The sequence below is a fragment of the Apium graveolens genome, chromosome 8 (assembly GCF_009905375.1).
Source record: "Apium graveolens cultivar Ventura chromosome 8, ASM990537v1, whole genome shotgun sequence".
Classification (NCBI taxonomy): Eukaryota; Viridiplantae; Streptophyta; class Magnoliopsida; order Apiales; family Apiaceae; genus Apium; species Apium graveolens.
The window spans coordinates 215,814,296-215,958,474 of record NC_133654.1 but is presented as its reverse complement, the minus strand read 5'-3'; positions in this window follow the sequence as shown (position 1 = coordinate 215,958,474).

Below are 144,179 nucleotides of genomic sequence, written 5' to 3'. Positions count from 1 at the left end.
GAAGTGCCACTAAGGAGATCCACTAGAGAGCGAAAGAGCGCAATTCCAGATGATTATGTTGTTTTTCTCCAAGAACATGAAGATGGAATTGGCATTGGGGAAGATGATCCTGTAAATCTTCAACAAGCCATGCAGAGTCCTAACTTTCAAAAGTGGATTGATGCCATGAATGAAGAGATGCAATTTATGAAAGACAATGACGTTTGGGATCTTGTCGAGTTGCCTAAAGGCTCAAAACCTATTGGTTGCAAATGGGTATTTAAAACCAAAAGGGATTCGAGTGGTAACATCGAAAGATATAAGGCTCGTCTAGTCGCTAAAGGATTCACTCAAAAAAAAGATATCGACTACAATGAGACTTTCTCTCCGGTTTCCACGAAAGACTCATTTAGAATTTTTATGGCACTTGTGGCTCATTATGATCTAGAGCTACATCAGATGGACGTAAATACGGTGTTTCTCAATGGAAACATTGGCGAGACAATTTATATGGTGCAACCAGAAAACTTTGTCATTGGAGATCCAAAGACTGTGGTTTGCAAATTAAAGAAGTCCATTCGATGGTCTCAGGCAGGCTTCTCGTTAATGGTATCACAAATTTCATCATGTAATCACATCATATGGTTTCGAAGTGAACTTGGTGGAACATTGTGTATATCACAAGTTCAGTGGGAGCAAATTTATCTTTCTTCTCTTATACGTTGATGCCATCTTACTTGCTACTAATAATATAGGCTTATTGCACGATACCAAGAAATTTCTCACTAATCAATTTGAGATGAAGGATCTTGGTAACGCCTCTTTTGTATTAGGAATTCGGATACATAGAGATCACTCTCGAGGTATTCTTGGATTGTCACAAAAGAGCTATATCGAAAAGATCCTGGAAAGGTATGGCATGAAAGATTGTGCACCAATGGATACACCCGTGTCTAAGGGAGACAAATTTAGTCTCAAACAGTGTCCCAAGAATGAACTTGAGATAAGGGAAATGCAAAGAATACCATATGCATCGGCGGTGGGAAGCCTAATGTATGCTCAAGTTTGTACTCGTCCTGACATAACATTCATTGTTGGAATGTTGGGAATATATTTGAGTAATCCGGGGATGGAACAATAGAAAGCAGTGAAACGAGTCTTACAATATTTGAAGAAAACAAAAGACTATATGCTCACATACAGGAAATCAGATCATCTAGAAATCATTGGATATTCAGATTCTGACTTTGGAGGATGCAGAGATGAAAGAAAATCTACTTCGGGCTATGTTTATCTACTGGCTAGTGGAGCGATTTCATGGAGGTCTGCCAAAAAGATGCTCATAGCTTCATCCACCATGGCTGCAGAATATACAGCATATTTTGTTGCATCCAATCAAGCTTTATGGCTGCGAAACTTTGTCACTGGTTTACGTATCCTTGATGGTGTTGAAAGACCATTAAAGATATTTTGTGATAATAAATCAACAGTGGAGTATTCAAACAACAATAAGAGCACTACAGATGTAAAACATATAGATATTAAGTTCCTAGTTGGTAAATAAAAGATTCAGAGTGGACAGATTTCGATAGAACACATTGGCACTAACTCCATGATTGCGAATCCGCTCACTAAGGCATTAACACCTAAGGTCTTTCACGAGCATACTGCTCATATGAGTGTTACCTTATGTGATACTTTGGTTTAGTGGGAGTTTGTATTTTGGTATTTTATGTAATAAACATTGAGTTATTTATGTTCTGCAGAATATAATTGATGGAATTTTATTAAATGTCACTCTACTTTTGTTCAATTTTCTTATTGTGGTTTAGCATTGAGTTGAGAAAATTAGAATCAATCTCGTTAGAGATTGACTAAGGACTAGTTGGAAATAGATATTATTGAAGGGTTTTTAGCACATAAACGTAGCGAAAATTTAAATTTAATCTTAAAAAAAAAACCGAAACCCTCCGCAGGATCCATGCGAAAAATAATATTTAATTCGTAGTTCAGTATGTTTACCTTAAGAAGCTTTACGTTAATGGAAAGATGGAAGTCTTTAATAGCGATCCAAGAACGATGAACGTAGATCCTTAGCAGCTGCTCTTCAAGTGTGAAGCACTCCACCGGTATCCACCAAGAAAACGATGTAATGAAGGAGGAGGAGATGGAGCGAATTAGGGTTTAGTAAATCTTTTTGGTTGAGGCAAAAATAGGGTCTATAATAGTATATTTATAGGTAAAATTTTCAGCTGAAAATTTTCCCATAAAATATTATTATTATTATTATTATTAACCCTTTATCATTCTCAATAATAATTAAAACACCTTTTAATTATTAATCATTTTTCTAAACACTTTAGAAATAATTCTCTCACTTGATTTAATTTCCAAAAATTAAATTCTTAATTAATAATATTAAGAACTTTTTTCTTAATTAATTTATAATCAATTAAATCTCATTTAATCAATTATTAAATTTGCCAATTAATTATTTATTTCATAAATAAATAATTATCAGCCATTATTAATTAATTTCTCCACCATTAAATCATTCTCTTTTATGGTGTGACCCTGTAGGTTCAATATTAAGCCGGTAGTAGAAATAAATAATAATAAAACTATTTTATCATTATTTATATAAATTCTCTAATTCATTAAATATGATTAATTAATTAATCATATTTATTCTACATCGTGAGGGATACTTCTCAGCATATCGCGACTATCCGGATAATACGAATTCACTGCTTAGAATACCAAGAACCTATTCAGTGAGTAGTTACCGTACAATTAATTCCTTCTACCCTGCAATGTCACGATTAAATACAAGACATGGAACTTGTGTCAAACCTATCTTATTTAATCATTTGCTTTCCCATTCACTATGCTTAGTTCTATTTAATGTAAATTAGAAACTCCTTTCTAATTTCATTCACTCTGGCCAGAGATTCCTGAACTAACATAAGTGAATCAACATTGAACATTCTCTTTCTACACTGGAAGGAGTAGATCCTTTATTGATCATACACTATCTTCGTGTACAAATTCCTATACCCAGTAGAGCCCTTATAATTGTTCCTTGAGACTAAGAACTAAACCAAAGCATAGTTCAGTGTACACAAGATGACTATGATGACCTCAAGTCTAAGGATACTTGTACAACTATCACTAAGTGAACAACTGCTGACACGTGAGTGAACTCCATCAATTGTTCAGCTGTGTGAGTCATGTTCAGTGAACTTATTCTATAATAAGCACCTACATACTAGCTATAGTGTCACCACACAAATGTCTATGAGAACAGACATTCTTCATAATGAAGCAAGCATAGTATGTACCGATCTTTGCGGATTATTAATTAACAGTTAGTAATCCTACGACCAGGAATAATTTAAGTTTAGAGTTATCATCTTTTAGGTCTCATTATTATGATCTCATCACAATCCATAAAAAGCTTTACTCTAAACTGTGGTATATCTTATTTAAACATTTAAATAGATAAAGCCCGCAATAAAAACAAAACAAGTCTTCTATTAATATCATTGAAATCAAAACAGATTACATAAAAGTTATTCCTAAATGCTCATACATGATTGGACTTAGGACACATCTCTTTCAATCTCCCACTTGTACTAAAGCTAATCACTCTGGTATCTAATACCCATCTTGTCTTTATGACGATCAAAGTGACTCTGAGAAAGTGGCTTTGTGAGTGGGTCTGCTACGTTGTTATGTGTGTCAACTCTCTCGACGTTGACATCTCCTCTATTTTCAACTCAGATTCACCACCAAAAACAAGAAAAATGTCCTGAGTCCTTCGCAAGTACTTAAGGATGTTTTTCACTGCTTTCCAGTGGTCTTCACCTGGATTGGATTGATATCTACTCGTCACACTAATTGAATAAGCAACATCAGGCCTTGTACATAACATCGCGTACATGATAGATCATATTGCTGAAGCATAAGGAATCTTACACATACGCTCTCTTTCCTCAGGTGTCCTAGGCGACATTTTTTCGGAAAGGGACACTCCATGGCTCATGGGTATGAGACCTCTTTTGGAGTTTTCCATGCTAAACCTTTTAAGCACTTTCTGGATGTATGTACCCTGGGTAAGACCTATCATTCTTCTAGATCTATCTCTATAGATCTTCATACCGAGAATGTAGGATGCTTCTCCCAAGTCCTTCATGGTGAAGTTCTTTGATAGCCATACTTTGACTGATTGTAGCATCGGTATATCATTTCCTATAAGAAGTATGTCATCCACATACAATACAAGAAATGTTACCGCGCTCCCACTAACCTTCTTGTAGACACATGGTTCATCTATGTTTTTGATAAAACCAAACTCTTTGATTGTCTCATCAAAATGGATGTTCCATCTACGAGAAGCTTGCCTTAAACCATATATGGTTCACAGCAGCTTACACACTAGGTGTTCATTTCCCTTGGAAAGAAAACCCTCTGGCTGTGTCATATACATTTCCTTCTCAAGTTCCCCATTGAGGAAGGCCGTTTTCACGTCCATTTGTCAGATCTCATAGTCGTAGTAAGCAACAATCACAAGCAAAATTCGAATTGATTTTAACAGGGCTACAGGCGAAAAAGTTTCATCAAAGTCAATCCCTTGCCTTTGTTTGAATCCTTTTGCCATGAGCCTGGCTTTATAGGTCTCCACCTGGCCATCTGCTCCAATCTTTCTTTTGTATACTCACTTCCACCCAATAGGCTTAACACCTTCAGGCGCCTCAACCAGAGTCCATCCTTGGTTGGTATACATAGATTCCATTTCGGATTTCATGGCACTATGCCATTTCTCTGAGTCAACACTACTCATAGCCTCATTATAGGTCACAGGGTCGTCATCATCAATGATTGACAACTCATTGTCATTCTCAATGACAAGGCCATAATACCTCTCAGGTTGGCGAGACACTCTCCCTGACCTACGAATGGGCTGTTCCACAGAAGGTTGTTTAGTCTGAACATGTGTTTCCACTTGATCCGTAGTAGTTTGTGCTTCTTGAACTTCATCAAGTTCAATTTTGCTCCCACTGTTTCCTTCAAGGATAAACTCCTTTTCCAAGAAGGTAGCATGTCTGGAGACAAACACCCGATGATCGGTGTAAAAGTAATACCCCAAAGTCTCTTTAGGATATTCCACAAAATTACATTTTACGGATCGAGATTCCAGCTTATCTGGGTCAACTTTCTTGACATAAGCTGGACATCCCCAAATCTTAACGTGTTTAAGACTCGGTTTCCTTTCTTTCCATATCTCATATGGTGTTTGAGGAACAGATTTGGAAGACACCTTATTCAGTAAATATGCTGAGAGTTCCAATGCATAACCCCATAGGAATACTGAAAGATTCGCATAGCTCATCATGGACCGAACCATGTCTAACAAAGTTTGATTTCTCCTTTCAGATACCCCATTTAACTGTGGAGTATATGAAGGAGTCCACCGGGAGACTATACCATTTTCTTTGAGATTATCTTTATGAATCGGGTCTTTATTCATAAGTGTCTCCCACTAGTTTATCTAATTTTTCAACCCCCTAAGTGAAAATTAAGCATTCATAATGCTAGTGGGAATAGGGATCCTATATTCCATCACATAACCTCGGCTGTGGAACGAAACGTCATGTGATGTTCAATAGGCAGACAACTCTTGTCAATTACATCTTATGTTATTCCCTAATATAAGTTTAGCCTCTTGAATAATTGAGTCACGGCTATGGCACGACAAACTCAATATTCTAAGTCAAGTCTAACCCAACATTTCGTACAATTGAATCAGTCTTCAACGGCCCACGGCTGTAGCACTTATCGACCTTTAGATTCTAATTCAATGTACACATCTTTATGTAATAGACAAGTATTTCTTATTTCGAAATCAAAGCCCTCGGCTGTAGCACGAAACGACAATGATTTAAAAATAAGAACCACTTTCTACCATGTTGGAAGGCTATGACCGACACAAGCCCGTTGTGTCATTGGCCAATTACTACTCGATATTATTTAATTTTAGATGGATTATATTACGTTACAATCATAATCATATTATAAAGATATTCTTCCTTTTAAATTAAATATTTCAAATCAATAATCGATAATCAGATGATTCCCAGATCGGGTGGAGCATTGTCAAGATGCGTCACCTAATAACCATTTCTTACAGATAGAAATATGTTGTTGACAGAATCATCCTTTCTCTCAATATTAAAAATTCATATTCAATTACGTGTTTCATAAACACAAGAATCTCATGATCGTATTCATAATATTTATTGTTAAGGCAAGAAACGATTCCTATTCTAGATTTTCTAGAGCACGCCTTATATTGATTTAAGTTCACCTAAATCTATCATCGCATGGTAAACATAGGCATATATCTCATATATAAAATTAAATAAACAAGTAAATGTAAAGTGTAATAAAGTAAATGTGTTTGGTTATGACCCCATCCTATGTGATATTTATCAAGATCATGATAAAGATCAAGGTCAATCTAATATGGTGATGGAAATAAATACAACTACTTATTACATAAGTCTTCTTCTTTGTTTAGACTTCTTGTATGCCTCGTCTTCTTCTTTGTATCACCTCCATTGGATAGCCTTCTTGAGTCTTCAATTACATTACATGATTGAAAGTCAAACTAATCTAATGAACTTACAAGAATAACTCGAGTTACATTCGAGATTTATGATTACAAAGATTGACGACATGCAAGTCGTTTAAAACCAAAACAAAAACCATTACACTAAGGTCGAAAGACCATAACCATCCACCGTGCTCATACAACACATAAAAGCATGTTAAAACACATAATCTGATCTTAACATATCATATTATCCATGATCTAATCATAAAAAGAAAATATGACAAAAATCAGAAAAATCAGAAAAACAAGAATCACTGTTTACGGGCAGTAAACGACGTCAAACGCCTTACAGACGAGTCGTTGATAGCTTTTGCTATCAGTTTTGTTCAGACGCTCGTTTACCTATGGAATAGGGTATTCGTTTGCATAAAGCGGACACCGGACCCAGATTTCAGCAAATTTGAAGCAGACAATTCAGAATCCGTATCTAATATGATTCTCATAATTAGAACAAACATAAATCATGTATATATCAGTATATATACAGAATACATAATCATCTTATGATTATACAACTCACATGAATATCGTATATTCAAAACCATACATATATAAGTAAATTATATCAACATCAAATCATGGCGAATCACGTACATGCTCATATATCGAAAACAGTTAAACACATAAACGAATTAAAAAAATTTCGCAAGTAGCTCTGATGCCATTGAAGGGGTTTTAGCACATAAACGCAGCGAAAATGTAAATTTAATCTTAAAAAAAACCGAAACCCTCCGCAGGATCCATGCGAAAAATAATATTTAATTCGTAGTTCAGTATGTTTACCTTAAGAAGCTTTACGTTAATGGAAAGTTGGAGGTCTTTAATAGCGATCCAAGAACGATGAACGGAGATCCTTAGCAGCTGCTCTTCAAGTGTGAAGCACTCCACCGGTATCCACCAAGAAAACGATGTAATGAAGGAGGAGGAGATGAAGAGAATTAGAGTTTTGAAAATCTTTTTGGTTGAGGCAAAAATAGGGTCTATAATAGTATATTTATAGGCAACATTTTCAGCTGAAAATTTTCCCGTAAAATATTATTATTATTATTAACCCTTTATTATTCTCACTAATAATTAAAACACCTTTTAATTATTAATCATTTTTCTAAACACTTTAGAAATAATTCTCTCACTTGATTTAATTTCCAAAAATTAAATTTTTAATTAATAATATTAAGAACTTTTTTCTTAATTAATTTATAATCAATTAAATCTCATTTAATAAATTATTAAATTTTCCAATTAATTATTTAATTCATAAATAAATAATTATCAGCCTTTATTAATTAATTTCTCCACCATTAAATCATTCTCTTTTATGATGTGACCCTGTAAGTTCAATATTAAGTCGGTAGTAGAAATAAATAATAATAAAACTATTTTATCATTATTTATATAAATTCTCTAATTCATTAAATATGATTAATTAATTAATCATATTTATTCTACATCGTGAGGGATACTTCTCAGCATATCGCGACTATTCGGATAATACGAATTCACTGCTTAGAATACCAAGAACCTATTCAGTGAGTAGTTACCGTACAATTAATTCCTTCTACCCTGCAATGTCACGATTAAATATAAGGTATGGAACTTGTGTCAAACCTATCTTATTTAATCACTTGCTTTCCCATTCACTATGCTTAGTTCTATTTAATGTAAATTAGAAACTCCTTTCTAATTTCATTCACTCTGGCCAGAGATTCCTGAACTAACATAAGTGGATCAGCATTGAACATTCTCTTCCTACACTGGAAGGGGTAGATCCTTTATTGATCATACACTATCTTCGTGTACAAATTCCTATACCCAGTAGAGCCCTTATAATTGTCCCTTGAGACTAAGAACTAAACCAAAGCATAGTTCAGTGTACACAAGATGGCTATGATGACCTCAAGTCTAAGGATACTTGTACAACTATCACTATGTGAACAACTGCTGACACGTGAATGAACTCCATCAGTTGTTCAGCTGTGTGAGTCATGTTCAGTGAACTTATTCTATAATAAGCATCTACATACTAGCTATAGTGTCACCACACAAATGTCTATGAGAACAGACATCCTTCATAATGAAGTAAGCATAGTATGTACCGATCTTTGCGGATTATTAATTACCAGTTAGTAATCCTACGACCAGGAATAATTTAAGTTTAGAGTTATCATCTTTTAGGTCTCATTATTATGATCTCATCACAATCCATAAAAAGCTTTACTCTAAACTGTGGTATATCTTATTTAAACATTTAAATAGATAGAGCCCGCAATAAAAATAAAACAAGTCTTTTATTAATATCAATGAAATCAAAACAGATTACATAAAAGTTATTCCTAAATCCTCATACATGATTGGACTTAGGACACATCTCTTTCAATTATATAGATCACATTATATGTAATTTCCATGCCACTTATCCATGCATTGATTCATGTCGTTGAATATATTTGTGTGGTGACCATGGAAGGTTTAGTCACGTAAAGGTTGTGATGAATGTCGCCAGAATCTCATGCATATATAGTAGACGAGCCGAATTATTTTGGTAAAATCTAAGGACGATAAATAGCATAAAGTTGCGCACTAAAGTTTTGTATAATTGATTCTGGATTCATATGAAGCCCAAGTGGGAGATTGTTATTATTATTTTAATAATAATTATTATTTTATGGGCTACATATAAATATATCAATTATATTTGATATTTATTATATTGGGTTAAATTAAGTGATCAAATAAGAAATCCAATTAGATTTTAATTTATTGTATGGATCTAATAAGTGAATATCTAATAGCAGGCCCAATTAAATTATAATGGGATATTTAATTAGGTGGTATATAAAAGGGTTATAGTCCTCAATATATCAAGTACACATAACGGCTTATCTTCTACCCATCAGAGAGAGCCATTGAGAAAATCCTAAGAAGTACTTGGTTGAGGAAGACAATAATCAAGAACATTATTCAGATTCAGATATCGTTACAAATTATAGCCTTATGGATTCAGGTACGCTTCCGCCTTCAGTTTAATCTCAATAATTAGATATGATGATTACGGTCCTTGTCTCTATTTTTAGAGAATTATATGTTTATTGAATTATTAAATTATTTCATACAAAACTATTATTATTATTATTATTATTATTATTATTATTTACTTGTTTCTTTTTCAAATTGCTTTTATACCTGATTCCTCTACTGCTACTAAGTATTACTATTTTTTAAAACCTATAAAAAAACAAAAAGCATTATGACAAAGTGAAAAATATAACTGAATATTTGTTTACATTTTTACGTCCACGCCTGTTTTCTCTCTCTATTTATTCTTGTTTTGTTCTGTTGTACTAATCCAAATATTATTTTCTTATTACATGTCTGATCTATCTATATACAAGTTATTAACAACATGATAGTAATCAGGCGGCTATAGATTTTGTTGGACAAACTTAGTATTTTAGACTAAGTTGTAAATCATTTTGAGACTCTATATGAGTGATACACATTATGTGTTAGTGGTGTGTATTTATTGGAACGTATTCTCCTCTTCGAGGGGATTCCAACGCATATTTACACGCTCAAAATGAGTAAAAGGTGAATGAGAACTGATATTCCAAAGTTTTACCCTTTAATATGAAAAGTGGTTTTGTACCACATCGAGAGTAGCACAAACCTATTCCTTAGTTTTTCTTATAAATACCATGTACCACATCGAAAAGAAAAACAAGTCCTTTCAAGTCTCTCTTTATAAATAGAGTCTTAGGGCATCAGTTTTATTAAGTCGAGGAAATAAGAGTCATCTCTTTCATTCTTGGTCTCTTTAGTCTTAAATTTTTCCAATATTCCGGTGATAGTTCTCGGGCTCAGTTCAAGTTCGCTGAGAGTATATTTGATCTATCGATTATACTAATATCTCATTTTATCCTGGGAAGCAGGTCGCTAAACACGGATGGTGCGGGGTGAAACTGCTTTAAGGAGACAGGTTTTCTGGACTCGAGATTAAATCCAATCTCTGTTTGTTTTCTCAAACCCTTCTCCTAATTTAATTGTTAATTCTCATATGCTTATGTGATTTAAGAATTAGAAATGTTCTTGTGAAGTAGTTATATATTCAATATATATATAATAATGTCTTTATCGTACAAGATTAATAACAATCTTAAAGCAGTTTTCTTCAATTTTCATACTTTCTTGTGAGTAGACGCAAAAGTCAATTTGATTGTTTAAATTGGATTTATTTGTGGGTATAGGAGTGGCCATTATTTGCCTCATTAATTAAATTAAATTTAGTGCGTTAATTTCTTTGATCACTTGTTGCCATGTGCTTGAAATTAATATAAATTTGATTTTAAATGGTGCTTTGTTTAAGCATAACAGGTACGAGGCAAAAATAAACACAAAGTTGTTGGATAATTAGTTTCTTATAAGGCTATTGATGCTTTAATGGTTATTGATTTATGATTAACTTATATTCAAGTGGACATATTTGGTGACATCTCTCTCAGGTTGATCATTATAAATTGGTAGATTAAACCTAAATTTATAATTTGTCCATGTTTTCGCTATTAATGGATAGCTTATTATGTTTTGTTTAATTAATATGGTGATTGATAATATATATGAGCTAGAGTTTCTTAATTCTGAATTGATTTCGGAATTATTATTATACTGATACAAGAATCGTATATGCTATAGTTTACATGCGTGTTTGCAAGTTCATAACATGATATTGCTATGCAATTAAATGATATGGCTACATAAATGTGACCCTTCTTGATGGAACTTGATTATTTGGTGATTAATTTTTAATCATTTTTGAGTGATGATAAGACATCAATTATTATTGTTTAATCTTTAATAATGAAGTTATATCACAAACTTGTAATACTGGATAAATAGAGGTCTTACCGCGCATCTATTTAATTGGAGAAAATAGATTACAAGCATAGGTTGGTGACAATAAACGTGATGCAAACTATGTAGTTCTAAACATCTTATTTTAATAGATTTATTTGTTAACAAAATGCTAATAGTCTATATGGAGGCTTTAGAAAGCTATTAAAGGAGGCATAAGTTGCTTTATTATGTAACGTGTCTCGTTAGTTAACATTAGTTTGACTGGAAAAATTTATTCTAGTATTTTCACTTGTGCAACACTGGATATAATGCAGTAATATGTTTGTTGTTAAACAATGTGACGAGTTGTGCAGCTGAATTGAATCAGATTTACAATTGCTCAGGATTCTCCACATTAAAAACCTAATGGGCCTAGAGTACAGGTTATGGGTCGGCACATAAATTATATTTTTCTGGTTGGGTTTTTTCCTCTAGTTAAATAGTAATTTCACGTGTTGGTGTCGGTCTGCTGCGGAAGTGACACACGAGCCTATTATAGTGATCCATTTGATACTTAATATGGCGAATATTGATATCAGTATTTATGCTGAACTTCGGAGATAATCCGAAAAGTTGTTAACCCTAACGCATCAGTTGATCAAGGATCACTGAATGTGGATTTATTGAAGATTTATGTTCTTCCTTTGGCCTTTTCTGGTTGTACCAGTAGGTGAGCCAGAAATGTAGGTTCGTGTGAACCATGTAAATATTTTAGAGAATTCGGTAATTGAATTTTTAATGATAAGAACCACGAGAAGTTCTTTAAACATGATATTAAAATCTTATAGGTTTTAATGAATGACGTAAAACCTGCTCAGATGAGAGGTAGTGACACGATACATGTTTATTGTCTGGTTTGATAGTAAAATATTTGTCATTCGTACTCGCAGTCGAGTCAATATTGAAGCTAAATAGAGAGATGTGTGCTCTATAAATTCAAGGGTAAATCCAACTTAATACAGATAATTAAGATTGTAGTGAATAAATTTGATGATGAATAATCACCGGGCAAATTCTGTTTGCAACGTGAATATTCATGAGGTCGTTGCACCTTACTCGCATTAAATAAATGGAGTAGATGCAGTCTTGAGTTGCGCTCTGAGAGAGATGCAAAACGATTGTGATCAACTCAGACTATCACTGAATTTGAGGATATTAGTTATGAAGGGCTAATCGTTCCTTAAACATGATACCACAGAAGGAAATAATTAAATTTCCAATTAGTTTTGGAATGTTTTCTGACATTCTGTAAAATATTAAAATTGTGGGGGTATCTAATATAGAAAATTATTAAATTTTCTATGAATAGTGAAATATAATGAAACATTCTTGAAAATAATTGAAATGTGGGGGTATCTCGAAAATTGATACCAATACCTTTGTTGGTAGCATGCGATCCAAAATCAATTGAGATATTTTGGATGGATACATAGACAATGGTTGAGTCTAATAATATTCGATATATGAATCTAATTTTTGAGATTCGTAAGAATACTATTACAGAGTTTAGGAATGCTTATGCGATAAGCTAGTAGATCCTAGTAGATCTGTAATTAAAAGTCATCTAAATGAACTTACACGTTATTGGATGAATGTGAGGATGAACCTGCAGAGAGCAAAAGACTTGGATAATTGCTAGTCCCGAATGTCTTGATAATTTGCTTGAAGGTGAACTCGTAAATTTAATAGAAGCAATGCGCTTCTCGTATAATTCCTTGATAAGTGAATATATCAAGAGAAAATTTGACTATTACTGAGAGTCAATAAATCAAGATTTTCTAGCACGTGTAATAGAAAATGGATTGTGCATGTTCTCTCTATGTCCTTTGTGGGGGAAAGGATGTTAAGAAATAGAGAGAGTGGTTCTGTTTGACAGAATCTTGTTTAAAAAATATATAGATCTTCTTACGAGATAGAAACATTAGGAGCCCAAATGAATTTTCAAATTGGGAAAATATATCTGGGTCTGAAGGAAGTATAAGGTCAGAATGATAATAAAATATTACAGTCAAAAGTGATGACCTTATATAATTTATGAAATATTCTCGAGTTTTGAGAATAAGGTTCATTAAGATGATACTAAAATTATCGTATTGTGAAATTTAAAAGTGCATCAATGAACATTGAGATGGTCTTTCTAAATAAATATTTGGAGAAATATCTATTTACGTGAACCCGAGGGTTGCTCTATATAAAGCAAGAGTAGAAAATCTGTATTTTCGGTGATCATGTTGAGTGAAACAACATTGACACGAAATAATGGCATATTAAATTTGATATTGCTATGATAAGCAATGGCTTCAAATAAATGACATGGTTGCCATTTTGAGGACGCTCAAAATTGGTTGCTATGTGAATAAGGATTTCCAGTTTAAGGACGCTTAAACTCGGTAATGATGCAAACTGAAATTGCTTGTTTTTGGGACGCTAAAAGCTGGTAATATCAATAACAAGTGAAGCCTTAAGTAACAACTAGTAAAGTTATTTCATAAATGTGAAATATGTCAATATGAGATGTCAAACTGATTTAAAATCAGAGAATTAACAAGTGTGCATGTGTTATTTACACATGATATGCAAGTCATAATTGATTGCATGTGAGTGATCTGATCATTACGAGAAGTAATGACAAGAGGATCATCTCTGAAAATCTTGATGAGATTGAAAAGTTTTGATTTGAAGATTACAATCTTCGTGACTTTAAAATTTTTAAATGATACATGTCACATGTTGGTGATGTGAATTTTGAAGAGAACAACGAAGCTAAAGTTGTCATAGCTAGAATGGATTTATATTTATCCAAGCGTAGATGAACAAGGATCTCTCAAGAAGGATTGCAAGTCTGTTGTACTTTTTAAAATTGTACAAAATTAGACATAGGCTACACAGTTGGTAAACTGTGTAGATGCATGAGTACAATGGAAATTGGTCACTTGGAAGTGATTGCAATGAGATTTAAGGTGTATGATATGTGCTCGTGAGCTTGGACTGCAATACGAAAGATATCTAATTGTACTATGTGAATATAGTATGTAAATTAGATATTTGACTTTAAGACCTTAAAAGTGATTCGAGAATACATTTCACACTTAGCAGCCGTGTCATGGAAATCCTAAACTTAGCTCGATTCATGATGGAATACGAGTCTGTTGCATAAAATAAATGCAGTTAAAAGGCTGAATAACCACTTTGTAAGGATATTCCTAAATGACAAGAAAAATGTGTCTTCAGTATGCATATATCGTGTAAACAATATGCAAATTGGGAGATCACATTATTGTGTATGAAATGGTATGTCTCACATCTATGATGAGGACATAATACCATTAAACAACTATTCTCAACGAGAATTATCATGATTGACTATGTAAAGTCAAATGATAATGTTTGGATCCACTAACCAGATGGTTAAACTGAGCGAATCTGTTTAAGCCAAGGGAATCTAGTTAGACCGAGAGATAGTTGTCAAATCATCGAGATGAATGAGCCTTGCCTATTGCTTAACGGCGTCATGGTGGACACCCAACCTTGCTGACTGGAGATCCCAAGAACTTGATTCAATGGGACAACTAAATCATGATGACCAAATCACTGTGGGGGTAACCCCTGGCCTATTTCTATGATGATGAAACAGTGAGACCCGTAAGGTACGAGGTTAAGCTCTATGCTTTTAATGATCTTTGACGAATACAAGGATTTCAAGTTTGAATACATAATATTCGGTTGAGTAAACGCGGGTTACTCTATAAGATAAAGATCACCTATGTAAGAGAGAAGTATGGCCGCTTCAAAGGAGAATTGCGAGGCACTATTCTTTAGAAACTCTTGCAGAACCAGGACGATGTTCCAGGGACAAAATGGACATAATCATGAGAACTGAATGAGTCAGGAAAGATATAGTGATGAGTACGTCATCGTTACACAAACGGTCGAACAGTTCAAGGACATCGCGTCATACTGTCTACCAGTAAAGTCGATATACTTATTTGAGCGAAGGTTCAAGGAGCATTCTCTACCTATCGTATGCTATATTTGACCGCCGGAACTATCACCAAGTCAAGCTCCGCGTCTGTCTGTCTATGTGGTGCGTGCTACTGGACCATCAATCTCATTTGTGGGGGATTGTTGGACAAACTTAGTATTTTAGACTAAGTTGTGAATTATTTTGAGACTTTATATGAGTGAGACATATTATGTGTTAGTGGTATGTATTTATTGGAACGTATTCTCCTCTTCGAGGGGATTCCAACGCATATTTACACGCTCAAAATGAGTAAAAGGTGAATGAGAACTGATGTTCCAAAGTTTTACCATTTAATATGAAAAGTGGTTTTGTACCACATCGAGAGTAGCACAAACCTATTCCTTAGTTTTTCTTATAAATACCATGTACCACATCGAAAAGAAAAATAAGTCCTTTCAAGTCTCTCTTTATAAATAGAGTCTTAGGCTATCAGTTTTATTAAGTCGAGGAAATAAGAGTCATCTCTTTCATTCTCGGTCTCTTTAGTCTTAAATTTTTCCAATATTCCGGTGATAGTTCTCGGGCTCAGTTCAAGTTCGCTGAGAGTATATTCGATCTATCGATTATACTAGTATCTCGTTTTATCCTGGGAAGCAGGTCGCTAAACACGGATGGTGCGGGGCGAAACTGCTTTAAGGAGACAGTTTTTAGGACTCGAGATTAAATCCAATCTCTGTTTGTTTTCTTAAAATCTTCTCCTAATTTAATTGTTAATTCTCATATGTTTATTTGATTTAAGAATTAGCAATATTCTTGTGAAATAGTTATATATTCAATATATATATAATAATGTCTTTATCATACAAGATTGATAACAGATTTACGGGGATATCATTAGATCAGTGATGGGGTGACCATTTAACATTATGTGTTTTGCTCTGATAAATAACTACTGACTTCTTAAACATAGTACCAACATGTAATCTGGCTTCAGGCTTTGAAGTTGTTTCCTGCTTGTCTAGTCTTTTTAAGTGATACATTCCAATCTGGAAGCAAACTGGTTAGCATGAACACTTATATTTTGTGACAAAATACTCCTGACGTTGTCGAGACCAACGTCAGGAGTGAAAATCTATATTCTATACAATTTATCTAGTTTGGTAAAAGACACGGTCCCTAAATTCAAGAATGTAGAAATGTGCATTAATGTAGTGTCTGTAATCAGCCTAATGTTGCCATATCCACAAAAAGATTGTTGTATTTAGACAGCCAGAAAAATATTACAGTAGGCTTTTGTAAGTAACATACATTAACTGATCCTAGCATGATGGCAACAATCAAAAAGAAGGGCCGTCTTGCTCATTGACAGTTCCAAGTCAGTCCTAATAACCCCGAGTGGGAGTCCACCCTCCACCTAAATGTCCAGAAAGGTATTATAAACCTTGGTTTACAATGGAGTCTTTGGTGTGTATGCTACAAGTTTTTATGCTGCATTAACTCTTCATAAACACAAAATAACTGTATTTAACTCATGTGTTCATTGTTCTGCAAAATTTCACTAATATCCAACATCTCTCTTTGCAAATTTCCTTGTGAGTTAAAAGCAAGTTGTGCACCTAAAGTTTCATCTTTCTACACTTTGTGTACCTGTAGTTTGATATCTAGCAAATTGCATGCCGGCATGCCGAAGTTATAGAAGGATAGCAAGATGCATACTTCCGTTAATTTTAAGTGAACACCGTTTAATTTCAAAATGGTTAAATTGGTATTTTGTTGTTGAATGGACTGTACTGTTGCGCTGTGCTAGAGTACAGTAGCGACTAGCATGAACTACAAACTGAAAAAAAGACATGATTACAAGGAAAAATAATTTGTTTAAAATTATTTATAATTTGACAATCAAGTAAAATATATAATATAATATAATAAATATTGTCAATACTAGATTAAAACAGATTTTTTTCAAAGATTATCTGATTCTCTTGATTTACATCAAATTGGTATTTTAATATATGATATTTGTTCATTTAAATTCTATTTTGAGTTCTATAAATTTTGAAGACAGCTCAAGCTAAATTTACATGTTTAAATTAATGATAATTTAATAAATTGTCTAACATTAATTATACATTTTATTCAATTTAGGATGCATACTTCTATTTAGTTTAAATTATTGAAAATATAAAATATTCTATTCAATTTAGAATATTGTCGTTGTCTAGAGAATATTCATTATTTTACGTCTAACAACTATAAATTATTTGTTTTAAATTCTAACAGCCCTTATTACATTGTTTGGATCATAATTATCAAAATTTGAATAATTCTTCTTATAGTTATTGCTTATTATATATAGATATAATAATATACGAAGATTTAACATTGTGAATAAGTAAGGATAATGATAATAATATTTTTAATAAATGACCCAAAACTTTTAACGTTCCGATTTGTATATGATATATAGTATAGATAAATATTCAACTACTCCCGTACCCGTAATACCCACCAAACATTAATTTTGTCATTTAGGTAATATATTTATTTTTAATTAATTGTAAATTTTAAATATAAAATTATTTATTCCTTATTTACACGAAATATAATATACAATGGTATTAGACACACAATTTTAGTAAAAATAGGCTTTTAGTTATGTATATTAATACTTTCTCATCCTATTCCAATTGATAATATTTTAGGTAATTAAGCTAATTTTAGGTAATTTGATATTTTCTTTTATTTTCTTAACTTTAGTTTCTTCCTGCTAAAAACTCCATTTAACAATTTTATAGTTGTTATAGTCTTATAGAAGGCATATATATTCTCAACAGTGAGTTTACTAAATTTGATTTTTTTTCATTTCCCCTTTTAATTAGTATAGATGTACAATTCATTTATATATCCCCATTTAATAAGTGTACTCCTTTTTTTTTATGAACAACAGTTATGTAGACATGTTTCCTACAAAATAAATATAAGAAATATAGTAAAGAACGAAGAGGTTGAATTATTATATATTAATTAATAACATTATTTAATAACATGGAAAATATATGGAGGGTTTATGATATGACTTATTAGTAGAGTTTTGGCTATGATGGGAGTGTGCAAGTGTTGGTAGTTATGTAGGATATGTAATTTTACCTTTAATTAAACGGAAATAACGTGTTTTTAAAGTAATTATATGTATATTTTTATTTTTTGGAAAGTGTTAATAATCTTTTTTGGAATATTTTGCTTATAATAGTATAGTATATATATGTTTGGTTGGTCATTGTTCAATTTAACATCACCGTCATTTTTCTTAAAATTACAAATTAAAAGTTTATATTTAACATTAATACTAAATATACTAACATACAAATAAATATTAAACTGAATATAAATTATTATAAATTGCTACATAGAAAATAAAAACATTGAAAGGACATCTTCGATTAATTATTTATTTTGGTATTTGCTTAATTTAACATAAAATTTAAAACACGTATATCCTCTCCAAATATGCATGAATTTAATTGACATAATCAAAAGTGAAAAGCCATATCTAGTAAAATATTTTCAAAAATGATTTTCAAAATATTTTTATATTTTAAATATAAATAGAGGAGATATTCCAATTTGCTGAAATTCAAAATACTTATATTTTAAAGGAATATACTCCAAAGAAATGAGATCGTAAAAGAACTATCATAAATATGATTTTTCTTAGGCTCTCTTGCAATATTAATAAGGCAACAAGTTTGAAAAAGGAATATCAGAACTTGGATATTCTTTAGAAGTCTCGTGCTAAATTTATTTCAAAAACAGATGATTTTAAAAGGTATAAAATATATATCTTTCACTCCATAAAATATTTATAAATTCAAAGATATATTTTTACATCCTTAGAAATTAATATTTGATAAAGGAATATTAATATCTCATTTTATCCCCCTCCTCATATTTTTCCAAGTAATTTTCTCTTGTATCTCAAATATATTATTTATCGGAGAAAATACTTTTAAATACTTAAAAATATTTTCCACACTCTCAAAATACTTTATATTTAAGGAAATATATTCTAAGTATTTATCTTAGCTTAAACTGAGCCAACAATGTCTATTTGCTTTCATAAAAGATCGTTCATATTTTATTTGGAACTGACACCTGATTTAATCGTTTTAAATCCAAATAAAATACTTCCACTTGTTAGAAAATCTTGAAACTTAAGATTTGTCACTTAAATGCTATTTTCTATGCATGGTTAAAGTTTCTTAATTTTTAAGAAATTTTGTCCGGGCGTGATTTTTCTCGGTGTTGACCAAGACTTTGACCGAGCATTTGACCAAGCTATCTTTGACCAAAATTGACGAAAACTTGCAGATCATAATTTTATGATATTTAGATAATTATCATATTTTTGGTTATATTTATTAAAGTGTTTACAAAGTCGTTATATTTAATGGTGCTAATTACTTAATTAACTAAGTAATTAATGATTAATTGAAAAAGCTAAAATCCATTATTATATAATTAATAATTGCTGAGATTTTTCTTGTTTGTCCTATATGCAAACTAAGACACCTTATCCTCCATGTCATCAATCCACACCACTCTTTCCATCTACCATTCATTTTAACTCAATCTCAACCACTCCCTTCAACTAACTCATTCTATAAATAAACACCCACCTCCACCATTTTTTATACAAGATAAGAGCTAAATAATTGTTGGGCATTTTCAAGAAGTATTCTCTCTACACACTCTCTAATATCCAAACCCAAATAATTCATCTCAAAAACCTCTCTCTTACAAATATATATCATATATTCAAGGTTTTTGATCTTCAAGCTTAGTTCCACCAACCAAGCTTTATCGTCCCAAGCAAAATTCATCCATACCACTTTCTTGCCTCCCGAAGGGCTGTCCAAGTTCGACCAACAAGCCAAAATCCGGCCGAACCTCCGACAAATTTTTCCGGCAATCTCTTAAAAGTGGTAAACCTCTTAGCTTCCATCCGAGTCTTAACCGACCACTCTTAATATTCATATAAGAAGCTTGGTAACACCTTCTCTTCATCTCTAAAAGCTCTTATATAGAATAACTCGGGTCCAAGAGAGGAGCTCGGGGACTGGACGTAGGGGTGAACGAATCTATTAGAGGTTGCGCCATCGCGAACTAAGATAAATCTCTCGTGTGGTATTTTCTTACTTGTATTTTAATTACGCATACATAATCTGCATCGGTAAAATATTTAAAACGGGATAAATATTTTTAAAATGCCGTAATAATTTTTAAATTGATAATTAAGCTATTCAACCCCCCTTTTAACTTAAAGTAGCCCTTTTACGGGACCTAACAAACATAGATATTAAAATATGCCATATTAAATAAATATATATATGATATAAACTATTTATGTAAAATTATTTTTGAACAATGAATTATAATTAAAAAAACCTATAATATAATTATAAATACAAAATAAAATATATAAAACCATTTTACTACTAGAAAATTAAAAAGTTCAAATAATTAATGATAAAGAAGAAAAAAAATCCTTTAATAAAAATAGAGAATTTATAATCATGAATAAATAATAAAAAAAAGTAAGTTAAGAAATTGTAATACTCAACACATGAAATACATGGAAAGTCTTAATTACACAATACATTTTAAAAGTTATTTAACCGTAACCCATTTAAGTTTCTTGTAAAATTCCTTAGCTAGATTACATTGAACCAAACCAGGGGTGAATCTTAATATAACACTAATGGATGCATATGGATATTAATTGAGTATATTAATATATATTATTTGTGTATGTAATAGTTAAACTTTAGCATACAATTTGCTAGATATTAAACTTGAGATAACTACACGTACATGCTTTTAACTCTTTTCTTGTCTTTCACTCTATAAACCTCATACTATCTAGTCATCTAGGATTCGTTTCTTAATTCTTCTATTCTTCTGCATGCCTAATTTACTTGTTCCTCAACTCCTAAATCCCATCACTGTCATCTCTTTTTACCCTAAAAGGACAGAAATGTGCACTAAGCCAACAAGGCAAATCTCTAAAACAAAGTAACTTTTCACATTTACTCAGAAACTTTATTGTGGGCTTACTGAACTGTTTGGTGCACTTCTAAGGATGGGAACATGGTTATTCTCCACTCTAATTCTGAAACATAATCATGGGCCTCCCTCTGGGACAGAGTGGCGCGCTTCAGTCTGCAACCCTTACTTGTCCCTTAAATTTCTATTTGATGTTTTATTGAAGATAAAGCTCCCTTAAGTATGCCATATGTACAATTTACAAAATTACCTTCTCGGCTCACTAATATGTGGGGACACTAATATGCCGGGAACAATTCCTTAGTCCGGGATTGCAAAGCAGAAATTAGAACTGGTGATCCCTCCGAACTCATAGGTTGTAAAGTTACGTTTTTACTGTCGTTACCAGTCTATCTAGAACAGGGAACTTCTAGTCTCAAAAAGTCTGCATGTCATAATCAAGCATAAGTGTCTGCACGTTGGTGATTAACTAAGTTATCCCCATTCATATGCTATTTCTAAAAATTATGGCGAGTTACTTCGGTCCAGAGATGGAACATCCTGTGAAAACAATCTGCGATTAATACAAATAATCAAACAAGTGTGTGCGTGAGTAAACGAAATCAAACGGAGGAAGAAAAGATATAAACAGAAGAGAGATCCTCGAGTCCAGTTGAAACTGTCTCCTTAAAGCTATTTCGCCTCTCACCGTATGTGCGAGTCGATAGCCTCCCAGGATAAAACGAGGTAGCGGCGGCGTTACGGATAACGAGCACCTTCAGCGAGCTTAAACGGGCACGAAACTATCACCAAGAGAGAGAGATTTGTGTTTAGAGGCGAATATGTTTTTGGTGTGTCTAACCCTAACGCCTTAGAGGTGTTTATATAGGTGTAGATAAACTTGTGCGCTACTCTTTTCCATAATTAAAAATAATTAATTATGGAATCGGTGTAATACTTGCAAGCTACTCTATTCCATAAATAATCTGAAACAGAATCAGATTAAATATATCAAGACATACACCATATCAATTAATCTGAAACAAAATCAAATTAATTTATGCTATAATATTTGAGCCAAATTCTAATGGAAAATAATAATTTCCATTATTAAGAGAATATCATCATATCTCACACATCTTTTAGTCATAATGCTAAAAAATATGACTTACCAATATGGGACTTATACCCATATTTTCCAACAATCCCCCACATGGGTGAGATTGGTGATCTTAGTAGCACACACCAGACAGACAGACAGACAGACACGGAGTTTGACTTGGTGATAGTTTCTTCGATCAGATATAGCATACGATAGGTAGAGAATGCTCCTTGAACCTTCGCTCGAGTAAGCATACCGACTTTACTGGTAGATAGTAGACATGCTTGTCCTTGAACTGTTCGACCGTTTATGTAAACGATGATATACTTATCACTATATCGTTTCTGACTCGTTCAGCTCTCATGAGTATGTCCATTTTGGCCATGGAACATCGTCCTGGTTCTGCAGAAGTTTCTAAAGAATTGTGCCTCGCAATTCTCCTTTGAAGCGGTCCCACTTCTCTCCCACATAGGTGATCTTTATCTTATAGAGTAACCCGCGTTTACTCAACTGAATTCCATGCGTTCACTACTGAGCTCCATGTATTCATCAAAGATCATTAAAGGCTCAAAGCTTAACCTCGTACCTTACGGGTCTCACTGTTTTCTCATCATAGGAACAGGCCAAGGATTACCCCCACAGTGATTTGGTCATCATGATTTAGTTGTCCCATTGAACCAAATTCTTGGGATCTCCAGTCAGCAATGGTTGGGTGTTCACCATGATGCCGTTAAGCAATAGGCTTAAGGCCCATCCCTCTCGATGATTTCTCAACCACTTCTCTTGATAACCCTTTGGTTAGTGGATCCGCGATATTATCCTTTGACGGTATATAGTCAATAGTGATAATTCCGGTTGAGATCAATTGTCTAATGGAACTGTGTCGTCGTCGTATATGACGAGACTTTCCATTATACATCGTGCTCTGTGCTCTGCCAATAGCGGATTGACTATCACAGTGAATCCCTATTGCAGTTACAGGCTTTGGCCATCTTGGAATATCCTCCAGAAACTGACGTAGATATTCAGCCTCTTCGGCGCATTTATCTAGTGCCACAAACTCAGCTTCCATCGTGGAATGAGTTATCACCATTTGTTTTGAGGATTTCCATGATATTGCCGCTCCAGCTAATGTAAACACATAGCCACTCGTAGACTTAAGTGCTTTCTTGCTAGATATCCAATTTGCGTCAGTATATCCTTCTAATACTGCTGGGTATCTGCCATAGTGCAGTCCATAGTCTCGAGTTCCCCTCAAGTACCTTAGTACCCTTATAATCGCTTTCCAGTGATTAGCTCCCGGATTACTCGTAAACCTACTCAACTTGCTAATTGAGTATGCAATGTCTGGTCTTGTACAACTCATGAGGTACATCAGACTACCAATTATCCTCGAGTATTCCAATTGGGAAACAGCTACACCTTTGTTCTTGGATAGGTGCAAAGTCATATCCACAGGTGTCCTAGCTTTCTCAAAGTCATCCTTAAGAAACTTCTCAAGGATCTTGTCAACATAATGTGGTTGACTTAATGCGAGACCCTCTGATGTTCTAGAAATTTGAATTCCCAGAATTACATTTGCTAGTCCCATATCTTTCATGTCGAACCTTGATTTCAACATGTCCTTTGTAGATTTGATAACTTTATCATTGCTTCCAGCAATAAGTAGATCATCTACATATAGTGTCATCATGACATAGCCATTGTCATTCTCCTTGACATAGCTATTCTCGTTATCCTTGTAATAGGCACAGCTATCACATTCATTGATTTTGAAACCATTGGCCAGCACGACCTCATCAAATTTTTTATGCCATTTCATAGGCGCTTGTTTCAAACCATACAATGATTTCACCAATCTACACACTTTCCTTTCTTGTCCTGGGACAACAAACCCTTCAGGTTGTTCCATATAGATTTCTTCATCTATGTCTCCATTTAGGAAAGCTGTTTTCACATCCATTTGATGTACAGTTAGATTACGCATTGCAACAATAGCAAACATCATCCTTATGGACGTTATTCTCGTTACAGGAGAATATGTATCAAAGTAATCAAGGCCTTTTTGTTGCTTGTATCCTTTAATTACAAGTCTGGCCTTATACTTATCAATAGTGCCATCAGTTTTCAACTTCTTCTTGAAAACCCACTTGCTACCTAATGGTTTGCAACCAGTTGGCAAGTCCACTAATTCCCAAGTATGATTTTGCATAATTGAATCAACTTCATTCTTGATGGCCTCTTTCCACATAGGCCCATCAAGTGAGGTAACCGCCTCCTTATAAGTTTTTGGGTCACCTTCTTCGAGCAAATAGGTCATAAAATCAGACCCATAGGATTTCTCCGTTCGTTGTCTTTTGCTCCTTCTCACTACCCCCATATTTTCGTCTTCACTTTCGTCACTCTCATTATCGTCATCTACAAACTCATGAGATCGTTTAGACGTCGTAGGTTGTTGGTTTCCTGGATTACAGGGAAATATCGTCTCAAAAAATGAGGCATTCCTTGATTCCATAATGGTATTCTTTTGAATATCAGGAATCTTGAATTCATGAACAAGAAACCGATATGCAGTGCTGTGTGGAGGATATCCGATGAAGACACAATCCACAGTCTTAGGACCTATCTTTACCTTCTTCGGTGTAGGGATCAGTACCTTTGCAAGGCACCCCCACACTTTCAGGTGTTGGTAACTTGGTTTCTTTTTCTTCCACATTTCATAAGGACTTACATCCTTATTCTTGCACATCGTAATATTTAAAATATTATTTGCGCTTAAGATGGCTTCTCCCCACATCGATTGTGGGAGCCCAGAGCTTAACAACATCGCATTCATCATCTCTTTCAGAGTGCGATTCTTCCTTTCAGCCACACCATTTGACTGAGGGGAGTATGGTGCAGTGACCTTATGGATTATACCATGTTGTGAACAGAATTCACCAAACGGTTCAACATATTCACCTCCATGATCACTTCGTATCGTTTTGATTTTCTCAGTTTGTTGTGTCTCAACTTCTTCCTTATAGATTTTAAATTTATCTATAGCTTCGTCTTTGCTTTTCAACAAATATACATAGCAGTATTTTGTACAATCATCAATGAATGTAATAAAATACTTGTTTCCTCCTCTTGTTGGAGCGAATTTTAAATCACATATGTCGCTATGTATTAGGTCTAGCACTTTGGTGTTCCTTTCCACACGTTTAAATGATGATCTCGTTAATTTTGCCTCAACACAAGTCTCACACTTATGTTTTGGATCGATAGTAAGTTTGGGTATGTATTCTTTTGCACTTAAACGTCGTAAAGTGTCATAATTTACATGTCCTAATCTAGCATGCCATAAATTAGGAGACTCAAGCAAGTAAGCAGAAGAATTCTTCATTTCATTATCGTCCTTAACGGACATTACATTGAGCTTAAAAAGCCCATCAGTTAAATAACCCTTGCCTACAAACATACCACTCTTAGACAAAATAACTTTATCTGACTCTATTACAATGCGAAAGCCATGCTTATTCAACAGAGAACCAGACACAAGGTTCTTGCGAATATCAGGCACATAAAGTACATTCTTCAAAGTCAGATTCTTCCCAGAGGTCATCTTCAGGATCATCGTGCCTTCACCTTCAATGGTAGAAGTTGCTGAATTCCCCATGTAGAGCTTCTCACCAGCATCGGAAGCTTTGAGGCTAGAGAAAACCGCCTTGTCTGAGAAAACATGCCTAGTAGCACCAGTATCAATCCACCATTCACGTGGATTAGAACCGACCAGGTTCACTTCAGAGACCGTAGCACAGAGGTCTATGTCACCCATCTTCTTGGAGATATTCTCTACCATGTTTGCTTCTTTCTTCTTGTTGGGCTTCTTGGGCTTCTTGCAGTCAGAAGACCTATGACCAACTTTATCACAGTTGTAGCACTTCCCTTGAAATTTCGACTTCGAAATCCCTCCCTTGGGTGCCAGCTTTGCCCCTTTACCAGAATTAGCCTTCTTGGGCTTGGAGCTTTGAGCATGCTCCACCATGTTTGCCTTCTCAGTGGCAACGTTAACTTTCTTCTCGGACCCTCTGTTGTCTTCTTCAATACGAAGTCTAACAATAAGATCCTCCATAGACATCTCCTTTCGCTTGTGCTTAAGGTAGTTCTTGAAATCTTTCCATCCAGGTGGAAGCTTTTCAATAACAGCAGCAACTTGGAAAGACTCACTTATGACCATTCCCTCAGCATGAATGTCATGAATGATCACCTGCAGTTCCTGCACCTGACTGACCACAGTCTTAGAGTCTGCCATCTTATAATCAAGAAAGCGGCCAACAATCCACTTCTTTGCCCCAGCGTCCTCGGTTTTATACTTATGGTCAAGTGACTCCCATAAGACCTTAGCTGTTGGCTTCGCGCTATATACGTTATACAACGAGTCAGACAAACAATTTAACACATAGTTCCGACAGATGTAGTCGGAGTGCTTCCAAGCATCAGCAGCATACACAGTCTGCATGTTACTCTCAGTAGTGAGCAACAGTGGTTCTTCCTTAAGGAAGCGATCCATATGCAACGTGGTCAGATAAAAGTGCATCTTTTATTGCCAACGTTTGAAGTTCGTTCCGTTGAACTTCTCAGGTTTTTCAGCATGTGCAGCAGGCACAGTTGGCATAACAGGTGCAGCAGGCACCACGGGTGGAACAGATGGTACGTGCGTCTGTACTACAGGTGTATGCACACCAGTAGGCACCGCAGGTATGATCGGAGGAGTGAATCCTGCCGATATCTGTCCAAGAGGAACACTAAACTGTCCAATGACAGTGTGTCCCATAGGCACATGTCCCGAAGGCACATGTCCCGAAGGCACATGTCCCGAAGGCACATGTCCAACAGGCGTTTGACCCCCATCAGATCGTACGATCCGTGCGTTAGGGTTAATCGGCTGCTGGTGAACCCCATCAGATCCAGTGATCTGTGCATTGGGATCAGCCGTCATGTTCATCGAATCGTTCACAGTTTGGTTCTCCATCGATCTGTTACTCAACAAAACAAGCAGATACAAATGTATCAGTCACAGATGTATATAAAATAAATAGCTTTAAGATTGTGAAAACAATCTGCGATTAATACAAATAATCAAACAAGTGTGTGCGTGAGTAAACGAAATCAAACGGAGGAAGAAAAGATATAAACAGAAGAGAGATCCTCGAGTCCAGTTGAAACTGTCTCCTTAAAGCTATTTCGCCTCTCACCGTATGTGCGAGTCGATAGCCTCCCAGGATAAAACGAGGTAGCGGCGGCGTTACGGATAACGAGCACCTTCAGCGAGCTTGAACGGGCACGAAACTATCACCGAGAGAGAGAGATTTGTGTTTAGAGGCGAATATGTTTTTGGTGTGTCTAACCCTAACGCCTTAGAGGTGTTTATATAGGTGTAGATAGACTTGTGCGCTACTCTTTTTCATAATTAAATATCATTAATTATGAAATCGGTGTAATACTTGCAAGCTACTCTATTCCATAAATAATCTGAAACAGAATCAGATTAAATATATCAAGACATACACCATATCAATTAATCTGAAACAAAATCAAATTAATTTATGCCATAATATTTGAGCCAAATTCTAATGGAAAATAATAATTTCCATTATTAAGAGAATATCATCATATCTCACACATCTTTTAGTCATAATGCTCAAAAATATGACTTACCAATATGAGACTTATACCCATATTTTCAAACACATCTTGCTTTATCTGAGTTTCTCTTCTTGTGATCTTGTGACCAATAAAGGCTGTGCTAGTCACTTTCTAACTGCATCTCTTGTGTTATATTTGGAAATGTTTACTTGAATGCTCATAATGAACTGGCTCTTACGACATCTGAACAAATTTACATCTTTGTGAAGAGCCTACTGGACACGAGTTATACAGTATATACTAGTGTATGTCCCCCTTCTAATTACTTAATATCGCAGGCACGGCAGGTGATGGAACAAATAACAACACTCCAGGAAAAGTTACTCCTTGTTATTCTGCATATATATGTTGTCTATCCTGTTAAAGTAACGTTTTTTAAAATTGTTGATTGCAAACAGCCCCCTAAACCTGCTTCATCTCTTTCTTTTTTTTGGCTGATTCCACTGAAGCTTTTTGGCATACAATGTATTTAGAAAACCAGATTTTGTGAAATATTCGCTTGAACATCTTTTTCTCTTTCTATGTTATACCATTCACTATTAGCATCTTCCGAATGTTCTGCAAGGCCAACTCCTATATGCTACTTCCTTTGTCCTACTAATTTGACGTCCTAGTACACTTCAAAAGATCAGAATGAACAATTTCATTTTGGTAAATTTTAATCATGAAGTAGTATATTTGACAGTGCAAGTCATCTTGGGCCAACTAGTTCTAGAAATGTTCAGAATGTCGTGTTTTATAATTAATAAGGATTTTTTATGATGTAAGCACCAGCGCAGCAAGTTTTGCTTTGGAGACAACCATATCTTCTCTTAGAAGGAATCTAAGTAACAAGTATCTGAGGAAGCTGCTACAATATCTTGAGCTTTCTATTCTTTCGCGCAAGTATCGCAAGTATTAACCAGCCATTTACTAACTCGATTTATTGTGCTGGTTGATCAATTAGGGCCATTACAAACAATCAGGAACTCAAATGCAATTGTTTCGTGTATAAACTTGTGTTGATTAAGCATAATAAGAGATGTATACATTGTATCACATGCAGACCATAGTGTTGGAAACGTGTATGGCCTTCACTTGATTTTTCTTGGAATTTATGTAAGATATACTTAGTATAAAAACACACAGGAATGCATGTATATATTAACAAGGCTACAGCCAATTTATTTAGACACACGAGAGGGAAGAGTTTCAGCTCTGTTTTTACTACTCTGGTTTTTCTAGCCGGTGGTATCTTACTGTCACAGAAGCAAACACAATTTATAGGCCTCATATTAGCACCTTACATCATGGCTTACATATTACGTATTAATTACCGGCCTACTAATTTGACTACAAACCAGCTAGCTTACAATTCTTCTACTTCATATTGACCATGTAAACTGCTGGATCATAAGATTAGTTTGACAACTTAACTATAGCACACCATATATTCAGAAAATGTCTAGCTGTGCAGTTTTACTTTCTTACTTCAGGAGTCTTCAATAGCTGCTTCATTTAATAACCCTGCTGGAACCTTATCTTATGTATATTAATCTCCAGCTAGAACTATTTACCAGTCTAGAAATCTATAATTCTTGTGACTTATTTTGTAGAGACTTTTTCTAGATGCCAACTAGCTGGGCTCTGATTATTAGTATTGTGAAGGGTTTGAATTCTAACACTCCCCCTCAAACCCGAATTTGCATTCCAAGCTTCTCTTTCATTTTATAGAACATGTCCGGCTTCAACGCCTTTGTAAATATATCCGCTAAATTTTCTTATGTCCTGCAGTGCACCAGTTCCAAAATTTTATCGTTCACCTGTTCTCGAAGGAAATGATATTTAATATTGATGTGCTTGCTCCGACTGTGTGACACTGGATTTTTCGCGAGAGAAATAGCGGATTTATTATCCACATAAATTTTAACCGGACCTTCCTTCGCAAGATTTAAATCGCCCAATATGTAGCCTAGCCACATAGCCTGACATGCGCATACTGCTGCTACCATGTACTCCGCCTCACATGTTGAGAGGGCAACTGTCTGATGCTTTTTTGATGACCACGAAAATATCGCTGAACCAATATGAAAAGCATAGCCTGAAGTGCTTTTCCCGTCATCCAAGTCACCGCCATAGTCATTGTCTGAGTAGCTAACTAATTTTGAATTTTGAGAATGCGTGTAAAACAGACCTTGATCAAGTGTACCTTTTATGTACCTCAAAATCCTTTTAGTTTCCATGAAGTGATCTTGTTTCGGCTTTTCCATGTACCTACTAACCAGTCCAACTGCATACATAATATCTGGACGAGTGAAAGTTAGGTACCTCAGACTTCCAACCAAAGTTTTGAACAATGTCGGATTTACGGACTCCCTCGTTGAATCAATCCTGAGCTTTTTGCTTGCTTCTGCTGGCGTGCTCACTGGCTTGCATTCCTCCATTCTGAACTTCTTTAAAATTTGCTCCACATATTTTTTTTGAGACATAAAAATCCCATCTTTGCTTTGCTTCACCTCGACTCCAAGAAAGTATGACATTTGACCAATATCTATCATCTCAAATTCATTAGTCATAACTTTGTTAAAATCATCAAACATACCAAGATTATTTCCAGTAAAGATCATGTCGTCCACGTATAAGCAAACGATCATAATATCTCCCCCTGAATTTGTTTTTGTGTAGAGAGCATGCTCGTATGGACTCTTCACAAAACCATTTTTCTGAAAATATTCATCAACCCTTGTATTCCATGCTCGCGGAGCTTGCTTCAACCCATATAAGGCTTTCTTCAGTCTGTAGACTTTATTTTCCCGGCCTTTCTGAACATATCCAGGAGGCTGCTCAATGTAGACTTCTTCTTCAAGATAACCGTTGAGAAATGCTGACTTGACATCCATCTGAAATATCTTCCACTGGTTCTGAGCTGCAATTGCTGTCAGAAGCCATATGGTATCAACTCTTGCAACTGGAGCGAATACCTCATCATAGTCAATCCTGTATCTTTGTTTGTAGCCTTTAGCTACTAGCCTTACCTTGTACTTTTCCACTTCCCCTTCTTGATTCGTCTTGGTCTTATAAACCCACTTGACGCCAATTACTTTATGTCCTTCTGGAAGAATCTATGAGCTCCTAAGTGTCATTCTTCTTGATAGCACCAATCTCTTCATCCATGGCTTTGTTCCATTTGCTTTCTTCAGAAGCCTCTTCAAATGTAACTGGATCACATTCAGCCATTAAGCAAAATAATGAATGATCGAAGGATGTTTGTACCGGACTTGTAGCTTCATAGATATTATCCAGACTCCGCATCTTTCGTGGTACTCCCCCTGTACTGCTGCTTCCTCCCGTGGATGGTGTCGATCCAGGAGTTTGTTGATTTGGACTTGGTGGAGGAGTTTGATCATCATCTCCGTCATCTTCAATGTTCTGGTTATCACTGTCATCGTCATCACCATTGAAAAATAAACCAACAACTTTTCTTTCATCCTCGCTCCATTTCCAGTAATCAGATTCATCAAACTCAACATCTCGAGAAATAATTAATTTCTTCGTCAGGGGATTGTAGAGTCTGTACGCCTTGCTTTTTTTGTCATATCCGGTAAAAATACACTTTTCGCCTTTGTCATCCAGCTTCTTTCTCTTCTGATCGGGAATATGGGCATAAGCAATACACCCAAAAATTCTGAGATGTCCAACTGATGGTTTGCTATCACTTCATGCTTCATTCAGAGTTATGTTTCTGACACTTTTTGTTGGACAACGATTCAACAAATAAACTGCACATTGAACGGCTTCCGCCCAGAAAGTTCTTGGCAAGTGCTTTGCTTTCACCATACTCCTTGCCATGTCAAGAATTGTGCGGTTCTTCCTTTCTGCAACGCCATTTTGTTGAGGAGTATATGATGTTGTCAACTGATGATTGATGCCATGTGCTCTGCAAAAACTTTTGAACAAGTTTGAAGTATACCCGCCTCCTCTGTCTGATCTGAGTATCTTCAAATACCGACCACTTTGTTTTTCCTGCTAGTGCTTTGAACTCCTTGAATTTATCAAGAGCCTCCGATTTTTCTTTGATGATATAAACCCAACTTTTCCTGCTAAAATCATCAATAAATGTTAGGTAATACCTATTACCTCCAAGTGATGGGATGTCAAATGGACCAGCTATATCTGTGTGAACTATCTCCATTGGCCTCCTGGCTCTCCATGATTTTCCAACGGTAAAACTTTGTCGATGTTGCTTCCCTTTGACTCATGCTTCACACAAATTTTCTGGTTCGTTGATTTCTGGCAAACCGTCCACCATTTTTGTATTTGACAATAATTTTAAGCCAAAAAATCCAAGATGACCAAATCTTAAATGCCATAACCACGAGTCATTTTTAATGACTGATTTCAAGCACTTCTGCACTTTTGTTTGCATATCAAGCGTAAACAAATGATTCTTTGACATCTCCACATTTGCAATCAATTCCCGAGCTTGATTTCTAATAATGAGGGAATTGTCCTGCATCTGTATATTATATCCTTTCTCCACAAGTTGGCAAAGACTGATAATATTATTTTTCAATGTAGAAATATAATAAACATCATTTATATATTTCTTTTCACCTTTCTTTAACATGATCGTGACGGTACCTTTTCCTTTCACCGGAATCTTTGACGAGTCACCAAAAGTAACTTCTCCGCTGATGGTGTCGTCTATCTCCGTGAATAATTCCTTGTGACCAGTCATGTGATTACTGGCCCCTGAGTCAAGATACCAAACATTCTTCTTGCTTTCCTCGTCTCCTTTGTAAGTGAGGAATATAGCAGTGCCAACATCTTTGTCTTCTTTTGCTGCTGCAAAATGACTTCTTTCTTCCACCTTTGGTGCTCTACCGCCTCGTCCTCGGCCTCTAAAATTTTGACCACGACCAGATGGCTGATACCCTTCAGAATTTTGGCCTCTATTGAAGGACTACCTTCCTCGTCCTTGTCCACCACGGTAGCCACCTCTGCTACTGCCAGAACTGTCACCAATGGACACCTTACTTTGTAACGCCTTTTCCAAATAGCTTACATCATCATACTGGTTAATTCGCTGCTCATGGGCTTGAAGAGAACCTACGAGCTCATCAATAGAAATCGTGGACAAGTCTTTTGACTCTTCGATAGAAGTAACAACATAATCAAATTTTCTTGTTAATGAACGGAGCAACTTTTCCATGACCCGAACATCATCGAGACTTCCCCATTCTTTTCATCTCATTTGTTACCGTTTTCAAACGCATAACAAATTCACCAATATTTTCGGAACTCTTCATCTTCAAATTTTCGAACTCCCCATGTAGTACTTGGAGCCGAACCTTTTTGACTTTCTCGACACCCTGGAATGATTTCTGCAGAATCTCCCACGCGTCTTTCGCCGTTTTTGTATTTGAAATTTTTTCATAGGTTGATTCGTCAACTCCTTGAATAATTGTATATAACGCATTTTTATCTTTTTTCCGGGTCTCTTTCAAAATCATCTTCTCAGCATTTAACAGGGCTGCTTCAGCGGCTGCATCTGTGGGCTCGTCATACCCGCTTTCGACAATATCCCAATTATCGTAGGAACTGAGTAATACCTTCATTTGAATACTCCAGTTCCCGTAATTTGTACTCGTCAATTTTGGAATATTTGATTGCACCATCGTTGCCATTTTTCACGAACGGAACCTTAGCTCTGATGCCACTTGTTGGAAACGTGTATGGCCTTCACTTGATTTTTCTTGGAATTTATGTAAGATATACTTAGTATAAAAACACACAGGAATGCATGTATATATTAACAAGGCTACAACCAATTTATTTAGACACACGAGAGGGAAGAGCTTCAGCTCTGTTTTTACTACTCTGGTTTTTCTAGCTGGTGGTATCTTACTGTCACAGCAGCAAACACAATTTATAGGCCTCATATTAGCACCTTACATCATGGCTTACATATTACGTATTAATTACCAGCCTACTAATTTGACTACAAACCAGCTAGCTTACAATTCTTCTACTTCATATTGACCATGTAAACTGCTGGATCATAAGATTAGTATGACAACTTAACTATAGCACACCATATATTCAGAAAATGTCTAGCTGTGCAGTTTTACTCTCTTGCTTCAGGAGTCTTCAATAGCTGCTTCATTTAATAACCCTGCTGGAACCTTATCTTCTGTATATTAATCTCCAGCTAGAACTATTTACCAGTCTAGAAATCTATAATTCTTGTGACTTATTTTGTAGAGACTTTTTCTAGATGCCAACTAGCCGGGCTCTGATAATTAGTAATGTGAAGGGTTTGAATTCTAACACATACTCGATGCTTAATTAGTTCTTTGCGAAGTCTTTATGTATCAAAGTATGCATACTTCCACATCGACCTCATAATATTGAACTCATATATGAAAGGATTCGTTATGACTTGTGCTTCATTAACCACTGAATTTTCTGAGTGAAGAAAATGAGATCTTCGCTGCAGCAAGTAAATACGGAGTGCCATTTGTTTACCTTAATATCAATATTACATGGATATTAGAGCATTCACATCCCCATCTCTATCCACCCCTATCTCTATTATTATGGGGATTTATGTGATTTTATCTAAAATGGTGTTACATCCGGATCCTAAAATAGGGAAAAATTGTAGAGATAAAAAACAAGTCCCCATATTTGAAGACTACTATACACACCGCATCTCATATTACTACTACTAGCTTACGGCCCGTGCGATGCACGGGTTTTGATTAATATTTATATATTTTTAATTTTATTTTATATAATTTTATTAAAATTTTATATAAATAATTAAATACTAAATAATGATTATATAATTATAATTTCAAGTTATGTTCAAATAGTATAAATAGTATATGATTGATGAGACTTTATTCATAAATAATAATGTAAATGTTAATTGTTGGTGAGTGAGATTCGAATATGAAAACTTATATGTATCCTTATAAATAATATAAATGTTTGCTGTTAAGGGATTCAAACCTAGAAACTTACATGTATTTTTATAAATATTAATATAAATGTTTGTTATTGATATGTAGATCTAATGGCTCTGATTATTTTATAAAGAAGATCCGACAGTTATGATGTAAAGGGATAACCAAAATGAGGGGTCAACCAAACTACAAATTATACCTCATTCCGGTTATTATACTATAGATAGATTGGTCTACCGGATGTCATGCTTAGATTGGTAAATAAAATTAAAAATAAAAGAAAGAAAGAGAACAAAATAATTAAGAAAGAGTATAGAGATGGGGATGGGGATGAGATGTAGGTAGCTAAACAAACTTTAGAAATAATTATGAGGAACTGCCATTTATAATAAGAATATATGATTAGATTTACAGAATCAGATGTGAATGCTCTTAGAACATACAAACAAGAAGCACCAGTTAATAACTTTTTGTAACTTACTATGCAATTATAGATATTTACACCACAAAAGGAAAAGATATCTGCAAAGAAGAAGAAAAATAACAAAGAGGTAGATATGAAGTTACGCGTTCCTGCAAATGATGACACGAATCATTTACCCCCACTGAAAATGTACTCAATCTTACGATACTTTTCACTACGATTGACAATAACAAATATAACCAATACCAATAACAAATATTTATATTAAATAAATGGGGGTGGGTCTCTGAACCTAACTCTGATACCATGTTAAGTAACTTGTAGATCTAAAACATTAAGGTGGTAGAGAAATGTCCCAATATAATCTTATACTCTTTAACACATTTAACTGGAATTTCAGAAGCGAATGAATATTTCTAAAACCTCTGTATGCTTGCATATCAGTCAAGTTATGTAAATGCGCGTTGTTTTCAGGTACCAAGATAGTAACTCTTTATGCTCTTTAAAGAGTAAAATGAACTCAAATCTATACTAATCTCCATTAGAGATGCAGAGAGAGATATAAGAGAGAGAGAGAGAGATTTTGGAGGGAGGGTTAACATTTCATACTTGCTTGAATCTTACACCGTAAGTCTGAATCGAATATATATAACAATAATTAGCTAGTTTGACTTGTTACTAACTAAGTGTTGACCACTTGACTAGTAGGCTACTAATAGTTTCTTTTGTATATTGAATTTATAGTTTTTGACATTGTTGACTTTTTCACTGTAAGGTAATATATCTTCAGCCCCCATATGAACAGATACCATCATAGTCCCCCCACACAAATTGGAGGTGGACCAAAGGTAAGAACACCCAATTTGGAAGCATAGGCCCAATGCAGAACCTTACTAAGACCTTTAGTAAGAACATCAGTAGTTTTCTTAAGTGTAGGAATCTGTAGTAATGATGCCAAGTCTGATCTTCTCACGAATAAAATGACAATCAAGCTTGATATGTTTTGTTCGAGCATGATAAACCGGATTAGTAGTAAAATCCACTACAACTTTACTATCACAGTATAAAGGAACTGGACTAGTAATTAAAATGCGAAGATCAGCTAAAAATTAGGAAACCAAAGAACTTCACCAGGAAGCATCTGCAAGGGCTCTATATTCAGCTTCTGCAGAGCTTCGTGAAGTTACTCGTTGCTTTTTGGAACGCTAGGAAACAACCACATTACCAAACAACAAACAATAAGCACCAACAGACCGTCTATCATTAGCATCTCATGCCGAATTACTGTACATAGACAAACTGAGAAAATTTGATGCAGGAAAAAATAAACCATGACTGGTAGTCCATTTCAGATATCGAAGAACCCTTGTTAAAGCAACCATGTGTCTAACTCTAGTAGCATGCAAAAATTGACTTAACATCTGAACAGAAAACTAATATATGATCTACAAGAGTTGAGGTATAACAATTTCCCTACTAAAGCTCTGTAGACAGATGGATTGTCAATTAAATCCCCAGATGCAGAGTTGTCAAAAAGCTTCAAATGAGGATCAATTGGAACAGAAAGATGTTTACAGTTTAACATGTCAGCAGATAACAACAAATATTGTATAAACTTCTTCTGAGTAACAAATATACCATAGATATTCCTGGTTATTTCCTAACCAAGATAGTACTTGATTTTTCCCAAATCCTTGATGCTGAACTTTGCATCCAATAACTGTTTCGAGGCATTAATGTTATCCTGATTATTTCCAGAAAGCAGGATATCATAAACATAGACTAGAATCACCTGAAAAATGTCATATTTTGTATAGGTGAACATAGAATGATCAATTTGTGATTGAACATATCCAGCCTGTAGTAAACAACTGGCCAGTTTTTCAAACCAACATCTAGACACTTGCTTTAAACCATAAATGGATTTGATCAATTTGCAAACAAGGTTAGGAATACCAGAATTGTTTATATAACCCAGTGGCAACCTCATATAAACCTCTTCATTCAAATCACCATGAAGAAAACCGTTGTTTACATCTAATTGCTCAACAATCCAACCCTTTGTTGCAGCTACTGCTAGGAGAATCCTAATGGTAACCATTTTAGCCATTGGTGCAAAGGTATCATCATAATTTATTCCTTCAGACTGATCATATCCCTTGGCTTCTAATCTGGCCTTATATCTTTCAATAGTACCATTAAGATTGTATTTGATTTTATACACCTATTTGCAACCAACAGTTTTCTTGTCAGGTGGAAGAGGAACTAACTGACATGTATTATTATGTTCAAGAGCATGTAATTTCTTTTGCATATATTCAACTCAATATGGATGATGAACAACATGGAAAAAATGTTGTGGTTCCAAAGAAGAACCAGGGGTAGATATCAAATTTACAGTTGATTTAGTGAGTGAAGGAACATAGAAATCTGCTAACCACTTGGGTTTCTGAACTTGTCTAGTTGAATAATCTGAGACAATAGGTGAAGGTGTGCCATTAAAAGGTTGAATATATGAGACAGTAGGAGTTAAAGACTGAACTGGTCAGGGACCAGAGTTTGAATTGATAAAAGGAGAAGTAGAATTGGTAGATAACCAATCTAAGAAAGAGGAAGATGAAAGATCATTAGAATCAAATACTGAATGAAGATAAGGAAAACTATCTTCATGAAAGATAACATCCCTGCTAGTGAAAACCGAATGAGTTTCCATATTATACAATTTATAGCCATTTCAATGAACTGGATAACCAAGGAAATTGATTTAATTGCCCTAGAAGAAAACTTATCCATGCTATGAACAGATGCATAACAAAGACAACCAAAAGCTTTTAAATGGGAATGATCATGAGGTTGATGATGTAAAAGTTTAAAAGGAAATTTATATTGAAGAATATGTGAAGCCAACCTATTTATCAAATAAGCAGCAGTGAGAACACAATCCCCCCAAAATTTTAGAGGTAACCCCGAGTGAAACCTAAGGGCTCTAGACATTTCCATTAAATGTCTATGTTTTCTCTCAACTCTAGAATTTTTTTATGGGTATAAGGACACGAGGACTTATGAACAATAACAAGAGAGGCCAGGAACTCATTAAAAGTAGAGTTAAAAAACTCACTACCATTACCAGTTCTGAAAGTTTTAATAAAAGCTTTAAACTGATGAATTGTATTAACATTAAAACTTCTGAAAATAGTAAAAACTTGATGCTTATTAGGCATCAAGAAAACCCAAATGGCCCTGGTATGGTCATCCACTATTGTTAAAAAATATTTGGCACCGGTGATAGTGGGAGTGTTGTAAGGACCCTAGATATCCATGTGAATCAAATCAAAAATAGCAGTAGCATGAGAATGACTATGCTTAGGAAAAGATAATTTGCATTATTTAGAAACAGGACAAACAGGACAACCATTATAATAATAAGATTTGAAAGCATCAATGTGCTGTACAACCCTAGAAGATGGATGTCCTAGTCTAATGTGCCAAAGTTTAGAACTAGATGCATCAGAAAAATGCTGAGAAACATTGATACAAGCATATAAAATAGGTAATACAAAAGATGAAATAGATGTGCCTGTAGAACTGTTGAGATTAGAAGGTGGATTGAAATAGTATATGCCATCAAAATGTTTACCAGTAGATAGAACTGTATGTATGTCAGGTCCTGAAAGACACAAGCATTGGAAAAGAAGTTGACAATACAACAAAGATCTTATGTCAATTTTGAGATTGACAAAAGATTACATCTAAATTGTGGAACAAAAAGAATATTGTTCAAAGTGATATTATCATTAAGATATACACTACCAATTTGATGAATATCAATAATATGTTTATTGGTAATGCAACCTTAAAAGGAGCAGGCAATGTGATTATGTGATGTAAAAGGTTATTATTACCACACATATGATTGGAAGCACCTGTGTCAACAATCCACACATTTGATCACTTATGAGAAACAAAGGCTTGTAGACAATAAGCCATACCTGCCATAGAAACAACTTGATCTTCAAGAGAATTGTGATTGCCTTTCTTATTCATCATTAAAACCATCATTTAACTCTTCTAAAAAATTTGACTCTGTAATTATTCCAGAGAAGGAGAAGTAGATACATGTTGGCCACTAGTTTGGCCAGAATCAACAGAAAGAGGTTGTGACAACACATCAACATGTATGATTGGAAGCACCTGTGTCAACAATCCAAAAATTTGACCAATTATGAGAAACAAAGGCTTGTAGACAATAAGCCATACCTGACATAGAAACAACTTGATCTTCGGGAGAATTGTGATTGCCTTTCTTATTTATCATTAAAACCATCATTTGATTCATTTAAGAAATTTTCCTCTGTGGTTGTTTCAGAGAAGGAGAAGCAGATACATGTTGTGCACTAGTTTGGCCAGAACGAACAGAAAGAGGTTGTGACAACACATCAACATGATTCGCATTTGCAGCTGGAGGTGGTGATCTAAATCCAGTAGATTGAGCAGTCTATTTTGGTTTGTCTTTCTTCTTGTCAGGGTAACCCACCAACTTGTAACAAAATTCTCTGGTACGACCATCCTTATTACAGTAAATACACTTTAGAGGTGGCTTATTGTGTTGAGTATAACCCGAGTACATAGAAGCCACTACATTGTTACCAGGTTTTGATGCATTGCTAACATTACCAATGAAAGGTACAGGAAAATGATTCCCTTACTTCTATTTCTCATCTTGTTTAACAAGAGAGAATGCCTGAGAAATTGTAGGCAAATGTGTCATCATTAAAATATGTCCTTTAGCAACAGAATAACTATCATTCAAACCCATCAAGAACTGTAACAATTTTTTCCTCTGTTACCTGTCTTCAATCAGTTTGTAAGAATCACATTTGCAACCATATTTACAAGCAATTACAGACTCCAAAGCTGCATATTCATCCCAAAGATTTTTTAAGTTATAATAATAGATTTCAACAGACTTGTCACCTTGTTCTAAAGCATGAATCTCCTTCTGAACTTGATAAACCCTGTGACCATTCACACTTGAGAATTGGTCATGTAATTCAGTCCACATCTCTTGTGCAAAAGTAACAAAATCCATCCCATTGCTAATCTCATTAGAAAATGTATTCAAAATCCAACTTATGACCATGTCATTGACTCGATCCCATTATGCTCGTAAAGGTGAATCCTCGCCAGGCTTAGCATAAGTGCCATTAACTATACCAATCTTATTTTTAGCAGAGAGAACTATGGTGATGGAACTTTTCCAAGGACCAAAATTATCAGTTCCTGTAAGCTTCTTAGAGATAAGAACAAGTCCAGGATGATCTGTGTTCTGAAGGTAAAGAGGATGAAGGTGCGATTCAATCGAGATCTCATCATCAACATGAATATGTTGTGATCTAGAATCACTACTTTCTGCGTTATTCACATTACTCACAACATTTTGGTTGTTATTATTCATTACTACATTTGCATAAGAAATAAGAGAATTTTTCCCCAAATTTTGACCTAACATTCTTAATCGAAACAAATACTTCTAATTGAAGCAAACAAATCAATCGCAGATTGAAATATCAATCAAAACAGATTATCGCAACCAGTAAACATGAATCTCGAACGATTATCTCAAAATAACGTGGAATCAAAAGAGAAAACATGTAGATTTGTGCAGAAATATGCTGGATATGAAGATCGATCTTGAGATGATGATCGTAAGGCTATAATCTACACTTCTAGTAGGCTCTGATACCATAAAGAGTGAAATAAACTCAAATCTATACTAATCTCCATTAAAGATGCAGAGAGAGATGTGAGATAGAGAGAGAGGGAGAGATTTTTGAGGGAAAATTTTGTTAATGTTTCATACTTGCTTGAATCTTACACAATAAGTATGAACCGAATATATACAATAATAATTAGCTAGTTTGACTTGTTACTAATTAACTGTTGACCACTTGACTTGTAGGCTACTAATAGTTTCTTTTGTATATTGAATTTATAGTTTTTGACATTGTTGACTTTTTCACAGTGAGGCAATATATCTTTACTCTTTAAATTAATAAACCTTTGTGAGCATTGTGTTTCTCAATTTGCCCTGTAGTGTTTACCTATGTGGTGTTTCCAATAAAAAGCCGTTTGTACTGTATTTTTGTTCTGGTTTGCACACAGCTGGGCGGCTGATCACTAAGAGTGGCTTTGCATTTGGCATATCCATCTTCACACCTGAAAGCATGATGATGTTAAACTAAAAAGTTACAAAAATACTACAATAATCATATAAGCCCACGCCTCTAATTCTCTCAATTAAACGTGATTCTTCAACAACTAACAAGAATAGAACTGAATATGTGAATTGTTGACATTATATAACCAAATGATCAAAACTGAATTAGTCAGTGTCACATAATTGAAGAGCTTACTCCTAAAAGAAAGTTTCAGATTTGAGTTTAAATCCATCTTCTTTTATAATAACAAGTAATGATGAAAGTATAATTGCGAGAAACTGATTTAAAAAATAAATGTAGTCATGTTTTTGTATTATGGCTCCCGTCAATTCCGTTAATTGTTGGCATTTAACTACTAATTTTATAAAAAATAAATAGCATTTTACAAGCTTGGCTATTAATTTTGAAAATTAGTGTAAAATACGGTCACATATTTATACTTACGATGCAATATTTTAAAAGTTTGGTAATTGATCGATAAAAAACGTTGAATTTACTTAAATATCTTAATTTAAATTTTTTTTACATAATTATAGTTATTTAATTACAATATAAATCAATTACTTTTTCTAAACAAAATACGTTAACCTTTTTTTCCTCAACTAAAAACCTTTTTTTCCAATAATATCAAGACAATTTCATTTAATAAAAACATTAAATTTAGGGAATCGTGCTTATAAATTTAGTTAAATGTTCATTTAACTATATACGTAACAGTGACATCTGCGGAATACCTCTACTAACTAGTTAATTACTTTTTTACTAAAATATATTACTTTTTTATTCTAAATAACAAAATTCGCATGGGCATTTTTAATTTTCAAAAATAATAATATTATTATAATTACTAACAACTAAATGGTTACCCGTTACAGCTCAGACAATTTTTTATACATTTTCTAACTAAAATACCATTATTTCTAAAAAAAATATAAAATATATATGTGTTGATACATTATTATTTTCAAATCATGTCATTCAAAAAAATTTACATGAACAAATTTTGATGTTTTAAAATTTCAATTTAAATTAAATTAAAAAATAATATAATATTAAATAAAATTTGCGAGTTATATAATAAAATATTATATTACAATAGTCGAATCATTTAAAGTTCAGTACCTACTTGTTTTATTGTTTTTATGGTTCAGACATTCCTTAAATAATTAGGTAAAGAATCAAAATACCCATTTTTGGATTTTACTTACCTAAAATATCGGTATATATACCGGTTCGCCCAAAACACCTGCTCATTATGCATGTCTAGGCTATGTATTCTATTTTTAATTTTTTTTTACAAAGAATACATATTTTTTGGACGATGAAAATAGAAAATGCATGCGAGACTTGCATAATTAGTCGGTATTTTGAGTGGAACTTATTGTTAAATGGTATACTTGGCACTTGTTCAACTTAAAGTAATGTAAATATGTCACTATACCAGTTAATTTTACCTAATTATCTTTATTTTATTATTTTTTAATATTCTCTTTAAAACATAATATACCATATTTTTTCTGCTCACTACGCATTAGTAGACATACAAAATTTATTCACAAAATAATTACAAAATAACACGTATCAGTCTTTTATTTGCTAAATGATAATGAACCCCTACATTCACACTAATAACACCAATTAAATTATTTTGTATTGTCACATCATTTTACAACAATCTTTTATACCTTTTTTGTACTTCTAACATTACTCAGGATGGATAAATTCAAAGTCAGGATCTATTTGGCGGATATCCCACTTTAATTCGTTGATAACTATATTTGATAACAAATTATACAATTATCTTTAATTTATGTGAACAAAATATAGTCATCAAAATATTAAAAATATTGCGGTTTACCTTTGTTCACGTGGTTTGCAGGCTATTGCGTGAGCCCGTAGGATTTACCCAGTGCGCACCCGAAGGGTAGCGGCTACGGGTTACCTACGATAAAAATAAATATACTTCATATTTGATTCCAAAAAATAAGTATATTTTTAATATTTGATAACTATATTTTATAAAAACCGAATTAAAAAGAATTCGTAGATCGATATAACATTTCGATTTTGAAACAAAATTAGTGTATAATATGGGTCTGAGATAAAATAAAATTAAAATTATATACTACTTTATTGAAATGAAACTACAAAATTGAAGGGGAGTAAAAATACTTCTAATTGCGTATTGCATTAATTGGCTTGGGATTAGTTCAAATAAAAGTCTAATAAATTAGGCATAAAAGCTTATTAATTTCATAATTGATGAATAAGGGTGATAATTAGCCAATGAATAATATCCAATTAAGGATAAACTTCAGCAAAGAGAAGCCTCCAAGGATCCAAATTAATAAGGATTCCACTTCCTACATTCAACGACTTCAACATCTAATACAATTAGAAGACTTGTGCGCCAAGTCTCCTAACCCTAATTCATCGGTTACTGTTGTGCAAGACATGCATGTACTATAACAAGACTAAGTCAAATTGACAGCCCAAAATAAGTTGTATGATAATCTAAATTTGCATTTTGTATTGTATCACTTAAGTCTGTAAAAATATAAATAGACTAGACTTGAGTATTTTTTTTATAAACAGTCTCAAGCCTAAGAATAAGCTCTGGAAGAAGATCATGTCTTAGAGAAAGTGTGGAAAAGTTTGGAGTTGAATAATTTTTTTCGTGAAAAACATTCTAAGTCAAGAAGTCTACAAGTCACATATTAAGTGTTATAGAGAAGTCATTCGAGAACTCCAGAAAGACTTATCGAGAAGTCAAGAAAGGCTACTAGAGAACTCAGAGATATCGAGAATTCAAATTATCACTAGAGATCTCAGAGATATCGACAAGTCAAAATATCACTAGAGATCTCTGAGATATCGACAAGTCATTTCTGCACTAGAGAACTCAGAGATATCGACAAGCCAAATTGAAGACATGAAGATTAGAGATATTGACAAGTCAAAATATCACTAGAGATCTCTGAGATATCGACAAGTCATTTTTACACTAGAGAACTCTGATATATCGACAAGTCAATTATACACACAGAAATTTAGAGATCTCGATAAGCCAAATTCTCTTATAGAGAACTCAGAGACTTCGATAAGTCAAAACAACTATAGAATGATGAGAGATCTCGATAAATCATTATACTTATCGAGATGTCAAGTTCTCTATATATCAAACTGAAGATCTCGATGTAAAACTCAAGTACAAGATGCAGACCAGTTAAAGATCCAAGATTGTCAATCAACAAACAAATCAATCACTGAATGAAAATTCTACAAAAGCAGCTTAAAGAGTACAAGATCAAAGGCCAGGATTAACTGGCAAATTAAAGTCACAGGCATGCATGATTTGCAAAGATACACTAAGCTAGAAATAGAAAGATTTAGTTATCTAAAAGTAGGGTTTAGTACCTGCTATTGCATGTTGTGTAAAAAATAGTGTTTACTGTTCTATAAAGTAAACACTAGATGCTTTACTTAGATGGAAGAAAATAGATCGGAAAATCATGTAACTCTCAAGAGAGTAGCTGAGTTTTAACATAACAAGAACCCAGAAATTTGTTGCAAAACACATACTTGATTTTAATATAAAATTAAGTGAGTTTTGAAAGATAGTGAAAGACATATGTCATAGCCTATTTGTTTATTCAAGGATTTAACTCAACTCAAATAAGGATGTAACAAGTAAATAGTGGTTCTATCGTCAGAGAGATCTCTCAAAGTAACATATGTCAAAGGATTAAGTAACATTGTTCATCTACAGTCTTGAGGACTTGATTCATTGGAAGAAGCTCAAGAAATTGATCAAGCCTCAGTGATATAAATCAAGATTGTGGATTTAATCAAGTGACAGAGATCTCGTTAGGGTATCAATTAATTATAAGGATTTAGTATGAAGAAAATCAAGAGTATCAAAGTCAAGGCATGAAGAAACGTCACAGAAGTTAGTCACTCATGAACCAGACAGTACATCGAGTGTCAACATTGAAGTGTGGAATTGATTCATAATTATCAGAAGATTTTCAGAAGAATGGTTGTTGTTCAAGAGTAGTATTAATTCTCTATTAATTAATTAAGTCGTATAATTTAATTAAGAAAATAAATTATATCTGCAAAGATTAATTTATTGATTAATTGAATTAATTGATTAATTAATTCTGAATTAATATTATGTATTTTCAGAATTGATTTTGAATTAATATTCTATATTAATTCAGCAAGACTATCTTTTGTATTAGCAAGACAATCGGTATGACAATCAATAGTCATACCGAAGGTCATGCCAGTTCATTTGATTGTCTTGCCAGTTCAAATGGATTGTCTTGCCGAAAGTCTTTCTAGTTCAAATGAATTGTCTTGCCGAAAGTCTTTCTGGATCAAGTGGATTGTTTTGTTTACTTAACAACAAAAGCTGATTTTCAACAAAAAGAATTGAATATAGCCAACTACTCAAGAACACAGAAAGAAAAACAGAAAGCAGTGAACTTATTATTCTCAACTGCAATGTCTCAGGACATTCATTTCTAGTATTTATTGTTAAATCTTAACCACTAGAAATCATTTTCTTGTTCTTGTGTAACTATCTAGCGGATCAAAATCCCTAGAACTTAATCTCAAATTGCATTTAGCATTTGTTCCTTTTTATTATAAAAATAGAAAAAGTTCATGTCAAATTTATTCTAGATTTAGAATAATTTATTTGAGATTAATCCCTTGTAAACGATACCGTTGTTGTAACACCTTTCAAGTTTAATAATAGTTTTATTTAACTTGAATTTTGTTTCACCTTTTTTATTCTGCATTTTATTCGATTAAACGATATTGTTTGTATTCAACCCCCCTTCTACAAATATATTGAGACCTAACAATTGGTATCAGAGTCTTCTGATTAACGAACAAATCAAGATCCTAGACTTTTGTGATTCTTTCACTCCTTGAATTTTTATTTACTCAAAAATTCATAATGACTACATAAAAAGTTGGAACCGTTAAAATTCCACTATTCGATAAAGAAAATTATGTTATGTGGAAGAAGAAGATGCTATTGTTTTTACAAGTTGCAAATTCCAAATATCTGGAAGTGTTAAAGAAGGGTCCAAAAATTCCGATGGTTATTGAACCAGAGGTAATTGAAAATGATGTGGTGATTACCAAAGCTAGAACTTATGTGAAAGATCTTGAGGATTTTTCTCCTGCTGAAAAAGAAGAAGCCTCTCTGGATGCTAGCCTTCAATTAATTTTAGTAGATTCCCTTGATCCCTTGATGAATAGACATGTGATGAACTGTAAAGATTCAAAACACATCTGAGAAACTATTGAGGTGATTAATGAAGGCACAGAGGAAGTTAGGAAGAACAAGTTAGAAATCCTAACCTCTGCGTATGAATACTTTAAATCCAATCCAGGAGAAGGAATCATTGAAGTGTTTGAGAGGTACATTGCATTGATCAACAACCTGAACATTAATGGTAAATACTATTCCATCAGGGAGGTCAACAAAATGTTCCTTTTAACACTGCCAACTCATCTCGAACATAGAATCACTGCCATAAGAGAAGCAAGAGATCTGAGTGAGATTTCTTTGGAAAGGTTCTATGGTGTGTTAAAGACTTATGAGTTGGAGCAGATTCAGCAGAAGGAAGTCTACGGGAAAGGAAGAGTGGTCAGCACGTCTACTGCTCTAGTAGCTGAAGAACAACAACAACAACCACAATATCAACAACAATCTCAACAGTCAGAAAGAATGGTACAGTCTTCCATGGTTGAAGAAAATGTGATAGTAGCAGAATTTGATCCTCCTACTACAAATCAATCAGGAGATGATTTTTATTCCTTGGAAGAACTGAAGCAATTAGAAGATGAGTCAATGGCCCTGATTGTCAAGAGATTCTCCAATGTCAGATTCAAGAGGAATCCCAAGTTCAAGTACAAGTCCAACTACAACAGATTCCAGAAAGGTGGATCTTCATCCTCTAACACCAGCAGTGGTGGGTACAAAACATGGATGGTTGATCGAAGCACCATTCGATGCTTCAACTGAAATGAGTTGGGACACTTTTCCACAGAATGCAGGAAGCCAAAACAAGTTAGGAAGAACTCTTATGATTCTAATCAGAAGAGTAAATCTGAAAGGGCTTACCTGGCAAAGGGAAGAAGCTGAGATGATACTGACAGTGAAGATGAAGAAGTTGGGAATCTTGCTCTCATGGCTAGTGATGCAAACACCTCATCGTCAAGAAAAGAGGGCATTAAACAGGTACAACCGGTAGTGTGGATTCTTGACAGTGGATCGTCAAAACATATGACCGGAGATAGAGCCTTGCTATCAAATGTGGTTGAGAAAGCTGGCCCAGTGGTTACCTTTGGAGATAACAGCAAAGGTTTAACTGAGGGATATGGCTGTTTGCTAGCTGGAAATGTTATCATTGAAAATGTGTATGTTGTGCAAGGACTTGAACACAATCTGCTTAGCATTAGTCAGTTCTGTGATAACGGCTACAATGTTTTATTCGACAAGCTGAAGTGTCAGATTCTGCACAAGAAAAATGAAAAACCCTCCTTGATGGGAATTCGGAAAGGAAATCTGTTCGTAGCTGACATGAACTCTGGAAGCAATCCTGAAGTCAATTATTTATATGCAAAGGCATCGTCAGATGAGAGTTGGCTATGGCACAAGAGACTTTCTCATCTCAATTTCAAAACAATGGATTCTCTTGTCAAAAGAGAATTGGTCAGAGGTCTGCCTCAGCTGGAATTCTCCCCAGAAGGACTATGTGAGGCTTTCCAGAAAGGAAAGTCAAAAAAAGCAAGTCACAAAGGCACTGACACATCCTCCATAACTGGTGTTCTGCAATTATTGCACATGGATTTATTTGGACCAGTTAATGTTCTTTCGATGTCAAAGAAGTGTTACTGTCTTGTGATAGTTGATGACTATTCCAAGTATACGTGGGTTTTATTCCTTCACTCTAAGGATAAAACACCACAAGTTGTGATTGATCATATCAAGTTGATCGAGTTAAATTCTAATGTCCCTGTTAGAGCAATAAGGTCAGATAATGGAACATAATTCAAGAATTCACTTCTCAATGGATTCTGTACAGACAAAGGGATTACCAGATAATTTTCAGCTCCTAGAACCCCTTAGCAAAATGGAGTGGTAGAAAGGAAGAATCGTACATTGATTGAAGCTACAAGGACGATGTTAAGTGAATCAGGTCTTCCAATGTACTTTTGGGCTGAAGCTGTCAATACTGCATGTTATACTCAGAATCAAACTCTAATCAACAAAGACTTCATGAAAACTTCTTATGAGATTTTAAATGTACAGAAACCTTCTATCAAATACTTTCATGTATTTGGTGCCAGATGCTTCGTGCTCAAGGATGGAGATGATCGTCGTGGTAAATTCGAGGCAAAGGCATATGAGGGTATTTTTGTTGGATATGAAAGAAGATCATACAGGGTGTATATCATTGATCAACACAAAGTAAATGAAAGTGTCAATGTTACATTTGATGACACTAAACTCCCTAGTATCCAAACTGAAGATCCTTCTGAGAAACTGAAGTTTGATGATATGTCAGATTCAGAATCAGAACATGATCAAGAACCTGAGGTTGTTGCTGGTGAAGAACCTGTTAATCATGATGATACTCAAGGTAATGGTGATGGAAACTTTGGCAACAATGGAGATACCACTACTACTGACGGAGAATCTTCAAGTCAACATGACAACAACTCAGGGGGAGATGCTGAAGGATCAACTAGTAGGACACAACATCCCAATAAATTTCAAGGCGAATCATCAAGATCAAATCTTCCAAGACAGACTGTCTGGAATAAAGCTCATCCTTTTGAGTTGATTATTGGTGATCCAGATGTTGGAGTCAGAACTAGACGTGCTACTCAAAATGAGTGTCTGTTCTCAGGATTTCTTTCTGAGATGGAACCTAAGAAGATTGAGGAAGCACTGACTGATCCAGATTGGGTGATTGCTATGCAAGATGAACTCAATCAGTTTGAACATCAACAAGTCTGGAAACTGGTACCTAGACCTACACACAAGAAAGCTGTTGGTACTCGGTGGGTATTCAGGAATAAACTAGATGAAGATGGTGTGGTTACAAGAAACAAAGCAAGACTGGTAGCTAAAGGGTATTCTCAAGCTGAAGGCATTTATTATGATGAAACCTATGCTCCAGTGGCTAGACTAGAGGCCATCAGGATATTTCTGGCATTTGCAGCATTCTCTAACTTTAAAGTTTATCAAATGGATGTCAAGAGTGCCTTTCTGAATGGAAAGCTGGATGAAGAGGTATATGTAGAGCAACCTCCTGGTTTTGAAGATCCAGATCATTTGGATTTTGTCTACTTTCTTTTCAAGGCTATCTATGGACTCAAACAGTCTCCGAGAAAATGGTATGACACTCTCTCTGAATTTCTTATTGAAAATAGCTTTATTAGAGGTGTCATAGACAAAACTCTTTTTTCTAAAAAGCATAAGAATGATACTATATTAGTCCAAGTCTATGTGGATGATATAATATTTGGGTCTACTAATGATAATCTCTGTAAGCGATTTGCTAAGTTAATGCATAGCAAATTTGAAATGAGCATGATGGGAGAGCTGAAGTTCTTTCTTGGATTACAAGTAAATCAAAGGTTATATGGAACTTTTATTTGTCAATCCAAGTATCTCAAGGAACTCCTGAAAAAGTACAATCTAGAGGATTCTGCATCAGCAAGGACTCCGTCAACTACAACTGTCAAGCTTGGACCATGTGAAAACTCCATTAAGGTAGATGTCACAAGCTACAGAGGTATGATTGGCTCGTTACTCTATCTTACTGCTAGTAGACCAGATATTATGTATGCTACATGCTTATATGCAAGGTTCCAAGCGGATCCTAGAGATATTCATCTCGTTGCTGTTAAACGAATCTTGAGATATCTTAAGGGAACACCAAATCTAGGTATTTGGTACCCTAAAGAATCTAGTTTTAACCTTGTTGGATATACAGATTCAGATTACGCAGGAAGTGTTGTTAATAGAAAAAGCACCTCAGGGAGTTGTCAATTCCTAGGTAGCAGACTAGTCTCATGGTACAGCAAGAAACAGCAAACAGTTTCAAATTCAACGGCCGAGGCTGAATATATTGCTGCTGGAAGCTGCTGTGCTCAGATCTTGTGGATTAGAAATCAACTACGGGACTATGGCTCCGTATTGAACAAAATACCTATTCTATGTGACAATACAAGTGCAATAGCCATCACCAACAACCCTGTGCAGCATACAAGGACCAAACACATTGACATCAGGTATCATTTTATTAGAGAGCACGTCATGAATGGTACTGTTGAACTATTTTTTGTTCCAACAGAAGAACAAATAGCAGATATTTTCACTAAACCTCTTGATGAATCCATATTTACCAAATTAGTTGGTAAATTGGGTATGTTGAATAGCTTTAGTGATTAAACTTGTGAATATCTGAAATCTGTTCTTGAGTGAATTTACAAATGAATTTTTCATAAATGAAAAATTCATTTGCAAATTTATTTTATCATATTTTCCATATTTTCTTGCTTATTTCTATGTAATTTTTATTATCTTATCTTATTTATTTATTCAACTTGTTAATTTTAATGTCTCAGAATATCTTATTTTCTCTAAAAATATTTTTCTATGAATTTTATTTGCTAAAATTCAAAAGAAATCTATTTTTGGACTGAAAATATAATTATCTCTGAAATATTTTAATTTTGTAAATATTATCTGCAATGATAATCGGCAAGACAATCAATTGTCTTGCTGAAAGTCACTCCAGTATTATGTCTGCGCATAAGTTTAATTTATACTAGAATGACAATCGGCAAGACAATTGAAATTGTCTTGCTGAAAATCATTCTGGTACATATATGTGTTTAATTTTAATTCAATTTAATTTTATAACTGGCAAGACAATCGGTATGACTATTAATTTTCATGCCAGTAATAAAATTTATATTTGTTTTTATTTTATACTGGTATGACAATCGGTATGACTATCAGATTGTCCTACTATAAAGTCCATAGCAATATTTTCCCATTTCCATTCTGGAATCTTTAGGGGCTGAATTAATCCGCTTGGTCGTTGATGTTCTGCCTTCACTTTCTGACAAGCATAACACTTCGCAACCCATTCCGCTACATCTCGCTTCATATTTGGCCACCAAAAGTTTCTCTTTAAGTCCCGATACATCTTGGTACTTCCCGGGTGGATTGAAAATTTCGAATTGTGGGCTTCGTGTAGGATCTCATTCTTTATTTCAGGTACATGAGGAATCCATATTCTGGAAGAAAACCTTAGTATCCCTTGCTCATCCCTTTGAGTATTAATCTCCTCTCCAGATAACTGATTCTTCTCTTTCTCCATTACTTCTTCTTGACATTTCTTTATCTTTTCCACTAGTGTTGGCTGAAAAGTTATTGCATGACAAACTTCTTCAACTTTTCCACAATCACAAAGTTCCAGTTCAAATCTCTCAATTTCTTCAGATAATTCATTTAATGTTGTCATCATATTCAGTCTCTCCTTCCTACTTAGAGCATCGGCCACAACATTCGCCTTTCCAGGATGGTAATTTATCGAACAGTCATAGTCCTTGATCAATTCCAGCCATCTCCTCTGCCTCATGTTGAGCTCCTTCTGAGTGAAAATGTACTTTAAACTCTTGTGATCCGTGTAGATTTCACACTTTTCTCCGTAGAGGTAATGTCTCCAAATCTTTAGTGTGAACACTATGGCTGCTAGTTCCAAGTCATGCGTCAGGTACTTCAACTCATGCGGTTTCAACTATCTTGACGCATACGCGATCACCTTACTGTGTTGCATTAACACACAACCCAATCCCTTATGTGAAACATCGCTGAATATCACAAAGTTTCCTTGATCATCTGGAAGTACTAACACCGGAGCTGTTACCAATCTCTGCTTCAACTCTTGAAAGCTATCCTCACATTCCGCACTCCATTCAAACTTTTGATTTTTTCTGGTTAACTTGGTCAATGGCGTGGCGACTTTCGAAAAATCCTTGACGAACCTTCTTTAGTATCCTGCCAACCCTAGAAAACTTCGCACTTCCGTAGGAGTCTTTGGCCTCTCCCAGCTCATAACTGCCTCAATCTTTTCCGGATCCACTTTAACTCCTTCATTTCCAATGACATGCCCCAAAAATTGAACTTCCTTTAACCAAAACTCACATTTGGTAAACTTGGCGTACAACTTCTCTTGACGGAGTATCTCCAATGCTATCCAGAGGTGCTGTTTATGCTCTTCTTCCGACTTAGAATAAATAAGGATGTCATCAATGAATACCACGACAAACTTGTCTAAATACTTCTTAAATACTCGATTCATCAGATCCATAAATGTGGCCGGGGCGTTGGTCAATCCAAATGACATTACTAGAAATTCATAATGCCCATATCTGGTCCTAAATGCTGTCTTGGGAATATCTTCTTCTTTGATCTTTAATTGATGGTATCCTGATCTCAAGTCAATCTTTGAAAAGCACTTTGCTCCCTTCAGCTGATCAAAAAGGTCATCTATTCTTGGCAGCGGGTAGCGGTTCTTGATCGTTACCTTATTCAACTCTCGATAATCTATGCATAGTCGCATACTCCCATCTTTCTTCTTGACAAACAGAACGGGTGCTCCCCATGGTGACGTACTTGGTCGTATTACTCCTTTATCTAACAATTCTTGTAGCTGGCTCGCCAACTCTTTCATTTCTGCTGGTGCCATCCTATATGGGGCCTTTGAAACTGGTTCCGTGCCTGGAGCAAGGTTGATCTCGAACTCGATTTATCGATCTGGTGGTAAGCCTGGTAGTTCGTCGGGAAACACATCTGGGAACTCGTTAACTACAGGGATATCTTCTATGTTGGGGTTGCCCTTTTCTGAATCCACTACATACGCTAGGAACGACTCACAACCTTTTCTAATTAGCTTCTTAGCCTGAACGATTGTGAGAAATAGTTGTTCTTTCCTCTGCCCCTTAAATACTACCTTCTCTCCACTCTTCGCCTTTAAATACACTTTCTTGGTCTTACAATTAATCTGAGCGTTATTTTCTCCTAACCAATCCATGCCTAAAATTATATCAAACTCTCCCAACTTGAAGAGTATCAAGTCGGCTGAGAACTTATACCCCGAAATATCAATCTCACACTTCGGACATAATTGATTCACATGAATCTTCTCTTGGTTCGCAATTACCACATTTACTACCTCACTCATAATCATTTTATCACATTTAAGCTTATCAACAAAAGATTCTGATATGAAAGATCTTGTTGCTCCCGAATCAATCAATACTTTAGCTTTGACATTATTGAGTAAAAATGTACCTGCTATCACCTCAGAATTCTGAACAGCATCCTTCATCTTCAGATCAAATGTCCTTGCTGTGGCTTGCGGGGTTGGTGTAGGTGGTGGAGGTAATGCCAATACCTCAGCTGGCATGCTCGCACTGGTACTTGCCACGTTCATTAGAGCTTTGACTGGCCCGATTGCCTTACACTCCCTAGCCATGTGTCCAGTCTTCCCACACTTGTAGCACGTAACTCCTGGCTTCGGCATCTTGCACTCATTCGCCAAATGTCCCTTTTGATTGCACCTATAGCATGTCATGCTCAACTTATTGCACACTCTGGGGTGCCTTCTTCCACAGTGCTGGCATTCGGGTCTCTAGAACCTGTTTTCTCCAACTTGCCCTTGGCTTGCCTGGATGTTCCCCTTTGATTCTTGCCTTTTTCCCAAATTTCCCTTCTTTTGAAAATTTCCGCCCTTATGGAATCCGATCCTCTTTACATTCCGATCTTGTGAACTTCCCGCTTCAGACTTTTCTCCATAAAATGGAACCTTCCTCTTCTTGTTATCCCTTTCCTTCCTTGAATGTGTCCCATTATTTTCAATCAGAGCAGCTTTCTGTACTACTCCCACATAAGTTTCAAGCTCAAACATAGCCACTCTATCTCTGATCCAAGGCTCCAATCCTTGCTGAAATTTCTTCGCTTTTTCCTCCTCGGTGCTGGTATACTTTGTCACAAACCTTGACAACTCAGTGAACTTCTTCTCATACTCCAGTACAGTCATGTTCCCTTGATTCAGCTCCAAAACTTTAAGCTCCATCTGATTCTGCATGTACTTAGGGCAATACTTGTCCAGAAATAACTTCTTAAATCTCTCCCAAGAAACCTGTTGAGTTGCTTCCATAGCTTTTACTGATTCCCACCAATAGATGACTTCGCCCTTCAAGAAGTAAGTAGCATACGGCGTCTTCTGATCGTCTCCTAACTGTACCAACTCAAAAGCCCTTTCCATCTCCTTGATCCATGTGTTAGCTATTACTGGATCAGTGGTATCATGAAATGCAGGTGGATTCACATTCTGAAAAGCCTTGAAAGTGACAATTTGTCTAGGTGGTACTGGTGGTTCAGGTGGTTGGTGTGGTTCACGATTATCTTGGTTTTCAATTCGGTGTTGAAGAGTTAGTTGTTGTTGGGCTATAGCATTGGTTTGCTGTTGCAAAGTTTCCAGTAGTCGAAGAATATTTGGGTCTGTGGTGGATGTGGTTGTTGGGTTCTTCTTTTTGGGAGGCATGATCCTGAAATAAGAGTTATGTCAAAACAGATACGAATAATAAAACAATTCGAGGGTATCGCATGGCATTCTTATTTACATGTGAGGTCAGGTTTCAAATTAAGCAGATATGATGATGCATATAAAAGCGTATAATAACAGTTGAGAGCAACTGGAACACTAGAGCATAATTATTGAAATTTAAAGGTCACAATACATGGGATTAGAACAAAGTCTGATTCTAGGATCAACATGCTTATTTAAAGGAAATAACGGAAACAACTGGGAAATTCTACGGAGTCTGATAGTACAACAACATGAAAGGTAAATGGAAAGAACTAAGGCTCCACTCCATCTGAACGGGGCTTGGTAGTCTTTTCCTCTAGAAGCGTCTTCACAATACTTTGGAGCTCATCCGCCACCATCTGAATGACATACTGGCTGGTACGGTCCCGGTGCGCTGGCATCTCCTCAAGCTTAGTGTTGACTTACTGAACCAAGGTCTCAAGTCTCGCAGTCATCTGCTCCTTGGGCTTCCCTTCGTAGATTCGGCTGTCCGGGTACACGTTCTTCAGTCGGTCTATCAATCGGTCGTACTTTCCCTGAAGCATATCAAACTCGCGCCTCAACTCAGCATACACGGTGAAAGCAATAGTGTCGTCCGAACCAGAGGATGACGAGGAATGCGCCCTATGCTGACAACCAATAAGAGGACTATTAATAATAAGCTTACTTAACCTACTCTCTTGCATATTATCTATAACCTACACATATACCCTTTAACCTATTTGGGCTGTCCAGGGACTCTAAACCGTAGCTCTGATACCAAAACCTGTCACACCCCAACTTAAACAGCAAATTAAATATAACTATCCCAACAAATAAATAAACATACCCAAATCCAAGATCTTACAGTTTAGGGTTTGGAACAGCCCAACACTACCATCTATTACAACTGATTTTAAATACCGAGTCCTCACACAAACTACTATCACTTATTCTACCTGAGCTCGAACATAAGCATCAGCATCACAGGTCTTACGGGCAGTCTGCTTGAATCTAACCATAGCTGCTAGCTGTAATATCAGGGTAAAGCAAGGAGTGAGCCAAATGCTCAACAAGTGCTAAACAATATGATACAAATCATAAATCGAGATATATATTAAAGAATGTCAATGGGAAGACATAACCAGTGATAACGAGAGGTAAAAATTTGGGTGATGGCATCATTCTGTTTGTATCAAAATAATTTCAAAATCATATCTTAATCAAAATCATTTTATGACGCTACGGATTACAGCCGGTGATCAGCCGCGAAGTAATCCCGAACCTCGCTGGGTTCTAAAACATTAATGGGAATCCCTAGGCAACTTTTAAGCCTAATATAAGTGTGGAAAGGACTCGTGTCTCAGTCCAGATCCACTATTCAAAGAAAACATTTATCCCCCTTTGGGACTGAAAACCCACATTTTATTTATTTCAAAAACTGATGCCGATTTATAACAAAATCTCTTTTACAGTAAACATTTTTTTCTTTTTTATCAAGGGATTATAGATCAACTCGAAACACGGGAAATATGGTACTAAATCTCAGGGCCATGATTCACAAAACTATACTTTATTAAAGTAACTGAATGGTTTTCATATATCAAAGATTAGACAAGGGGATTTAGTGAGGCTATTAGATATTATAAAGGGTAATGCCAAATTGGGCTTAAAGCAATGGTTTCTCATCAAGGTTCAAGTGCTGGATCATCAAGAAGATAAGCTTCATGAATACTAAGGGTGTTAAGGTATGCAGAAATGATCTTTAACTCAGGATATATCAGAATTGTCAAACTTCAGGATAAGAAAGAGGAGTATCAATCAATGAGGAATCACTTTGATAAGTATCTGGATTTTAGGGTTCAAGGTAATGTTCTATAGGGGTTCAAGTACCAAGATGAGATATCAATACTTAGGAATCATCAACATGTTAATCAAGAGAATCAACCAAGAGTTGCAACTACCCTTTCTTTTATTATGGAATTCAAATTACTTTAATATACTATCATGATAAGACCACTTTGCAATACGTACTCGAGGGTTCATGGCATTTTTATATAATTCAAAGATAAACATAAGATACGCTTGATTTAATATATCAAATGACACAGGATAGTTGCAGCAATGTATGAACTATTAGCAGTAAATATGAAGGACAAGTTGAATCACTTGCCTTAAGAAAGGCTGGTCTGGTCTGACTGGTAGGAGCAACAACTGGAGCTTCACTCGACCTTTATGGCAAGTTTTCCCTCGTCTCGAGATCCTACATAAATAATAATAATCCTCATTATAATATACTCTCACCAACTTAACCTATTTACAACCCGAATTTAAACACGGATGGCACTTAGGCCTATATGCACTTAATTTATATTCACCTTTAATTTATAATTGCACACACATAGCCACATAATCACATATCATATATTAATACCAAATAACACCATATACACCATAATGCAACACTAGGCTTGGATGATCTCGATCCCCCAACTTAAGTCACTTGGTCGCTAAACTAGACAAAGTCTTCTAAATTTGGCTTCCTAACTCGATGTGCCTTAACTAAACTATCCAAGACCTATTGACCCTCACTTATGCCTTTTATTCTACTGACCTTATACTATCTTACAACTATGGTGGTTAATCAAGACCTCACTCCTAAGTGTTCTAAAACTATGTGATGAGTGAAAGTGCTCACTGGTGCAAATTTCAGAATGACAACTATGGTTTCTTGAGTGCATTAGACACTCTTAAACTACAAGTTTTCCTTCAAAACTTTTACACAAGACTCTCCTGATCTAAAGGCATCTCCCAAACTTGATGTGTCTCAAGGGTCTGGCTTGGGCCTTCTTGGGCCTAAGCTCAAAGTCCATGGTTCCCCTGTTTTCCTGGGCAGAAAACACCCTAACTTGAATTAACTTGTGACACATGGTTCTAACTCATATCCTATGAACTATGGTTGGAAAAACTTCTCTGACACTCCCTCTAACTAAGGTCCAAAAGGGCCTAATGAGGGCCTACCCATGACATGGTCAAATCTCCCTATTTCTGAGTTGCAACAAAACTGTCCCCTGTTGGACAGATTTTGTTATTCTACTTGTGCACCTAACCAAATGACATGCAAACCTCCAACCAACACCTAAAACCTTTTATATACTCCCAATACTAACTTCTGGTGGCTTGGGCCTCAAATTGAACATCAATGACATGGTCAAAACTCACTCTAAACCTCAGGGTACTAAACTGATTTTCTGCAGAAACTATAACTCTCCTTCCTCCAAGGTTTTGACTTGACAAACTCAACCACCAACAACCCAATACCCAACCCAAGACTTAAACATGGTGATCTACTGAACTAACTCCCTTAAACTCAAAATAATCTTGGTGGAGATTGTAATAACCCCAAAATTTTGAACTCTTTGTAACCCTTATGAATAGTGTTTTTGCTGATATTGCTGAATAAGAATACTGTTCATGCCACACTATATAGGGGTTCTGTTATGGATATTCTGAGATTTTATTGGTACTCTATAGGGTATATAAGTGTATTTAAAGATCGTCAGAATCCAATTCCGAACACTTTGATTTTTCCCGAAAATCCACTAGATACGGAAGGAATTGAGTATAAGGTAACAGGATGAAAAGGATTTAAATTAAAGGATTATAAGAGAGGGTCATAAAAGGAATATAATATATTGAGAAAGGTTAAGGGAACCTAAGTAATAAGATCTCGGTTATGATCCCTCAAAACGATAAACGAAAACGAAAGTTAAGGGAACCGTATAACAGATCAGCGGTCATTAGGCAAACAATTAGGAAGTTAATCAAAGAGATTAGAGGGGATGATGTCACCCAACCAATAAGAAGAGGACAAAGAGGGGAGGATGACATCACATGATGACATAAGCATGACATAAGGAGAAGGAGATGTGGTTGGTTTATAACCACAGGACAAGGTTAATAAGGTAATTAACTAAAACAAAAACAAAGCTACATCCACCAAGCCAAAGCAAATCATTTCATCAAAACAAAAAAAAATTGTATTCTCTTCACCAAGAACATTTGCTCTCGGCTTTTCCTATTTTTCAAAGAGAAGATTTTCAAAATCCAAGATCCAAGCTTCCTAAATTGGTAAGATAATTCTCTAGTATTCCTTATGCATAGTTATGGCTATCTTATGAGTTTAAGCCTCTAATTCATTCTCAATCTTCTCCAAGAAATCAATGAGGAAGACAATGAATAGTGATTTCAAGGTTTTTAACTTGATTTTTCTTGTTTTTCCTTTAAGATCCAAGCATCCCTAAGACTCCTCAAGGCTTCCTAAGGCTTCCTAGCTACTCACACCACTTCAAGGAAGGTATATCATCTCCAAACCCTAGCTTTACTTGGTATATTAGGATGATTTTGGTTGTTATGATAATAGAGTAGCTTAATGATGGTTGGTTTAGAGTTGGGTTGGAATGGTGGTGAATGAAATATTGAGATCTTATGGTTTAGTTAAAGGATTTAGTATAGTTTAAATTCAAGTTTTAGGAACTAGTATAAGTGTTAATAATGAGTTGATTGGGGCTGTTGTAATGTGATATGGATGGACTTTGATTGTATGAATGGATTGGGGTTGTTTGATGATTGAATTGGAATGGTATAAAATTGGGAAATCGCGTAAACATAGTCGTCGTAATGTCCGATTTACTTTAGACTGCTTTTGTACATAACATTAGGACCCGAGAACTCTCTGCTAGGTTTTGACCATTGCCATGTTTAGATAGTTCATGTTACGAGCTTCGTTTTGATATGTGGTTCGTTTGATTCCGATGAACGGTTTAGGAGAAACGGCCGTTTTAAGTCACGATGTTTCGCGAACGAAACATTACCCCTCGCCTTACCTTGAAACATAGGTTAAAGACCTTAAAGGACTAATTGAAGTATGAAACATTTATGTAAGGTGTAATAGGTAGTTGGTAAGACACTTGTGAAAGAATCGCCTTAAAACTCGTAATGGGTAATTTATTAAAAATGGTGGAGCCGAGGGTACTCGAGTGACTTAAGAGAATCAGTAAGCGCAAAATGAGCGTTAGAGTCTAATTTGGTTAAAGTATAGATTTACAAGTGACTTTGGTTTAATTCCAACTTACTTGTTATTTATAGGTTACCAGACTCGTCCCGAGCCATTGTAACCCCTAGTCGCTCAGGCAAGTTTTCTACCCGTATAACTGTTGTTGTGATGTATATGTGTATATGCATGATCTTACGATAAATGCATATTTGTTATTAGCAAACTCTTGCGATATATTGTAGCATGTGATATGGTATATATGCATGCCTATTTCATATTCTTGATTTATATATCTGTTGGTTCAAACGCTTGTAGTTGCATAATACCTATGCTAGAGATAAGCGGTATTCGAGTTTACCCTTAGTATAGGGGATAAAAGGTGAACATATTTCTAAACCGGGAGTCGATGTTCCCGAGAATAATATATATATTTATATATATATATGGTTATAGTTTTCAAAACTATTAATCGAATAAGGTTTATTCGATAACTTTATCTTTATTTTATTTAATGAATATTATTTTGAATATTCATCCGAGGATTTATGACTCCCTTTATTTTATTATTGAATATTATTTTGAATATTCATCCGAGGACTTATGACTCCTTTATTTTATTATTGAATATTATATTGAATATTCATCCGAGGACTTATGACTCCTTTATTTTATTATTGAATATTATTTTAAATATTCATCCGAGGACTTATGACTCAGTTTATATTATTTAATGATTATTAATTGGATATTCATTTGAGGATGTATGACTCCTTTATTTTATTTAATGAATATTATTTATAATATTCATTCGAGGTATTATGACTCCGCTTATTATTTAATAATATTCTTCATTTTATTAAAGAATAATGTTCGATAATCAAACTTACTTTTGATTATTTAAATAAAGATATTACTTTCGTATAAGTATATCTTTGGTTATTTAATATTTATTTCAAGTATAAGTTTTAAAACTTCTACTTCAATTATTTTTATAAAGATTATTCTTTATGGGAATATTATTTAAATAATAATATTCAGATATTTTCTAATATATTGGGACTGATTTATTTTGTTAAATCAGCATCACTCCGAACATTCTCAAAAATGTTTTGCGAGTCTTCAAAATGATTTTTAAAAGTTAGAGCGGATCCCAAAACTCATTTTTATATTTAAGATCCTCCTTTCGAAGGGGATTTAAATACTCGCTCAAAACCTGAGGGATCCGGCTCTGTGGTGTGTTTTATATTCGCAACAAGGTTGCTGTCTTGATAAAAGAATTTTGATTACTTACCCAACACTCGGGAAGTAAAATTCTTGGAACAAGTTAATCCATTAACAGGCATCGCCTGGGAAATATCGGTGAGTTTTCCTTTCCAACTAGGTACGACTTCTTGGTGGAGCCGTATCAATAAGTTTCTACTTGGGGAAAGGGGGGACGAGCTTTACGTTTCAGAGTCATGAATTTCATCTGAACTAGGAGTGGCGTAAGTGGTCGAGTGGCGCCGGCCCAGCCTTATTATATTGGCCCATAATGACCTAGAAGTTCCGCTAAGGCGGTCCATTCCTTAGGAGTTCAGTGTTCGGTTGACAAGTAAATCCGACAGGTTCTCCTCTACATGTAGAAAATGGTGGGGTTGTACTACTACGACTGATCATCGTAAGTGGTCTTCCTGGCGCGGCAAACTCCCGTAATGAGTTCATCATCCAATTGGATATTTCTGCAACACTACCCAGAGCACTCGATAGAAAGGCTACGGTTGGGCGATTGTTGAGTGTTGGCAGGGTCAAGTTTTCAAATTGATGTGTGCATCAAATGAAGTATCTCATAACTTCATTTTATTTTGATGATATTTTAAAGATTGAATCTATTCAAGTATTATCTTGTAGTCTCATCTATGTGATGAACTTTTGAACTAATTATAACTTGAACGGTGGTAATTCAAGTAGTATTTGGAAAAGATATAAGTATATTGGAGTATCTTGTAACTTCATCTTTTAAACTTATATCTAGTAAATGATTATCTTATGCATGTCAAAGATTTTCAGAAAAACGTTGAGACAAGGTTAGATATATGAGATCACCTTGTACCGATAGTTTTATACAGTATAAACTGGAACTCTGTGTATATTATGCATGGAAGAGGACTTCCAAGATTTTGAAAAGTATCTATGTATATATACTGAATATTTTGCGACTTCATCGCATTAAGGTATCAAACTTGGTTCATTTCTTTTGACCAAGACTTTCATGAGTACTATGAGAAGGCTCATATACTGTAAATCATTATACATATTATTTTGGTGGGCTTGCTGCTCACCCTTGCTTTCTTCTTTCATCACACAACAACAGATAGAAAAGATGAACAGGACCAAGCTCCCAATTCGCGAGCGGATAGGAAACGTTCCACAGTTTCCTATAGGCGTTGATGTCGCTGTAGCTAAGGTAGGAAATACCAATAGGCTAGGCTTTAACTTTTGATGTACCAGATTTATGTATATTTATGAATTGTAATAATGGCAAAGAAATGTAAATTTATTCAGAAACCCTTTTAAGGTGTATTGGCATATATTTGTGGAATAAAACGACTTGTGATTATTTTTGGATATTCATCTCTGAGACTATAACTTGTGGTGTGTGTGTTTATTGTGGGGTCACAGTACAGAGTAGTTGATTATTTATTAAGATTGGGTGTTATTAAGGGAAATGGAACTCATGACAACCCGGATCCCCGACCCCGGATTTGGGGGTGTTACAAAAATGGTATCAGAGCTAATCGTTATAAACCTCAGAGATGATGTGACGTTAAGATAATAACTAAGATAATAAGAACTCTTGCCAAGTTCATAGTCGGGCTACCTAACGTAGTACTGACAGTTAAAACCCTTATGAGAACCCTTAAAAATATCGTGATAGAAGCGTAGTTCGTTATCGTATATGGTAGCGGAACTCCGAACCCTGAGGTTGAGGAGTAACAGCGCGATGATATTTTATTACTAATTGGAGATCGGATTGTGGATCCGATAGAGCGTCCTAATGCAGGACGGGATGATGTTGATATTGAGGATGTAGTGGTTGAGGATGTTGTCCTAGATGGGATTGTTGCTAAGGAGGATCTCGTGGAGGATCCTAACAAGAATGAATAAAGGACCATTGAGGAATTGATGACCATGGTTAGGTCGACTACCAGAGGTAGGATTGGCCGGTCACTACCGGAGGTTCGTTCAAGTTTGTAAAGATAGTAGCCCCTTTAACGCGGCTTACTCGTAAGGCTGAGAAGTTTGAATGGACAAAGAAACGCGAGAATAGCTTTCAAGAACTGAAGCAAAGATTGGTGATGGCCCCTATGTTGGCATTGCCAAATGGAAAAAGGAGATTTTGTGATTTGTAGTGACGCTTCGCATAAGGAATTAGGGTGCTTCTTATACAGCACAACAAGGTAATCGCGTACGCGTCAAGACAATTAAGGGAATATAAAATTCGATATCCCCACCCATGAGCTTAGGCTCATGGCAATAGTTTTGCCCTAAATATTGGAGGCACTACTTGTATGGAGAGAAGTGCGAGATTTACCTAAGCCATAAGTACTCTAGTACATTTTCCCGTAGAAAGAGCTCAACATATGCCAGAGGAGGCGGTTAGAGCTAATCAAGAATTATGAGTGGGAGATTCTTTATCATTCGGGGAAAGCCAATGTGGTGGCTGATGCCCTTAGTAAAAAGGAGAGACTCAAGATAATAATGTCTTTGGGAGAGTTTATAAGAGATTTTGAGAAATGGAAATAGAAGTGAAGGTAACCGGAGCCGGTACCGAAAAGCTAGTTTGAGGAATAAGATTTAGAGCAAACCCTGAACGTGATAGTCAGGGAGGTCGCCATCAAGATCAAAGGAACCCATAACATGATGAAGTGGAAAATGAGGATTTAAATTATGTAAGATGACCCCAATTATGGGGAGTAGGAAGAAATATTTAGACTGAGAAAACAGAAGTCGAGCGAGATAGGGAGACCCGCGACGGTACTCCTATACGGAAATTCATGGACCTGTCTAAACAGAACTTATACTTTATTCCCAACCACCACCTTGAGGGAAGCAATGTAGTGGGAAATTCTTTCAGGACCTTTAAGTCGCTAAGCTCTCAGAGTTCCAAGGAACGAGCTGACCCAGCCGAGGCAAGAGCCTGGATAAAGGAAATAGAGGAATCATTTGAGATTCTGAATGATTGACGAATCACAAAAGACTGTTTTTGTCACTTACCCTCCTAAGAGAGAGACCACCTGCTGGTGAAAGGCCAAGGAAGGCACGAAGCAAGAGATTATAATAAACTGATTTAAGTTCAGTCAATTGTTTTCGGGAAAGTAATTCCCAAAGATAAGGAGATAGTGTAAAAGCTTTGGTGCTAGAATAAAAGCGGATGAGTATGATGAATTATGAATCTAAGTTGTAAAAGTTGTCAAGATTCGTTTTGAGGACACGAATCCAGAATGACGGGATGTTTGAAATCAATGCTTATGTTGGGTTGGTTCATGAAATAATGAGAAGAGAAAGGAAAATAAAAAGAAACTGAAGTGGAAAGGAATATAAAGGCAATAGAGTTTGAGGAATGATAAGGGAGTTGGGTATGAGGAAACCCTAAAGACTCGTAGCAATAGAAATAGAAAAGTATGTATTCGTCAGGATAAGGGTGATTCACCATAAGTTAAAGTTGATGGTTGAAGGCATAAGAGATACATATATTTTATCCCCTGTAAGTTGGGAGGATTCGAGGAAACCTTGAGATAGTTCGAAGGATAAATAATGAGACACGGATAGACTGAGGAGACAAGAAAGTAAGAAATTAGGAAAATTGGATGAAGGAAGTGACCTTCAAGAATGTGAAGTGTAAGACTGGTGGCATGATACCCAGAAAGGGAGACGCCCGGTATGAAAGATATCCCAACATTGAGAAGACTGTTAAGATAAACAACAAAAGTAAATGAGGAATTATTAAGAAGAAGTTCACGTTGAACACGACCAATATCTTCCAGAACATCCCTGTTGTCATTACCAAATTGGGAAAGAAAAGCAGATAACCGTTGTTATCTTCTGAAGGCTATAATTGATTGACCTCATTTTGAATACAGATGTTATTGTGCAATTAGGCATATACTATCGAGGCGGGAAGGATTGAATAAGGCACCCTTATCAGGGATATATGACTTGATTATCCATGAAAGGATGCATGTATCTTTTTAAAGGTGGAATTAAAGATAGAACATCGGTAACTTAAAATGAATCCTAGGGGAATGCATAAAGGTTGGCACTTCACCCTTAATAGAGATAGTATGAGTTTTGACAGTATGAATTGGAAAGGATTAAGGTAATAACAACCTGTAAGAATCAGTGGAGAAATTTTCAGAAGTATATAGACAATGATTCTGGTATTAATAAATGGTATCTTGATATGCCCTGTATCTAGGGAATACAGGAGGAACGATTCAAGGATAACCTTAGAGGTTTTACAAGGAGAAAGGTAATATTCAAAATTCTCAAAAATAGAAATGTTGATAAAGGAAATATGACGTAATTATAATGATGCCAAGTGGGGCACGTGTTAAACCACGAGAAGGTATGGATCGAACCAGTAATGGTCGAAGTTGTTCAGGGCAATTAGGACTTAAGATAAAAAGATGTTCTAATTATGATTGAGAGTCAGTCGTGACAGTGATTAACCTCTAAAGACTGAGGCAATAACTTATGGAAAAATGGTAATTTTTTTTTTTTACTCATCAGATTTTAAGGAAAACATCTTCACATAAGCTGTGATTGAAATAAGGTAGAAAATTTATTTGGAGGTGGTTAAAATGACATTGACTGTAAGGAAATTTTACTATCAGGAAAGGCCAAAGAGGTGGCCGACACTTTAAAGGTAAGAGGATAATTATAGGCGCTTGTGCCAAAGGAATACAGTGATGATGGTTAAAGCTATGCAGGTTGTATTATGGTTTGGAAGATTGACATTCCTTCTGATGACTGTGCAATACCCAACCGTAATAGTAGTTGGTAAAGGTTTAATTCGTGTAATCGCCATGAGCGGGCTATCTATCTCAGAAGATACTATCTTGATATAAGACAAGACCATGTTTCAAAAAGGACTAGACGGACCCTTGAGTTAAGTCTTCTATTTAAGGCATACGATTAAGAATGGTATTAACCTACTATCGTTGCTTTGATTGAAACTCTTCTGCAATTTTATCTGCTTCATGTCATGTATGTATGTCAGGATCAGGAGTGTTCTTCATGAATCATGAAGGGTGATTATGTTACCTCCTTAGAAGGATTTGATACGCCATGTATGGACTCCGTATGGTTAGATATTAAGATTTCATGGAACGTGAATGACGACAGTAGGTCAGTAGTGGACCATAGTAATGCAGCAATGATTCTGCGATTAATGAGCTGATTACAACCGTGAGAGTTGTATTGGAATGGATGTTGAGATTGAGTACCACTAATCGGGTCGTGGTAGTGTATAAGTTATCATTGATAGACTAATTAAGTAGAGTATCTACCTATTGAATATTTATTCCCTCTTATGAAAAGAGAGTCGTATTACTATATGAGGAAGGTTGCGGTGCAAGCATAGGATTCTAGTAACGATGATGTCTAGAATGAGATCCCAGATTCGATTTTCGATATCGAGGGAGTTTCAAAGGTAATTGTGTATAAGCTCGAGGAAGAGCATGGGTCCATAGAATGATGGATGGAATAGCAAAAATATTTAGGCATGTGAAATACGATGCTATAATACTTGATGTTGATATGTATACATATATATTTTGTTCTCCTATGACAAACCTCTATAGTTCAGAGGTAGGTTCCAAGCCAGATATTTTGTGGCAGTATATTTTTTTTTCAAATATACAATTCTCTTCAATTCGTTCTTTTCTCTTCTTTTCATTTCATATAAACTGAGAAGAACAATCCTTCCAGAAGGGGAGGTATTGCCGAATGACTATCTATCTGTGTGATAGAAGCCGAGTAGGATACCAGCTATTATTTAATTGCTTGTCAAGTACTAAAGGCTGGCCACCTTCTGTACTAACTATGTGATATAACAAGTGTTCATGATCATAGTGATCTCTCAATGAATTCTTTTACTTCTATATGATGGATCAAGCTTTCAAAGATAGAAGCAGCTGAAAAAGGAGTAGTAAAGTTGTGGTGGTATTCGGAATGGAAACACATTCGTGATACTAAGGTTGACGAGGTTATTAAAAGGTTATAGAACGCTAACGAGCAAAAGTATAACCAGCATAATATTAGGAACGGAAGGTAGTAGCGATTACGAACTGGAAAAGAATGGGTAGTGAGAAGCAAAAGCTATAATGCTAGAAACTATGATGAGAGCCGGTGCAATAGACTTGAAAGAATTTGGAATGATCACTTAACGCGGATTAAGTTATCTCACGATAATCGATCGTATGTCAGTATCGAGGTATCGCCTTATGAGATCCTTGAGGGAAGACAATGTCGATCTCCCTTATGTTAGGATGAAGTTGTAGAGCGCAAGATGCTCGGACCCGCAGTAGTCCAAAGGACCAGGGATATAATAGATCTAATCAGAGGACAGCTGGTAGTAACCCAAGATGGACATAAGAGGTATGCTGATTTGACTCAAAAGGACAAAGAGTATGAAATAGGGGACCTAGTTATGTTATAGGTATCCCTTGGAAAGGATTGATGAGGTTCGGAAAGAAAGGAAAGCTAAGTCTACGATTTGTTGGACCCTTGGATATATTAAGACGTTTTGGGAAGTTAGCATATGAGCTAGCCCTACCCCCGAACATGTAGCAAGTCATAACGTGTTCCACGTATCAATGTTAAGGAAGTATAATTCGGATGCCAGATAAATAGGGGCATATGAGCACATAGGCATGCAACCAGACGTAACCTATATGGAGCAACCAGGAAGGGTTATAGATTGAAAAGGAACAAGTGCTTGGGAGAAGGGTTATCAAACTAGTCAGAGTTTGATGGTAGAACCACAATGTGGGAAAATTTACTTGAGAGTTAGAAAGTGCAATGCTAGAAAGGTACCCCCATTTGTTTTCTATCTAATTCCGGGACGGAATCCTTTTAAGGAGGGGAGACTGTAATAACCCCAAAATTTTGAACTCTTTGTAACCCTTATGAATAGTGTTTTTGCTGATATTGCTGAATAAGAAAACTGTTCATGCCACACTATGTAGGGGTTCTGTTATGGATATTCTGAGATTTTATTGGTACTCTATAGGGTATATAAGTGAATGTAAAGATCGTCATAATCCAATTCCGAACACTTTGATTTTTCCCGAAAATCCACTAGATACGGAAGGAATTGAGTATAAGGTAAAAGGATGAAAATGATTTAAATTAAAGGATTATAAGAGAGGGTCATAAAAGGAATATAATATATTGAGAAAGGTTAAGGAAACCTAAGTAATAAGATCCCGGTTATGATCCCTCGATAAACGAAAACGAAAGTTAAGCGAACCGTATAACAGATCAGCGGTCATTAGGCAAACAATTAGGAAGTTAATCAAAGAGATTATAGGGGATGATGTCACCCAACCAATAAGAAGAGGACAAAAAGGGGAGGATGACATCACATGATGACATAAGCATGACATAAGGAGAAGGAGATGTGGTTGGTTTATAACCACACAAAGACAAGGTTAATAAGGTAATTAACTAAAACAAAAACAAAACTACATCCACCAAGCCAAAGCAAATCATTTCATCAAAACAAAAAAAAAATTTGTATTCTCTTCACCAAGAACATTTGCTCTCGGCTTTTCCTATTTTTCAAAGAGAAGATTTTCAAAATCCAAGATCCAAGCTTCCTAAATTGGTAAGATAATTCTCTAGTATTCCTTATGCATAGTTATGGCTATCTTATGAGTTTAAGCCTCTAATTCATTCTCAATCTTCTCCAAAAAATCAATGAGGAAGACAATGAATAGTGATTTCAAGGTTTTTAACTTGATTTTTCTTGTTTTTCCTTTAAGATCCAAGCATCCCTAAGACTCCCCAAGGCTTCCTAAGGCTTCCTAGCTACTCACACCACTTCAAGGAAGGTATATCATCTCCAAACCCTAGCTTTACTTGGTATATTAGGATGATTTTGGTTGTTATGATAATAGAGTAGCTTAATGATGGTTGGTTTAGAGTTGGGTTGGAATGGTGGTGAATGAAATGTTGAAATTTTATGGTTTGGTTAAAGGATTTAGTATAGTTTAAATTCAAGGTTTAGGAACTAGTATAAGTTTTAATAATGAGTTGATTGGGGCTTTTGTAATGTGATATGGATGGACTTTGATTGTATGAATGGATTGGGGTTGTTTGATGATTGAATTGGAATGGTATAAAATTGGGAAATCGCGTAAACATAGCCGTCGTAATGTCCGATTTACTTTAGACTGCTTTTGTACATAACATTAGGACCCGAGAACTCCCTGCAAGGTTTTGACCATTGCCATGTTTAGATAGTTCATGTTACGAGCTTCGTTTTGATATGTGGTTCGTTTGATTCCGATGAACGGTTTAGGAGAAACGGCCGTTTTAAGTAATGATGTTTCGCGAACGAAACATTACCCCTCGCCTTACCTTGAAACATAGGTTAAAGACCTTAAAGGACTAATTAAAGTATAAAACATTTATGTAAGGTGTAATAGGCAGTTGGTAAGACACTTGCGAAAGAATCGCCTTAAAACTCATAATGGGTAATTTATTAAAAATGGTGGAGCCGAGGGTACTCGAGTGACTTTAGAGAATCAGTAAGCGCAAAACGAGCGTTAGAGTCTAATTTGGTTAAAGTATAGATTTACAAGTGACTTTGGTTTAATTCCAACTTACTTGTTGTTTATAGGTTACCAGACTCGTCCCGAGCCATTGTAACCCCCAGTCGCTCAGGCAAGTTTTCTACCCGTATAACTGTTGTTGTGATGTATATGTGTATATGCATGATCTTGCGATAAATGCATATTTGTTATTAACAAACTCTTGCGATATATTGTAGCATGTGATATGGTATATATGCATGCCTGTTTCATATTCTTGATTTATATATCTGTTGGTTCAAACGCTTATAGTTGCATAATACCTATGCTAGAGATAAGCGGTATTTGAGTTACCCTTAGTATAGGGGATAAAAGGTGAACATATTTCTAAACCGGGAGTCGATGTTCCTGAGAATAATATATATATTTTTATATATATATATATGGTTATAGTTTTCAAAACTATTAATCGAATAAGGTTTATTCGATAACTTTATCTTTATTTTATTTAATGAATATTATTTTGAATATTCATCCGAGGATTTATGACTCCCTTTATTTTATTATTGAATATTATTTTGAATATTCATCCGAGGACTTATGACTCCTTTATTTTATTATTGAATATTATATTGAATATTCATCCGAGGACTTATGACTCCTTTATTTTATTATTGAATATTATTTTAAATATTCATCCGAGGACTTATGACTCAGTTTATATTATTTAATGATTATTAATTGGATATTCATTTGAGGATGTATGACTCCTTTATTTTATTTAATGAATATTATTTATAATATTCATTCGAGGTATTATGACTCCGCTTATTATTTAATAATATTCTTCATTTTATTAAAGAATAATGTTCGATAATCAAACTTACTTTTGATTATTTAAATAAAGATATTACTTTCGTATAAGTATATCTTTGGTTATTTAATATTCATTTCAAGTATAAGTTTTAAAACTTCTACTTCAATTATTTTTATAAAGATTATTCTTTATGGGAATATTATTTAAATAATAATATTCAGATATTTTCTAATATATTGGGACTGATTTATTTTGTTAAATCAGCATCACTCCGAACATTCTCAAAAATGTTTTGCGAGTCTTCAAAATGATTTTTAAAAGTTAGAGCGGATCCCAAAACTCATTTTTATATTTAAGATCCTCCTTTCAAAGGGGATTTAAATACTCGCTCAAAACCTGAGGGATCCGGCTCTGTGGTGTGTTTTATATTCGCAACAAGGTTGCTGTCTTGATAAAAGAATTTTGATTACTTACCCAACACTCGGGAAGTAAAATTCTTGGAACAAGTTAATCCATTAACAGGCATCGCCTGGGAAATATCGGTGATTTTTCCTTTCCAACTAGATACGACTTCCTGGTGGAGCCGTATCAACAAGTTTCTACTTGGGGAAAGGGGGGACGAGCTTTACGTTTCAGAGTCATGGATTTCATCTGAACTAGGAGTGGCGTAAGTGGTTGAGTGGCGCCGGCCCAGCCTTATTATATTGGCCCATAATGGCCTGGACGTTCCGCTAAGGCGGTCCATTGCTTAGGAGTTCAGTGTTCGGTTGACAAGTAAATCTGACAGGTTCTCCTCTACATGTAGAAAATGGTGGGGTTGTACTACTACGACTGATCATCGTAAGTGGTCTTCCTGGCACGGCAAACCCCCGTAATGAGTTCATCATCCAATTGGATATTTCTGCAACACTACCCAGAGCACTCGATAGAAAGGCTACGGTTGGGCGATTGTTGAGTGTTGGAAGGGTCAAGTTTTCAAATTGATGTGTGCATCAAATAAAGTATCTCATAACTTCATTTTATTTTGATGATATTTTAAAGATTGAATCTATTCAAGTATTATCTTGTAGTCTCATCTATGTGATGAACTTTTGAACTAATTATAACTTGAACGGTGGTAGTTTAAGTAGTATTTGGAAAAGATATAAGTATATTGGAGTATCTTGTAACTTCATCTTTTAAACTTATATCTAGTAAATGATTATCTTATGCATGTCAAAGATTTTCAGAAAAACGTTGAGACAAGGTTAGATATATGAGATCACCTTGCAACGATAGTTTAATACAGTATAAACTGGAACTCTGTGTATATTATGCATGGAAGAGGACTTCCAAGATTTTGAAAAGTATATATGTATATATACTGAATATTTTGCGACTTCATCGCATTAAGGTATCAAACTTGGTTCATTTCTTTTGACCAAGACTTTCATGAGTACTATGAGAAGGCTCATATACTGTAAATCATTATACATATTATTTTGGTGGGCTTGCTGCTCACCCTTGCTTTCTTCTTTCATCACACAACAACAGATAGAAAAGATGAACAGGACCAAGCTCCCAATTCGCGAGCGGATAGGAAACATTTCGCAGTTTCCTATAAGCGTTGATGTCGCTGTAGCTGAGGTAGGAAATACCAATAGGCTAGGCTTTAACTTTTGATGTACCAGATTTATGTATATTTATGAATTGTAATAATGGCAAAGAAATATAAATTTATTCAGAAACCCTTTTAAGGTGTATTGGCATATATTTGTGGAATAAAACGACTTGTGATTATTTTTGGATATTCATCTCTGAGACTATAACTTGTGGTGTGTGTGTTTATTATGGGGTCACAGTACAGAGTAGTTGATTATTTATTAAGATTGGGTGTTATTAAGGGAAATGGAACTCGTGACAACCCGGATCCCCGACCCCGGATTTGGGGGTGTTACAGAGATCATCCTTACCTAAGGTGCAATCATGGCAAAACAAAAGAAACCACATTTCACAACTCACAAATCATCAAGTTTTTGAAACAACAAGTTATGCATTTTATAAAAGATATACACGACTTATTACCATGCATCAAGAAGCATTAATCAATATTAACACATTATTCCTACTGAAATTAAATCTTACTAATAAAATCTTTCCAAATAATCAAAATCTTATAACATTCTAAGTGAAATCCACATGCATGCATGCCTTTGAGTTTTGCAAACCAAAACAACATATTTTCTAAATATGTTTTACCAAGAAATTTACATGCAAGCCTAGCATGAGCTATATCTAGATGATCACTTAGCATGCAAGGAGTTTGATCAAATTTTTACTAAAAAATTCAAGCCATTATCACATAAACATGCAAAAATTGAACAAAGCAACAAGAATGGTCTCAAGAACCATTCATTCGGCTCCCCTATGGTCATGGCCGAATGAAATGGAAGGGAATGGTCATTTAACATCAAGAGTTTTCTTCTCAAGACTTGGCACTTCACCATTCCTTGTAGTCCTCTCAAAAAAACCTTAAACTCACAAGAATCAAGGTTATACTTTGAGTTTCAACTAAAACCTTAACATGCAACCTTAAAACTTAAACTTCCTACTCAAAACTCTTTAAAATATAAGTGATCATGGCATGGGAAGTAACATTTACTTGTTGTAGAAGGTGGAACTTGATTGAGAAAGAAAGAAAATGGGGAGGGGGTTGATCTCGGCAAAACCCGAGAGTGATGGGGGAGAAAAACCGAGAGTGAGAGAGAGGAGGGAGGGAAGAAAGAGTGTGGTGGTGAGTAATGTGTGAAATGATCATGTCTTTACTTGTTTTATGGTTTTTTTTTGACAAATGTGAGTGGAAATAGGAATTGACATGACCACCCTTCCACTTAAACTTGGATCATTTTGCATGCAAGGGTAAAGGAGGAATTTGGCTAGAAAATAAGAGTTAGTGGGGTGGTAATTGTCTCTTTAGCCCTTTTGGATTGAATAGAAAGGATTTGCATGCAAGGACAACTATGTAATTTGCTAATTATAACAATTAACATTTATAAAGATTTATTTTTATAAAATAAAACACAAGTTTAAAAATTATAAAATTTATACCATAAAATAACTTGGATTTTTAGAAATTTTATAAAACTACTTTTGAATTTTGTGAACAAATAACTTTTAAAAAGATATTTATTCAAGGTTTAAAAATATTCCTTATAAATCAAAAATGAAAGAAATAAATAAATTTTTGCTTTGAAAATTCATATACCACAAAATAAAAATTTAAGAAGCAGAAATTCTCATTCACACAAGCATACAATAGTTGAATATATTGGCATTCGGCTTTATAATTACACCAAATTTACAATTAATATTACACAGAAATGCCGGGTGTAACATCTACAGTCTTGAGGACTTAATTCAGTGGAAGAATCTCAAGAAATTGATCAAGCCTCAGTGATATAAATCAAGATTGTGGATTTAATCAAGTGACAGAGATCTCGTCAGGGTATCAATTAATTACAAGGATTTAGTCTGAAGAAAATCAAGAGTATCAAAGTCAAGGCATGAAGAAACGTCACGGAAGTTAGTCACTCATGAACCAGACAGTACATCGAGTGTCAACATTGAAGTGTGGAATTGATTCATAATTATCAGAAGATTTTCAGAAGAATGGTTGTTGTTCAAGAGTAGTATTAATTCTCTATTAATTAATTAAGTCGTATAATTTAATTAAGAAAATAAATTATATCTGCAAAGATTAATTTATTGATTAATTGAATTAATTGATTAATTAATTCTAAATTAATATTATGTATTTTCAGAATTGATTTTGAATTAATATTCTATATTAATTCAGCAAGACTATCTTTTGTATTAGCAAGACAATTGGTATGACAATCAATAGTCATACCGAAAGTCATGCCAGTTCATTTGATTGTCTTGCCAGTTCAAATGGATTGTCTTGCCGAAAGTCTTTCTAGTTCAAATGAATTGTCTTGCCGAAAGTCTTTCTGGATCAAGTGGATTGTTTTGTTTACTTAACAACAGCAGCTGATTTTCAACAAAAAGAATTGAATACAACCAAATACTCAAGAACACAGAAAGAAAAACAGAAAGCAGTGAACTTATTATTCTCAACTGTAATATCTCAGGACATTCATTTCTAGTATTTATTGTTAAATCTTAACCACTAGAAATCTTTTTCTTGTTCTTGTGTAACTATCTAGCGGATCAAAATTCCTAGAACTTAATCTCAAATTGCATTTAGCATTTGATCCTTTTTATTACAAAAATAGAAAAAGTTCATGTCGAATTTATTCTAGATTTGGAATAATTTATTTGAGATTAATCCCTTGTAAACGATACCGTTGTTGTAACACCTTTCAAGTTTAATAATAGTTTTATTTAACTTGAATTTTGTTTCACCTTTTTTATTCCGTATTTTATTCGATTAAACAGTATTGTTTGTATTCAATCCCCCTTCTACAAACATATTGAGACCTAACAGATAGTGTGTTCCTATGCATGTTTCATTATTCTTGTCAAAACATTTATCCTTACAAGTTATATTTCTTATCTGCTTTGTTCACCAAGCTTAAAAAAATCAAACAGTCACTAAAATTGTCTAAAACACATTCACCCCCCTGTGTTGTATTCATTACCTAACAAGTGGTATCAGAGCAAAATCTGAAAGCAAACAGATTAAAGATCTTGGAAGAATGAATACACGGAAGCTAATCAGTATCAAGATCCCCACCTTTGACAGATCTAACTATACATTATGGAAGAAGAAAATGTTGCTGTTTATCAGGATGGCCAATGCACTATACATTTAAATCCTCAAAAATAGGCCTTTCACTCCCATGGTAAGAATTGAGGAATCTACAGATGGAGACATAGTCATTCCAACATATTATGCTCCTAAAGATCCTTCAAAATATATTGAACCTGAAAAGGAAAAAGTTTCTCTAGATAGTGGCCTGTAGCTGATTTTGATAGAGTCACTTGTCAATGTAATGTACAATAACATTGTCAAATGTGACACAACCAAACAAATCTGGGAGAATATAGAGATCTTATGTGAAGGAACAGAGGAGGTTAGATCAAACCAAAGGAGGATTCTTGTTTCTCAGAATGAGGGGTTTATGGCAAAACCAAAAGAAGGAATCACTGAAGTTTTTGAAAGGTTCAATAAATTGATAAATGACTTGCAGCTACATGATAAATATTATGAAGCTGAGGAGGTTAACCTAAAGTTCTTTATAGCTCTTCCTAGCCATCTTGAACAGAAAATTTCAGCTATTAGAGAAGGAAGAGATTTAAGCAGAATAACTTTGGAAGTTCTGTATGGAATCTTGAAAACTTATGAACTTGAAATGATGCAAAGGAATTCATTAAAAGCAAACCATGGTCATGTTGTTGATGGTTCAAGTGCTTTGATTGTTAATGACAGAGAAAAAAGTGAAGATGAGCAAGATGATCAAGTTCCAAGTATTTAAGCTATGGAACAGAAGAACAAAGGACCTCAGAAGCAAGTTGTGTTGGAGCTGGAGGAAGATGAATATCACACCTTAGATGAGCTAGAAGAAATGGATCAATCCATGGCTTACTTGGCTAGAAAATTTTCTGACATTAGAGTCAAGAAGCCAAGGGACAATCTTCCAACAACAACAATTGGAAACCAAAGCTCGGTACAATTCAGTTAGCAAAAGTGGCTACAAAATAGGATCTGTGGACAGATCAAAGATAAGGTGCTTCAACTGTGATGGGTTGGGTCACTTTGCTACTGAATGCAGAAAGCCTAAAAGGGTGAAGAAAGACAAGGCCTGTCTTGAGCTAGAAGCAAAGTATGAAGCTTTCTTGAAGAAGCAATCTGAAAAAGCTTATATTGTAGAAGGAAAGAGTTGAGATGATACTGATGTTGATGATGAGGATGAAGAGGTTGGAAACTATGCAGTTATGAATTTTGAGCATGGAGAAGCATCCACTTCAAAATCAAAGGTACTAACTCTAACTATTATTGATTTAAATGCTAGTCAATATAAGGAGAATGTGGAAAAGATGAGTGTGGAGATGTTTCATATACACACTAGCCTAGTAGCAACTACTGAGGAAGGTAATAGGATAACAAAGGCTAATGAGAAGCTTGAGAGTGAAAAACAAAAGATGGATCTACTGCTTGTGGAGCTTGAGTCAGTCAAGCAAGAAAATGAATGTCTGAAAAACAAGTTAAAGTGTGTTGTTGAAATTGAAGTTGTGTTGAGGGAAAAGCTGGAAAAGAATGAAGTTAAGTTGAAATATTTCAGGAATGCATCTGAGTTGGTTGGACAGTACCAAGAAAAGAACAAACCATGTGCTAATATAGCTGTTGGTCTTGATTATGATGCTTTAAACAACAAGAAGAAAGATTTAGGTGAAAATGGGAAATCAAATAAAAATGAAGATGTTCCATCTATGCTGAAAAAGGTTGGTTCACCTATGTTCAAAGCATGTGAAGTAGATTTCAGTGAAGAAGAGTTGATCATAAAGCAAGAAATTGCTGATGAAGACAATGAAAAGAAGAATGCAGAAATAACTCCAACTTCCAAAACTGAAAAGAAGCTCATGATCAACCAAGGTTCCAAGACACATGTCAAGGAAATAAAAACTGAAGATGCAAGAAAGAAAAAAAATAGAAATGGCAAGATTTGGATAAATAAAAGCAACAATTTTGCTTATGTTGCAGATGCTCCTAGGAAACAATGTAAAAAATGTGGCTCTGTGAATCATCTAACTCACCTTTGTAAAAAGGTTGTTAGCAAGCCAGTAGAAGGAGCATGCAAGTACAATGAAGCAAATACAAATGATCCCTACTCATTCTGTGACAAGTTTGATTGCATCCCTTGTAACTTGAAAGTGATGAAAAGTTGCCACAAGCTGAGAGTAGACCTCAAAGAAGTAAAAACCGGGTCTACATCAAAAAGGGAAAATGCACAACAGTCAATGAACTCTATTTTATCTGAAACAACTCATTCTGATTCTGCTCACTCTGTTAACAAGAAGAAAGTACCCAACACTGCTTGGTTGCTAAACACACTTAAACTTATTGTGTGCAGAGAAAAAAGAAGAAAGTCATATGGATCATAGACAGTGGATGATTAAGACATATGACAGGTGATATGGCCCTGCTATCATAGTTTGAGGAAAAGGATGACCCATTAGTGACTTTTGAAGACAATAACAAGGGTTTAATAATGGTATATGGCAAATTGATTTCTGGAAATATTGTCATTGAAGATGTAGTATTGGTAGTTGGTCTTGAAGTGAATCTTCTCAGTGTCAGCCAATTTGCAGACAAAGGTTTCAAAGTTTTATTCAACAAAAATGAATGCACTTTTATCAGCAAGAAAACTGGTGAAGTTGCGTTGAAGGGAGCAAGGAAAGGAAGCTTATTTGTTGCATACTTGGATTCATCAAATGGGGATGAAATTTGTTGCTTCTACACCAGGTCATCTATAGAGCAAAGAAAACTATGGCATAAAAAGTTGTCTCATTTGAATTTCAAAGCAATCAATACTCTAGTTAAAAAGGAGTTGGTGAGAGACATGCCTAATCTGGAATTTGCTCAAAATGAAGTTTGTGATGCTTGTCAAAAAGGGAAAATGAAAAGATCAAGTCACAAGAGTAAAACTGTGTATTCTATAAGTGCACCTTTACAACTTATTCACATGGACTTATTTGGACCATTTAATGTCCAGTCAATTTCAAGAAAAAGATATGCACTTGTGATGGTGGATGACTACTCAAGCTATACATGGGTAGAATTTATGCACTCTAAAGATGAGACTTCACACATCATAATTGAGCACATCAAGAAGATTGAGAAACAGGCTGAAGATCAGAATTGTGTGAAAAGATTGAGGAGTGATAATGGAATAAAATTCAGAAATGCAACCTTAACTGAATTCTGCAAAAATAAAGGCATTGTTCAAGAATTCTCAGCTGCTAGAATACCTCAACAAAATGGGGTAGTTGAGAGAAAGAATAGAACATACTACGCCATAGATGGCTTTAACCAACACCAAAAATGTGTTGTTATAGACCTCTAAAAATATTACTATAGGCAAAAATGGGTCTATTACAATACTTTTTCGGTGTTGGGTCTAAGGCCGTCACTATAGGTATCTAACCTTACACCAGTATCAATCTATAGCAACATAGCAAAATATGTTGTTATAGATATCAATTGCAACAGAATTTTCAGAGTATAGCAACATAGACATGGTGTTGCAATAAGTATACTAACTGACAAAAAATGGGCCCCGCATGGCATAACACGTGGTATGACACGTGGCAAGACACGTGGCTGGGTCCCACTAGTGGGACCCATATGTGGGGCTCTTATCATCCATGGCAACACAAATATTGCAACACCTTTAATATGGCAAAAAAGAAATTTATGTGCATAATTTAGCACCCTATTACAACATACTGATAGGCTATTGCAACACCTGAACTGTAAAAAATTGAAATATACTTTTGAAATACTTGACAACCAATTCAATTCATCCAACTTTTTCAATTTTGTTCGGGTTCGGTCTTTCCAAAATACTTTAAATATTAAAATAAAGAAGTCTTAACTACACATCCAACCATTACATTCTGTCCAACCAAAAATTATAATCGATCACACCAAAACATTACTTAAGAAATACAAGTACTCTTGCTAAGAACTAAACGTGCAAGATAACGCAAAAGCATACAAGTCTATAAAAATAACGTAGAAGAGAGATAACAAATGGTCTAAGTGCTACGACCACCGGTAAAAGAGATAACCAGACTCTGATTTAGCAGCCAGTTCTAATTTAATACTTGGATCTGACATGACTGAGAATGGCTTCGCATTGGTATCCCGGTTCTTTTGAACAAATTCAATCAAATCTTCCTTTGTTCTGTCTCCTTGATACTGCACCACTCTTCCTACCCAGGCAAGCAAAAATGATATATTACGAAGGCATTGTCAGTTGAACACTAATTTAGGCACCCATCTATTAAGAAACCAGATAAACTGGGCATAAAAGATATGCTTACAAATTTTGCAATCACGACATCAGGATCATTCTCAAATGAGAAAACAACTTCGTCCAAAATTGGAGCCAGTTTCTTACAGTGTCCACACCAAGGTGCATAGAACTCGAGCAGAACAACAAGATTTTGTGAAATGTTGTTACTGATTTTATTTTTATATGTATAGTAAAACACAATGAAGGAGAAAAGTCAGTTTTAAGGCAAGCTCTTTACAAACCACAAACCATGACTATCAAAACAAGCTAGTTATAGAGAGAAAATGGATCAGGAAATAACAAAATTTACAAACGTACCATTCTTTACAGAGTTGAAAACCAAGTCTTGAATGTTGTCACGAACAACCACCTTCACAGGTTCATTGTTAACTTCAGGGATAGGCTCTGACTTCACATATGGCTTCAAATTTCCGTCCTAGAAAGTTGGTGCAGAAGCTAGAGGAGCAAGAATAGAAAAGAGAGTGATTGGTTGGGAAACAGAAACATAGTTGACCTCTCAACAGACCAATCGGAAAATAGTTAACAGAGGACTATAAAAATAATAGGATACAACAGTTATCATTGAACTTTGTCTTGAAATCATCAAACTTCTCAGTACTGAAGTTTACAAATAGCATTGCCTGAAGCAAAATAAATTAAATATTATGTAATTTGTTCAAATAAGAAAATAATTATCATTTGAGGAACCATAAGGTAAAACTTTTGGCCACCAAAATATATAAGTGGATAGTTGCTTGGATAAATCATCATATAGTAGTAGACCTCCAAATCTTCACGTATATTTAACAAAATTTACACAAGAAAAATAACCTAACCCCAAAAATAATCTCATTTTTAATAACCGAAAAAAGAAACATATAATGCAAAATGGGTTTAATACTTATAGAAAATAGACAGAGCGCAATTTTTCAGCTACAGCTATGAAGTTATCAAATTCCTTCCCGGAAAGGACGGAAAACAGTCCAATCTAAAACAGTCAAATCTAGAGCAGTAGGGTAAAAAATATCTAACAATGCATCAAACGTAAAATGCTACTTCATTCGGATAAAACTTATAAACCCTCATGATGTGAAAGATCCTATTTAATTGTATTAAAAGGATATTTCACATCACAGGAAGTTTTATTCGAATGATGTAGCATCTTACGTATGATACAATGTGAGATTTTTTCTCGTCTTTTCACTCTCCATGGCCTAAATCAACTGTATACAGATTCAGTATCAACTCTCATGACATTCTAAAATGCAGCCATCCATAAGCACGTAAAAATACAACCTATCAAACAGGAGTTCGAATACAATGAAACTAACCTCTATTTTATAAATTACAACCTATCCATAAGCACGTAAATTAATTATTTTATGAAAAAGTAATAGTACTACATGGTGTTATTTATATAAAATATTTTAGTGATACCAATTAATTTTTTTATTTTATTAAATTAATTATAAAATATTTCATTTAATTTTAAATTATAATAAAATATTTCAATTTCTATAAATATAAGAATAATTTATTTATATTTTGGGCTTTCACTTTCCAAGAAACTCTACAAATTATTTTATTCAAATATACTACTTTTAAAGATAAATTTAATTTTAAATTCAAATTAAAAAAATCAACCACTTATGGCAACACGGTCTATATGTTGCAATAGAGAAGACATCTATGTCAACACCAAAGATTTATTGATCTATTGCAACATGTTATTATACCTATCACAACACCAAAATCTGGGTGTTGTAATATGACCATAATTTCATACCTATTACAACATTTTCTAAGGCAACATTAGGAAAAAACGTGCAAATAGGTCATCTATGGCGTAGTGACACTAGTAGAGGCTGCTAGGACAATGCTGTAATATCCGGGACATGGCGTGTAATTATTTTTATCAATAAATGATTTTTATGTGATTATCATGTGATTTTTGGTTAATTATTTGATGATTGATGTTGTTATGTGAATGTTCATATGTGGTAAAGTCTAGGTATGTTAATTTTATTATGTCCAGAATAAAATATAGAGAATTAAGGTATTTTTCTGGTAATTTTTTTGAGTATTATATGATTTTATATTGATTTATGAATTTATTAACTATTTTCTGAATATTTATAAAATTATTTTATAAATACGGGAATCGTCTAACCTCAACCGTTTTTACGTTTTATAACCCGAAACTCTTCCGAAAACTCCTTCCTAACATAATCTGGTAATTCCCGACATTTTCCATGTTTTGACTTTTTCGATCCGAATTACGGTTTGACCTGTACGCGGCCCGGCGCGATATTTTCGATACGCTAACCCTTTTCAATAACAGTATCTTCGTACAATCATTTTATAAAAGCTCAGTTTTGATAATTAACCAAAATAGGATAACGTCTATCCAAAACAGGATAGTGCTTATCCAAAACAGGATAGCGCTTATCCAATACAGGATAGTGTTTATCCAAAAAGGATAATGTTTATCCAAAACAAACGTATTTATCGATCCAACACGATCCAGAATGTACTAATATTCTGTAAATATAAATAGCCCTTTCTTATTTTATTTTCACGCGCAAAAATCATAATCAGACAGTACAAACCCTGAAAAACAGAGAAAACTTTATAAAAATACTGCATTCTTGAAAATCAATCGCACAAACGAAAGCGTTATCCAACTTCGATTCGGTCGTGCAATATATCAAAACGAAGCTCTCGAAATCTTCTTTCCTGAATCAACCATCTGTTTGTGCCCAGAAATCAGGGTATTTTTTTGATTTAATTATTTTAATTCGAATTAATTATGGATTAAATTATGAATTTTTGTTCTTGATGTTTTTTATATGATTTGATGGCATAATCATGTAGATCTTTTCTTCTTGGTCAATTTTGTATATTATATGTCAGAAATAGAGTTCAATAACATGGTTAAATTTGAGTTTGATTCTCGATTTACTGAAATTAGGGTTTAAATTGTATGAATGTTCTTCATTCGAATTTGGGGTTTTTATTTATGTTAAACCTGGGTCTGATTGAATGATTTCAGTAGATTACTCATGTCTCAAGCGTTAATTTCGTACAAAGATCCTTGAAAATGGTTTTGAATTCGCTGATTTGGTCCATCGCCGGAAAACTCGAACTCCGGTTCGATTTTGATCGGAGAAGAAGCCTAAGGGACGATGCCCTCGTATTTCCACCGGTTCTGAGTTGTATTTTTGCTGTTAGTGTTATCTGCATTAGAAGGAAGATTCACCGACGTGTCTGTGGCCTTAATTGGGTTCGCCGGGAAACGGAACCTCCCCGAATTCAGCAATTTTTTCGGCGGGTTTCTTCAGTTTCTTGGTGACCCGTTTGGGTCGGTTTCTGACCCAAGTTTCGACCCGGTTTTAATCCTGTAAAACCCAATTGCAAAATCTGATTTCTGTTTCTGATTTCTTTTATTTAAAAATTGTTTTAAAATTCTATTTTTATTTCTAAAAATTCATTTTAAATTCTAAAAATCTATATTTAATTCTGAAAAATTATTTTTAATTCTAAAATAAATCTTAATTAATTAATTGATTAATTTTAGTTGATAATTAATTATTTAATTAGTCGGTTAATTTAAATATTAATTGATTAATTAATTTAATTAGTTATTAATTGTTAGGAATATGTGTATTAGTTTGATGATAAGTTAAACAAAACACTTAAGTAGAAATCTAGTGTTTGTAGCCTCAACGGATAAGACCATTCTGGCTATCCGTTGATGGAGTAGCTTTACTTAGAAATAAGTTTAGTATTATAGCACATTTCAATTTCTGTATTTAAGTTATAATTCTTAGATGTTGTGGGAAATTATAAGTCATGTTGACTACTAGTGGATATGCAAATAGGAGGGCTAATTGTAAATATTTCATGCCTTGTAATTTTGTATAAATGAAGTAGGATCAACTGATAAATTAAAGACCTTCAACGGATGAGAAACAAAGCTTCAACGGATGTCTCTAAAGCTTCAACGGATAACATCCATCAACGGATGAGTGCATCAACGGATAAAGCTTCAACTGCTAATGGATTAACAGATAAAGCCATCAACGGATGAAAGCTTCAACGGATGCTCAGTTCAATAGCAGTTGACAGTGACAATTCATAAGCTGACAGAGGCACATGGGTTGACAGAGACAATTGGAATGTGGTAGCCTCTTGGAGGAATCAAGAAAATGCAGCATTTCCATTCTGGTGCAAGCAAGGAAGTATTCAAAGATTCACAAATTATCCTAGATTGCATTGGATAGAGAAATGAAGAAGAAACATGTGAAGAACCTTTTCAATTGTATTTGTACTTCTGTCTTCACTTGTAAACTTGGTGATATATAAACCAAGTTGCATCTAGTAATTGGAGTGCGAATTTTCCAGAGCTGTTTAGAAAAACATAGAGAGAAAATCATCTAGTTTGTACTAGGACGCAACTGTGATCAATTCTTTGAATCACAGATTTTCTGAAATACACATCTCTGGTGGAACAACAAATCCACCAGAAAAGTTTTTAAAGCCTTTATGTTCTTTACATTTGTATTTTCAATATATATATGTCTGCACCTACTCAAAGCAATTCACACACAACTGTTCATCAAAACACTTAGCCTTTGAAACTGCTCAAAACTTGAAAAAGTTTTGAGATTTACATTCAACCCCCTTCTGTAAATCTCATTGTTAGTTCCTTGGGAATAACAATTGGTATCAGAGCAAGCTCTTAACTTACAAAGAGTTTAAAGATCTATTATACTAACATCATGAGTAAGAAGGATATTAGTGTAAAGATTCCAATCCTGGAAAGAGATAATTATCATCACTGGAAAGTGAAGATGCATCTACATCTTCTCTCTCAAGATGAAAGCTACATCAACTGCATTAAAAATGGTCTTCACATCCCTCACAAGGTAGCCACAGCTGCAACTGCCATAGTTTTTGTTGGACAGTCTATTCCCAAGCCAAAAGCAGAATGGACTGATGAAGATATTGAAGAGGTTCACAAGGACAAGAAAGCCATGGACATTCTGTTTAATGGCCTAGATCAAGATATGTTTGATAATGTCATTAACAGCCAGACTGCTAAGGAAATTTGGGATACTGTGCAACTTATCTGTGAAGGTACTGAACAAGTTAGAGAAAACAAAATGCAGCTTCTCATTCAACAGTATGAATATTTTCATTTTGAAGAAGGAGAATCACTGAATGATACCTTCAATAGATTTCAGAAACTGTTGAATGGATTGAAGCTGTATGACAGAGTGTACCATGTCAAGGATTCCAACTTAAAATTTCTGAGGTCTCTACCAAAGGAATGGAAGCCTATGACTGTTTCATTAAGGAATTCTCAAGATTATAAGGATTTCACACTTGAAAGATTATATGGATAAAGACCTTTGAACTTGAGATGGAGCAAGATGAGCTGTTGGAAAAGGGAAAGAGAAAAGGTGGATCAGTTGCACTTGTAGCTGACAATGAGAAGACTGAATCCAGGAATGAAGAAAAGACAATGCCAAGTCTCAAAATTGGCACAAGCAAATCAGAATCAAGCAAGGGAAATGAGCAAGTAGCTGAGGTTGAAGATAGTTCCAGTCAAGATGACTCTGATGATGTTGATGAACATCTGGCTTTTCTGTCCAGGAGGTTTGCAAAGATGAAATTCAAGAAAAATGCTAGATTCACTAAGTCAAACAAAAACATGGTGGACAAATCTAAGTTCAAATGTTATAACTGTGGCATAAGTGGACAGTTTGCAAATGAGTGTAGAAAGCCAACCTCTGATAAGAAGAAATTTGAGCAAGTGGATTACAAAAAGAAATATTTCGATTTGCTCAAACAAAAGGAAAGAGCTTTTCTGACTCAGGATGACTGGGCAGCGGATGGAGCCAATGAAGATGATGATATGGAATATGTCAACCTAGCCCTAATGGCTAATTCTGATGAAAATGAAACTAGTTCATCAAGCAACCAGGTAATTACTACTGATCCCTCTCAGCTTTCTAAAATTGAATGCAATGAAGCTATAAATGATATGTCCAATGAATTATATCATTTGCGTGTTTCCCTTAAATCACTAGCTAAAGAAAACACAAGAATTAAAGAGAATAATTTGTTTTTAAGTGATAGGAATGCTGTGTTAGAAGGTAAGGTAATTGAGCTTGAAAAGATTAAAATCAAATGCTTATTTGTTGAAAGAGTGAACTAAAAGAATCTGTCAAGAAAGTAGAAATTCTTTCTAAACAATTAGAACATGAACAAGATGTAATCAAGGCCTGGAAAACATCTAGGGATGTTAGTGCTCAGATTGTCAAGGTTCAGGGAATTGAATCACTCTGTGAGAATGCCTAGAAGAAAAATAAAAATGAAGTAGAATTAATTGATGGATTGTCAATGGATGCGGAATCAACGGATGATGAAAGTTATCCGTTGAAGGAAGAAAAGGAGCATCCGTTGAAGGCTCATCAATTAAAACAGGCAGGTGATCCTAAAAAGAACAATTTGAAAAATCTCAATAAGAAGTTTGGTTCAACTTCCAAGAACTTTGTCAAAGAAGAAGCTAGCACATCCAAAGATGCCGGTAAGGTGAATATAGGACATATAACTTTAGATCAGTTGAAAAATAGGCTTAAGATGGTTAAGGATAAAAAGGAAACTAAAAGGAAATCTAATAGAAATGGGAAGGTAGGGATTAACAACCACAACAATTATACACCTGATAAGTATGCTCCTAGAAAAAGTTGTGTGCATTGTAAAAGTGTTAATCATCTATCTGCTAACTGCAAGTCTGTTAAGAATGCTCTCATGCCTTTAACTCCTTCCATGCCTAACATGTCTATGTCACCTCTGCATGTTATGCCTGTTATGTCTCAACAGAATCCTCATGCACATTTTACAAACATGCCATTTGTTAATAATCCTTATCTTGCTGCATTCAGTATGCCTCAAATTCCATACAACATGTCTATGTGGAATAATATGTTTGCACAATCTATGCCTTATCAAATTCAACCAAATGTGCTAAATGACTCTGTGACTAACCCTACACTTCAACCAACCACATCTGAGACCAAAGTTGACCCAAAGTTACCTAAGTCAAAAGATGCTGGAGGTATGAAGTCTAGGAAAAAGACTAACAAGGCTGGACCCAAGGAAACTTGGGTACCAAAATCAACTTGATTTGATTTTGTTGTGTGCAGGGAAAAAGAAGGAATCTATGGTACTTGGACAGTGGTTGTTCAAGGCACATGACAGGAGATTTCACCCTGCTCACAGAGTTCAAGGAGAGAGTTGGCCCTAGCATAACCTTTGGAGATGACAGCAAAGGGTTCACTATGGGATATGGCTTGATTTCAAAAGAAAATGTCATCATTGATGAAGTTGCATTAGTTGATGGTCTCAAACACAATCTATTGAGCATCAGTCAACTATGTGACAGAGGGAATACTGTTTCCTTCAATTCTGAAGCCTGTGTTGTCACAGGTAGGAAGGATAACAAAGTGGTTCTAACTGGAGTTAGAAAAGGAAATATGTACTTGGATGACTTCAACTCTACAGATGCAGAATCAATTACTTATCTTTTCAGCAAAGCAAGTCCAGATGAAAGTTGGTTATGGTACAAGAAGCTGTCTGATTTGAATTTCAAGACAATGAATGATCTAGTCAAAAAGGACTTAGTTAGAGGAATGCCTCTAGTGGAATTCTCAAGGGATGGACTGTGTGATGCTTGTCAGAAGGGAAAGCAAAAGAGAGCATCATTCAGTAAGAAGCTTGAATCAACAATTGATGAACCATTACAACTGCTACACATGGATCTTTTTGGACCAGTCAATGTATTGTCAATTTCAAGGAAAAGATATTGCCTAGTGATTGTAGATGATTTCTCAAAGTTTTCATGGACCTACTTTCTTGGATCAAAGGATGAAGCTAGTGAAATCATTATCAATCACATCAAGCAAGTCAACAATCATCCAGATTTCAAAGTAAGGAATATCAGGAGTGACAATGGAACTGAGTTCAGGAATTCTACCATGATGTTGTTCTGTGAAGAAAATGGGATCATGCATGAGTTCTCAGCTCCAAGGACTCCACAACAAAATGGTGTGGTGGAAAGGAAGAACAAATCACTAATTGAAGCTGCAAGAACAATGCTTGAAGAGTCAAAACTCCCAACATATTTTTGGGCTGAGGCTGTTAACTGTGCATGTTACACTCAGAATATTTCTCTAATCAATCAGGCAAAAGGCATGACTCCCTATCAATTGTTCAAGAGAAGAAAACCAACTTTAAACTTTCTTCATGTCTTTGGTTGCAAATGCTACATTCTAAGGAATCAACCTGATCACAAAGGGAAGTTTGATGCAAAGGCTGATGAAGGAATATTTGTTGGTTATTCTGCTGGAAAATCATATAGGGTCTACAATCTAAGAACCAATATTGTCATCGAATCTGTGCATGTTGTATTTGATGATAAAAATATTGATGGACTAACAGATGATGGATATCATGAAGGACTCAAATTTGAAAATATTGAGATATATTGTGATGATAGTGAAGATGAGAATGATGGAGAAGGCACCTCGAAAAGGATTCAAAATCTTCCTTTGGATAATGCACAAAATGCTGCATCAGTTGAAAGTCATAATTCAGCATTCGTTGATAGAAGTAATGCATCATCCGTTGAAAGACAAAGTGCATCATCCGTTGAAGTACATAATGAAGCATCCATTGATCATAGTCCATCAACGGATAATCAATTTACTTCATCAGTTGATAGAACTCCCAGTTCCTTTCAAAGGATCAGTAACTCAGGGGGAGTTTCAACCAATCAACACTCTGTCTCACATCATGACAATACTGAGGCAACCTCATCTAGAGCTAATCTACCACCTCAAAGGAAATGGACCAAGAATCATCCTTTTGAATTGATCATTGGTGATGCAACATTTAAAGTGCAGACTAGAAGGGCTACTCAAGATGAATGTCTATATAGTAGTTTTCTACCACAGGAGGAACCTAAGAGAGTGGAAGAAGCTCTATTGGATCCAGATTGGATTTTAGCAATGCAAGAGGAGCTAAACCAATTTGAGAGGAACAAGGTATGGAAGCTGGTACCCAAGCCAAAGAACAAGAGCTCTATTGACACAAAATGGGTATTCAGAAACAAGATGGATGAAAATGGCATTGTCATAAGGAATAAAGCTAGATTGGTTGCCAAGGGCTATTCTCAACAAGAGGGAATAGATTTTGATGAGACATTTGCTCCAGTTGCAAGACTTGAAGCCATCAGAATCTTTCTAGCCTATGCAGCCCATGCCAATTCCAAAGTCTATCAAATGGATGTCAAGAGTGCATTTCTGAATGGAGAATTGGAGGAAGAAGTTTATGTAAGCCAACCTCCAGGATTTGAAGATCCAAATTTTCCAGACTATGTGTATTATCTGTTGAAAGCACTCTATGGACTGAAGCAAGCACCTAGAGCCTGGTATGAGACTTTGTTAAAATTTCTTCTAGATAATTACTTCACAAGAGGAACTGTTGACAAAACTCTTTTCTTTAGAAATGTTAATGGCTCTACAATACTTGTTCAAATCTATGTAGATGATATTATATTTGGCTCTACAGATGATAAGCTTTGTAAAAAGTTTGCTAAGTTAATGCAAAGTAAATATGAAATGAGGATGATGGGAGAGCTAACTTATTTTCTTGGTTTACAAGTCAAACAAGTCAGTGGTGGAATTTTCATTAGTCAAACTAAATATATTTATGATCTTTTAAAGAAGTTTGACTTAATGGATTGTTCATCTGCAAAAACTCCCATGGCCACTGCCACCAAGCTTGAATTAAACAAGGCTGAAAAGTCTGTGGACATTACAAGTTATAGAGGCATGGTTGGCTCACTTCTATATTTAACTGCTAGTAGACCTGATATAATATTTTCTACATGTCTCTGTGCTAGATTTCAAGCTGACCCTAAAGAATCTCACTTAGTGGCTATTAAAAGAATTTTCAGATATCTCAAAGGGCCTCCAAATCTAGGAATTTGGTACCCTAGAGAGTCTGGTTTTGATCTAATTGGCTACTCAGATGCAGATTATGAAGGTTGCAAAATAGACAAGAAAAGTACAACTGGCACCTGTCAATTTCTAGGGAATAAGCTTGTGTCATGGGTCAGCAAAAAGCAAAATTCTGTTTCCACATCAACAGCTGAAGCTGAGTACATTGCTCCTGGTAGTTGCTGTGCACATATACTGTGGATGAGGAATCAACTATTTGACTATAGGCTAAATGTTGACAAAATTCCAATATTCCGTGACAACATAAGTGCCATTGCCATTACTGAAAATCCAGTACAGCACTAAAGAACCAAGCACATTGACATCAAGTACCACTTCATAAGGGAACATGTGATGAATGGTACGGTGGAACTCCATTTTGTTCCAAGTGAAAAGCAGATTGCAGACATATTTACCAAGCCACTTGATGAATCAACATTCACAAGATTAGTAAGTGAGCTAGGTATGCTTAATTATTCATAAATTCATGTCCTTATTATAATCTGCTTTATATCCTGAAATGAATTTGTTGCAAGAACAAAGTTGGCTTTAAGTAAAGATTATTCTATCAATGGATATTCCCTATCCGTTGAAATCCAAAATTGTTCTATCAACGGATGTTCATTATCCGTTGAAAGACAAATACATTTCTGGTAATTTTATCCTTCAACGGATAAAATTGTGTTAATTTTCAACGGATAGATGCTTACCTCATCCGTTGAAGTGTCACATCAGTTGTTTTAAGTAAGTCACAACCGTTGATTCTTTTACTTAACCGTTGATACATATATATACACAGTTGTCTGTATTTGTATTAAAGGCAGTTTTTAGAATTCATACAGTTTTCTTTATTCTCAAACGGCTGTAATTTACTTAAAAATATTGTTTAATCATTCTCCTTACGTTTTAATTTGAGAAAGTATAAAAGCCCCTTGAATTCTTATTTTCACTTTACGCTTTCTTGCAATTTTTCAAAAGCTTTTACTCTCTTTCTCTCCCAAAACTCTCAACTTTTCTCTGCAACCTCTACCCACTACAATGGCACCAGTAGTAAAGATAATATCTCAGCCTGGATTTGTCTATGAGAAAAATAATTTCGTAGCTTTGGTGGAAAAGAATGAAGCCCACTCAGATTATCACAAGATGATGGACTTCATCAAAAACTGTAAATTAAGCTATGCAATGCTGGAAGCCCCAACTATTTACTGTGAGGTAATTGAGGAGATTTGGACAACTGCAGAGTTCAATCCCACAGATATGACCATCAGTTTCACTCTCAAAGGTAAAGATTACTGTATTAACTGTGATGATATACAGTCATGTTTCAAACTACCTGAGAACAATGCCATGACACCACACACTGATAATGATGTATCTAGCATGTTAGATTCCATAGGCTATTCTTTTGATTCTGCTAGTTTAGGGAGTATTAGAAGAAAAAGCCTTAGGATAGAATGGAGTTTTCTTGGTGATGCCTTTATCAAGGTTTTCTCTGGGAAAATTAGTAACTTTGATGCAATAACTTCATCTCTTGTTAATATGCTCTATATGCTATTTTCTGATAGGTATTTTAATTTTAGCAACTATGTTATGCTAGAATTGGGTACCAGGTTAGGTAACAAAGCTAATAGACCTCATAACATCTATTATGCTAGATTCTTTATGTTATTGGCTAACCAAGTTGTTGAAGGTTTGGTCATAACCAATGAGAGTAATAAACTCAAGTGCTGGGCACAAGAGAAAAGGGTTCTTGCAGACCTTTTGAGAATTAACCTCAACAATCAGGTGCCATTGGTATATTTAACAATAATGAATGCACCTCAGGTAAGTGAGGTAAATACTTCTTCAACTCCTACTACTTCCAACCCCATTATTTCTTTGCCTTCAAGTGTGGCCATGGAATCTGTGTCTTTGTCCCAACAGATTCCTACCAAAGCCACCAGACCTAAAGTTTCAAGACCAAAGTCAAAGAAAGCCACCTCTGTTGTTTCTCAAAAGACAACAGTTGTAACAACTACCATAAACCCTGAGGGGAGTGAATAGGGTGTGAGTGGTGAGGGGAGGGGTGAACATCAAGAAACCCCCCAGGATAAGGTAGGAGAGGTGAGTGGTACCCCAGCTAGCCGAGCCACAGTTTCTCAAAAGACTGTGGTTATTGAAAAGGATTCAAACTCATCCCTAGTTGCATCCTCCCAAAAGGGTGCAGCTATTGAAAATAGTCCCGAACCAGGGACACAGAACAAAAGAGGGAGGGACACTGAAGCTACACACTCACCTGTAAAAGCCTTTACAAGAAGAAAGAGGGTCAAAACCTTAGTTTCCACACAGGGTGCACACACTGCACAGATACACCCACCTGTATCTATGCCTTCTCAAATTCAGCTTGATGTGACTCCAACAAATATGGAGTCACAACCCCATTCTCTCAAAATTGACACACATCAATCACCAAATTCTCCATCACCATCTCTGGATGTGGACATGATATTCACATCAATTCTTGATTCTCCCTCTTTACAACTTAGGGAGGAGCCCCACTCAAATACTGGTGATCATCATCTTTTAGATGATTTGTTGGATCATCAGCCAATTCTTTCAGACTTAGTTGAAGAATCTGTGTCACCTAAATTAAAATCAATCCACACAGATTCAACAATTATGTCACTTTCAATTTCTACTTCTTTTCCTTCTTCAACGGATATTCCTCATCCATTGACAAGTTGTTGTTCTTCGACGGATAAGCTTAATAGCAGTTATCCGTTGATACCATCAGTTCCTACTTCAACGGATACTCCCTATCCGTTGATAGTCTCTACACAAATAACTGAATCAATTCCAAGTGTAGAAGACATGGTTACTGTACAATCACTTCTAGGATTGAGGGAAGGGAGTGAAAATTTGAGTGAGAGGCTGGGTTGCTCCCAAGCAAAAGGAGAGCATGAGAGTCTAAATATGCATGCTATTTCTTCCTGCATGGCAAAAGAAAGTGAGAGGAGTGCCAACTTAGTAGGTGAAGGTGAGGGTGTGAGGAGTGTGAGCCAGGGGGAGCCCCTGATGCAAGAAAAGAGAGAAATTGAGAGAAAAGCAGGTACAGAAGGTATAAGGGTGGATCCAGCCATTGCTAATGAGTCAATGATTGTGGATGATGCTGAAAAGGAAAGACAATTTCAGCAACATTACAAAGCTGTAATTGATAACATTTCCTTGGATGCTGACACTTTTACTCATCCTGTGTCAGCCTATCAATTGTTGGCTACTCAGGGCAATGAGGAGGTAGAAAAGACTTTAAATCTAGTACATACTTCAGAATCTCTACAAAGGGATAAAGCTGCTGTCAACTTGATGCCTTCTACAGCTGGTGAGCCATCTGAAGAATTTGGAGTAAATTCTAATGATGATGACTCTGTTTCATTTGATGGAAGTATGAACTTAGGGGGAGATGAAGGCCCAAGTTCTATTCCAGACTTACCTGAATGGGCATTGACAAAGGAGTCAACACCAGGACAATTCAATGTCTCCTTAGTCAAACAAATCATGTATATCCAAAAAGCCATTCAGAACACCTCCAATGCTGGTACCAAGGCTCTTCTTCAAGCCCACCTAGATTCTCTACATCTCATGAAGCTACATCAATTAAGACAGAATCTGAGTGTGGATAAACTCAAGAAGGATATAGCTGACTTGAAGTCCTACAATTCTGAGAAGCTGGATTCAGTCATGCCCTATGGTACCATGCAAGACTTATTACTGAGACTGAGAAGAGAATCATATGCTGAAAAGAGGCTGGCCAAATTGGAAGATAGAGTTCAAGTCATTGAAAACTCTGTGGTCACCATTCTTCAAAATCAACAGTCTCAAACAAGTCTACTCATGCAACTGGCTAAAGCACAAGGCTTGACTCCTCTTCTTGATGATAACAAAAAGGGGGAGAATAAAGTGGAAGGGGGAGGGGAGCCATCTACAAACATCCAAATATCCAAAGTGCTAGTTCCTACCATCACTACTTCTCCAACACTTCAAATCAAAGGAAAGCTTGATGGAATTGATCTAATCCAGCTAGCAGTAGCTGAGATGAAGGTGAAGGAGCAAAGGAGAAAAATTGATGAAAGGATGCAACATGTGTTTGGCTCTACAAGTTCAAAATCATTATCTGTGAAACATAGCATAAAGGTTGAGCCAATCATTATGGAGCACAAGCCAGTAAGGAGAAATAAGGTTGGAGAAACTTCTTTCAGGAATTTGAAACCCATGGTACTCAAGCCATCCATTAGATTCAACAGGGACTCTACAAAGAACCCTCTAAACCTTGGTCAACTAAAAGAAGTGGATTTTCCTCTTCCAAAACCTGATGAAGATAAAGTTTTGGGTGGTAGCATCATAAAACACAAAGAGACCAATGATGTAGTGGAAAGAATGAATATGGCTATCATTTATAGAGAGGGAAAGAGTATCTGTGTGATGCAAGGACATCCCAAATTCTCAAAAGCCAAGAGGGAAGAAACCATGAGGTTAAAGGAAGAAGCTAAAAGGCTGAAAGCTGACAAAAGAGCACAAGCAAAACTTGAAAAATAGCTAGAGTCGAGTCAGACTGAAGAAATGAAGAAGATTGAAGACAAGAGTGAAGAAGACAAGATTGAAAGAAGAAATGTGGATATGGGGAATATGGTAGGTGAGAGTGTGGAGGAAAGAAAGGAATCGCAGAAAGGGAACAGAAAGAAGGTCAATGCAAAAAGGAAAAGTGGAGATGACACTGTGGAAACCCAATCAAAATTTAAACCACTAACTTCCATTCCTGAACCTTTTGTTGCTGATCCTAGTATAAATGTCCATGGTGAACCAATCATCCCTAAAGAGGAACCTATTGATTGGGACACCATCAACTTGCCTACCTTCCTAACTACCTCTCCATCACCAAAGAAACTGAAAAGAAAATCCAAATCAACACCTCCCCCAACCTCAAGTAAATTCACTCAGAAATACAAACCTAAGCCTAAGCCACAAGCCTCAAAGGATGATTATGTTCACATTTGTAACATAAAAGAGTTTACAGATATTGAACTCTATCTGGATGAGCTGGAGGAAGTTAGGGGAATAAGTGCAAACAAACAGCTCCCAGAAAGACTAGTGTTCAAGTATAAAGGAAGTGAGGAAAGGACTTGGCCTCTTCAAAGAATTCTGAATGAAGGCTATTCTACCTTGGTTAGAGTCTACTCAGCTATCAAAAGGGATTTTGGCTTTACCAGGACTGCCAAAACTGAGATTCTCAACAAGATTGCCAGCATAAGGAAAACTTGGTGGGAGTCTAATTCCTTGCCTAGAACATTACTCATCCCTGAGCATGGAATTGTAGTTCATAAATCACCTCATTGGCTGATGGAGTTCAGAGACAATAAAGGAGTCAGAAGATTTTTCAGACTTGAAGACCAGCTTAAAATTGCCTGTAATGAAACTCTCAAGGACATGCAATCTAAGTTGGATATCAGTGAAGAAGATGAAGCTGAATTCTACAGACAACTCCAACTCCAAGTAGAGGAAAATGACAGGAGGCTAGGGAAGAAAACAAGGGATCAAAGGAAAAGAAAATAATCTGCTCAGCCTAAAGGAGCATCCTTGGAAACAATGTAATTCTTCAATTCTATCTCAGTACATACACTTTTGCAGCACTTTTGAATTTCTACTTGATTTCAGTTCATATATTTGTTAAGTGTTTTGTTATCATTAAGTTAAACACAAATTTATGCCTACAATTCTAGTAGACATAAATAGGGGGAGATTGTTAGGAATATGTGTATTAGTTTGATGATAAGTTAAACAAAACACTTAAGTAGAAATCTAGTGTTTGTAGCCTCAACGGATAAGACCATTCTGGCTATCCGTTGATGGAGTAGCTTTACTTAGAAATAAGTTTAGTATTATAGCACATTTCAATTTCTGTATTTAAGTTATAATTCTTAGATGTTGTGGGAAATTATAAGTCATGTTGACTACTAGTGGATATGCAAATAGGAGGGCTAATTGTAAATATTTCATGCCTTGTAATTTTGTATAAATGAAGTAGGATCAACTGATAAATTAAAGACCTTCAACGGATGAGAAACAAAGCTTCAACGGATGTCTCTAAAGCTTCAACGGATAACATCCATCAACGGATGAGTGCATCAACGAATAAAGCTTCAACTGCTAATGCATCAACGGATAAAGCCATCAACGGATGAAAGCTTCAACGGATGCTCAGTTCAATAACAGTTGACAGTGACAATTCATAAGCTGACAGAGGCACATGGGTTGACAGAGACAATTGGAATGTGGTAGCCTCTTGGAGAGGAATCAAGAAAATGCAGCATTTCCATTCTGGTGCAAGCAAGGAAGTATTCAAAGATTCACAGATTATCCTAGATTGCATTGGATAGAGAAATGAAGAAGAAACATGTGAAGAACCTTTTCAATTGTATTTGTACTTTTGTCTTCACTTGTAAACTTGGTGATATATAAACCAAGTTGCAGCTAGTAATTAGAGTGTGAATTTTCCAGAGCTGTTTAGAAAAACATAGAGAGAAAATCATCTAGTTTGTACTAGGACTCAGCTGTGATCAATTCTTTGAATCACATATCTTCTGAAATACACATCTCTGGTGGAACAACAAATCCACCAGAAAAGTTTTTAAAGCCTTTGTGTTCTTTACATTTGTGTTTTGATTATATATCTGTCTGCACCTGCTCAAAGCAATTCACACACAACTGTTCATCAAAACACTTAGCCTTTGAAACTGCTCAAAACTTGAAATTTTTTTGAGATTTACATTCAACCCCCCTTCTGTAAATCTCATTGTTAGTTCCTTGGGAATAACATTAATTAATTTTAATTGATTATTTAATTGGATTTAATCATTTAAAATTGATTTAAAAATCCTGAAAAATAGTTTCGAGCTTTAAAATATTATTTTAAATTATTTTCAAGGCTCGATAATTATTATAAAATTATTTTAAAGTCAACTTCGGGTGTTGGAACCCTATTATTTAATTATAAAATGATTCAGAGTCCAATTTTAATTCCGAAAAATGTTCAAAAATTCGTATTAAATACCTGGAAAATCATTTTGACCCCGAATTTTCTTTGAAAAATTATTTGTATTGAATATCTTACGTGCTATGTGTTATATATGACTTGATTGCTGTATAAAATGATTGTTTGTGCATTGTTTGACTGTTTTTGCTGTAACTTTTATTCCGTACATCGGATTTGGGTAAAACGAAGGGTAGGTAGAAGCTTGTATCGAATATAATGAGTTGAGAAACAGTGTTGATGAGTATATGTGATGTCTAACAGAGGAAGCGAGACGTAGATAAGGAAAGCAAGTGGTTAGTGAGTGGGAACCAATTGACAAGTATTAGTGAAGTGAAAGCGAATTGATAAGGAAAGTGTCCCTGAACTTTCCTATGGTATACTCGTGAATATTTTTGAACTCTTTTGATTATGTTGCAATTATTCCCAGTAATTCCTATTCTATATTGCAAGTACTTTGAAGTACTTAACCCTAAACCCTGATTCTTATTGATTTTGAGCCACAAGCCTGATTTCTTGTAAACCCTTGATTGTTGAATTCTTGGATACGAACCACACATATCCGAAACTACTCCTGTTAGGTCCCGAATTATCGTAGAAGGGGGGGGGATTGAATATGATAATCACTAAATTAAAAATTCTTTCGAATCTTTAGCGGATAAAATATTTACTGCTCGGTTAGTGGTTCCGTGTTCTTGAGAGGAATAATGTTTGGAACAATAAAACGAGGAACAAAAGATATTCGGGGAAATATATATTCGTATATAAATCCTCGAGGGTGTTGCTACACTCCGGTAAATAAATTAACCGGCTACAATCTAAGAACAATAAAGTTCCTAGCTACTACAAAGATTTACAAATCAAATCCTATACAATAATCTAGCTTTTGTTTGTACTAGGATTTAATTACCGGGTAACGATTATAATGCCCCTAAGAATATACAAGAGTTAAATCGGGCATTATAACGTTACTCTGGTGAGAAGTTAAACGGATAAACAAATAGCTTGAGCTTCTCTGTAAATCAATGCTGCCATTTCACTTCTCTTTTTGAGAGAGAAGATTAACAGAAAATAATTCAGAATGAATGGCTAATTATCTTCTGCTACAAAGTGTAGACTTTATACACAATAAAATTGTGTGGCTGAGAATTGATTGCTCTGTGGCGACAAGAGATACAGGTCTTGTTTTGTGACGACAAAGAGTGCAAAGGGGAGTAACTTTGATTTGTGTGGCGACAGGGGGAGGATGGAGGCTCTTTGTGGTGACATGTACTCACAGGTACATGTAGTTAACCACCAAAACACATGACCTGTGTGGCGACCAGGGAATAACACCTTTGGTTGCATTTTATTCCTTTTTTTATTTCTTTTTCTTGTTTTCTTTTTGTTTCCTTTTCTCTTTTTTTTGTTTTGTTTTCTTTTTCTCTTTTCTTTTTTTATTTCTTTTCTTTTTCTCTTTTCTTCTTTTTTTATTTCTTTTCTTTTTAAGTTTAAATTATAATTAAATTAATTTATAAAATAAACTTAAATATAACTTATATAAATAAACTAATTTAGATTTATAAAATAAACTTATTAAAAGTTTATAAGATAAATCATTTTAAGTTTATTAAATAAATTATATTAAATTCCATTAAAAAATTTATTTAATTTAACAATTAAACTTTGAGCTTCGCCAGTCCCCTGAGTTGTTTAGTTGTATACCCCGCGCACCTCTTCTCGTACTTTAATAGATAACGTTCAATCCAAGTACGTTCCTCAACTTAACAATTTTCTATAAATAATACCTAGATTCCTTTCACGAACTGTTGATGCCTAGTGCAACTGGTCTGGTTCACAGACGACTAACCCCGATTCAGGTCTTCGTATTATGGCCTTGATTACATTGTTAAGATTGCCTCAACTTTATTGCTTCGAACACTGACTGTCAATACACAACTGTACTTTCACTGGAGTCCTTTCTGGTACTTTAGACAGCGTCTTCATTAACCTCTGTCTATACCCTGTGTTCAATTCTTCAGATTCCTATGCTTCGAACACTGTCTATCTTCAATCAATGCCAATACACTGAAATCTTCTGGTAGCACTTGTATACTGAATCTTCAACATTTCTGAAACCCTGAAAGTCTTTAACCTTTGTTCTTCACTGAGACATGATCATATTAATGAACTTCTTTCAGTGACATGTAGACAGACTTCAGGCTTTCTTCTAATCATCTGATTCTTTGTATTTGCCTTGTCTTCATTCTTCCTGATTTCTTGTGTAGACGCAGTATTATTAACCTATCCTGTTCTAGTGTTGTTATTGTGTTGAGTTATCACGTAACTGTTCATACAGCTACGCAGTCTCACCAACAATCTCCCCCTATTTAATTGTTAAACTTAACAAATAAATTAAATAGAGAGGATAACTCAACTACCAACTAGAAAAAGTAATGTACCAGGACTTGTAAATAATGCTACTGGTTTTCTGGATCAAATACTGCATTTCCAGATTTCTTGAATAACTGAAATGAAAGATGCTTGTTCCTCTAGCACTGAACTGATCTTCAAGTAGTTTCATCTTCATTTCCTTGGTTCTTCAAATCTCTTCCAGATAATACTTCTCAGTCTTGAAGTAATCATTAACAGCTTCTTTTGTACAACCACATTTCCTGTTGAGAAACGCATATCTCTCTTGCTTCTCCCCCTATGAGAATCAACTGCTTAAAGGAGATCACCTTCGTTTACCACCTCTCACGTATAATAGAATCTGCAGTTAAAAACTAATGGTACTCCCCTTTTGGAAAACAGCTTATCCTCTTATAAAGAATAGTGATGAACCAAACCACTTCTTCTGATTACTAGGAAATCACCTTATGTTTTACCACCTCTCCCGTACAATAGGATCTGTAGTTACAAACAACAATGGTGCGGTGTAGTGTACATATGCTTTACCTTTTTCCTCCTTTTTCCTCCTCCCTGCTATTTCTCCCCCTTAGTTGAGGAATCCTCCAAACTACTATATAAGCTTTTATCTCCCCCTTAGAGAAGGAATGTATGCTATTATCTGAAGGAGTTCTCATATCTCACTTGGTTGAAAAAGAAATAACAAGTCAGAGTCTGATCAACCATATCCCTTTATATGCTGCAAATATGACTTCACTGTTGATCATCATGTTCACCAATCTTCCCAACTCCTTATACCTCCCAAATGTGATATCACCAAGTGTTACCAATTGTGAGCTCCCAAAGGTCCCGAAGTATTCTAATCCAATCTGTAAATGTTAGGTTCCTAAGAGTTAAGTTCCAATCATAAACAGAATCAAGACCTGAAGTATCAAGTACCATGTTTAGGGATAGGGAATGGGATATGATGTTTCTCTTTCTTCCTCACTGTGAGTGTGTGATTCTGTTCCGTGTACCTCACAAGTGTTTCACTCTTCTCTCCACTCGTGTTTACACTCATTCTCACAAGTGTATCACTCATCTCATAGCTCCAAAATCCAGCTATACCTGCAAGGAAAATCACATTAGCCATCCTTAAGGAGGTCACAGGTGGTGCAATGGGAGTTCGCAAATCCCCATCCTTGTTAGACTTGTCAGATGAATCTGAGTCATAATCTACAAGTTGCTAGTTTCCCTTTTAGGGTTCCAGATTTGAACTCTGGGAAGGTAAACAAAGATCCAAAGAATTTAGCATAAAGATCAAAGTTGCCTTCTAATGTCTGTGAAGACATTTCCTTGTGACTCATCAGGTAATATCTGAATCATTATCAACAAGTTGCTGATCTGCACCTATGTCAGATCCACTATCCGCAGATGCATCCAGGTTTATTAGTCCTGGGGAGGTAGACACTGACCCCTGACATATGGCTATTGGATCAGTATCCTCTCCTAACACCTGTAAAGGCAATTGGTCCATTAAAGAACCTTGAACAATTGAATCTGACCGTAAAATGGACGAAACTCTTGTTTCCGAAAACTCATCCTTTGTGTGTTTAACCTTTCCTTGTGCATCAAGAATTATTTATGTTTAAGGTGGTGACACTACATCGGATGCCTTGACCGACAGGCGAATTTCAATAGACGCACCCTGTTGAGAGGATGAATCTAGTGACTGTTTTTGTGCCTTTTCAGCCATTACATCTTTTTGAGAAGATGTATGGGGGCTAGAAGTTGTCTCAGTTTTGATATATTTCAACTTTGTAGGAGACAGAGCTGCTGGGTTGACTTCAGAACCTTCCTTATGTGGTGCACTAAGGCACTTTCTCCCTCACGCTCATTCATACTTCATTTTATTGGTAAGAGAGTGTTGGTTGGTTCTTTTTGTGTGTTTGTCTTTACAGTCTAGGATAAAAGTTGTGGGTTTTCAACCTCATGACTATCAATGAAAGAATGCCATTGGAGGCTAAACCTGTATCACAGAACATATGGCAATATAGAGATAAAATGCACTTAAGATCTATAATGAGTGAAAGTTATGCATTTAATCTTTTGAGAGAAATGATGTACAATAGTGATTTCCAAAAGATTTTAACGAGATAAGAAATCACCAATGTAGAAAGAAGTTTGATTTTCTCCTAAAACTGTTCGAGTGCATAAGTCTATTTTTGTGCCTAAAAAGATAAATGATTTGATAAGATACGGACTGATGACCTAGCAGTATTAAGAAGAGAAAGAAAGATTTTGTCTTTCAATATGAATGAGTTTTTGTAAAAGCATTGATCACTTAGGATAAAGTCTAAGTAATTCTCATTCACATTAAAAGCTCCATAATCTATCTTCATAAGTTTATAATCAAAAAAATTATTTATTGATAAATATCCTTAATAAGACTGACTATGCTGCTAATTTCAACTTATAGTGAATCTTTCAGATATAGCAAAGCATATAAATCCACTAGAACTTAAAATCTCACAACTATCTGCAACAAAACATTAACAATATATCATTGTATGATACTTGTCAAGTACTTAGATACTAATAATTATGTTGCATCCTATTTTAAATATTAAAATAAGATATCAATAAATTAAATACCAATTATCTATCAAAAAGACATCAACATTCAATTTCATATATCATACAATTGTTAACTCCTAACAACTGTAATATCTCAAACAATATTGGTTCGATAAATAAAGCAACATTAACCAACATTGACTTGTTTGCAATCTTAGAAAAATATTATAAGTTCCTTATACTTTGATCCATTGAGTATTGCATCTATTATCAAAGTGTTTAGGAATTTGCAAATAAGTATAAAAATTATTCTAGGTGAACAACATATGGTTACTTCTAATAAAGCAAAATCTTCATTGACCATAGTTGTACTTCAAGAGATATTTTTACACTTTTTATATTAGTATAAGTGACTGAGGATAAACATTGATTACTTAGAGGAGTTCTAAGTAATGTCATAAATACTAATACTCCATAATTAGTTCATAGTTACACTCTTAATAAATATCATTAACTGATATAAGTCAAGAAATCACACATCTAATCATGCTACAATCATATTCTGATTTCAGTGAATTCTTGAGATATAAGCATTGATAAATTCACTAAAACCAAAATCTCATAATTAACTTATAACACATAAGTTACAATCAATATACTAGATATCAATTGTTGACAGTTTTAGTTATAATCAATCATGCTGCTTATTTATTTTAAGTTAGTTTGAATTATGGAGCAAATAAAATCATTGAATTGCTTCAATTTCCATAATCCACCCTACCCAAAATAAATATTAAATAAATAAATACTAAATATCTATGAGTTAGATACTAGCACCTAAATATTTATAATTATCCTTGAATAATCACCAAAGGGATATATGACTTCTATACATGGCAATCACCCTCTGGATAATTAGTAACTTTAGAAATACTTTCTAAGCATATAAAATATTGAGAGTTTTATACACATAACTTAGAAAATACTTCAACTTTCAATATCAGTGATTTTAGAAATAAGCATTGATTACTTAGAACAAAAATTCTAAATAATATCACTAATACTAAAAGTACCACAATTATTCGTACATGATACAAATAACTATGCTGTATATTATTTTAATATACTTCAAATTATGAGACTGATATGGAATGGAATTGTCTATAGTCATAATTTAAATCAGTTAAAATAATATTCAAACTTAATGCTATAATACTTAACTACCACAAATGTATATGACATTGTAATCATGATAATCAAGATAGTAGCACTAAGTACGAGGTACTAGATTACTTATAAATTCACAAGTCCTTTAAATATTGAAGATTTAATACTTGTGAACTTATATTAAGAATTCCTTATAGATGGGATTTCCACCTAATATGCAATGAATGATATCCCACACTTACAAACCAGTCTTGAAAATTAACTTTAACAAGTGATTTAATAAATGTTTATGACAGTAATTCTTTGACTAAAGACATGATCTCGAATTAAATGATACCTGGTGTGAAGGTGCCTTATCATAGAGTGTTCCACAGAGTTGTTGAATTTGAAGTTGTTTCTCATCATAACAGGAAATCAATCTTCTTTCATGAAGTTGACAGCTTCTTGAGATGCTTCTCCTGTCACTTAAGTTGACAGCTTCAGAAATGCTTCTCCTGTCTCTTAGGTTGACAGCTTCAGATATGCTTCTCCTGTTTTTCTTACAACCTTTATAATCTGTATCTATATATAGCCAAACATGTTAAGCATAATATCTTTAGGGTACTTTACTCCAAGAGTTGATAGTCCCTTAAGATATCTAATAATCTTGTTAATAGCTCTACGATTGGATTCTCTAGGATCCACTTGGAACCTTGCACTTTGGCATCTTGAGAACATTACATGTTGTCTATTAGCATTTGAGTAAAAGAGTGAGCTCGTCATACCTCTATAGCTTGTCATTATACCTGAGTTGCACTGATCAAGCTTTAGTGGTTTCTGTTGGTAAGTAGTCTTGGCATGTTCAGAATCTTCTAAATTTTACATTTTCATAAGATCCTTATACTTACTTGTATAGCCATCATCCTTTTGGTTTATTCGTGCTCCTAAAAGAATTGTTCTTTTGGCTTGCTTGAGCTCCTAAAAGAATTATCCTAATGGCTTACTTGAAGTAATTCCAAAAAGAATTGTAACTTTTCCAACATGCTCCTCCATACCTACTCTACAATTACTTAGCAAATAATCTTGCACAAGTTTTTATTAGTAGACCAACATATAACATTATCATTATATCATAGCACATATATAACATTATGTTTGTGCCTAGTGATAAGAGAGTTATTAATATGATGACTCTACTAGTTCATATTAGACTGTAACTTCAGTTAGAGTGCCATACCATGTCCTTGACAATTGCTTGAGTAGTATACCAGTTCATACCATCCTAAAGTGAGATTGTGAAGAAGAGATATACAGAGTTCAATTGATCTGCTACTGCAAAGTCCATGAACTGTGGTGCATTGACTTCCTCTTTTGACTCACCAACCAGGAGTGCACTTGTACACATCTACTAGAGTCCAATTGTAAGTGTAATATGCATCAGGTGCCTGATATGTCGTAATATCCTCAAGTCTCGTCACTGGTGTTTTCTGTCAGATACTACTTCTTGATAATAACCTAGCATCCAGTTTGACCTTGTCCCTCGTAACAATGCCATTGTCATCCAGTTTGACTTCTGGTTATCCTTGTACCAATTACAATACTGTCATTTGGTTTGGATACCAGCTTCCCTATAATCTGTTTGCTGACTGATTGAGCTCATCTTGCTTTACAATCTCCCAATCAATCCGGATCTATCATAGCTTCTGTAACTTTCTTAGTTTCTTCTTCAGATAGAAAACTAGAGAAATAATCATTCACACTCAGTAGCCCTGCTAATCATTACTCCACCATCTGGATCACTTAAGAACTAGACTCTGGGAATAATATTGACATCAAACCCTTTGTCTCAGCAGATATGTTCTTTAGTGTCCTCTAATATTCAATGTGGTGTTGTGTCTGACTAGTTGATCCTTCTTTTGCTCCCCCTAAGCTATTGCTGGGATTTCCTGAAAATCCTTACCCTTGCTGATTGGCTTCATTGAAATAATGAGTTGTGTTATACACTACCAATCCCCTGCTTGGATATGAATCAGCAATACTATTAATTTCTCCTGTGAAAGCTTGGAGCATAGAGTTATTGAACTGTGCACTTTGACTGTCTATCACCTTCTATTGATCAACCACAAATGCCTTGTAGGTTGTAGACTCCACTGAGTAGCCATGGAAAATATCCTAACTAGTCTTAGCTGTAAATGCCAAGATCTTCAAATAACTAAAAACATTTCATTGTTTGCTTCTGTAGAATATTCTCTCCAAACACTTTCAGGTTATCCAGTGTTTGCTTCTGTTGGCCATTAACTCATTAGTGGTCTTCATGTATACATCCTGATCAAGGCTTGATCTTACTTGTTGTAAACTGTACTGACTGCTCCAGCCCTTTGGTATTTAGAAAGTCTTGATTAGCTTGATATTTCCCTTGTAGCTTTAATCCAGTTCTGGTTCTTCCCTTATACCACTCCATTATGACACGGAGCTTCCAGTGCTGAATATGTCTCAAAATATTCATGTTGTTACAGATATTAATTAGAACTGCTTCTTGAATTCAGTTCCATTATCTGATCACAAGATCATTACTTTTATAGTTGCTTCCAGCTTGATCTCCTGATATGATCAATCACCATATGTGATGTCTTATCTTGAGAACGCGTGAACAACAACTTTGTTTAATAAGAGTAGTCAACCATCATCACTAAGGTGTATCTTTGCTTTGATGTGATGTTGTCTTTGACTCCTCTTTCTGACATGCCTCACATTTATCATCTTCTGAATTCCAGATGAGGCAGTCCTCTCACTAACCCCTTTTCACAAAAGAGTTCCTTGTGTTAATGTTCAAGGGTGAGAGCTTCTAATGCCATAGCTAAACTTTTGTCAAATGAAGCTTTATAGTAGAAACCATTGACTTCACCTTTCTTGAGAGTCTAGCCACGAGCATATCCTTTCCTTACTCTTTACCGGAGCAAGCTTCTCAATCTTCCTGCTTCAGATGAGACACTAATCCTTCATTGAATTGACATTTTGTCCTTTGATGCAGAACTGTCTGATAAGAGGATTTGTGCCTTGATTCTCCAGCAAGGAAGTTGCTTCAATTGTTATCAATGACTCCAATAATTAGTTGTTGTCAATTATACCAATTGTTCAATTCATGATGACATCCCTTTATCTGTATAGCTTGTCCCGTAATGGAAACCTTTGATGTCATCTCCAAAGATTACTAACAGAATAGCTTATGTCAATCACATTTAATTGTGAGGGCTCTTTCCTTGATCACATGCCTTGAGTATCAAATACCAAGAATACATATGAATCAAATAACCTGTTACGTCCTGCACACACAAATTGATTAACAGTTCTTGGTACCCAACTTATCAGTTTGGGTCCAGATGGATTAGAGATATTATTATAATCAGAGATAACAACAGCTGCAACCTTATCATGTTAATTCTTATCTTTGACTGACCATTTTCTCCATTTTAATACCCTTGATAGATTTGTCTCTAGGCTAGGGGAAAATGGTTCCAACCTCACATAAGGAAGACTAGCAGTCTTTGCCCTATTGTAATTAATACATGGCATTCATTCAGAAACATTACACATAAGAATTAAGCAAGACAGGCATGATATGGAACAAACAGAATTAATAAATAAATCACTAATTCTATCTAGTCCAATCCTGTTAAAGAATCTCATCTAGCTATCTCAATCCAAATATAAACTAATACATCTTAACAAACAGTTCAGATCAAATGAATAAATCACATTGTAATAGAATGCAGGAGATAAGCATGAACAAAGGTCTTATATGCTAAAAAACATATATCTCACTAAAGCAATTAATCATGTTCAACAAATATTCAAACAATTATTTAAGATCATCTAAAGTAACATGCACAAGTTAAACATCAATCCTAGTTACCAGAAAATAATCTAGTGAACTAGTTCAACATTATCTATGTGTGATGATATCATGCTTGTACGAGTGTTAAACATTTAAACACTAGGATCTTATCATGCATTGAATATTGAGAGCAAAGTATTGCAGTGGTTCAAGAATTTGAAACCTGAGATATGTGAGTTGGACCATCTTCAGAGATTGCTATGAAAGCAAGATATTTATTATTCTCGTCACCTGATCCATCCCAACTCTTTCCCGTGCACTATAAGTTTTGACTGGCTGCTTCCCTAAGAAAACATTCCACCTTTGTCTCAACTCTTCAACTGAATCCCTACTCATCCTTGTTTGTCAAGGTTCTTGTTCTGTTGTAGCAAAACCCTGATAGTTACTTGACACATATTGCTTGTCAAACCTATAGCTATCAAATCTTGTTTATGTCCCAATCTCAGTCTTGTAACCACCTCTTGAACTGAATCTGTAAGAATCTCTGCTTCTGAATAGATAAGCTTGATCCTTGGATATAGCTTATGTATTCCTTGTGAATCTGATACGACCAAACTTCCCTGACATGTAAAACACTGCCCTGACGTCCAGTCCCTCAAGTACTTCTACCTGAGCTTCTTCTGATTCAGCTATCAGTAACTCTTATATTTTGTCCTGAGGTTCCAACTATACTGCATGTAACTGAGATATTTATTTGTCCCCACTATTCTCTTTGACCTCCACAATTCCTGCCTGTATGATCTCATTGATTCCCGGACAAATATAGAATTGGTACAAACCACTGTGTGACTGTATAATCTGGAATCATAGAGTTATCTTAAAATCTCTGAGAAAAATTGTATTCGTAGAAATTTCATTCATTCCCTGCTTCTGAAAACCCAGTGGTATCCTATGGAGTAAGCCTTTGAGGAAGATCCACAATTTTCGTCTGTAGGTCTTGAAATCAGTTCCATTGGATTAAGAAAACCATTATCTATAATTTCCGTGTTCTGGAATTTTCCGTCTGAATAGCATATGGTCTTCGTTTTCTTCAAAAGATTAAAATCCACTTTAAAAGCCCGGAGGAATTCTGAGTCTATCAATCTTTGAGTACCCTTAATTTAATATTTAAGAGAAATTTAAATTTCCAATATTTTTTAATTTTCTTAGAAAATAAATTAATCAAAAATAAATATTTACGTAAAATCTAATTTTCAAGAATTTTGAATTTTCTTAAAAATTAAATTAAACGTAAATTACTATTTAAGAAAAATTTAAATTTAAGAATTTAAAAATTTATGAAAAAATAAATAAGTCAAAAATAATTAAATTTGGGTAATAAAAATTTGTCCCAGTTTTTATCCAAGGTTGCTCATGTGCGCCGTTTTCCGGCTGTGGCGATGACTCTACGTGTGGCGATAAAACAGATCGCAACAGAACTTCTATGGCGACAAGTGTGTGTGGCGATTACCCTGTACTCCCCTGTGCGTGTTGTACCAGACAGCCTAGGCGCGCGTGAAACAAAAAACTCCCGCGCGTGACTTTTCTCAGCGCGTGATGCTTAGCGGGAAGCTGTCTTGTGCGTGTTCCAACCTTCCTTTTCATTTCCTTTACTTTGTTTTGCGCGTGAATTCTAGACTTCCAGAGGTGCCAATTATTCACTTAAATCAAGTGAATAAACCAAGTAATGAACCTGGTTAAGCAAGATGTACGAGAATAAACCAATTGTTTATATTGATTGCTAACCATTCCTTTACCAAATGAAGTTGCCGAAGCATAAATGCCAAGCTAGTAAACTTGGAAATAGGATGAGCAAATAGAAAATTGGCAGGCTAAAAATCGGAAAGAAAAAAAAAATTAATTAAAAATTTTTATTTACTAAAATTTAAGTAGTAAATTAATTTAATTAAATTTATAAAATAAATTTATTTAAATTAAGTTTATATAATAAACTTATTTAAATTAAATTTATAAAATAAATTTTCTAAATAAAATTTACAAAATAAATTTATGTAAATGAAAAATTAATAAAGTAAATTATTTTTAAGGATCTTGATTTATATTTCAATCAGTCAGCTTTGATACCAATTGTTAGGTCCCGAATTATCGTAAAAGGGGGTTGAATACGATAATCACTAAATTAAAAATTCTTTCGAATCTTTAGCGGATAAAATATTTAGTTCTCGGTTAGTGGTTCAGTGTTCTTGAGAGGAATAGTGTCTCGAACAATAAAACGAGGAACAAAAGATAATCGGGGAAATATATATTCGTATATAAATCCTCGAGGGTGTTGCTACACTCCGATAAATAAATTAACCGACTACAATCTAAGAACAATAAAGTTCCTAGCTACTACAAAGATTTACAAATCAAATCCTATACAATAATCTAGCTTTTGTTTGTACTAGGATTTAATTACCGGGTAATAATTATAATGCCCCTAAGAATATACAAGAGTTAAATCGGGCATTATAACGTTACTCCGGTGAGAAGTTAAACGGATAAACAAATAGCTTGAGCTTCTCTGTAAATCAATGCTGCCATTTCACTTCTCTTTTTGAGAGAGAAGATGAACAGAAAATAATTCAGAATGAATGGCTAATTATCTTCTATTGTAAAGTGTAGACTTTATACACAATAAAATTGTGTGGCTGAGAATTGATTGCTCTGTGGCGACATGAGATACAGGTCTTGTTCTGTGACGACAAAGAGTGCAAAAGGGAGTAACTTTGATTTGTGTGGCGACAGGGGGAGGATGGAGGCTCTCTGTAGCGACATGTGCTCACAGGTATATGTAGTTAACCACCAAAACACATGACCTATGTGGCGACCAGGGAATAACACCCTTGGTTGCTTTTTATTCCCCTTTTTTATTTTTTATTTTTGTTTTCTTTTTGTTTCCTTTTCTCTTTTTTTTGTTTCTTTTCTTTTTCTCTTTTCTTTTTTGTTTGTTTCTTTTCTTTTTCTCTTTTCTTCTTTTTTTTTTGTTTTTTTTCTGTTTAAGTTTAAATTGTAATTAAATTAATTTATAAAATAAACTTAAATATAACTTATATAAATAAACTAATTTACATTTATAAAATAAACTTATTTAGAGTTTATAAGATAAATCATTTTAAGCTTATTAAATAAATTATATTAAAGTCCATTAAATAATTTATTTAATTTAACAATTAATCTTTGAGTTTCGCCAGTCCCCTGAGCTGTTTAGCTATATACCCCGCACACCTCTTCTCGTACTTTAACAGATAACGTTCAATATAAGTACGTTCCTCAACTTAACAATTCTTCTATAAATAATACCCAGATTCCTTTCACGAACTGTTGACGCCTAGTGCAACTGGTCTGGTTCACAGACGACTAACCCCGATTCAGGTCTTCGTATTATAGCCTTGATTACATTGTTAAGCTTGCCTCAACTTTATTGCTTCAAACACTGACTGTCAATAAACAACTGTACTTTCACTGGAGTCCTTTTCTGGTACTTTAGACAACGTTTTCATTAACCTTTGTCTATACCCTGTCTTCAATTCTTCAGATTCCTATGCTTCGAACATTGTCTATCTTCAATCAATGCCAATACATTGAAATCTTCCGGTAGCACTTGTATACTGAATCTTTAACATTTCTGAAACCCTGAAAGTCTTTAACCTTTGTTCTTCACTGAGGCATGATCATATTAATGAACTTCTTTCAGTGACCTGTAGACAGACTTCAGGGTTTCTTCTAATCATCTAATTCTTTGTATTTTCCTTGTCTTCATTCTTCCTGATTTCTTGTGTAGACGTAGTATTATTAACCTGTCATGTTCTAGTGTTGTTATTGTGTTGAGTTATCACGTAACTGTTCATACAGCTACGCAGTCTCACCAACAACTCCACAAATATATATCTATCACATACTGATCCTAGATATGAGATTGCTTAGCTGACAAACCTTTATGTCTTGCATAGCAGTAGACCATTCCTTGTAACCTTTGTACCCTTGGTCTTCTACATTTTGATTCTTTCCTTGAATTGGAAGTTAATCTTCTTGTTTACCTTGTTATACCATTCTGGTGTTGTGAATCACCTTATGCTTCAAGATAAATGTTGTTTATGATTTAGTTTATTGAATTACATTGTTTATCATGTTATTACTATGGAATTGGATTGTTTTTAAATATGGACCAGATTCGTGGTCGGACCAGATTCGTGGTCATAATAGGCCAATGTGTGACTTGGATCCAGTATATAGAGCAAAGCTAGGAGCCTTGCTTGGAGTTAGTGTGTGACTGATCAGCAGCCTAACCTTGGTTTTTAAAATAAAAGTGAATATCCAATTCTAGTCATTTCTTATCAGGAAACTTGATTCCCTATATCATTTCAATTGATCATTATCAAATCTCAGTGATGTCATTATGACTTGCTGAGCTAGTTAGCTCACTCTTGCGAATATGTTCATGTTCTTTTCCAGTTAAAAAGGAATTTGGTGATGGCGAGGATCCCCAGTCGAGTGTGCCAGCTAGGTTTACAGGTTGAAGTGGAATAAGCTAGCGGAAGTTGTGTGGCTTAGTGTGTGCTAAAAGTTTGTAATAAAGTTTGACTTCAAATGTAAGAGAAATAAATTTGGGATTTGGTACGTTTGTAATAAATAAGGTTGTGGCTTGTGGACATACTTTAAACTGTTGCGATCTTTGATTATGATAAGTATGGTCATTGCATATATTATTATATTCATAAACAGGTTTAAATATGGTTTGTGTATGTGTTGTGGGCCCCAAACTTCTGACCCGGGTTTGGAGGGCGTCACAGGTTTGGCATCAGAGCTAAGGTTTAAAGTCACTGTCACAAGCCTAAATTATCAGGAATGGGTAGAGGGTTAAGATTAGTATTAGAAAATAAAGAAAATAGAACGTTGAGAGGTTGAGTGCAGATAAATAGTAGGCTGTAGTATGATTTGTGGTGAGATTCAAGATTCTTATCTAGAAGCATAATGTTAGTCCCTTAACAATATGACAAGAATTACAGAAGGGGGGTTGAATGGAATTCTTGAAACTTTTTCTCGAAATAAAAATGTTCTAACTCGAATATATATATGTGTGAATTGATTAACACAATACGAAATAGTTACTTAAATGAATCAAAACACAAGTAATTAAAAACAAGAGTCTTTAAAACTTTCTGGTGGATTTGAATGATTCCACCAGAGATATATATTATATATCGAGAGAACCCTGTGTGCAAAATGCTCACAACTGTTTACAAGTATTGAACAACTTAGAGTACAGAGAAAGCTAAGAATTCTGCTTACAAATGTTTCTCTGCTTGTGTTTCCTATTTTTCTTTAGTTGATGCTTCTTGGTTTATATATCACCAAGATTACAAAGCAATGAGACAGGATAATAAAACAAAAACTATCTAGTCTATTACAATGCTACTTCATTACTCTATTCCAGCATCTTTGAATATCTTCATAATAGCATGGAAATGGCAATGCTTCTTTGTTCTCGAAAATCCAGTTAAATAGGCTACCACATTCCATTTGCATCCACTCGACGCATGTGACTGTGTTGTCACTGTCAACAAATATTTGAATTCTTTATCCGTCGGGTTCATGATCATCCATCGAGATATTGATCATCCGTCGGGTTGTTGATCATCCGTCGAATTCATTGTTTGTTCATCCGTCGGGTAGCAATCAGGCACTTGACTTCATTTCACTTATACAGAATTATAAGACATCATCTATGTACAATTAATCAACCTATTCTGCATATCTAACTGAGGTCAACATGACTCAAATACTACTACAGATTCTAAACAATGTGTATACAGAAATGTGCTACATACTTATTATTACATAAGCTACTCACTCGATGGATAATAAGTCATCATCCGCCGGGACTATATTGAGTCATCCGTCGGGACTATAAACCTTATCCGTCGAGTGCTACATAATTTCACTAAGTAAAATCTACCAAGGTGTTTTGTTCATGTGATCATCAAGTACACAACATATACACAACAATCTCCCCCAATTTATGTCTACTGGAATTGTAGCCATAAATTAAGAGACGCTTGATGATAACAAAACACCTTAAAAATACAAATTTTAAAGGACAGTAGATAATACTGAAAAGTGCTTTAATTAACAATATGTACAAAGTTTTGCTCACAGTCATTTTCAAGTTGCTCCTCTAGCCTGAGCAGATTTATCTAGTTCCTTGAAGGTCTGGATCTCTTTCCAAGCTTTCTATTGTTTTCCTCACTCTGATTTTGGAGCTGCCTGTGGAATTCCAGTTCATCAGATTCTGAGAGATTTAACTTTTCTTGCATTTCCAAAAGAATCTCATTGCTGGAGATGCTCAATTGTTCTTCTAATCTGAAAAATTTTCTCACTTCTTCGTCATCCATGAACTCCATCAGCCAGTAGGGCCTTAGATGCACTCTTCTCCCTGTGTAGGGGATAATTAGAGTCTTTGGGAGTGCATCTTTAGCTCTAACACTCCTTAGTTCTTCAAACTTCTTCAGTACCAATCTTCTTGCAGTAATATTGAACCCAAAGTTCTTTTTGAAGGATGAATAAACTTTAATCAGTATAGCTTGGCTTTCTTGAAGGATCTTGTGAAGTGGCCACTGAATCTCCTTTCCTCCTTTGTACTTGAACACTAACCTTTTAGGTAGGTTTCTGTATGCATCAATTCCTCTCACTTCATCTAGTTCATCTAGATAGATGTTTAGATCAGAAAATTCTTTGATGTCACACAAGTACATGTAATCTCCCTTATTGACTTTAGATTGAGCTTTGACTAGAGATTTGGATTTGAGAGGTGACAACTTCACTTTCTTGACTACTCTTCACTTTGTTCTCTTTGGCTTGTTAAGGATTGGCAAATAGAATTCAGGAATTGGTATGTTCTCCCATTCTACTGGTTCATCCTTAGGCACAATAGGTTCACCATGGATGTTCCTGTAAGGATCCACCACTTTGATATCTTCAAATACCACAGAGGGTTTTGATGCTTGAGTTGTAGTTGGAGTGGATTCCTTGGGAAATTGATTCTCCAATTTTTTATCAACAATGTCCAGTTTCCTTTTAGTTCTTTTAGCCAATTCCTTGATTCTTGGAGATTTCTTCTGTTGTTCAACTTGCTTCTTTGATTCAATAACTTTGGATGGCTGAGAAGGAATTTATTGTGATGAATTTACAGCATGTAGCTTGGCCAAGATAGCAATTTGCTCTTTCTTTTGTTTAGTCTTTTTAGCATCCAGAGCAGCTTGCTTCTTTTTCTGCTTCAATCTAGCCTTTTCTTCTCTCTTTGCTTGAGCAAATTGAGGATGTCCAGCCACCACACAAATTTCTTTCCCATTCTTGAAAATTTTAGTAATCCTTCTTTTTGAAGCTGAATCAGCTGGATCTTTGTAGAAAGCAATTGATCTTGACAGAAGCTTCTTTTCATCAGGCTTAGGTGTCTCATACACAGTATCCAAAGGGTTCTTCAATGATGATTTTGAGTAGTTTACCCTTGGTTTCAGAATTGTTTTAGCCTTTGGAGATTTGATGCAGGATGGCTGTCCTCTTTCCAGATAGTTCATGCTTATCTCATTCACACTAATTTGCTTGACTTGAGAGTGATGGATGGCTGACTTAACTGGCTCCTTGACAAGTTCAAACTTCTTCTGTATTTCCTCATCAATCTTCTCCCAGTTGACTAAACTCAACTTCTCCTTATCAGCTGCTCTTATGTTGGCTGCTGCTGCATTGATCAGATCAATACTGTCTGTAACTGGTGGCTTTGAGATAGTAATTGAAGGCACAATTACTTTACTGATTTGAATCTGAAGCCTCTCCCCCTCACTTGGTCCTTTCTCCCCCTTTTTGTTATCATCAAGTTGAGTAGAGGAGGAGGTTTGAGCAGCCACCAATTTTTGAAGTAGATCTGTCTGTTGGGCTTGATGAAGATGAATGGCTATTAAAGATGCTTCCATGGCTGACATTCTTGTGTCCAAGGCATCTATCTTGGTTGCAAAATCAGAATTTTTCCTTAATTGCCTCTTGATGTCAAGCATTGTAGCTTCTGGAAGTTTAGAATCTATCTTGTCTGAAATGGCCTTCTTTATCTCCTCAATATCACCCTTCATGGTGTTTACATCCCTAGCATGCTGGAAGCCCTGGATTTGTTGAAGTTGCAGGGAGGCTAGATGTGCCTGAAGGAGCTTCTTGGTATTGGCATTAGTAGTGGTTTGAAAAGCAGTATTTGTCATATTTATTAGTTTGATCAGGGTGGTCTTGAAGTAGTGCTCATCACAGTGCTTTGAGAATGCCCATGATGGCATACCTGATCTTGAACTTGAGCCTACTTCTCCCCCTATGTCCATTGCCTTATCTTCACTATCCCCACTCCCATCACCAAAGAAATCAGCTGAACCACCAGTCTCATAGTCCACATCACCAGCTGTAGAAGACAAAGCTTTGATGGCATCCTTAGCTCTCATCATAGAGTGTATGGTATGCACCAAATTCAGCATCCTTTCTGCATTGTCATTGCCATGTTCAGCTAGAAGTTGATAAGCTGGAACAGGGTGAGTAAATCCCTCAGCATCAAGGGAGGTGAAATCTAGAACAGCTTGAGGATGCTGAGATAGTCCCTCCCTGTCTGCATCCTGGACATTCATTGACTCACTAGCAATGACATCCATCCTTATAGCTCCAGTACCTGCGTTTCTCTCGTTTTCTCTCTTTTGTTACATTGGGGTCTCACCCTGGCTCCCCACCCTCACACCCTCACCTTCACCTACTAAGGTGGGACTCCTCTCACTTTCTTTTTCCAATCCTGAAGAAATGGATTGCATAGTTTCACTCATTTCCTCTCCTTTTTCCTGGGAGCAACCCAGACTCTCACTCAAAACACTCTTCTCTCTCAATCCTAAGAGTGACTGTACAACCACTAAATCTTCTGCACTTAAAATAAATGAAGTTTGAAGTTGTGCAGAGATACATGACGGATGAGTGATATCCATCGAGTGAGTGGTTTTGCTATCCGACGGATAACTGCTGTTAAGCTTATCCGTCGGGATACAATCACTACTCGACGGATGAGCAATATCCATCGAGAGAGTAGAAATGAATGAAGTGGGAAAAGAAACTATTGTTGACTCTGTGCTGATTGAAGATATTTTGGGCACAGATGATACAACAGTTCCGGAAAGAATTGGCAAGTGAGCCAACAAATCATCTAAAAGATGATGCTCACTTGCACTAGATTTTGGCTTCCACAACAAAGTTAAAGAAGGGGAATCATGGATTGATGTGTTTATCATATCCACATCCAGAGAATTTGTTGGTGAGTTTGGTGTTTGAGGTGCTTCTATAACTAGAGATTTTGGCTGTGACTCCATATTTATTGGAGCCACATCAAACTGAATTTGTGAAGGTGCAGTGACTGTGTCTTTTGCACCAGTTTGCACAGTGTGTGTACCCTGTGCATCCCCAAGGGTTTTAGACTTCTTCTTTCTGGCATAAGTTTGGGGTGAGCTTATGTCCCTAACCCTCTTGGCCTGTGCTCTTGGTTGAGAGCTTTGTTCAATAACTACATCCTTTTGGGATGATGCAGCTAGAAATGAGTTTTTATCCTTTTTAAGCACTGCAGTTTGTTGGAAAACTATAGTGTGGCTAGGCTGGGATCCACTCAACTCTCCATCCTTATCATTAGGGTTTCTTTTATGTTCACCCCTTCCCTCACCTATCTTTCCCTCGTTCATACTCCCCTCTTTGGTTTTAGTGGATTTTGCAACTGGCATCTTTTTTGAGATACCAGAGGGGGTTTTCTTTGATTTGGGCTTGAAAATTTTTACAGTTTTGGTAGCTTGGGTAGGCAACTGTTGGGTCATTGACACAGTTGCCATAGCCACACTGGAACTCAAAGAAATTGTTGAGGTTGGAATAGTGGTAGGGATAGATGAACTTACCTCACTTACCTGAGGTGCTAGCATTACAGGAAAATAGAATAATGGTACATCCTTGTGATGATTGGCCCTGTTCAAATCTGCAATGAGCCTTCTCTCTTGAACCCAACAATCTAGTTTATTGTTCGGGTTCTCAAGCACAATCTCTTCACAGAGGTGGTTAGCTTACATCATAAAGAATCTAGCATAATACACATTTTTACCTCTTTTATTTAACTCTCCTAATTTAAATCCTAACTCAATCAAGACAAGGTCACTGGAATTATATATTTATCTGTAACTAGCATGTAGAGCATGTTAAGCATTGAGATATTGACTGAATTTAAATTACTGACTTTACCTGAAAAGACCTTTGTCACAACATCACACATAAAACTCCATTCTTTCCTAAGACCCATTCTCCTAATGTCACTTAAATTAGAAGTAGAAAGAGCATAGTTCATGGAATTAAGCATATTGATTATATCAGTGTTAGTGTGTGGTGAGGTCACAGTGTTATCAGGAATCTTGAAACATGCTTTTATAACATCACTATTGATACAGAACTCTTTACCTTTAATGGTGAGTGTGATTGTCTTATCTGTTGAGTTGTAGGTAGCAGTTGTCCACATCTCTTCAACAACTTCACAGAAGATTGTGGGTGATTCCAGCATGGCATAGTTGAGCTTGCAATTCTTCACAAAGTCCATCATCTTGTGATAGTCACCAGATTGCTGAATACCCTTGTTCACTAGTGCAGTGAAATTGTTCTTCTCATAAATGAACCCGGTTTGAGACATATTCTTCACAACAGGTGCCATTGTTAGAGAATAAGAGCTTGAAGAGAAAGAGAGTAAGTGATTTGAGAGAGAATTAAATTAGAGCAGTTGAATTGAGAATGATAAAAGAAAAGCGATTGAAATGAAATAAGCTTTTATACTATCTCAAAAATAACTGTTAAAAATAATAAAGTAAAATAAAGTAACCAATCGAAATTGCCTAAAATAGCTGTTTTAAAAATAAACTGTAAAAATTCCACCCATTATCCGTCGTGTTATGCTTACAAACTGTAAGTATACTCGATGGATAATGTACAAGGAATTAACGGCTGAGATTAAGACAATTCGACGGATGAGGATAAACTGTTATCCGTCGAGTCATAAAATATTCCAGAAAAATAATTGATTTTTATTAGGAAATAGTATACCGACGGATGATCAAACTCGATGGATAAAGATCATCCGTCGTGATGTAAATTTTGACTTAGCCAAAATTTCATCCAAGACTGAAAAATCAATTAAATTTCTGGCTGCATTTTAACTTGCAAATTAACTCATATAGATTTAAGAATAATTAAGCATACCTAACTCACTTACCAATCTTGAAAAGGTGGATTCATCCAGTGGCTTGGTAAAGATATCTGTAAGTTGCTTCTCACTTGGAACAAAATGTAGCTCCACAGTACCATTCATTACATGTTCCCTTATGAAGTGGTACTTGATATCTATGTGCTTTGTCCTTGAATGTTGTACTGGATTTTCAGTGATGGCAATTGCACTTGTGTTATCACAAAAAATAGGAATCCTCTCAACTTGCAAACCATAGTCTAGCAATTGATTTTTCATCCATAATATCTGTGCACAGCAACTACCAGCAGCAATATATTCAGCTTCAGCTGTAGAAGTAGAAACTGAATTTTGCTTTCTACTGAACCAGGACACAAGCTTGTTTCCTAGAAATTGACAGGTTCTTGTTGTACTTTTTCTATCAATTCTACAACCTGCATAATATGCATCTGAATAACCAGTTAGATCAAAACCAGAATCTCTAGGGTACCAAATGCCAAGTTTTGGTGTTCCCTTGAGATATCTGAAAATTCTCTTAATAGCTATTAAGTGAAATTCTCTAGGATCAGCCTGAAATCTAGCACATAAACATATAGCAAACATTATATCTGGCCTACTAGATGTTAAGTACAAAAGTGAGCCAACCATGCCCCTATAACTTGAAATATCCACAGACTTTTCAGTAGTGTTTAATTTAAGCTTAGTTGCAGTGGCCATGGGAGTTTTTGCAGATGTGCAATCCATTAGATCAAACTTCTTTAAAAGATCAAAAATGTATTTAGTTTGACTAATGAATATTCCATCACTAACTTGCTTAACTTGTAAACCAAAAAAGTAAGTCAGTTCTCCCATCATACTCATTTCATACTTACTTTACATCAATTTGGCAAATTTTTTGCAAAGTTTCTCATCTGTAGAGCCAAAAATAATATCATCTACATAAATTTGAACAAGTATACTAAAGCCATTAACATTTCTAAAGAATAAAGTTTTATCTACAGTACCTCTTGTGAAATGGTTTTCCAAAAGGAACTTTGATAAAGTGTCATACAAGGCTTTAGGTGCTTGCTTCAGTCCATAAAGTGCTTTTAAAAGATAATAGACATGTTCTGGAAAATTTGGATCTTCAAAGCCAGGAGGTTGACTGACATAGACTTCCTCCTCCAAATCTCCATTCAGAAAGGCACTTTTGACATCCATTTGATAGAATTTGAAATTGGCATGGGCTGCATAAGCTAAGAAAATTCTGATGGCTTCAAATCTTGCAACAGGAGCAAATGTTTCATCAAAATCAATTCTTTCTTGTTGACAATAGCCCTTAGCAACCAATCTAGCTTTGTTCCTGAATATTATGCCATTTTCATCCATTTTGTTTCTAAATACCCATTTGGTGTCTATTGGATTCTTTCCTTTAGGCTTGGGCACCAGCTTCCATACATTATTCCTTTCAAATTGGTTTAGCTCCTCCTGCATAGCTAAAATCCAATCAGGATCCAACAAAGCTTCTTTTACCTTCTTTGGCTCTTCCTTGGAAAGAAAGCAACTGTATAGACATTCTTCTTGAGTTGCTCTCCTTGTTTGAACTCTAGAAGAAACATCACCAATAATAAGCTCAAAGGGGTGATCTTTTGTCCATTTTCTTTGTTGAGGTAGATTAGCTCTAGATGAAGAGACCTCATTGCTATCTTGATGTGTGATTGAGTTTAGATTGTTAGAAACTCCCCCTGAGTTTGTGGAACTTTGATTTGAGAAAGGGGAACTTTCTATATGTGATCTGTCTTGATTTCCAGCTTCTCTTGATAACACGACGGATGGTGAGTTTTGAGTACCGACGGATGAGGCTGGTTGTCTCCCGACGGATAATGCAGATTGCCTCCCGACGGATGAAGCATTATTGTAATAACCCCAAAAATTTTGAACTTTTAGTAACCCTTATGAATAGTATTTTGTTGATTATGCTGAATAAGAAAATTTTCCATGCCACACTATGTAGGGGTTCTTTTATTGTTATTCTGAGATCTTATTAGTACTCCGTATGGTATATAAGTGTATGTAAAGATCGTCAGAATCCAAATTCGAACACTTTGATTTTTCCCGAAAATCCACCAGATACCGAAAGACTTGAGTATAAGGGAACGGGATAAAAAGGATTTAAATTCAAGGATTATAAGAGAGGACCATAAAAGGAATATAATGTATTGAGAAAAGTTAAGGAAACCCAAGTAATAAGATCCCGGGTATGATCCCTCAAACGATAAACGAAAACGAAAGTTAAGCGAACCGTATAACAGATCAACGGTCATTAGACAAGTGATTAAGAGTTAATCAAAGGGTTAGTGGGGAGTGATGTCATCTCACCAACAAGAAGAGGACAAGTGTGGGAGTATGAAATAGCATGATGACCTAAGCATGACCAAAAGAGAAGTGTGTTGTTGGTTGATTATGAACCACACAAAATTTACCATGGTAATAATCCAATTAACAAAACAACATCAACCAAGCCAAGAAAATCATAAACACAAACTTGACTTTTCATTTCCAAGCAAGAGCTCTCGGCTTTTCTTGTTTTTCAAAGAAGAAAATTTCAAAATCCAAGATCCAACCATTGTTAAATTGCAAGGTAATTATCCAAGGTTCCTTATGATTAGTTATGGCTATCCTAGGAGTTTAAGTAACGGTGTTTCGCGAACGAACCATTACCCCTCGCCTTACTTTAAAATATTAGTTAAAGACCTTAAATGACTAATTGGAGTATGAAACATTTATGTAAAGTGGATTAGGCAGTTGGTAAGGTGCTCGCGAAAGAATCGCCTTAAAACTCTTAATGGTTAATTTATTAAAAATGGTGGAGCCGAGGGTACTCGAGCGACTTAAGAGAATCATTAAGCGCAAAGCGAGCGTTATAGTCTAATTGGTTAAAGTATAGATTCTTAAGCAACTTTGGTTTAATTCCAACTTATATGTGGTTTATAGGTTACCAGACTCATCCCAGGACTTTTACCACCCCCAGTCGCTCAGGCAAGTTTTCTGCCCGTTATACTGTTGTTGTGATGTATACATATGTATATGCATTATCTTGTGATAGATGCATGATGGTTAATTAGCAAATCTTGCGATATATTGGAGAATGTGATATGGCATATATGCATGTCTATTTCGTAATCTTGATATATATCTGTTGATTCAAATGCTTATTAGTTGCATAATACCTATGCTAGAGATAAGCAGTAATTGCGTATACCCTTAGTATAGGGGGACCCAAAGGTGAACATATTCTAAAATAGGGAGTCGATGTTCCCGAGTATATTATATATATTTATATATATATATAGATATAGTTTACAAAACTATGAATCGAATAAGGTTTATTCAATAACTTTATTTTTATTAATGAATATTATTTTGAATATTCATTCGAGGACATAAGACTCCGTTTATTTTATTAATGAATATTATTTTGAACATTCATTCGAGGACATATGACTCCGTTTATTATATTAATGAATATTATTTTGAATATTCATTCGAGAACTTATGACTCCGATTATTTACTAATTAATATTCTAAATTTTATTAAAGAATAATATGTCGATAATCAAACTTATTTTTGATTATTCAAATAAAGATAGTACTTTCGTATAAGTATATCTATGGTTATTTAATATTCATTTAAAGTATAAGTTTTAAAATTTCTACTTCAATTATTTTTATAAAGATTATTCTTTATGGGAATATTATTTAAATAATAATATTCAGATATTTTCTAATATATTGGGACTGATTTATTTTATTAAATCAGCATCACTCCAAACATTCTTAAAAATATTTTCGAGTCTTCAAAATGATTTTTAAAGGTTAGGGCGGATCCCAAAACTCATTTTTATATTTAAGATCCTCCTTTCGAAGGGGATTTAAATACTCGCTCAAAATCTGAGGGATCCGGCTCTGTGGTGTATTTTATATTCGCAACAAGGTTGCTATTCTGATAAAAGAGTTTTTGATTACTTACCCAACACTCGGGAAGTAAAATTCTTGGAACAAGTTAATCCATTAACAGGCATCGCCTGGGAAATATCGGTGAGTTTTCCTTTCCATCTAGATACGACTTCTTAGTGGAGCCGTATCAACAAGTTTCTACTTGGGGAAAGGGAGAACGAGCTTTACGTTTCAGGGTCATGGATTTCATCTGAACTAGGAGTGGTGTAAGTGGTCGAGTAGCGCCGGCCCAGCCTTATTATATGGGCCCAAATGGCCCGGAAGTTCCGCTAAGACGGTCCATTCCTTAGAAGTCCAGTGTTCGGTTGACAAGTAAATCCGACAGGTTCTCCTCTACATGTAGAAAATGGTGGGGTTGCACTACTACGACTGATCATCGTAAGTGGTCTTCCTGGCATGGCAAACTCCCGTAATGAGTTCATCATCCAATTGGATATTTCTGCAACACTACCCAGTGCACTTCGATAGAAAGGCTACGGTTGGGCGATTGTTGAGTGTTGGCAGGGTCAAGCTTTCAAATGATGTTTGCATCAAATGAAGTATCTTGTAAATTCATTTTATTTTGATGATATTTTAAAGATTGATTCTATACAAGTTTTGTCTTGTAGCTTAATCTATGGGATGAACTAATTATAACTTGAACGGTGGTAGTTCAAGTAGTATTCGGAAAAGATATAAGTATATTGGAGTATCTTGTAACTTCATCTTTTAAACTTATATCTAGTAAATGATTATCTTATGCATGTCAAAGATTTTCAGAAAAACGTTGAGACAAGGGTAGATATATGAGATCACCTTGCAACGATATTTTTATACAGTTATAAACTGGAGCCATGTGTGTATTATGCATGGCAGAGTATTTCAAAGACTTTCATGAGTACTATGAGAATGCTCATATATTGTTAATTATTATACATATTATTTCAGTGGGCTTGTTGCTCACCCTTGCTTTCTTCTTTCATCACACAACAACAGATAGAAAAGATGAACAGGACCAAGCTTCCAATTCGCAAGCGGTTAGGAAACGTTCCGCAGTTTTCTGGAAGCGTTGATGCCGCTGTAGCTGAGGTAGAAATTACCAATAGGCTAGACTTTCAACTTCTGATGTACCAGACTTATGTATCTATATGAATTGTAATAATGGTAAAGAAATGTAAATTTATTCAGAAACCCTTTTAAGGTGTAACGGTTTATAATTGTGGAATAAAATGACTTATGTTATTTTTGGTATTCATCTCTGAGACTATAACTTGTGGTGTGTGTGTGTGTGTATATTGTGGGGTCACAGTACTCAGTAGTTGGTTGACTGTTAAGATTAAGTATTGATAAGGAAAATGGAACTCGTGACAACCCGAATCCCCGACCCCGGATTTGGGGGTGTTACAGAAGTGGTATCAGAGCCAAGCGTTATAAACCTCAGAGATGATGTGACGTTAAGATAATAAGTTCACAAAGATAATAAGAACTCTTGCCAAGTTCATAGTCGGGCTACCTAATGTAGTACTGACAGTTAAAACCCTTATGGGAACCCTTATAAATATCGTGGTAGTAACATAGTTCGTTCTCGTATAGGGCAGCGGGGCACCGAACCCTGAGGTTCAGGAGCATCAGCATGAGGATGTTTTATTACATGTTGGAGATCAAATTGTGAATCTGATAGAGTACCCTAACGAGGGACCGGATGAGATTCATATTGAGAATATTGCGGTTGAGAATGTTATCCCATAAGGGATTGTTGCTGAGGAGGATCTCGTGGAGGATCCTGACGAGAATGAAGAGAGGACCGCTGAGGAATTGATGACCGTAGTCAGGGCGACTACCAGAGCAAGGATGGCCACGAGGGTGGCACTAGAGGATGAAGAGTTACCAAGGGTACAAAGGTTAATGAGGGCAGAAGGAGTGGGGCCTTCCACGACACCAATTATACCAGTATCAGACCCTCTTCCAGAGGTTCCTGTAGACATCCATGAGGTTCCACCAATTCCTGTTCCCTCCCCTGTACAGAGCCCAGCACCTACTGAGGAAATGCCACCTTTATCTCCTGCACCATTGTCACCTGATACCGTGCTTGGTTATCCATTTGGATCTCCTGGGTCTACACCACCTGCACCCCATGGACCGTTAGATGCTACCACTCAGGCTTCTCTTATCGCCAATTATCATATGACTTTGGGTGGCCTGTCTGAGGCCTGTAATGTTAGAAGTGATCTGTTGGACCGACTTACTGCACCAAGAATTGAGGGCGGGGTACTTCCGGCAGGATTAGCTCATAGCATGGACAGGATTGAGGCTACCACCCGAATTACAGCTAGAGGCCATCTTGAGGGTCAGGTTGATCCAGCTCTACTTGCGACTATCTTAGACATCATCATCTCTGTGATGGAGCAGGTTAGGGATGTCGTGCGTGCCCACATTTCTTGATCCATGGTAGTGTGCAGAGCCAGAGCGATCAGACAAGGGTTTCATGTAGCACCACTTTTGGAGGATTAGCCTAAGTTATGAATGATTAGTTTTGATGACTAGATGATTATCTATGGTAGTACTTTTGGGATAGAAGCGATTAGATCAAATGATGTAATTCTCTTTAATGTGTTCACTTGTTGTACCCTCGAACAAATGGTTATGTATATATTCGTTAATTTCAGTTCAGATCAGTTTGTTTGCGATAAGTTCATATTGTTAATTGCACTATTAACACTTAAGAGAGTGTCGCGAAGTTTATAGAACTTGAGAATTCATAATTTGCAATCATGCATGGATTGAACGAGGGAAAGACTTCAGCAAAGTAAGTAAGACAAATATCTAGAGATTCTCAAAAATTTTCTAAGCATTATGCCCCCACGAGGAATAAGATTAGGGGCAAACCTTGAATGTGATAATCAGGGAGGTCGCAATTAAGATATAAGGAACCCAGAATATAATGAAGTGGGAAATGAGGATTTTAAATTAAAAGATGACCCCAATTATGGGGAGTAGGAAGAAATATTTAGATTGAGAAAACAGAAGTCGAGCAAGATAGGAAGAACCGGGATGGTACTCCTATTGGGAAATCCATGGACCTGCATAAAACAAAACTTATACTTTTACCCCTAACCACCACCTTGAGGAAACAATGTGGTGTGAAATTCTTTCGAAGACCTTTAATTCACTAAGCTCTCAAAGTTTCAAGGAACAAGCTGACCCAGTCGAGGCAAGAGCCTGGCTAAAGGAAATATAGGAATTAATTGAGATTCTAAATGATTGACGAATCACAAAAGACTATTTTTGTCACTTACCCTCCTAAGAGAGAGGCCACCCGCTGGTGAAAGTCCAAGGAAGGCACGGAGCCAGAGGTTATAATAAACTGATTAAAGTTCAGTCAATTGTTTTCGAGAAAGTAAATCCCAAGGTTATGGAGATAGTGTAAAAGCTTTAAGAGCCAGAACAAAGGCGGACGAATATGATGAATTATGAATCTAAGATTTTAAAAGTTGTAAAGATTCGTTTGGAGGACAAGAATCCCAGAACGACGTGATGTTTGAAGTAAATAAGTAGTGGGTTCATAAAATGATTGTAAGAGAAAGGAAAATAAAAAGAAACTGAAGTGGAAAGGAATATAAAGGCAATAGAGTTTGAGGAATGATAAGGGAGTTGGGTATGGGGAAACCCTAAAGAATCATAGTAATAGAAATAAAAAAGTATGTGATCGTCAGGATGAGGATGATTCACTACGAGTTAAAGTTGATGGTTGAAGGCATAAGAGATGTACATATTGTACCCCCTTTAAGTTGGGAGAATTCGAGGAAACCTTGAGATAGTTCGAAGGATAAATAATGAGACGCGGATAGACTGAGGAGACAAGAAAGTAGGAAATTAGGAAAATTGGATGAACGAAGTGACCTTCAAGAATGTGAAGTGTAAGACCGGTGGCATGATACCCAGAAAGGGAGACGCCAGGTATGAAAGACATCCCAACATTGAGATGACTGTTGAGATAAACAACAAAAGAAAATGAGGATTTATTAAGAAGATGTTCACGTTGAACACGACCAATATCTTCCAGAACATCCATGTTATCATTACCAAATTAGGAAAGAAAAGCGGGTAACCATTGTTATCTTTTGTAGGCCATATGTGTTGACCTCAGTTTGAATAAGGATGCTATTGTGAAATTGGTATAGACTATCTGGGTGGGAATAATTGAATAAGATAATCTATCAAGGATATATGACTTGATTTATCCATGGAAGCATGCAAGTACCTTTTTAAAAGGTGGAATTAAGGATATAACTTTGATAACTTGAGATGAATCCTAGGGGAATGCATAAAGGTTGGCATTCCACCCTTAATAGGGACAGCGTAAGTTTTGACAGTATGAATTGGAAAGGATCAAGGTAGCAACAACCTTTAAAGATCAGTAGAGAAAATTTTTAGAAGTACATAGACAATGGTTCTAGTATTAGTAAATGGTATTTTGATATGCCCTGTATCTAGGGAATACAGGAGGAACGATTCAAGGATGACCTTAGAGGTTTTACAAGGAGAAAGGTAATATTCAAAATTCTCAAGAATAGAAATTTTGATAAAGGAAATATGAAGTAATAATAATAATGCCAAGTGGGGCACATGTTAAACCATGAGAAAGTATAGATTGAACCTAACGAAGGTCAAGAATGGTGAAAACAAGAAGGACCCAAGATAAGAGACGTCCTAAGTATGATCGAGAGTCAGTCGTGACAATGATTAACCTCTAAAGACTGAGGCAATAACTTATGGAAAAATGGTGGTATTTTTTTTTTACTCATCAGATTTTAAGGAAAACATCTTCACACAAGCAGTGATTGGAAATGAGGTAGAAAATTTAGTTGGAGATCGTTCAAACGATATTGATTGTAAGGGAATTTTACTATCAGGAAAGGCCAAAGAGGTGGCCGACACTTTAAGTGTAAGAGAGCAATTATAGGCGCTCGTGCCAAAGGAATACAGTAATGATGGTTGAAGCCGTAAAGGTTGTATTATGGTTTGGAAGATTGACATTCCTTCTGATGACTGTGCAATACCCAACCGTAATAGTAGTTTGGTAAAGGTTTAATTCGTATAATCTCCATGAGCGGGCTATCTATCTTAGAAGGTCCTATCTTGAGAATAAGCCAGGACCATGTTTCAAAAAGGACTAAATAAACCTTTGAGTTAAGTCTTCTATTGAAGGCATATGATTAAGAATGGTATTAACCTGCTATCGTTGTTTTGATTGAAACTCTTCTGCAATTTTATCTACTTCATGTCATATGTACGTCAAGTTCAGGAGTGTTCTTCATGAATCATGAACGGTGATCATGTTACCTCCTTAGAAGAATTTGATATGACATGTATGGACTCCGTATGGTTAGCGATTAAGATTTCATAGAAAATGAATAACTACAGTAGGTCAGCGATGGACCACAGTAATGCATCAATGATTCTGTGAGTAATGAGTCGATTACAACCGTGAGAGTTGTATTGGAATGGATGTTGGGATTAAGTACCACTAATCGGGTCGTGGTGGTGTATAAGTTATCATTGATAGACTAATTAAGTAGATTATCTACCTATTGAATACTTATTCCTTCTTATTAATAGAGAGTCGTATTACTATACGAAGAAGGTTGCGGTATAGAAATGGATTCTAGCAACGATGAGGTCTAGAATGAAATCTCAGATTCGATTTTCGTTGTCGAGGGAGTTTCAAGGGTGATTGTGTATAAGCTCGAGCAAGAGCATGGGTCCATAAAATGATGGATGGATTAGTAAATATTTAAGCATGTGAAATGTGATGTTATAATACCTGATGTTGATATATATATATGTTTTGTTCTCCTATGATAAACCTCTATAGTTCAGAGGTAGATTCCAAGCCAGATATTTTGTGGCAGTATATATTTTTTTTATATATACAATTATCTTCAATTCGTTCTCTTCTCTCCTTTTCATTTCATATAAACTGAGAAGAACAACCCTTCCAGAAGGGGAGGTATTGCCGAATGACTATCTATCTGTGTGATAGAAGCCTAGTAGGATACCACATGTTGTTTAATTGCTTGTCAAGTACAATAGAACAAGTGTTCATGGTCATAGTGATCTCTCAACTATGCAATAGAACAAGTGTTCATGGTCATATTGATCTCTCAACAAATTCCTTTACTTCTATACGATAGATCAAGCTTTCGAAGATGGAAGCAGCTAAAGAAAGTAGTATCAGTGCGGTGGTATTCTGAATCTAACGCGTTCATGATACTAAGGTTGATGCGGTTATTAAAAGGTTATAGAATACTAATGAGCAAAAGTGTAACCAGTATAGTATTATGTACGGAAGATAGTAATGACTACGAACAAGAAAAGAAGGAGTATTGAGAAGCAAAAGCTATAGTGCTAGAAGCTATTATGAGAGTTTGTGTAATAGACTTGAAAGAATTTGGAATGATCATTTACCGCGGATTGAGTTTTCTTACGATAATAGATCATATGTCAGTATTGAGATATCGCCTTATGAGATCCTTGAGGGAAGACAATATCGATCTCCCTTATGTTAGGATGAAGATTGCAGAGCGCAAGATGCTCGGACCAGCAGTGGTCCAAAGGACCAAGGATATAATAGATCTAATCAGAGGACGGCTGGTAGTAGCCCGAGATGGACATAAAAAGTATGTTGGTTCGACACAAAAGGACAAAGGATAGGAAGTAGGGGACCTAGTGTTGTTATAGGTATTCCCTGGGAAAGGATTAATGAGGTTCGAAAAGAAAGGGAAACTAAGCCCAAGATACATTGGACCTTTTGAGATATTAAGACGGATTGGGAAGCTGGCTTACGAGCTAGCCTTACCCCCGAACCTACAACAAGTTCATAATGTGTTCCATGTGTCAATGTTACGGAAGTATCATCGGGATGCCAGACACATAGTGGAGTACGAGCGTGTGGATATGCAACCAGATCTGACTTACGTGGAGAAACCAGTAAAGATTATGGATAAGAAGGAGCAGGTGCTTCGGAACAAAGTGATCAAGCTAGTCAGAGTGCTATGGCAGAATCATAATGTGGAAGAATCAACATGGGAACTAGAGAGCGTAATGCTAGAAAAGTACCCCCATTTGTTTTCTATTTGATTCCGGGACGGAATCCTTTTAAGGAGGGGAGACTGTAATAACCCCAAAATTTTTGAACTTTTAGTAACCCTTATGAATAGTGTTTTGCTGATTATGCTGAATAAGAAAACTTTCCATGCCACACTATGTAGGGGTTCTTTTATTGTTATTCTGAGATCTTATTAGTACTCTGTATGGTATATAAGTGTATGTAAAGATCGTCAGAATCCAAATTCGAACACTTTGATTTTTCCCGAAAATCCACCAGATACCGAAAGAATTGAGTATAAGGGAACGGGATAAAAAGGATTTAAATTCAAGGATTATAAGAGAGGATCATAAAAGGAATATAATGTATTGAGAAAAGTTAAGGGAACCCAAGTAATAAGATCCCGGGTATGATCCCTCAAACGATAAACGAAAACGAAAGTTAAGCGAACCGTATAACAGATCAACGGTCATTAGACAAGTGATTAAGAGTTAATCAAAGGGTTAGTGGGGAGTGATGTCATCTCACCAACAAGAAGAGGACAAGTGTGGGAGGATGACATAGCATGATGACCTAAGCATGACCAAAAGAGAAGTGTGTTGTTGGTTGATTATGAACCACACAAAATTTACCATGGTAATAATCCAATTAACAAAACAACATCAACCAAGCCAAGAAAATCATAAACACAAACTTGACTTTTCATTTCCAAGCAAGAGCTTTCGGCTTTTCTTGTTTTTCAAAGAAGAAAATTTCAAAATCCAAGATCCAACCATTGTTAAATTGCAAGGTAATTATCCAAGGTTCCTTATGATTAGTTATGGCTATCCTAGGAGTTTAACCTCCAAATTCCTTCACAATCTCTTTCAATAAATCCTTTAAGAAGAGAGCGAATAGTGTTTTCAAGAAATTTAAATTGTTTGATCTTGTGTTTTTGGTTAGATTAAGCTTTGGTAAGGACTTTCAAGGGTGATTCCAAGCTCCTTAGTTACTTTTACTCACCAAGGAAGATATAATCTCTTAACCTAGCATTGTTATTGAATATTAAGAGCTTATTATGAGTAGTATAGTTCATGAGAAGCATGGTGATTGAATATGTAGAGATTAGTTGGTTTTGTGATGTTTTTGGAGTTGTAAATCTTGGTTATTAGTTAATGAACTTAAGAATAGTTTTAGTTCATGTTTGAGAATAATATAAATTGGAAAACTTGAGGTGTTGGGGCTGTTTTAGTGATGTATGGATGGAGTTTGGTTGTATGGTTGAATTGTGGTTGATTTGTGGTTGATTTGGAGTAGGATAAAATTTGGTAATCGCGTAAACATTGCCGTCGTAATGCCCGATTTACTTTAGACTGTTTTTGTTCTTAACATCAGGACCTGTGAACTCACTGTTAGGTTTTGACCATTGTCATGATTAGATAGTTCATGTTACGAGCTTCGTTTTGATATGTGGTTCGTTTGAATCCGATATACGGTTTAGGAGAAACGACCGTTTTAAGTAACGGCGTTTCGCGAACGAACCATTACCCCTCGCCTTACTTTGAAACATTGGTTAAAGACCTTAAATGACTAATTGGAGTATGAAACATTTATTTAAAGTGGATTAGGCAGTTGGTAAGGTGCTCGCAAAAGAATCGCCTTAAAACTCTTAATGGTTAATTTATTAAAAATGGTGGAGACGAGGGTACTCGAGCGACTTAAGAGAATCATTAAGCGCAAAGAGAGCGTTATAGTCTAATTAGTTAAAGTATAGATTCTTAAGCGACTTTGGTTTAATTCCAACTTATATGTGGTTTATAGGTTACCAGACTCATCCCAGGACTTTTACCACCCCCAGTCGCTCAGGCAAGTTTTCTACCCGTTATATTGTTGTTGTGATGTATACATATGTATATGCATTATCTTGTGATAGATGCATGATGGTTAATTAGAAAATCTTGCGATATATTGGAGCATGTGATATGGCATATATGCATGTCTATTTCGTAATCTTGATATATATCTGTTGATTCAAATGCTTATTAGTTGCATAATACCTATGTTAGAGATAAGCAGTAATTGCGTATACCCTTAGTATAGGGGGACCCAAAGTTGAACATTTTCTAAAACAGGGAGTCGATGTTCCCGAGTATATTATATATATTTATATATATATATATAGTTTACAAAACTATGAATCGAATAAGGTTTATTCGATAACTTTATTTTTATTAATGAATATTATTTTGAATATTCATTCGAGGACATAAGACTCCGTTTATTTTATTAATGAATATTATTTTGAATATTCATTCGAGGACATATGACTCCGTTTATTTTATTAATGAATATTATTTTGAATATTCATTCGAGGACATATGACTCCGTTTATTTTATTAATGAATATTATTTTGAATATTCACTCGAGGACTTATGACTCCGATTATTTACTAATTAATATTCTTTATTTTATTAAAGAATAATGTGTCGATAATCAAACTTACTTTTGATTATTCAAATAAAGATAGTACTTTCGTATAAGTATATCTTTGGTTATTTAATATTCATTTAAAGTATAAATTTTAAAACTTCTACTTCAATTATTTTTATAAAGATTATTTTTTATGGGAATATTATTTAAATAATAATATTCAGATATTTTTTAATATATTGGGACTGATTTATTTTATTAAATCAGCATCACTCCAAACATTCTTAAAAATATTTTCGAGTCTTCAAAATGATTTTTAAAGGTTAGGGCGGATCCCAAAACTCATTTTTATATTTAAGATCCTCCTTTCAAAAGGGATTTAAATATTCGCTCAAAACCTGAGGGATCCGGCTCTGTCGTGTATTTTATATTCGCAACAAGGTTGCTATTCTGATAAAAGAGTTTTTGATTACTTACCCAACACTCGGGAAGTAAAATTCTTGGAACAAGTTAATCCATTAACAGGCATCGCCTGGGAAATATCGGTGAGTTTTCCTTTCCATCTAGATACGACTTCTTAGTGGAGCCGTATCAACAAGTTTCTACTTGGGGAAAGGAAGAACGAGCTTTACGTTTCAGGGTCATGGATTTCATCTGAACTAGGAGTGGCGTAAGTGGTCGAGTAGCGCCGGCCGAGCCTTATTATATTGGGCTAAATGGTCCAGAAGTTCCGCTAAGACGGTCCATTCCTTAGGAGTCCAGTGTTCGGTTGACAAGTAAATCCGACAGGTTCTCCTCTACATGTAGAAAATGGTGGGGTTGCACTACTACGACTGATCATCGTAAGTGGTCTTCCTGGCGCGGCAAACTCCCGTAATGAGTTCATCATCCAATTGGATATTTCTGCAACACTACCCAGAGCACTTCGATAGAAAGGCTACGGTTGGGCGATTGTTGAGTGTTGGCAGGGTCAAGCTTTCAAATGATGTTTGCATCAAATGAAGTATCTCGTAACTTCATTTTATTTTGATGATATTTTAAAGATTGATTATATGCAAGTTTTGTCTTGTAGCTTAATCTATGGGATGAACTAATTATAACTTGAACGGTGGTAGTTCAAGTAGTATTCGGAAAAGATATAAGTATATTGGAGTATCTTGTAACTTCATCTTTTAAACTTATATCTAGTAAATGATTATCTTATGCATATCAAAGATTTTCAGAAAAAAGTTGAGACAAGGGTAGATATATGAGATCACCTTGCAACGATATTTTTATACAATTATAAACTGGAGCCATGTGTGTATTATGCATGGCAGAGTATTTCAAAGATTTTGAAAAGTATATATGTATATACTGAATATTTTGTGACTTGGTCGCGTTAAGATATCAGCTTGGTTCATTTCTTCTTGACCAAGACTTTCATGAGTACTATGAGAATGCTTATATATTGTTAATTATTATACATATTATTTCGGTGGGCTTGTTGCTCACCCTTGCTTTCTTCTTTCATCATACAATAACAGATAGAAAAGATGAACAGGACCAAGCTTCCAATTCGCAAGCGGTTAGGAAATGTTCCGCAGTTTTCTGAAAGCGTTGATGCCGCTGTAGCTGAGGTAGAAATTACCAATAGGCTAGACTTTCAACTTCTGATGTACCAGACTTATGTATCTATATGAATTGTAATAATGGCAAAGAAATGTAAATTTATTCAGAAACCCTTTTAAGGTGTAACGGTTTATAATTGTGGAATAAAATGACTTGTGTTATTTTTGGTATTCATCTCTGAGACTATAACTTGTGGTATGTATGTGTGTGTATATTGTGGGGTCACAGTACTCAGTAGTTGGTTGACTGTTAAGATTAAGTATTGATAAGGGAAATGGAACTCGTGACAACCCGAATCCCCGACCCCGGATTTGGGGGTGTTACAATTATGCAACTCGACAAATATTGAGTTTTGTGCTTCATTGGTAGTGGATTTTTCTGCATTATCCTTAGATACAGTTTCTTGATCACTTTCATCATCACTGTCATCACTAACCATCTCCACATTGTCGAATTTGAGGCTCTCATGGTAATCTCCATCTTGCAGTCCTTCAATCTTTTTATCATCAAACACAACATTTTTTGATTCCACAACAATGTTGGTTCTTAGATTATAGACTCTATATGCTTTATCAACAGCATATCCAACATAAATTCCTTCATCTGCTTTAGCATCAAACTTCCCATTTTGATCAGTTTGATTTCTCAGAATATAGCACTTGCAGCCAAAGACATGAAGAAAATTTAGAGTTGGCTTCTTATTCTTGAACAGTTGATATGGAGTCATGCATCTTGCTTGATTAACCAGAGAAATATTCTGAGTATAGTATGCAGTATTAACAGCTTCAGCCCAGAAATATGTTGGCAGTTTAGATTCTTCAAGCATTGTCCTTGTAGCTTCAATAAGTGATATGTTCTTCCTTTCCACTACTCCATTCTGTTGTGGAGTTCTTGCTGCTGAAAACTCATGCAGAATCCCATTTTGCTCACAAAATGCTCTCATGACAGAATTCTTGAACTCAGTTCCATTGTTACTCCTGATTCTTCTAACCTTGAAATCAGGATTATTATTGACTTGCCTTATGTGATTGATGATGATTTCACTAGCCTCATCTTTAGACTTTAGGAAATATGTCCAAGAGAACTTTGAGAAATCATCTACAATTACTAGGAAAAATCTTTTTCTTGGGATAGACAACACATTGACTGGACCAAACAAATCCATGTGCAGCAGTTGCAAAGGTTCTTCAATTGTTGAATCAAGTTTCTTCCTGAATGATGCTTTAATCTGCTTTCCTTTTTGGCAGGCATCACACAGTCCATCCTTAGAAAACTCCACTAGAGGAATGCCTCTAACCAGTTCTTTCTTTACTAGCTCATTCATGGTCTTGAAGTTTAAATGGGATAGCTTCTTGTGCCATAGCCAACTTTCATCCTGACTTGCTTTACTGAGAAGACAAGTAACAGATTCTGTATTAGATGAGTTGAAATCAGCTAGGTACACATTTCCTTTTCTCACACCAGTGAGAACCACTTTGTTGCTTCTTTTATTAGTCACAAGACAGGCTTCTGAGTTGAAGGTTACTGAGTTGCCTTTATCAAAAAGCTGGCTGATACTCAACAAATTGTGTTTGAGACCATCCACTAAGGCAACCTCCTCAATGATGACATTGTCCTTTGAAATAAAGCCATATCCCATAGTATAACCCTTGATGTCATCTCCAAAATTAATACTTGGGCCAGCTCTCTCCTTAAACTCTGTGAGCAGGGTAGAATCACCAGTCATGTGTCTTGAACAACCATTATCCAAGTACCAAAGATTCTTTCTGTTTCCCTGCACACATCAAAATCAAATCAAGTTGATTTTCGTACCCAAGTTTCATTGGGTCCTGCCTTGTTAGCTTTTTTTCTGTTTCTTAGGTTTATCTCATTTGACTTGGGGATATCAGATTCATCCTTGGTCATTTGAGTTGGGCCTTTGAAACCATTCATTGCAACAGAATTATCATGTATATTATAATCAACAGGGAATGGCATGCTATTAGTAAACATGTTATTCCAGTAAGGCATGCTAAATGGCATTTGTGGCATACTAAATGCAGCATGATAAGGATTAGGTGCAAATGGCATGTTAGCAAACTGTGCATTCATATTTTGTGCAGACATAGCATTCATAGGCATGGGAGGCATGGCATTCATGTTAGGAAAGTGAGGTGGCACAGATATGGAAGTAGGCATGGCAGATTTGCAATTAACAGACAAATGATTTACACTACCACACTTGATACAGATTTTTCTAGGAGCATATTTATCAGGTGTGTAGTTATTGTGTTTGTTAATCCCTACTTTACCATTTCTATTATTTTTCTTTTTAGCCTCTGTTTTTACCTCAATCTTTTCAAGTTTGTCACTTAACTGTTTGACAGAAATTTGACCAACATTATCCTTTTTCCCTTTCTTAACTTGACTCGATTCTCCTGAAACAAAGTTCTTGGGAACGGACCCATACTTCTCATTCAGCTTAACAAGTTTGGCTTTACTGATAGGCTTGCTCACAGCCGACGAATGAGGATTTTCATCATTCGACGGATAACCCTTTTTGTTATCCGATGGATGATCCTCATCATTCGTCGAGTCTATATCTGTTAGCACTCCATCTACCAAATATGGTTCTAGTTTCTCTTTGTTCTTTTTCCAGGCTGCATCACAGAAAGACTCAATTCCTTGAACTTTGGTGATTTGAGCATGGACATCCCTGGATGTTTTCCATGCCTTAATCACCTCTTGTTCACGCTCGAGCTGCTTCTTTAAAATTTCTTCTTTTTTCAAGGACTCAGTTAATTCCTCATTGGCAATCTTATACTCAATTCTTAACTTTTCAAAATCAATGAACTGAGACTCAAGCACATTATTTCTCTCACTCAAAAACAAATTGTTTTATTTGATTTTAGCATTTTCTTTAGTAAGAGACTTAAGTGTAACACGCAAATGATATAACGTTGTAGACATGTCATTTATGGCATCATTACACTCAGCTTTAGATAAATGTGCAAGGTTTGTAGTAGTTACCTGATTACTTGAAGAACTTGTTTATGTCTCATCAAACTTGGCCATTAGGGCTAGATTAACATAGCTGACATCTTCATCTTTATCCAGATCATCTGCTGCCCAGTCATTTTCTTGTGTTATGAAAGCCCTTTCCTTTTGTTTAAGCAGCTCAAAGTATTTTTGCTTATAATCCACAGACTCAAACTTTTTCTTAATGGAATCTGACTTCCTACACTCACTGGCAAAGTGCCCTGCCAAGCCACATTTGAAACATTTGAATTTTGATTTATCCACCATGTTTCTATTTGGCTTGGCTGCTCCAAAGTTCTTCTTGAACTTGAGCTTGGAAGATCTCCTGGAAAGAAATGCTAGGTGTTCATCAATGTCCTCCATGTCATCTTGGCTCAAAGAATCTTCATTTTCAGCTGCAAGACCCTTGCCCTTGCTTTTACAGACCCTTGAAGTTGACTCAACAGCTTCCATCTTCACTTCCTTCTATTTTTCCAACTCTGCAACTAGTGCAATGGATCCTCCTTTCTTCTTTCCTCTCTCCATCCTCTCATCTTGCTCTATTTCAAGCTCATAAGTTTTCCGGATGCCATACAGTCTCTCCAAAGTAAACTCCTTATAATCTTGTGAGTTTCTTAATGAGACTGTCATTGGTTTCCATTCCTTTGGAAGAGATCTAAGGAATTTCAGATTGGAGTCTTTTGTCTGATAGACCCTTCCATGCAACTTTAGAGCATTTAGTAATTTTTAAAACCTACTAAAAATGTCAGTGAGAGACTCACTTTCTTCATTATGAAAATGCTCATATTGCTGAATCAGGAGCTGCATCTTGTTTTCTCTAACTTGCTCAGTGCCATCACAGATGATCTGTATTGTATCCCAAACATCCTTGGCAGTTTTGCAGTTGATAATGTTGTGAAACACATCTCCATCAACTCCATTAAACAGGATATTCATGGCCTTTTTATCCTTCCTGACTTGTTCAATGTCAGGATAAGTCCATTCATGCCTTGGCTTGGGGACTGATGGCTCGTTTCCTATTGCAGCTCTCATTGAAACATGAGGGCCTCTTTCTATGCAGTCAACATAGGCCTCATCTTGAGAAAGAAAATGAAGATGCATCTTTACCTTCCAATGATGGTAATTATCTTTATCCAGAAAAGGGATCTTGACTCCAACATCCTTCTTGTTCATCTTGCTGTATTGTTTTGATCTTTAAACTCTTTGTAAGTTAAGAGCTTGCTCTGATACCAATTGTTAGTCCCTTAACAATATGACAAGAATTACAGAAGGGGGGTTGAATGGAATTCTTGAAACTTTTTTTCAAAATAAAAATGTTCTAACTCGAATATATATATAAGTGTGAATTAATTAGCACAATGCGGAATAGTTACTCAAATGAATTAAAACACAAGTAATTAAAAATAAGAGTCTTTAAAAACTTTCTGGTGGATTTGAATGATTCCACCAGAGATATATATTATATATCGAGAGAACCCTGTGTGCAAAATGCTCACAGCTGCTTACAAGTATTGAATAACTTAGAGTACATATAAATGCTAAGAATTCTGCTTACAAATGTTTCTCTGCTTGTGTCTCCTATTTTTCTTTAGTTGCTGCTTCTTGATTTATATATAACCAAGATTACAAAGCAATGAGACAGGATAATAAAATAAAAACTATCTAGTCTATTATAATGCTACTTCATTACTCTATTCCAGCATCTTTGAATATCTTCATAATAGCATGGAAATGGCAATGCTTCTTTGTTCTCGAAAACCCAGTTAAATAGGCTACCACATTCCATTTGCATTCACTCAACGCATGTGACTATGTTGTTACTGTCAACAGATATTTGAATTCTTTATCCATCGGGTTCATGATCATCAGTCGAGATATTGATCATCCGTCGGGTTGTTGATCATCCGTCGAATTCATTGTTTGTTCATCCGTCGGGTAGCAATCAGGCACTTGACTTCATTTCACTTATACAGAATTACAAGACATCATCTATGTATAATTAATCAACCTATTCTGCATATCTAACTGAGGTCAACATGACTCAAATACTACTACAGATTCTAAACAATGTGTATGCAGAAATGTGCTACAGACTTATTGTTACATAAGCTACTCACTCGATGGATAATAAGTCATCATCCATCGGGACTATATTGAGTCATCCGTCGGGACTATAAACCTTATCCGTCGAGTGCTACATAATTTTACTAAGTAAAATCTACCAAGGTGTTTTGTTCATGTAATCATCAAGTACACAACATATACACAACACATAATTATTATATAGCGGCGATGGCAGATTCCTTTATTTCGATATCATTTGATCACTCGTAGCCGTCAGTTGGAGGACCGTTAGCTGATCCACACCCTGATCTCCTATCGGTGTCAGCTATAGTACCAGTTGCGACGGTTGCACCATTACAAGCTATTCCATTTCGGGGTGTGAGACTAGACTTCATGGAGCTACTGGTGAGTATGCAGCCCCAGATACTCTTATGGGGTGGGCTAGAGAAGCATTGGAGGATTTTGAAAGACTTGGTGGACCAGAGTTTCCATAACGCTAAATGACAAGAATGATGTGATAAGTGATATATGTATAATAGTGTATAGTGTGTATTATCGGACTTTTGGTAGGAGTGTGAATAAACTAGACCTGTTGTACCTTTGCCTTTAATAAAATGTTTTGCGTTTGCACCATCAAACTTTGATATATATCAGAACCTTTCCTTTCCAATATTGTCATTTACTATACCATACATGTTTTATCTTACTGCGCCAGTTATGAAACTCTTGTGATAACTGTTTACATTCTGTAAAGAAGCATGCAATTTACTTAGTTCAACTATTGAAAATGTTTTCAAAAAGAGATATTTCTGTTTTACAAAATCTTTTCACAAAAAGGAGTATGTTTTAAAGGCTAAATAAATTGTTTGATTCTTTACAGAAAATGTCTACCAGAAGAAATACCCGTTCCACCAACCAGAATGAAGAAAACAACAACAACAATAACAACAATAACACCCAAGACAGCAACAACCAGAATGCCAACCCAGGTCCCGTTGACCCAACTATGGCCCAGATTCTTCAGATCTTGGCTCAACAAACAGTTCACCTAACTCAATAACAGCAGAGGCAGACCAACCCTCAGGTAACCTTTAAGACCTTTTAGGCGGTGAATCCACCAGAGTTTAAGGGTTTTGTTGATCCTATTGAGGCAAGAGTCTGGTTGAAGGAAATTGAGAAGGCATTTGCCATAGTTAAAGTGAGGGAGGAGCAGAAGACTGAGTTTGCAAGTTACTACTTGAAGAATGAAGCCACCTACTGGTAGGAAACTGTTAAGATGTTGGAAGGTACGGATGATGTTACGTGGGATAGATTTAAGGAGCTATTTTTAGAAAAGTACTTCCCTCAGTTTGTTCAGGATCAAATGGAGTTGAAATTTCTGGAGCTAAAGCAGGGGAATATGTCAGTGGCGGATTATGAAAGTAAGTTTGAGGAGTTGTCTAGGTTTTTGCCATCATATGTGGACACTGATAGGAAGAAAGCCAAAAGGTTTCAGCAAGGACTCAAGCCATGGATCCGAGGGAAGGTGGCCATATTTGAGTTGGACACGTATGCGGGAGTTGTGCAGAAGGCAATGATTGCGGAGACGGAAAGTGAAATGTCTCAGAAGGAGAAGGAAAGTAAGAAGAGGAAGTTTGAGGGAGGTGAAGGACAGTCCCAAGCAGGGAAGTTTCCAAATTTTAATCAGAGGAAGGGCAAGTTCCAGCCCAGAAGAAATTTTAACAGACAGGATGCAGGCAATGGAGGCCAAGGTAACCGTCCAGCCATTAGGAACCAACCCATCCAGCAGAGGCCAGCTGTATCAGACTGTCAAGTCTGTGGAAAGAAACATGGTGGAATTTGCAACAAGTTGAATGTGGTCTGCTACAGATGCAACCAGAAGGGGCAGTATTTAAGGGAGTGCCGTAATCAGCCAGCCAGAGAGCTAGTCAGCAAGGACCAACCTACTAAGAATCAGGCAGGCAAGGTTCTAGCAATTAGATTTACTTGTTCCAAGTACGGAAAGCCAAGACATATCGCAAGGGATTGCAAGGCACCAATTCCAGTCAATAACACATTGTGTATCATGGGAGCTACTCAAACAGTGAATGAACCTCCCAGAGCTAGAGTTTATGACATGTCTGTGAAGGATGCTATCATGGATATTGATGTTGTGGCAGGTACGCTTACTGTAAACTTCTTATGTTCTAAAGTGCTAGTAGATTCGGGAGTAACTCGATCATTTATTTCTCAAGGTTTTGTTGATAAGTTGAATTGTCCAGTTGAATTGTTAAGTGAGATTATGACGGTAGAATTAGCAAATCAGGAGCGTGTATCTGTTAACCAAGTGTGTAAGAGCTGTGAGATTGAGATTACTGGCCATAAGTTTGATGTTGACTTGATTTCCTTTAAGTTAGGAGAGTTTGACGTTATTTTAGGAATGGATTGGCTATCTAAGCATGATGCTCAGATAGACTGTCGTAATAAGAAAGTAATATTGAAGACGCCAGACGAAAAAGTGGTGACGTTTAGATGCTAGAGACAAGCGAAGAAGTTATTGACAATGATTCAAGCTAAGAAGTTGCTACGACAAGGATGCGAGCATTTCATTGCATATGTGATAGATAGAAGTCAGGAGCCAGCAAAACTGGAAGACACTCTAGTGGTAAATGAATTTCCAGACGTATTTCCAGACGAACTACCAGGACTTCCTCCAGATAGAGAAATTGAATTTGCAATTGACTTGGCACCTGGAACGGAACCAGTATCCAAAGCCCCATACATAATGGCGCCAGTGGAAATGAAGGAATTGGCAAAGCAATTGCAAGAATTATTGGAAAAAGGAGTGATTAGACCCAGTGTATCCCCATGGGGTGCACCGGTACTATTTGTTAAGAAGAAAGACGAGAGCATGAGATTATGCATCGACTATCGAGAACTTAATAAGCTTACGATCAAGAACAAGTATCCATTACCTCAAATTGACAATTTGTTTGACCAGCTGAAAGGAGCTAAGTACTTCTCTAAGATTGATTTGAGATCTGGATATCACCAATTAAAGATCAAACCTGAAGATATACCAAAGACAGCTTTCATGACAAGGTACGGTCATTACGAATTCTTAGTATTGTCTTTTGGATTGACCAATGCCCCGGCTGTATTTATGGACTTGATGAATAGAATTTTCAAGGAATATCTGGACAAGTTTGTCATTGTGTTTATTGATGATATTTTGATTTACTCAAAGTTAACGGAAGACCACGCGGAGCATCTAAGGACAGCTTTGGAAATTTTGAGAAGGGAGAAGTAATATGCCAAATTCTCAAAGTGTGAGTTTTGGTTACAAGAAGTTAAATTCTTAGGACACGTGGTAAGTCATGAAGGGATCAAAGTGGATCCAGCGAAGACTGAAGATGTTATGAATTGGGAAAGACCAAAAACACCAACAGAGGTGAGAAGTTTCTTAGGACTGGCTGGATATTATCGACGATTTATTCAAGATTTCTCGAAGATTGCGACACCTTTGACGAAGCTTACCAGGAAAAATGAGAAGTTTATATGGAATGAGAAGTGCAAAGAAAGCTTTCAAGAATTGAAGAAGAGGCTAATCACGACACCTGTTTTATCACTTCCAGATGATCAAGGGAATTTCATAATCTATAGTGATGCTTCTCATAAGGGATTAGGTTGTGTTTTGATGCAGCATGATAAAGTCATTGCCTATGCATCTAGACAACTAAAACCTCATGAGCAGAAGTATCCTACTCATGATTTGGAACTAGCAGCGATAGTATTCTCCTTAAAGATTTGGAGACTATTTATATGGAGAAAGATGTTAGATTTATACGGATCATAAGTGCTTAAAGTACATATTCACCCAAAAGGAGCTTAACATGAGACAGATGAGATGGTTGGAGTTGATCAAAGATTATGATTGCACAATTAACTATCATCCAGGAAAAGTGAATATGGTGGCAGATGCATTAAGAAGAAAAGAAAGACTGAACATGTTGACGATACCTGAGGAATTAAAAAGGAATTTCAGAAGTTGGACTTGGAGGTCAGAATTTGCAAACCTGATGAAGCGAAGATGTACAGTGTGACTTTTCAACCAGAATTGTTAGAAAAGATAAGAAACTGCCAAGAGGAAATAATGGATCAGGATATCAATCGGTTGGTTGGAGAAGAGTTATGCACCCAGAAGGACGATCAAGGTATTCTCAGATTTTCATCCAGAATTTGTATACCGCCAGTGGCAGAATTGAAGAGTGAAATTCTACAAGAGCTCACAACTTAAGGTATTCCATTCATCCGAGAAGTACCAAGATGTACAGAGATTTAAAAAAGAATTATTGGTGGCCAGACATAAAGAGAGAAATTGCGGAATGGGTTAATAAATGTTATATGTGTCAGAGAGTTAAGGCGGAGCACCAGAGACCAAGTGGATTATTACAACCATTAGAGATTCCATAGTGGAAGTGAGAGCACATTGCTATGGATTTTATAGTTGGCTTACCAAGGACGAAAGCGAACCATAATGTTATTTGGGTTATAGTGGACAGACTAACCAAATCAGCGTATTTCTTGCCTATCAATGAAAGATTTTCACTAGATAAGTCGGTTCACATGTATTTGAAGGAAATAGTAATACGTCATGGAGTCCCTGTGTCTATCGTGTCTAATTGTGATCCACGATTCAATTCAAGATTTTGGAGAAGTTTCCAAGAATGTTTGGGAACTAAGTTAAATATGAGCACGGCTTATCATCCGCAGACGGACGCCCAAAGCGAGAGAACAATCCAAATAATCGAGGACATGTTACGTGTGTGTGCCATCGATTTCAAAGGAAATTGGGATGAGCATTTGCCCTTAGTGAAGTTTGCTTACAACAACAGTTATCATGCCAGTATCGGAATGCCTCCCTATGAAGCTCTTTATGGACGCAAATGTCGATCACCAGTATATTGAGACGAAGTCGGAGAACGTAAGATACTTGGACCTGAATTGGTACAGCAGACCAAGGAAGTTGTGGAGGTTATTCAGAGAAGGCTAATTGCAGCACAAGATCGTCAAAGAAGATATGCAGACCAATCCAGAAAGGATATGGAATTCGATGAAGGAAATTTAGTGTTACTCAAAGTGTCACCGTGGAAAGGATTATCGAGATTCAGAAAGAAAGGGAAGTTGAGTCCTAGATACGTTGGACCTTTTGAAGTTTTGAAACGTGTCGTCAAGGTAGCATATAAATTGGCGTTACCCCCACACATGGAGCATATTGATAATGTTTTTCACGTATCGATGCTTAAGAAGTATAATCCAGACTCTAGGCATGTAATTGAGTAC